The 120,535-nt window shown below is 31.7% G+C and overlaps 5 protein-coding genes, 1 long non-coding RNA gene and 5 pseudogenes across 12 annotated transcripts; 2 read left to right on the top strand and 9 right to left on the bottom strand.

The window, feature by feature from the left end:
- Window positions 1–26,545: 26,545 nt before the first annotated feature.
- On the bottom strand, window positions 26,546–27,845 carry LOC111297547 (cysteine-rich receptor-like protein kinase 25). The gene is made up of 3 exons (XM_089740612.1): window positions 27,744–27,845; window positions 27,144–27,294; window positions 26,546–26,897 (listed from the first exon to the last, which is right to left on the bottom strand). Exons 1-3 carry the CDS (start codon window positions 27,830–27,832, stop codon window positions 26,547–26,549), a joined length of 591 nt encoding a protein of 196 aa, XP_089596738.1. The 5' UTR covers window positions 27,833–27,845; the 3' UTR covers window position 26,546.
- A 54-nt stretch (window positions 27,846–27,899) lies between these two features.
- LOC111296461 (cysteine-rich receptor-like protein kinase 26) lies at window positions 27,900–30,120 on the bottom strand (annotated as a pseudogene). Its single transcript, XR_016325909.1, has 4 exons — window positions 29,102–30,120; window positions 28,878–29,009; window positions 28,537–28,646; window positions 27,900–28,367 (listed from the first exon to the last, which is right to left on the bottom strand). The product of XR_016325909.1 is annotated as a cysteine-rich receptor-like protein kinase 26 (transcript).
- On the bottom strand, window positions 29,692–34,196 carry LOC111297545 (putative LRR receptor-like serine/threonine-protein kinase At3g47570). 5 transcript variants are annotated; one of them, XM_089740610.1, is made up of 5 exons: window positions 33,445–34,043; window positions 33,246–33,307; window positions 31,160–33,167; window positions 30,527–30,916; window positions 29,692–29,813 (listed from the first exon to the last, which is right to left on the bottom strand). In XM_089740610.1, exon 3 carries the CDS (start codon window positions 32,029–32,031, stop codon window positions 31,387–31,389), a length of 645 nt encoding a protein of 214 aa, XP_089596736.1. In that variant the 5' UTR covers window positions 32,032–33,167; window positions 33,246–33,307; window positions 33,445–34,043; the 3' UTR covers window positions 29,692–29,813; window positions 30,527–30,916; window positions 31,160–31,386. The 5 variants fall into 5 exon arrangements, with proteins under 5 accessions (XP_089596736.1, XP_089596737.1, XP_089596735.1 ...); XM_089740611.1 differs by having other exon boundaries at window positions 31,160–33,164; XM_089740609.1 differs by having other exon boundaries at window positions 31,160–33,164; window positions 33,246–34,043.
- A 2,331-nt stretch (window positions 34,197–36,527) lies between these two features.
- Window positions 36,528–39,254, bottom strand: LOC111297538 (putative receptor-like protein kinase At3g47110; annotated as a pseudogene).
- A 1,687-nt stretch (window positions 39,255–40,941) lies between these two features.
- On the bottom strand, window positions 40,942–43,049 carry LOC149515702 (putative receptor-like protein kinase At3g47110). Its single transcript, XM_089741775.1, has 5 exons — window positions 42,770–43,049; window positions 42,244–42,645; window positions 42,146–42,151; window positions 41,097–41,186; window positions 40,942–41,012 (listed from the first exon to the last, which is right to left on the bottom strand). Exons 1-5 carry the CDS (start codon window positions 43,047–43,049, stop codon window positions 40,942–40,944), a joined length of 849 nt encoding a protein of 282 aa, XP_089597901.1.
- Window positions 43,050–43,075: 26 nt separating this feature from the next.
- Window positions 43,076–45,061, bottom strand: LOC111297537 (uncharacterized). The gene is made up of 2 exons (XM_089741774.1): window positions 43,564–45,061; window positions 43,076–43,470 (listed from the first exon to the last, which is right to left on the bottom strand). The coding sequence occupies exons 1-2, from the start codon at window positions 45,059–45,061 to the stop codon at window positions 43,076–43,078; spliced, it is 1,893 nt and encodes a 630-aa protein (XP_089597900.1).
- Window positions 45,062–56,672: 11,611 nt separating this feature from the next.
- LOC149515701 (uncharacterized) lies at window positions 56,673–58,411 on the top strand. The gene has a single exon (XM_089741616.1). It carries the CDS (start codon window positions 57,370–57,372, stop codon window positions 58,156–58,158), a length of 789 nt encoding a protein of 262 aa, XP_089597742.1. The 5' UTR covers window positions 56,673–57,369; the 3' UTR covers window positions 58,159–58,411.
- Window positions 58,412–69,279: 10,868 nt separating this feature from the next.
- LOC111297535 (uncharacterized) lies at window positions 69,280–70,648 on the top strand. The gene is made up of 2 exons (XR_016325908.1): window positions 69,280–69,691; window positions 70,208–70,648. It is a non-coding gene; the product is annotated as an uncharacterized LOC111297535 (long non-coding RNA).
- Window positions 70,649–70,915: 267 nt separating this feature from the next.
- On the bottom strand, window positions 70,916–74,644 carry LOC111297533 (putative receptor-like protein kinase At3g47110; annotated as a pseudogene). The gene is made up of 2 exons (XR_016326259.1): window positions 71,928–74,644; window positions 70,916–71,684 (listed from the first exon to the last, which is right to left on the bottom strand). The product of XR_016326259.1 is annotated as a putative receptor-like protein kinase At3g47110 (transcript).
- A 24,336-nt stretch (window positions 74,645–98,980) lies between these two features.
- On the bottom strand, window positions 98,981–101,642 carry LOC111297531 (putative LRR receptor-like serine/threonine-protein kinase At3g47570; annotated as a pseudogene).
- A 4,771-nt stretch (window positions 101,643–106,413) lies between these two features.
- On the bottom strand, window positions 106,414–112,032 carry LOC111297530 (receptor kinase-like protein Xa21; annotated as a pseudogene).
- Between the last annotated feature and the right edge of the window lie 8,503 nt (window positions 112,033–120,535).

Raw genomic sequence — 120,535 nt, 5'->3', positions numbered from 1 at the left:
GCAAAAAGACTTGCACCATAGGAGCAAAGAATGGGGCAATCTTACCAGATAATGACAATGGAAAATAAAGAAGTGGGTCTCTTGCCTTTACGTTTACCTTGACCTGATTTCTTTGGTGTGAACCCTTTTTCTTTTTGTCCAAAACTCCAAACTCACCTATCAATTTCAACACATAAAGAAAAAACTTTATACTAATAATTACGTCTATTTCACTTCAACTATCTACAATGCCAAACTAGATTTTGATTGATAAATAGATAGATGTATTCGACTGATGTATAATTGTTATACTTTTGAACTATATATTATACCAATTTTTTGTAGTATTTTCCTAATTCACATGACCTTTGGAAATTTCCAGGAATTTTGGTCTGGAAATGAAAACTGACAGACTGATCATTAATTTGAAGAGTAAGGGTGTGATAACCGTGGTTGGTGATCATACCAGAAGATGATGCTCAAATTAAAACCAGTTAGTTAGAACTGGAAATAGCCTGAATTGAATGGACAGGCATAAAACATGTGGATTCTTCCATTTTATTCCATCAAAAGGAAAAAAAACTCTTCCATTTATGGTATCACCTGGTGATAATCAGTGCTTTTCTCTATTTGTTTGATTTTTTTCTTTTTAAAATGAAATAATATTCCTTCTTAGGAAAATTCATTAAAATTTAATTTCTTGAAAATGAGAAAATTAGAAGAAGGACAAGAAGCTTATCTTTTGATTGAAACAAGAGCGATTAAAATGCAAACAATAAAGAGAAGCTGCAAAATGTGTTTTAGGACAGCATATTAGCATTAATTACCTGTACAATATTCTAATTTGATGATGCACAAAAGAAAGGAATTTATATTTAATACAGATTACAGACACAAATATCGGAGGCAATTCACTAGTTGATAATGCAACTACAAAAAGGAAATATTAATACAAATAGATAAATTATTGGAGGAAATACTCTCTTATTTGTTTCAATTTCTCTAAGAAGAATGCGTTTAGGAGAAATTGGGAGTACTGCAAATGCCATATTGAATGTGAACAAAAGAGAAAAGCAACACTTTGCCTAACCTAAGCCTCTCAAGTCCATTGAAGCACGAAAGAAGAATCATAACTTCAATGTAAACGGGGAAAAAGGTTTGAAACTCTAATTTATCCTGCTGTATCTGTCATTAATTGGTTCAAGTGTTCTGACTTTGAAAGTCCTGTGGCTAGAATTTGCTTCCGGCCCCTTCTTTAATTGGAAGCATCTACTTGTGGTTGGCTTTCTTCCTGGATTTTGAGCATAATTGAGCCACACTTGCTATACTGAATACCTTTCCTCACTTTTATTATGGATTCATCTTTTTTTTTTTTTTCATCTTAATGGTGCTTGGAATATGAATACTTACAAATATATAACAATCATTGAAATACAAAATATTATTGATAAATATCTATAAACTAATTTTTGATTATTTTAGTGGTAGTACTAATATTCTAATTCCTAATGTTACGCCTGGATACCCTATAAGTTTTCAAGCATACAACTAGTATGATAAAAATATAAAATGATCAGGACACTTGTATTAGTCTAGTTGACTTAGTCAACTAGTGTAAAGACAAGCACATAATTCAACTTAAGTAGCAAAATTCAGAGAAAAGTAATTATCAGATGTGAAATCAGCTTGAACATGGGTTTTTCAGCTGGATTCCTCTTCTCTGAGAAATGTTTTATTCTTTGTTTCTGATCAATTGTTTAGAAAATGATTTTCGACAAGAAAAGTTGCCATTCCATTCAAGTGAAATCATCAAGTTATTTTGTGATTAATCAATCAGATATGTCTTCAAAGAGTAACCGCACTTTGCCTTTACAAACTCTTTCGTTTTTGCGTTTTCTTTTTATTTTATTAGATATTTTACAGGGATGATTGTTAGAAATTAATTCATATTCAAAGGCTAGACCATTTAATTAATCATTTTCATTTCAAATGTCCATGACACCATCCATCAAGATGAATTTAATTAGTTTTTTTTTTCTACTCAATAAAAATGTGATATTGATAAAATTTTGTTTGATTTGATTATATTTATTTTTCTAATTGTAAATAAATTGTATATGTAGTCTCCTAAATAAATTGAAAAAAAATTCTTTAGTAAAATAAAGGAAAACTTGATTTTAAATCGATTTAAGGTTAAGCTTTGGATAAAAGATTTAAAATCTGGACTCGATTCAAAATATTTAAAATTTAATAAAAATATTTATTTATTAAATTTTAATTTTAAAATATATTTTAAAATATTAAATATTCATATTTTAGTTTTTTTTTTGGAATATTTTAATATATTTCTTAAAAATCAAGTTTATTAAGCACGAAAGATTAGTCAAGCCTTGGGCAAAAAGTTTTCAAGGCCAATCAAACTCGTTCAGATTCACCCGTGAGCAAGTCTATTTGCTTCCTTTATGCCTTTATTTTCATCATGGGGATTAATTGGAAGTCTTTGAGGGACTTTGTAGACTTGGAAAAAGACTTGCACCATAGGAGCAAATAATGGGGGAATCTTACCAGATAATGACCATGGAAAATAAAGGAGTGGCTCTCTTGCCTTTAGGTTTACCTTGTAAACTCATTTTGTTTTTTATCCAAAACTCCAAACTCACCTTCAATTTCAACACATAAAGAAAAAAACTTTAAACTGTTAATTACGTCTATGTCACTCCAACTATCTACAATGTCAAACTAGATTTTGATTAGTAAATAGATAGACATATTTCAACTAATGTATAATTGTTATACTTTTGTATTATTTATTATACCAATTTTTTATAGTAATTTCCTAATTCAAATGACCTTCGGAAATTTCTAGGAATTTCGGTCCGAAAATGAAAATTGACAGACTGATCATTAATTTGAAAAGTAAGTGTACGTAGTCATGAATAAATTTAACTCGATTTGATTATCAGTACTCTAGTTTTCACCAGGGTTGGTGATCATACCAAAAGATGATGGTCAAATTAAAACCAGTTAGTTTGAACTGGAAATAGCCTGAATTGAATGGACAAGCATAAAACATGTGGATTCTTTCATTTTATTCCATCAAAAGGAAAAAAAAAAAAAAAAAAAAACTCTTCCATTTATGGTACCACCTGGTAATAATCAGTGCCTTTCTTGATCTGTTTGATTTTTTTTTCTTTTGAAAATGAAAGAATATTCCTGCTTAGGAAAATTCATTAAATTTTAATTTCTTGAAAATGAGAAAATTAGAAAAAAGAAAAGAAGCTTATCTTTTGATCAAAACAAGAGCGATTAAAATGCAAACAATAAAGAGAAGCTGCAAAATGTGTTTTAGGACAGCATATTAGCATTAATTACCTATAAAATATTCTAATTTGATGATGCACAAAAGAAAGGAATTTATGTCTAATACAGATTACATACACACATATTGGAGGTAATCCACTAGTTGACAATGCAACTACAAAAAGGAAATATTAATACAAATAGACAAATTATTACAGGAAATGCTCTAATGTTACCTATGGATACCCTAAGTTTTCAAGAATTCAATTAGTATAATAAAATTATAAAATGATCACGACACTTGTAGTAGTCTAGTTGACTCAGTCAACTCGTGCAAAGACAAATCCATAATTCAACTTAAGTAGCAAAATTCAGAGACAAATAATTATCAGATGTGAAATCAGCTTGAACATGGGTTTTCCAGTTGGATCCCACTTCTCTGAGAAATGTTTTATTCTCTGTTTCTGATCAATAGTTTAGAAAATGATTTTTGGCAAGAAAAATTACCATTCAAGTGAAGTCATCATATTATTTTGTGATTGATCAGTCAAATATAGCTTCAAAAAATAACCGCACCTTACCATTGCAAATTCTTTTTTCTGAGTTTTCTCATTGTTTTATTAGATATTTTACAGGGTTCTTTGGTAGAAATTAATTCATACTCAAAGGCTAAACCATTTAATTAATCCTTTTCATTACAAATGTCTAAAACACCATCCATCAACATGAATTTAATTAGTTTTCTTTTTTTTTTTTTCTATCCAAGAACAATGGGTTATTGATAAAATTTTGATTGATTTTGATTATTTTTATTTTTCTAATTGAGAATAAATTGTATGTGTACTCTCCTGAATAAATTTAAAAAAAAAAAGAAAATTTTCCTTTTTTCTGTGAATGTAACAGCAAGATAATAAGGCCACTCTAAGAAATGAATAGAGACAGAAGCTTTATAAAATTCATTTGTATGGTTCTGGATATAAATGTAACTGAATAACATACCAGATAAATTTGGACAAACTCATTCTCAATCCAAGAATGTTAAGCAATAAACACCAGAAAAAGTATATTATTCATGAAACTTGAAACGCTAGAGGTGGAATTTTATTCATGAAATGTAGACACAAGATTAAGAACTTGAAGCTAAATCCAATATTCCTACAGATTTGGTCCTTCATTTCACAAAACAAGCAAATAGGAAGAAAGGGGTAAAAAGAAGAGAATAATAAACACAAGACTGAGTAACTGCTGCTGAAGGAAACGATGATCTTTTCTTCTTTTCCCTGTTTCTTTTCAGGGGAGGGATTGTTTGCAGGACAGAATGTTAGAAAAAAATAAATAAGAAAAGAGAAATAATAGAAAAGAATTTTGGCTTTCAAACATAAAGACTACTTTCTTAAAGGCAATTATGCCTTTAGGAGACAACAAAGTCTCAAACTATCTAATCAAAAGCAGTGAAAATGATTATACTAAAAGATTTATTTATAATGAATGAACAAACATAAACTTCTATTTAAATGGTTATAACCTTCTGTATAATCATGACCTTTATGAATAATAATATATTTATATTAAAATGGTTATAATCATTTGTTATATGATAATTGTTTCTGTTCAAACATAATTATTTAAAATATGAATAAAATTAATACAAAAATTAATTTTATTCATCAATAATTAAATCTTTCTATTCAATGTGGGATGCACCACATTTTAAATTACCAACAATTTCCCACTAGTTTGGAATGTTGGTGCTTAATTTTTACCTTTTACACAAATAAATATTATGAATACAAGAAGATATCTCTCGATTTAAACTTTTAATTAGCATATATATTTTAGAATTCTAACAAAATTGATGGTGTTCGCATATTAAACCTCAACTCCTAGTGTTAAAATTGAAGATATAACACATATAATACTTATTTATTCTTCTGTTAGAAATTTATAACTGCTTTTAGCAATATTATGGCCATGTGCTTATCCTATTCGTAAACATTTATAATAGAGACCCCAATTCTTCTTGTTGAAGTGGCACCACTTCTATGTTTATATAAGTAAAGTTTTCATTATGTCTCCGTTGCTTTAGACATTTAAAACTCCATTAAGAGTATAAAAACTCATCTTCCTCACGTAATGGATCACACTAGTGTCTAAAATTTGAATGGATTTTACTAGTGTTTAACAGACACATAACAATAACTTATTTTTACCATTAAACTTTGTAATTAGAGGTTATTAACTCAAAGTTGGGTACCCATTATTGGTGTCTAATAGTAAGGGTTTAAATCCATTCTACTTGTAGTAGTACTAACCAAATATCTTGGAATTCAATTTTTCTATGATAATTATGTAACGCCCTTAATCCCACATTAGAAGAATGTGTGGATAAGGAATGACATATATGTAAAGATCTAAACCCAAACTTGTGAAGCACCTTTTGTGGGACAAATCTATGAAACCTTCGGGTCAAAGTAGACAATACCTCGTAGGTTTGGTGCGGGTCTCCACAAATGGTATTAGAGCGATCACCAGTCAGTGGTAATGAGAGTTACTAAGTGCCACACAGTGGGACTGTGGGAGTCACTAAGTGGTACACGATGTTCTGGTGTGATCTTGGTCTTGTGGTTAGACTTGGCTTGACAGGGACATCAAGCTTTAAAGGTGAAGAGATTGTAACACCCATAATCCTACATTGGAAGAATGTGTGGATAAAGAATGATATATATGTAAAGATCTAAACCCAAACTTATGAGGTACCTTTTATGGGATAAAACCATGAAACCTTCGAGTTAAAGCCGATAATAGCTCAAGGTTAGATGCGGGTCTTCACAAATTACCTCCATGTGGGATTGAATCTCTAATATAATCACTTCAGGCTAATATATCCAAACTTTTCATTTTGCATATCATTTATATGCTCTAGACATTGTTGTCTCATTCTTATCATTTTAAGAAATAGTTGATTTTGGTTGTGGCCAGAACTCTATATTTATTAATTTCAACCATTTTATTTTCATCCTTTTATACATTTTTAATACAATTATACTTCTAGTACAATTGGATAAACTCAATGAATAAACTAAACGATTTTAGTCCTCTTAAGATTTTAAGGACCTTTTTATGACTTTAGTAAGTGTCTAAACTTATTAGATTGTATAATTTGCTCATAAAATTATACTGAAATTTTACAACACTATGGTGGCAATTTTTATTTCTTTTGATTCTTATCACCTCCACCATGTGCAAGTATATAAAAGAATATTTCATTCAATTATCAAGATATCATATATACTTAATCAAATTACCATTTCATTTATCTTTTCACTATTTGATTTTTTTTTAAGTAGGAGGCCTCCAAATCCATCCTTATTGAAAAATAACTAGCTGATATCTTAATATTTCAATAAAAGTTTCAAAACTTTTAAATTTTAACTCAATATAAGAGTTTATATCAATAAGCAGATTTAAAATATAATCATACTTCTATAGTCTCCTTTTAAGACTTTTATGCCAATTCATAAATATTTATATGAATCTATTTCATCATAAAAACTATTAATATTTTTTTATTACCATGAACAAAACCATTTTCATCACCCAAATGGATTAAATAGCATTCTTTTCGCTATTATAAAAGTTTTCAAATTCACAAGATCTTTGAATCACTCATGGCTTTCAAAGTAAATATATTTTGAAATTTTCATTATACAAAACCATAGATGATAAATTATTTGTACAATTCATAAATTAAACCATATGCATAACAAAAAATTAACACAACATGATCAAAGTTGTGGCATCAATTTTGGCTTATGACTATTTTAAACTAACCATAATAATCCACCTCATACCTACAAATTATGTATGTAGACACCCAATTTGGTCCAGGCCCGGATCAATTGGGCCTGGTCCAAATGGGTAAGCCCATTTTATTTTTTATTTTGTATTTCATATTTTCATTTTTATTTTTATTTTTTTTGTATCTTATGTATTTATTATGTATTTATTTATTATTACTATTTATTAATATATATTTATTATTATTTTTTATTTATATGTTAATATATATTTATTATTATTTATCTATTATTATTATTATTTATCTATTAATATTTTTATTTATCTAATTATTTTCTTTTAATTATCTATTACCATTTTTTATTTGATTTTATTTTTCTTCTTATCCGGCTGGGATTAGGATTCAATCAGAGTCCATATTGGATTCAAGGATTGAATCCTAATCCAATGAGGAATTGGGATTGATAAGAAACTCTTCTGATCAATCTCTATAAATAGTGGCTAGAACATAATAGAAAGAACACACAGAGAAGAAACAGAAGCTAAAAAAGGGTTTTGGTGCGTTAGAACAACTCTAGAAATTGGTGGAGAATTTTTGAAAAATTTTTTACTAATTTTTTCTGGAAATTTTTGAAAAATTTCTAGATTTCGGTTGAATTTTTTGACGAAATTTGAAATTTTCGATGACTTTTTTAGCCAAGTTTGAATTTTTCGGCCAGATACCCAGTTTTCGGTGACTATTTCCAGAAACCGATCAGATTTTCGATGAACTTCCGACGAAAAACCCATATTCCGATGAAAATTTCCAAAATTCGACAAGATTCAACCGGAGTTATTCGTCGGTTTAGAGAGAGGGGAGAGAAAAAGAAGGGAAGAGAGAGCAGAGGATAAGGGAATTCTGAAAAAAATCGACCATCAGCCTTATATACCCTCCCCAAAACGACGTCGTTTTTACGTTAGTAAACCCATAGGATCTGCACGTTTTGCCAAGATTCAACCCGACCTAAGCACCAACCTGTTTTTGACCCGCGTGCGACCCTCGTCTCTGAGCCGTTTACCGAGTCGACGCCCCAAGCCATGTCTTCGAGCCGTTTTTCTTCCTCAAGTCGAGCCGTTCTCAGATTTTTTTTATATATTTATATATTTATTTATTTATTATTATTATTATTATTGTTATTATTACTTATTGATTAGATTAGAATCATTTAGTATTTCTTATTTTATTTTATTCTATTTTTATCTTTATTTTTATTTTTATTCTATTTTATTTTATTTTATTTATTTCTCTTTAAATAAAATTCCAAAAATTATTTTTGAGGAAAAGTTGAAAGTATCAATTTTCCTTGAAAATAAGTTTTCTAAAAAATATTTTCGAGGAAAAGTTGAAAGTATCAATTTTTCTTAAAAATAAATTTTCAAAAAAAAAGGTTTTTTTTTAGGAAAAGTTGAAAGTATCAATTTTCTTTGAAAATAAGTTTTTTTAAAAAAATATTTTCGAGAAAAAGTTGAAAGTATCCATTTTCCTTAAAAATAAATTTTCAAAAAAAAAAGGGTTTCTCTTTTTTAGAAAAAATTGAAAGTATCAATTTTCCTCAAAATTAAAGCTTTTAAAAATATTTTGGGGAGAAGTTGAAAGTATCAATTTTTCCTGCACAAAAACAATGAATTTTTGAAGAAAAAAAGATTTATATCTAAAGTTGAATTTTTGTTTCTTTTCCTTTTTGTTTCTTGAATTTCTTTAATGTTAAATAATCCGACGATGAAGCCTCTGCAAGTGAAACAGTAGTTTCCTTGCACACTCTTGAGGTGAGAAAATTTTCTCAATTTTCTGCTAAAAGTATTAGAGTCAATTGAGGATAATTTTCAATAGTTAATTACTTGGTAAATTTTTAAGGCTTATTGGATAACACAAAATTAAGCTGGTACTATCTTTTGATGGGCATTGTGGGGGTGCTATAATCTTCTTCACACGTAACCGAACTCTTAAACCCTGTTATGGTTAGTAGACCTGAACCTATTCTCTTAGGGACCCTTAAACTTAGGTGTTTCTTGAAAGGATAGATTCATTAGGTGGCCAATCACACTTAGATAAAAAAAGATTGGTGGCAACTCCTTAAGTCAATATCTAGCAATGAATCTCCGGATCTAGATGTTATGACAGCTTGGTGACTCCGCTGGGGAAATCACTGAGAGTCAGGCTAGCAAATAAATTTGTGTTATCCAAAAGCCTAATAAAATTGAACCATTTTGTATATATATTTTATTATTCATTCATGTTTATTTACTTTATTAATTATGTCATTCATATGCATATGCATAACATGAGCTCTATACCCGAGCTCCGTCCCTCTAGGGGGAGTAAAGTACCTATTGTTTTCATGAGGTTTAATGCCTCCGCAGTGGCTAGCAAAATACTCCCACTCAAATTGAACCTTCTCCGCTTGTAGCCTATAATGGGTGAGGATTAGGGTGCCTTACTAGTCTATGATGGACAAGGATGTAAGGAGCAATTTGGGAACCTTTAGATTTTAACCTCAAACCACATATAGTGAACCTTAAGGATGCCTAACTTATAGATAGAACCATCATCCTTCCCTTTTAAAATTGACCAGAAGCATAGGGTTCATTCCTCTTATTCTGTGTGATATTTTAATTTACTTAGTTATTTATTTATTTTTTTTTACTGGGTATACTAACCTTTTCTCTCATTCCTTTGTATTGGTTCATGCTCATATCATAAAGCTGCATAAAGAACATTTGCTTGAAAAATGGTCTTCAACAAAAATTTTTCATAAACTCCACCGAATGACTAGTTTGTTCTTCATCTGTATTAGCACCTTGTGAGTCACCCAACGAAGTAAAGGTCCAATAAAAAAAAATTCAATTAAAGATGGGAGATTGTTTACTAATTGGATATGACTCTACCTTGTCTCAAGAAACATCTATCCTCTTTAAATAAAATAATCTAGAGGATTTGGTTGACATATGAAGAAGATAAGTCCGTCAAGACAAGAGTAGTTTTGCCAGAAACACGGGGCATATAGCACACCTTCTAGCAGTAATTGTCGACGATCAATTAATCAGAGCTGTAGGACAATTCTGGGATCTTGCATACAAGTGTTTCATCTTCAATGAAATTGATATGACATTAACCATCGAAGAATATTTGACTTTGTTGGGTTTGCACCTCAAGGCTCCCAATAAGATATATGTCAAAAAACATAAGTCAGGATTTCATAAGGGTTTGGGATAGATAAAGAAGTTATGGATTCTCATACAAAGAAGAAACAAGAACAAGTTTGCCTATTGTGAAAGTTCTTCCTTGAGTTTTTATTGCAACATGCCAACGAAGAACGGGGGTTAGATGTATTTTCCTTAGCTATATATGGAATAGTGATCTTCCCAAAGGTTTTGGGTTATATTGAGATAGCGGTGATTGACTTCTTCGAGATTGTGATCAATGGCTGTAACCTTTCAATGGTAATATTAGCAGAGACTATAAAATCTTTGAGTTACTATTTTCAAAATGGATGGTGCTTTATAAGCTACATGCAATTATTATACTTATGGATGAAAAGCCATTTCGAGTGGGGAAAAGGTGCTTTCTCGAAGCTTTATGTCCGTAATCGAGCCTCGATCAAAGAATTCTGTGAAAATGGGTGGTCAGAACGAAAAAAGAATGGATAATTTTCCTACAAAAATTGACAAGTGTCGAAGTAAGATGGTTGGCCCCATGGATGAATCGTGAGCCTATGTTGTATCAATGTGGGGATAATACAATGGTCCCACTTCTAGGTTTATGGGGAGCAACAAATTATACACCACTCCTAGTGAGAAAGTAGTTCAAGGCAGAACAGTTCATTCCTATGACGTATGGGCTCATCAGTTAGATTTCTCTTACAGTGAGCCAAAAGCATTTCAGAGGATGAATGAGATGAGTAAAACATGGAAAAATCCCTGAAAAGTGAGTCTTGGATCGTTTACTGATAAAGTCACTCCAGGGTATTTGGTTTGGAGAGCAAAACAAAGACAAGAATGGTATTCACTTATGAAAGCTTTCAACTGCCAACAGGCGAAAAGCTTGAAGAAACACCATCAAAATTAAAGCTTGCGACAAAAGAGTTTGAGTCTGAAAAGGATAAGTTAAAGTAAGAAATCTAGAAGCTTTGAGAAAAAAAAGACCAGTGGAAAGATAGAGCTGAAAGTCATGAAGCCAGAGTTCACAAGATTGCTAGAAAATGTGATACAGCTATTGAAGACTTAGCAGAGTTACACTAAGAACATAAAAGGTTATGTGTGAGAGAAAAGGCCAAAGAGATAACCATCGTTGAGCTGACTGAAGAGAATGCAAGATTGAAGCAAGAGTATGCTAAACTGGAAGAAGAAAGTACCCAAGTACAGACAGAGAATAACATGCTAAATAGCTATCTAAGCAGGCTGAGACAAAAGTTGAATGAACAAGAAGACCATATTGCTACATTGGTTAAGGAGCATAGAGAGTTATCATACCAAGTCTAGTGTGGTAAAAGAAAGAACTTAGGAAGATAGAAATACATTGAGCACCAAATAACCTAAATTTGTAAAAAGGTATGCAAGGCAAGAGAGATGGTGGAAGAGGCAAAGGCATTGAAACAAGTGGTGACCCTAATAGGAGAGCATAGGCAGCGTCTATTAAACTTCATCGAAGAAGCTAAGGCCTAGTATGAACAAATCAAATAATTTTATGGTTATAATTCTAATATGATAAACTCTATGTAAATAAAAGTTTTTTGGAATAAATGAAATCTTTTAGTTAAATACCGTCTTGAGGCAAATGTTCTTTGCATACATGTATTTTCATGCATTGCATTCTCACTCATTACACTTAGCAATAACCATGAGATAGTTATATAATTTTGCTAATTCTAAGATATAGTACTCAAGGTTCAAGGATAGCTCCATCTAGCGAAAACCCTATCCATCGATACAACACAAGAGCCAGAGCCAGACAAATGGAACAAAAAAACTCTCACAGATTTGAAAAGCTAGAAAAAATACAGGAAAAGATTGAAAATGAGTTGAGCAAGATTCTAGATGCTCTCAATAAGCTGAACAAGGGAAAATGAGTAGAAGAAAATACAAGCCAACAAGTTCCCCTATTACAAAAAGTGGCTGACCCTTTGTATCCTCTATGTTTTGGTCCACCTCAAGCCCAGTCTGCACAAGAAGTTTCACCACAACACTTCACATATCCTACATATCCTGGAATGCCATTAGCCTCCAATCCAGGGCATTACCATAGCTATGTAAATCCTGTATTTACTGAAAGGGCAGTAGAACCAATTCTTGATCTAGATGATTTAAAAGAGAAGGAGAAAGAAAAAGCAAAAGTGGTGGAATCTCAGGATGATCTAAAGATTAGTATGCTTGAACAAAGGTTACGGGCAATAGAGGGGATGGGATTTTATGGCGCTATTGATGCTGCTGGGCTGTGCTTAGTCCCAGATGTAGTCATTCTGCCAAAATTCAAAGTATCAGAAGTTAAAAAATATAATGGTACGAAGTGCCCCAAAACTCATATCACCATGTATTATCGGAAGATGGCAGCCCATGCCCATAATGAAAAACTATTAATGCATAATTTTCAAGATAGCCTTACAGACTCTGTTGCCATGTGGTATGTCTAGCTAGATAGAATCCACATTCATTCTTGGAGCGATATGGCTCATGACTTTATCAGTCAATATCGAAATATTATTGATTTGGCTCCTGATCATTTGTCTTTATAGAACCTCGAGAAAAAAAGACAAATGAGTCTTTTAAAAAATACTCCCAGAGATGGAAATATGTAGCTTTTCAGGTACAACCTCCTCTGACTGAGAAAGAGCCTACAGTGCTATTCGTCAGCACTTTGAAATCTCTCTATTATGAGAATATGATAGGGAATGCAACCAAAAATTTTACTGATATGGTAATTTCGAGAGAAATTATCGAAAGTGCCATCAAGAATGACAAGTTGGAAGGAGGTGAAACATCTAGCAAAAGAGTCCCAAAGAAGAAAGGGACTGAAGCTTAGGCTGTGAACTTTGATAGACAATAATTTAGGGGTTATCAACCCTATTCACCATAAGGATACTTTCCATATTATCCTGCTGTAAATAACACTTCCCCTTACCCATACCAACCATTTGTACAGTCACCCTATCCCCAAACATATCAACCTCTTCTTAGGCCTCACAATACCACATAGAGTCCTAACACTCAGCCTACGCCAAGACCTTAAACTTGCCCAGCTAACCCAAAGGGTGGTTCACGGGAGCAACAAACTACTCGTAAAAAACTTGTATTTGACCCAATCCCAATGGCCTATACATAATTATATCGTGAGCTCTACAACAGTCATCTGATTGCTCCTAGTAAGTTAGAGCCCCTCAAGCCACCTTACTCTAAATGGTATAATCCCACAGCCTATTGTGACTATCACTATGGGATTGTCGGTCACTCCACCAAAAATTATATCGTCCTGAAACATAAAGTGCAACGGTTGATCAAGGATGGAATGATTTGCTTTCATACATAAGGGGTGACTGCACCAAATGTTAGTGGCAATCCCTTGCCTAATCATAATGTGAATGTTGTAAGTGAAGAATAGGAGCGCCATTTCAAGAAAAAAGTGACAGATATTAAAACACCTTTTAACTGGCTATTTGATATTTTGTGGGAAGTTGACATGATATAACCAATCAGTCCGCACAGTTATCACTGAATATATATAGCTGGCACTAGTTGTAAATATCATAGTGGGGCAATGGGTCACCCTATCAAAACTTACGAGCAATTTCACCAAAAAGTGCAAAAGCTCTTAGATTCATACCAGATGGAGGTCTACGAAAAGAGAGAAAACTTAAAAAGTGTTGAAGTATTCATGGCTGATAAGCCTACAAAACTATTTCCAAAATCGATGACAATTCATTGTGGGAACAAGCTAAAGTCAATCATAGACAAACTCATCCCCAGGCCAATAACTTTTAAAGTTCCAACTCCATTCTCATATAAGGATGATAAAGCTGTACCCTAAAAATATGGCTACGATACAGTAATTTATGGGCAAGAAGGGGAGGTCTCTAAGGCTGACGCCTCCAATATAACTAGTGTAGGAGGCATTACCCGAAGTGAAAGGTGCTACACTCTAAAAATATTGGAAAAGGCTAGAAGAGAGAAAATCAAGAAAAGAGAATGATGAAATAACCATGAAGTAGAGCCTGAGGAGGATCGCTCGAAATCGGTGTCAGAAAAGGAGGCTTATGAATTCTTGAAGTTGGTAAAACATAGTGAGTAGTCAGTTGTTGAACAATTAAACAAGATGCCAGCACGATCTCATTACTATCACTGCTATTAAATTTGAAGTCACACTGAAATGTCCTACTGAAAGTACTAAACAAGGCATATGTGGCACATAATGTATATGTTGAATATGTGAACCACCTGGCTGGAAATCTAGTCATGCCAAATCACATTTCATTCAACGATGATGAGATTTCCTCAAAGGGAAGGAAAAATGCCAAGGCTTTGCATATCACGATCAAGTGCAAGAGCCATATCATAGCCAAGGTCCTTATTGATAATGGCTTACTATTAATGTCATGCCTATATCAATTTTGGCAAGGTTACCTATTGACTACTCTCATATGAAAGACAGTCAGATGATCATGAGAGCTTTTGATGGGATCAGAAGATAAATCTTGGGGGATATCAAGATGCTTTTGTAAATTGAGCCGTACACTTTTAATGTGAAGTTTTAAGTGATGGATATCTCTCCATCCTACAGCTATCTATTGGGAAGGCCATGGATTCACATGGTAGGAGCTATGCCCTCTACCTTGCACCAAAAGATCAAATTTAATGTAAAAGGTCAATTGGTAGTAGTAGTTAGGGAGGAATACATACTAGTGACCCAACCATTGAATGCTCTGTATGTAGAGGCTACTGAAGAAGCAACAGAATGCTCTTATCATTCTTTTGAGCTAGTTAATTCTGTAGGAGAAGGACTTAAAAATCAATATTAGTGATGAGCAAAGTCATCAATAAGGACTGGTATCCAGGATTAGGGTTAGGCAAGAACTTGCAGGGAATAAAAAAACCTCCGATAGTGATAGACAATGGTGAAAGGTTAGGCCTAGGCTATGAGATAACAGAATGGGAGATCAAGAGAAAGCCAGCAGGAAAAACAGTAAGACTAATGGTTATCCCACACTTGTATGAGACTTTCAGACTTGGAGGATTCATGTACATAGATATAGGAAAAAGCGTGGAAAGAGCTTTTACCCAGTTAATCATTAATGCTATTGAAGATGAAGTAAGGCTTAATCAAAAAGGGTGGGTCCGCCTTTGTCCACCAAATTATGAACTGAACAATTAGAGTGCCATTGAAGTGCCTATGACTTTTGAAACTAATATAATTGAATTGTAATATCCCAATAGCTATTGCCCAAGGCATTAGGGTAATCTTTCTTGTTTGGGCTATTTATCTTTTATTATTTTAATAAAGATTAGGAAGGATGTATTTTCATTCATTTCTTCTTGTGTCTTCATTATTGCCATTTTTTCGAACACATCTTGCCAACATAACCCATTTCATTCAATTTTTGGTCCTTAAATGAGCATAAAGATAATTATGATAACAATCAAGAGGTTAGTTTTGAGAATTCAATTAACACTGATGAACTTGACAATGAAGAGAATTTTGAGGAATATGTTATGCCTCTGGACCTAATGAGATTGATTGAACAAGAAAATAAGCTAATTGAGTCTCATCAGGAGATAGTTGACTTAGTGAATCTGAGAGATAAAGAGAATAAGAAAGATATTAGAATTGGCACTTCACTTTCATCAGGAGATAAGCAACGTTTGGCATATCTGCTTCGAGAGTTCATGGATGTGTTTGCTTGGTCTTACCAAGATATGCCAGGGCTGATCATGGAGATAGTAGAGCACAAATTACCCCTAAAACCAGAGTGTAAGCCAGTCCAATAGAAATTGAGGTGAATGAAGCCTGAAATGCTACTAAAGATCAAAGAAGAGGTGAAGAAACAGTTTGATGCAAGTTTTCTACAAGTGGTTAAGTATCCAGAATGGGTAGCCAATATAGTACCAATTCTTAAGAAAGATGAAAAAGTATGAATGTGTGTAGACTATCGTGATTTGAATAGGGCTAGTCCAAAAGATAACTTTTCTTTGTCTTATATTGACACACTGGTAGATAACACGGCTAGGCATTCAATTTTCTCTTTTATGGATGATTTCTCAGGGTATAATCAAATAAAAATGGTTGTAGATGATATGGAAAAGATCACTTTCATGACTATGTGAAGAACTTTTTGTTACAAAGTCATGCCTTTTAGGTTAAAGAATGTTGGGGCAACATACCAAAGGGCCATGGTAACACTCTTCCATGATATGATGCACAAAGAGATTAAAGTGTATGTAGATGATATAATTACAAAATCTTGTGAGAATAAAGATTATGTCACCAACCTCAAAAAATTATTTAAGAGGTTGAGAAGATTCTAGCTCAAGTTAAACCCAACCAAGTGCACATTTGAGGTAAATTTAGGAAAGCTATTAGGTTTTATGGTCAGTGAAAGAGAAATTAAAGTCGATCCAGACAAGATACAGGCCATTCAAAATTTGTCACCTTCGAGTACACCAAAAAAAGTTCCAGATTTTCTGCGAATATTGAATTATATTTCTCGGTTCATCTCTTAGCTTACCTACAAATGTGATCCCATATTTAAGCTTTTTCGTAAGAATAATCCTAGAAAATAAAATGAAGAATGTCGAGTAGCTTTTGATAAAGTTAAGCAATATTTGTCAAACCCTTCAGTATTGGTGCCACCTATTTCAGAGAAACCTTTAATTTTATATTTGATAGTGTGTGAAAATTCAATGGAATGTGTTCTGGGACAACAAGATCAGTCTAGTCGAAAAGAGAGAGCTATTTACTATTTGAGTAAAAAGTTCACAGAATATGAATCCAAGTATTCTTTATTGGAGAAAATATGTTATGCATTAGCATGGACTACCAAAAGACTCAGACAATATATGCTCTATAATACCATATAGCTCATAGCAAAACTGGATCCAATTAAATATATCTTCGAGAAGCCTTATTTGTCTGAAAGAATTGCTAGATGGTAAGTAATGCTCTCGAAATATGATATTATATATGTAAGCCAAAAAGTAATAAAAGGAAGTACTATAACGAAGTTTCTCGTAGATCGTGCTACTGAAGAATATGAACCAATGAGGTTGAAATTCTCTAATGAAGACTTAATGACTATTTCCCAATTGGAGAAAGGGAAGCATGAAGAAAAATGTTAGAGAATGTATTTTGATGAAGCTGCAAATGCCTTGGGACATGGAATTGGGGCGATTCTGATTTCTTTAGAAGAACAATACTGCCCTGTAACAGCAAGGTTAAATTTTAATTGCATAAATAACATTGCTGAATATGAGGAATGTGTCATGGGTTTACAAGCTGCTATAGATAGAAGAGTGAAAGCATTAAACATGTTTGGGGACTCAGCTTTAGTTATATATCAGTTGAAAGGAGAATGGGAGATGAGAGATTCAAAACTCATTCCATATCATAAGTATATTTTAGAGTTGATAAAGCAATTTAAAGATATCCAGTTTGATCTTTTACCTCGAGAAGAGAATCTAATTGTTGATGCTTTGGTTACTCTGGCTGCAATGATTCGAATTAATGACAATACTGACATTGAACCCATCAGGCTAGATGTTAAGGATATGCCAACTCATTGTTCCAATGTGAAGAAGAAAAAGATGGGAAGCCCTGGTATTATGATATCTTACAGTACATTAAAGATCAACAATGCCCAGTTCAAGTAACAGAGAACAATAAAAGGGTCATCCGAATATTAGCTATGAGTTTTTTCCTAGATGAGGATGTTTTGTATAAAAAAAGCTGCGATCAGATATTACTAAGATGCGTAAGTAAGGCTGAAGCAAGAAAAATCATTGAAGAAGTGCATGATGAAATATGTGGGGCACATGCCAGTGGACATATGATGACAGATAAATCATGAGAATAAGATACTACTGATTGACAATGAAGAGTGATTGCCTTGATTATGCTCGTAAATGCCATAAATGCCATATATATACTGATAAGATCCATGCTCTGCCATCTGCTCTACATGTTATGGCACCACCTTAGCCATTCTCAATGTGAGGCATGGATGTCATTGGTTTTATCACCCCAAAGGTTTCTAATAGGCATAGATTTATTTTTGTGATGATAGATTACTTCACAAAATGGGTGGAGACAGCATCATATGTAAATGTAACACGATCTATGGTTTGTAAGTTCATAAAGAGAAAGATTATCTGTAGATATGGACTTTCGAAGAGAATTATTTCAAACAATGCCAAGAATCTAAATAGTAAGATGATGCAAGAAATATGTGCTTAATACAATATCAAGCATCATAACTCGGTACTATATCGTCTAAAAATAAATGGGGCAGTTGAGGTAGCCAACAAAAATATAAAAAAATTTCTTGAGAAGATGACCGAGACTTATAAAGATTGGCATGAGAAGTTATCATTTGCACTACATGCATATCGAACGTTAGTGCGTAACTCTACTGGGGCAACCCCATTTTTTTTGGTTTATAGGATGGAAGTTGTGCTACCAGTGAAAGTGGAGATCCCATCCTTGAGGGTTCTAAAAGAAGTTGAATTAGAAGAAGCTGAATGGATTCGAGAACGCTATGAACAGTTAAATTTCATAGAAGAAAAGAGATTGACTGTATTGTGCCATGGTTAGTTATATCAAAAAAGAATGATGAGGGCTCATGATAAAAAGATTCGACCCCGTTACTTTCAAGAAGAAGAGTTGGTCTTGAAGAGATTCTTCTAACCCAGCACGATAATAGAGAGAAATGGACTCCAAATTGGAAATGATCATATGTGGTGAAACGAGCTTTCTCAGGTAGAGCACTGATACTGACTGAGATTGATGGAAATGATTTACCCCATCTTATAAATTTTGATGCTGTAAAGAAATACTATGCTTGAAAAAAAAAGAGAAAAAAATGAAATGAAAAAATAAAAATAAAATAAAAATAAAAGAAAATGAAAAGAAAGGAAAAAAGAAAAAAAGTGAATGAAAATGAGGACTCAAGGCAAAAACCCTAAAAGGGTGGTTTGGGTCATAAAGGGTTTATCTAAGTTAAAAACCTGAAAAGGCAACTTAGATAAGGAGAATACAGCATCAAATTTAAAAATTCGTTGGCATAGAGACTAGGAAATTCTAAGGAACTCTAAGTATTGAATGCATTAGATGGTTGGGTTTTAAAAAAAACCTTGAGATATGTTATCATGATTGTCTGATTGTTCATTTTTAGGCTTTGTTTCCCCATACTTATCTTTGTAATTCTGCCTTGGCCAAAGTTTGCCCACATTTTGTTAATAAAAGACATTCTATTTCACTCTTTGTGTGCCTCTTCTGTTGACTGTTTCCCAACCATTCTTATTTTTTTCTTCTTAATACCCTACAATGGAAGAAATGTGCAAATGCATTCTTACTTTTTGAGTTTGAAATAATGATTGATAAATGAATAATGGCATGAAAGATTTTTACATTACATTGAAGAAGTCAAGAGTGATAAAGGCGAAATCGAGATGTTCAGTTCCTGATAAATACATTAAATTGGAAAGAGATTTCTTATAGGAAAAACATGAGAATTGAGTGGAAGAGATGATTGAGAGCTACATTAGCTCGATCTTAGAAGAGAAGTGTAATTTGGTCTTTGAAGAATCAAAGGTTTGATGCCCAAGAAAAGAGCTTGAGAAACTTGAGTACCACAATTGAATAGGAATTAATTAGCCAACATTTGCATCGCATGCGTTGGGTTTCACACGCATTGCATAGCATATACTACATTCAAGAAAATATAACACATAAATTCAAGAAGCAGGGATATTCCAAAATCCCACAGAGAGAAGACAAATGTGAAAACATTTTCATATTTGAGGAAAAGCTTATCAGGTAAGTTTCTAATCCTTGAAATATGATGTCTCTCAGTATCAGGATTGATTTGTAAGACCTTTGGGCATAATCTCCTGAAATTCTTTCAAACACGATTTTTAACTCCTTTGGACATAATTGTCATAGGAACCTTTTATTTTCAAAGTTGTGATGCCTCTGTTTAGAGGAGCACTTTACTTTCAAAATTGGTTGAGCCTCTGTTTAGAGGAGCTTTGTTTATTTTTCAAAGTCATAGAGCCTCTGCTTAGAGGAGCTTTATTTATTTTCAAAGTGGTTGAGCCTCTATTTAGAGGAGCTTTATTTATTTTTCAAAGTCATTGAGCCTCTATTTAGAGGAGCTTTATTTATTTTTCAAAGTCATTGAGCCTCTATTTAGAGGAGCTTTATTTATTTTCAAAGTCGTTGAGCCTCTGCTTAGAAGAGCTTTATTTATTTTTAAAGTCGTTGAACCACTCATTAGAGGAGCTTTGTTTATGTTTTTCAAAGTCGTTAAGCCTCTGCTTAGAGGAGTTTTGATCAAATTTTTAACAAAAAAAAAATGAAAAAAAGGTTGAGTAGAGTCTTGAATGGGTGTCTTCGTCTTTGCGCAATTTCTGTTTCACAGAAAATGTGCAAAGAGGGGCAGCTGTAGACACCCAATTTGGTTCAGGCCCGGATCAATTGGACCTGGTCCAAATAGGTAAGCCCATTTTATTTTTTATTTTGTATTTCATATTTTCATTTTTATTTTTATTTTTTTTGTATCTTATGTATTTTTATTTATTTATTTATTATTACTATTTATTAATATATATTTATTATTATTTATTTATTTATTTGTTAATATATATATTTATTATTATTTATCTATTTATCTATTATTATTATTATTTATCTATTAATATTTTTATTTATCTAATTATTTTCTTTTAATTATATATTACCATTTTTATTTGATTTTATTTTTCTTCTTATTCGGCTGGGATTAGGATTCAATCAGAGTCCATATTGGATTCAAGGATTGAATCCCAATCCAAGGAGGAATTGGGATTGATTAAAAACTCTTCTGATCAATCCCTATAAATAATGGCTGGAACAGAATAGAAAGAACATATAGAGAAGAAACAGAAGCTAAAAAAGGGTTTTGGTGCGTTAGAACAACTTTAGGAATTGGTGGGGAATTTTTGGAGAATTTTTTGTGAATTTTTTCTGAAAATTTTTGGAAAATTTCCAGATTTCGGTTGAATTTTTCGATGAAGTTTGAATTTTTCGATGACTTTTCCGGCCTCGTTTGAATTTTTCGGCCAAATACCCAGTTTTTGGTGACTATTTCCAGAAACCGATCAGATTTTTGATGAACTTTCGACGAAAAACTCAGATTTCGATAAAAATTTTCAGAATCCGACGAGATTCAACCGGAGTTCTTTGTCGGTTTGAAGAGAGGGGAGAGGAAAAGAAAGGAAGACAAAGAAAAGGAGAAGGGAATTCTGAAAAAAATTGACCTTCAGCCTTATATACCCTCCCTAAAACGACGTCGTTTTTGCGTTAGTAAACCCACAGGATCCGTGCATTTTGCCAAGATCCGACCCGACCCGAGCGCCAACCCGCTTTCGACTCGCATGCGACCCGCATCTCCGAGGCATTTCTCGAGTCGAGCCGAGCCGAACCGACGCCCCTAAGCTGCGTCTCCAAGCCGTTTTTCTTCCTTAAGCTGAGCTGAGCCAAGCCACTAAGCCGAACCGATCCCAAGTTTTTTTTTCTTTTTATTTTTTTATATATATATTTATTTATTATTATTATTGTTGTTGTTGTTATTATTATTATTATTTATTGATTAGATTAGAATCATTTAGTATTTCTTATTTTATTTTATTCTATTTTTATCTTTATTTTTATTTTTATTTTATTTTATTTTTATTTTATTTTTTTCTCTTTAAATAAAATTCCAAAAAATTATTTTTGAGGAAAAGTTGAAAGTATCAATTTTCCTTGAAAGTAAGTTTTCTAAAAAATATTTTTGAAGAAAAGTTGAATGTATCAATTTTCTTGAAAATAAATTTTTTTTTCCTAAAAAATATTTTTGAGGAAAAGTTGAAAATATCAATTTTTCTTAAAAATAAACTTAAAAAAAAAGGGTTTTTTTTTTAGGAAAAGTTGAAAGTATCAATTTTCCTCGAAATTAAAGCTTTTAAAAATATTTTGGGGAGAAGTTGAAAGTATCAATTTTTCCTGCATAAAAACAATAAATTTTTGAAGAGAAAAAGATTTATATCTAAAGTTGAATTTTTGTTTCTTTTCCTTTTTGTTTCTTGAATTTCTTTAATGTTAAATAATCCGATGATAGAGCCTCTGCAAGTGAAACAGTAGTTTCCTTGCACATTCTTGAGGTGAGGGAATTTTCTCGAATTTCTACTAAAAGTACTAGAGTCAATTGAGAATAATTTTCAATAGCTAATTACTTGGTAAATTTTTAAGGCTTATTGGATAACACAAAATTAAGCTGGTACCATCTTTTGATGGGTGTTGCGGGGGTGCTATAACCTTCCTCACACGTAACTGAACTCCCGAACCCTGTTCTGGTTAGTAAACCTGAACCTATTCTCTTAAGGACCCTTAAACTTAGGTGTTCCTTGAAAGGATAGATTCCTTAGATGGCCAATCGCACTTAGATAAAAAAGATTGGTGGCGACTCCTTAAGTCAATGTCTAGCGATGGATCCCCGGATCTAGACGTTATGACAATGTAAATTTGGCTATTGAAGTTATCTCATATATAATGATGGCTTTTAATGAAAACCAATTATGTCAAATGTTATCATGAGTTTTCAATGCATATAGTAATTGCCCAATGGCCAATTCCAAGTTCATGATTATTGAAATCTTTAAACTTGATTTCAAAATTTTATGAGAACTTTATTTTTTTCACCATTGTGTAGCCTATATATCTCTGTTATTTACCACTTTTAATTAGTAATAACATTTTCAGATATATAATAAATTCAAACTTTACTCATATGACTAAATACCTATATACAAGAAAAGTCCATAGTATATTTAACTTCAATTTCAAATACTTTCACAATCATTTTATGACCAATATGTTCATATCTAAATCACCATATCAATGCAAGTCATGAAATATGAATCCAAAGAATCATTTTCATAAAATAGTATAAGCAATAATTATAATATAAGTTCTACTAATATTTCATGCAAAAATTCATGATGAATTTGCATTGGTTAAATCATTGATTGGTTAACTCTAAGGCTTACGGTTTTTACAAACCAATATTATTATCTAAGCTCATATGTTAATATGGTATATAACCAATCACATCCTTGCCATTGTCATGAAACTATTGAAAACCTCGTAAACTTGTTCACATTTCATTTTAACAGCTTGCAAAAGGTCATTTTTTCAAGTACAAGAAGTAAAAATATATTCATTATCTTTAACCAATAATGTATTAATTGGATAATGACATTCTACTGCATAGTCCATGTTGTTTTTATATGTATAAGAAAAAAAATTCCATCCCATTTAGTTCATTTTCGTAATATATGGTAAACTGCACTAATGTTCTTCACGCCATCACAAAAATGGAATTAAACACATATGTATTGGTGCCTTTGGAACATTGAATTTGCATTTTTTTTTCTAATTTATAAACATGCCTAATTAGACATTGATAAGCATTCTTCAAAATGCTAGTAACCAACAAAAGCTTCAATATTTTTTAATGGCATGTCTTTTCGTTTAATTAATATCCCATATGCAAAAAGCAACAATGCTTTTTTGTAACCATTGATTAACTCTTTGACACTTTTTATGATTTTCACTTTGTGATTGTTCACAAAATAATTTTATTTTGTAAAATCACTTCTAGTGTAATACACCCAATAGACAAATAAATGTCACATTGCCCATTTTTATGATAATAATCATTATTTGATTTATTATCCACCAGTTAATCCATGTGACCACATATCTTAATAATAATTATTCACATATATCAATTTAATTTTAATTGGTTTTCATGAAAATTAAACACTAGTCAAAATTTGAACCAATAATAAATTATATATATATGAACATTTGATTTATAAACAACCAACAAAGATAAAATCATACAAATAGCTTGACTCAACTTATTATCAATTTTGGTGCCATGATTTAATAATAAAATTAATCTTGTAACCAAATCTTATTTTCTGCATATATTTTCTACTTGCATCTAATTTCTCATGGTAAATTCTTTTACCCATTTCTAATTGTTTTCATATAGGCTATAGGACAATTTGTCTGTTCTATATATAACCTAGACATGATAGTTAAATAATCGACCATTCCATTAGAACCTAATTTAATTTGTTATTTGATAACAAGTGATAATTCTTTTGGTCATAAATCAATTCATGTCTTTATCTTTTATGTTTTCAAGCTATTTCCCATCCTAGTCTTTATAAGTATTGATTTTTTAAATAAATATAATATAATTCATTAAATCCACTTGTGAAGTTAATTTTAATATATGCATAAATTTATGCAATGTAATTAATATTTTGCATATTGTGTTTTGAGTTTACACATTAATGAAATAAATTGTTAACGTGTTTATCTCATTCAATCAATCTTTTTACTAGCAAATATGCAAAAAATAAAATACATACCTCTAATGAAGATCTTTATGAAAATTAACATTTTAGTCCATAAAAATATTGATCCTTTGACACCTTGAGCCTTCTCTAATATTTATCTCCAAATTATGCCAAATTCTTTTCCTTGTATTTTCCTCATGCGAAATATAAATTTATCATAATTGCCTTTAAATTGTTAAAAAAATAAATAAGAGAAGAGAAATAATAGAAAAGAATTTTGGCTTTGAGGCATGAAAATCACTTTTTTAAAGGTAATTATGCCTTTAGGATATAACAAAACCTCATACTCTCCAATCAGAAACAGTGAAAATAGTTATATTAAAAGATTTATTTATAATAAATGAATAGATATAAACTTTTATTCATATGCTTATGATTTTCTGTATAATCATGACCTTTATGAATAATAATCTATTTATATTCAAATAGTTATAACCATTTGTCATACGACAATTGTTTCTATTCAAACATAATTATTTAAAATATGAATACAATTAATATAAAAATTAATTTTATTCATCAATAATTAAATCTTTCTATTAAATGTGAGGTGCACCACGTTCTAAATTGCCAACACAAAATACAGGGTGAGGGAGTTCCCAATCAAATGTGATAGAGATCAAAACTGCACCTTCACACGCCAATGGACAACTAAGCTTAAGCCGTTAAGCAGTACCTGCAGCTGCAAAGAATAATGCAAAGAATGTAAAATTTGATAAAAATGTATAACAAATTAAATGTTTTTGTTACTTAGATTTAAACCAATATTAGTACCTCTTGTTCATAAGGATCGAGTTGGAAGTAGCTTGTCTCTTATAGAACAAAGCTCAGCAACAACATTAGCCGTGTTCATTCTTTCAGTTGGCAATTCAAAAGAACAGGCAATTCAATTTCAAATATGGAATTCAAGCTCTGAAGAAGTCTGTTTGCTTTTTTGGTAGACGCAATTAATGGGTAGCTTATCTTCAAGCTGGCGCTGGAATAGTTGCAAATAGTGATCCTGATGCTGAGCACCTTGAGTGCCAAAACAAAGCTGCTGGCCTTGCTCGTTCCATCGACCTGGCAGAGTCTGCATTCGTTGATAAATGACGCAAACTTTTATTAACGACAGTAGTCGTTCGCCAACCTTGATCAGCTCAAGTTTTCTTTCTGTTATTTATAAATTTGTCTCAAATACAGGAACCGCGGAATGCAAAATATCAATTTTTTTGTATGTATATCTTCAAGTTTATTAATTACTAATTAGCAATAACTATTAAGTCATTTGAGTTTAACAAAGTTATAATCACGCTCTCTCCTCAACCATGATCCCCTCTGGTTTGTTTATACATATATATATATATTTATAAATAAGGTCATTAGGATTTGAATCCTGATAACTGAAATTAAAGAGTTTAACATTTTATTAACAGACTATATGACTGTAAGCCCTCAAGATATCTTTTTATGTTAGGAGTCTCCTTTGATAGATAATTTGTAAATCCAATAAAAACTCATTATGATACTTGTGATTTACTTTAATCCTTAAATGAAAGAATCTCCCCTTATCTTAAATATTTTATAACAAAACTCATATATATCATAATAAATTTTCACAAATCTTTTATATAAAATTTGGTGGCATCACCATATAAAAGAATTCAATGAACTTCAATCAAAGAAGGTGGACATGACACTTTAAAACACTGTCGTATAAGAAAAGAAAGTGCTTCGAATATGCAAAAAATGTTTATGCTTAATAAAATAACAGCATCGAAACCAGCATCCATTCCTTAGCACTAGCGAGGATATAACTCTGTAATTGACATCTCGTTTCTCGAGAAGGTGAGAATTTCATCATTTATGGAACGATCCGTGAGCGTTGAAGCATGGACTGATGAGGAAGAAGAGAGGTCTGATGATTCAATGATGCTCTGCATGAAAAATGCTGACCGACACCATACCGGAGGAGTGAGCGAGTATCTCTTAAGCATGATACCAACGGAATCCATTGTTGGTCTGTCAGCTGCATTTTCTTGCACGCTTAGTAAGGCAATGTGGATGCATCGTGTTATTCCAGCTGTTGAAGATGCTTTCAAACAAGGATCTATGAGATTCAGTGTTGTCCCTTCCCTCCAATATTTCCATGCCTGTAAGAATTTACCAATATTAGATGGTTCTACGCTATATATTTTAACTAGTATTTCACATTTTTGTAAGTTTTTTTTTATAAAAAAAAGTTATAGTTTGGGATAAAAAAAGGTAAGCAGATGTTAAAATTTAAACTTCAAACTTATTAAATACTAGATGCATAAACTAACCCAGCTATATTAAAGCTAGATTTCATATTTCGTAAGTTTAGCATGTACTAAATAATTCATAAATTTTATACTTACATAGCTTAAAAGATCTTCCACGTTATCTCTATTGCGGAAAGAACTATTTCTTTGACCACTTACAATCTCCAAAATCAATACACCGAAGCTAAAGATATCAGATTTTACCGAAATTTGTCTATGCATTATATATTCGGGAGCCATATAACCACTGCAAAACAGGAATTAATAAAAAATTATTATAATCATATATATATATATAGGTATTTCGCTTAATCAATTGTAGTATTAATAGTACTTTGATATTTTATAATTATTTATTTTCAATCATGACTTTAAAAACTCAGTTTTTTTCATCCACAACCTTTTTCATTTATTTAAAATCAAATAATCCATCAATACATTGTTAGAATTTGGATGAAATATACACGAAATTTGCCACGTGACACTTCAATAGACATACAGATGATCAACTTTGTCCAAATTTTAATAATACATTAACGGGATGAAGTACTCGAAACAAATTAAAAAGTCGTGGATTTAAAAAAAAAATCATATTTTTTAAGTTGCAAGCAAAGAAAAAAGAAACATTGCCAAAAAGGTCATAACATGCTCATAATGGAATTTACTCAAAATTAGTTTATCATGTTTAGAACTTACTAGGTTCCAACAATTCTACTTGTATTGCCTTGTGTTTCGTCCATTGCAAATAGTCTTGTCATGCCAAAATCTGCGATTTTAGGGTTCATATCTATGTCTTACAAAATAGTACTTGCTTTAGGATCACGATGAATTATTCGAAACCGAGAATCTTCATGAAGGTAAAGGAGTCCACAAGCAATGCCTCCTATGATTTTGTTGCATTGTTCCCTGCTATTTGGATCTATATGTTCATACAAGAATGTAATAACTTCAATGCAATTAAGATATCAATCATGGTGTGCTTAACTATAACTAGCAGTACTGCTTAATTTCTAGTAACAAAAATGAAATAAACACTGATCTGCTCTGTCCAAGTTGAACAAGCAAATTCAGTTGAAATTCATTAATACGTAGATAAAATGCAGCTACACCAAATATGAAGCGATCAAGGCTTGAATTAGGCACAAACTCATAGATAAGAAGTCTTTCATTTCTTTCCAGGCTAAAACCTAGAAGTCTAACTAAATTTCGGTGTTGAAGCTTGGCCGCCAAGAGGACTTCATTCTTGAATTCTAGGTCTCCTTGTGCTGAATCCCAGGATAACCTTTTTACAGCTGTATCTTGCTCGGTGGAAATTCTACCCTGAAAATTAACAAAGGCGTTAAATTTGCTATTTTGCAAAGTATATATCTAATATATGTCGAACACATAGCTAACATAGAGCCACATGATCTGTTGATAAATTACTGAACTCTAATCTGGTTCAACTCCATTGAGGGCATTTGATATTCTACGTCATGCATATGTTTACCTTGTAAATAGCCCCAAAGCCACCTTGTCCAAGCTTATTTTCATCAGAAAAGTTATTTGTTGCATCTCTAATGGTGCTGAAATCATATTGCAAAGACTCTACAGTGATAACTTCCTTGTCATGATCTACCGGGAGGAGGAGCAAGCTAGTAATTAGCGGAGACTGAGCGAAGTGTTTGAATTTTTCGTTTTAAAGAATAGATGCATGCATGACTAGTAGAATTCCGTAGTCTTTGCAGGATTAGATTATTTTTGTTTACATTTTTCAAAAAAAAACAATCCTTGAAGCCATGATCTACATAATTAGAAGATGCTGAAACAGCATAATGTCGTCTAACTTACGATGTTGAACATAATTTCCCCTCCTCTTCCTTACTCTCAGGAAGATACCGACACAGATGACTAGTACCATGACACTAGCAATTGGAATAACAATGATGATGACAGTTCGAGATGTATTATTCTTCTTATTTCCTGTCAGAAAAACAGATGTGTTGTCACATACTAAAACTTTTCTGAGTTTTAAATTTTATATATAACTCAACAAGCATGATTATAAGATCTACCTTCAGGCAAGGCAGAAGATACAGGTGGTGGCGTTCGCGTTATGTTGTAAAAACGATAGTTCTCAAACCTGAAATTACAACCTGGGCCTATAACCCTGCCTCCGTTCCTTCCAGTGCAACAATCTGGCTGCTGTTGGATAATTTTGTCCAGACAATCCAAGCATTGTTCCTGGGATAAATCAGCAGTGCACTCCGTGAGTGCATACACTGTTTTGTAATCGGGAGTGATTCCATCGTTTACTGCAAACTTTCGAAGAGTATCTCCTGCTGCGGCTTCTTTCCGCAACGTTTCCAACAACGACCTCAATATCTCACTGAAGCCTTCAGGATCCGAGGCATTGACTAGACTCCACAAATGCATACCAGGCAAAGTTTCTAAAATGCCAAAAATAGAGCGATCTGAGTGAAACACCATACACTCATCATACCACCCCAAAATTGCCTCCTTCTGGTTGGGACAAACGCTTGATTGCAGCTTCTTATTGACGTCTGATATGCAAGCACGGCAAATATCTGGCTCAACGTCTCCTCGACAAAGCGCACGCGCAAAAACTGGGTCAGGGTTTTCACCAAAGGATGCATTTTAGAATCCATAGTCATTTCCTTGGTTGGATGAGAAGGAAGATAGAACATGGTTGAGATTATCCGAATAAGGACTGTCAGCGGAAAATTTACCGCTTCCGTTATCACAGTTGACATAGCGCAGCCCTGGCTGGGCGGTTGAAAGGGTAAGAAGGTGATGAACAAGAATGGAAGAAAAGAAGATAGCAAGACTTGAAGAAGCCACTGCCATCGTCTCAACCTATTCACATGATTGTTTTTTTTTTTTCAAATGGATACGAATTTGGCTGCAAGGATTCTATAACATGAAGTGGGATTCGATTGAGACTAGTCAATTGTAAGTTTGGTATTCGAATTATAACAGTCCATAACGTTGGATTATTCTTCGTCAATTGTTGAACAGTAATCACTTATCAAGAATTAAAGATATCAACGAATTTTCTATAATAAAAAATATGATTTGGTATTATATACCAACGGGTTGTAATTAATTCAAAAATTAATACTTTTTTCATCCAATTATATTTTTTTAATGAAACCTTTTATCAAATAATGAACTTGATTTTGATAATTAGTTTAAGCAAATTATGGAATTATAGTACTCCATTTTAAAAAAAAAAATTGTAAATTTTAAAAATATATATTATTCATATACTATACTTTAAAATAATAATAATATATATTATTCATATACTATACTTTAAAATAATGATATAAAATAATTTACTTCAACAGAATGTAACCAAAAAACAATTTACTTGTTCAAATCATCCGAACACAGTATTTATCTGACAAGTAGTGGAAATGGGCCGCAAGTCATGAAATGGTTTGAGTATTTTGTTAAGAATAATGCAAATTGTTTACCTGCTGATTGGGCAGCGTATAAAATTTGGCCCTCACGATGTAATCGAGTTGGATGAAGCTTGTCTCTAATGGAACAAAGCTTGGTAACAACATCACTCATGTCCATCCGCACACTTGGGGATTCAGCAGAACTAATGACTCCTATTTCAAATATTGAATTCAAACATTGAAGATGTTTGTCATTTCCTCGTCTGACTCTCTCCTGAAGAAGAATGGGATCTATAATCTCAATCTTTCGTTCAGGCAAAGCTGCCACAACAAAGTTATGAAGGTTGAAACCTTCTTTGAAGATTTCATTGGTTGGCCTTTTCCTCGTAAACATCTCTAGCAAGAGGATGCCAAAGCTATGCACATCACCTTTTGTTGACAACTCGCTTCCCTCGCCATATTCTACAATTAACTCATCACAAATTATATAAATTACAACAATAATTGCAGAGATCCTTTGAAAAATATAAAGATATAGCCTCTAACATCCAAGCTTTAAACATGTAAAATTACATTCTAATTTGAAGTAATGTGGTCATCATTTGTTAACCAAAAACTACTTCCATATTATATGTTTTGCTTTTGAATTATGTTGTGCTAAGAGAAAAGTATTAAAATGGAAGAAATGAATAAAATGTACTTAACTGGTGGAGCATAACCGATAGTTCCTCTTAATCAGAGGGAGCTTGACTGAGTGGTAGAATTGTTAAGCCTGACAGCGGAAAGGAATTTTGCTAAGCCAAAGTCATTAATATGGCCTATCATTTCCACATCAAGTAGAATATTACTTGGCTTGAGGTCACAATGAATAATTGCTGTATTACAATGATGGTGCAGATACTCCAGTGCATGAGCAACATCTACTGCCACATTTACCTCCGGAAGAAATTCAGGTTTCTCATCATCTCCTGTCCATTCATGCCGACAGATGGATGCTGCCAATCCTCCAAGCTTCCGTTTACCACGAACTCATAAACCAATGCTTTAAAATCATTGCCTTGATAATCAACACCTGAAATTGCTGTTAATACCTTGACAAGATTCCGATGTCTAATGTTCCTCAAGGCCTCACATTCAGCTAAGAAACTCCTGGAAGCTCCATGAGTAAGAACATTAAGCACCTTAACGGTAATAACTACTCCACTTGCTTCAAGAATTTCTTTGTATACAGAACCGAAGCTGCCTAAACCAACCAAATTTTGTAAGGAGAATCCATCAGTAGCCCTTAGGATGCTTTGGTATGATAATTGTAAAAGTGAATTTTCTGCACTCGCTGCTGTTGGTTGCTCATTCTTCTTTCTAAACCATAAAATGAAGAGAAATGAGAATACCAAAGTCGGTCCTAAAATCACAAAAACAATGGCAATTTTTAATTTGAGAGAAGTGTTTGATCTTTTGATGGATGCTTTCGAGTTGCATCTGGACAAGTGTAACTCGGGGATGCCTCCGCCAAGCTTACTATTTCCCTGAACAAATGTTGCAGTTGCATTCTTAAAGACTCCTTCAATTGGTATCATACCCTCAAAATCATTGAAAGATAGATTTAAATACTATAATGACACAAAGCTCACAAGAAATTCTGGAATCTCACCAGTAAGATTATTCTCAGATATTTCTAATGCCATAAGACCTCTCAATGAACTCAAACATGAAGGAATGGGCCCTTCGAACAAATCGCCATCCAAGAACAGGTACTCCAGTCTTAAACAGCTACCAAGATTTTTTGGAAGCAAACCAGATAACCTGTTATGAGATTATTTCAGTGGACAAAGACAAGAGTCCACCTAAACTTTTCAGATTTCCTACTTCAACAGGAAGCACACCAGTTAAATAGTTGGATGATAAGGCTACTTCAATGGACAAAGACGACAGTCCAATTATTTCAGTAGGTATAGATCTACCTAGATTATTATAAGAAAGATCCAATCCAACCAAACTTTTACATTTACCTATACTTGAAGGAATGTTGCCCTGAAGATTGTTACTTTCTAAAGCAAGTTGGGCTAACATTGTCAAATTTCCTATAGAAGAGGGAATAGTCCCCGAGAGAAAATAATTTTAATGTGCATAAAATATCTTTAGCTTCTGAAGCCTCCCAATAGGGGGGGGAATGGAACCTGATAGCTGATTTTGTGATGTCGCTAGCACCTCCAAATTGATGAGATTTCCAATCCCAGTCTTCCCCATATTTTGTTATCTTGTATTATTAAGGTCGAAGTAGTGATAGACAAATTACCAATGCACTTAGGCAATTCCCCTCCAAAATTATTTTCGCTTAACTCTAGATATTCTAGTTTGGTAGTATTGGTTAAAGAACAAAGAAAGTTGAAATCACTTGGTCCCCCATTTCCAAAATGATTGCTGCCTATGAGAAATCTAGATAGTTTATGCAGCTTTTCAAATGAAGGCAAGTTTTCATTAAGTTGGTTTAGTGGAACTTGAAGAAGCACGAGATTTGAGGCATTGGATATTGAAAGAGGGAATTGTCCAGAGATTTGGTTTTGTCTGACGGAAAAGAATTCAATATATGGCATAGTGATTCCTAAGTCAAAAGGAAGAGTACCTTGAATCTTGTTTTCGCCAATATCAAAACTTGTAATCTTGGAGAGATTGAAAATTGAGACAGGAACAATTCCAGAAATTGCATTTGCTGCTATAGAAAAAAATGAAAGATTTGTCAGTTGCCCAAGAGATTCAGGTATAAGTATAACCCCATTCAGTCCATTCTTACCCAAAGCAAGTGTCTCCAAAGACGATAAGTTCCCCAAGGAAGGTGGGATACTCCCTGTTAAACTGTTATTGACAAAACTTAAATATTTTAGTTTTGAGAAGAGACCAAGCAAAGCCGGTATTTCTCCAGTTAGCTGGTTTGCTTCTAATATGAAGAACTCTAAGCTTAGAACAACTAGATAAATTGGAATGAATTTCACCATTGATGGAATTATTGGACAATTCTAATACTTCCAATCTTCTTAAACGTCCAACTTCTTGAGGAATTTCGTTGTTGAAGCTGTTGCCTGCAAGATTCAACACCCTGAGAAAACTTAAATTTCCAATTTAGAGCGATATAGACCCCGCTAGCTTCTGAAATTGCAATTCCAACTTGGTTACTCTCTGATGTCTGTGCCCGCATTTAACACCATACCACTGGCAGAAGTGGATGGAACTATTCCAGGATTGCATAATCCTAAGCTGATCACCAGTTATCTTGGCTTTGAAATCAAGGAAAGACTGTTGATATGTGTCATTTCCACCAACTACAAGGGTTGCTAAGCCGAGCAAATTAAGACCCTGCAGGTTAAAGCATGAGAGAATAATTAAAACTTCAACGTAAACGAGGAAAACAGTGCTGAACACTTTCAAATGCTAGTTGGATAGCTCCAGCAACCCGAATCAAATTGTTAATTGATGAGATTGATTCGTATTTAAGAGTGCTTGGGTTCATCAACAAGAACTAGAGTGTAATATAAGAAATTTTGGAACTCTGATATTATGCAACTGTCTATCCTGTTAATTGGTTCAAGCTTTCTAACTCTGAAAGTTAAAGTTTTCTGACTTTGAAAGTTATGTGCCTAGAATTTGCATAGGGCCCTGCTTTAGTTGGAAGCATGTACTTAGGTAGTTGGGGTTGGCTTTCTTCCTGGTTTCGATCGTGATTGAGCCAGACTCCCTATACTGAATACTTTTCCTCCGCTTCTATATTTTTTTGTCACTTTTATATTGATTCATCCTTTTTTTTTTTAATCTTAAATTGAGCATCAAGAAATTGAATGGAAACAAATTATGTCCTGGACAAAACTAAGAAAAGATTGAGTCAGTCAACTTGTGTAAAGACAAACGTTCTATTTCAACAAGTAGCAAAATTGTTAGAAACTAAAATCAGACATAAAATTAGCTTAAACATGGGTTTCTCAGCTGGATCCCCACTTTTCTGAGAAATCTTTATTCTCTATTTCTGGTCAATAATTTAGACAACGATTTTTGGCAAGAAAATTATCATTCAGTTAGAGTCATCAAGTCATTTCTGATTGACAAGTCAGTAAGATGATAGCTTCACAGAGTAATTACACCTTGCTTTGCGAATTCCTTTTTATGAGTTTTTTTTTTTATTGTTTTATTAGATACTTTATAGGGTTGATTGGTAGAAATTAATTCACATTGAAAGATTAGGCCATTTAATTAATCTTTTTCATTTCAGATGTCTATAACACCGGATGAATTTAATTAGTTTCATTTTTTCTACTCAATAACAACGTGATATTGATAAATTTTTGTTTGATTTGATTACATTTATTTTTCTAATTGTAAATAAATTGTATATGTATTCTCCTAAATAAATTGAAAAAAAAATTTAATAAAATAAAAGACAAACTTGTTTCTAGATCTGTAAGGCGAGCCTTGGATAAGAGATTTAAAGTTTGGCCTCCATCCCAAATATTTAAAATTTAATAAAAAAATTTTATTAAATTTTAATTTTAAAATATTTAAAATATTAAATATTCATATTTTTGTTTTTTTTAATATTTTAATATATTTCATAAAAATCAAACTTGTTAAACCTGAAGGGCCAGTCAAGCCTTTGGCAAGAATTTTCCAAGAACAATCAAACTCCATCAAATCCACAACCCGTGAATAAGTCTACTTGCTTCCCTTGTGCCTTTATTTTCGTTATCGGGATTAATTGAAAGTCTTTAAAAGTCTTTGTAGACTTGGCCATATATAGGAATTTGGCAAAAAAAGAAAAAGACTTGCGCGATAGGAGCAAAGAATGGGGGAATCTGACCAGATAATGACAATCGAAAATAAAGAAGTGGGTCTGCTGCATTTGCGTTTACCTTGACCTGGCTCAGTCAACTTGTGCTAAGACAAATGCATAATTCAACTTCAGTAGCAAAATTCAGGAAAAATAATGATCAGATGTGAAATCAGCTTGAAAATTGGCTTTTCAATTGGATCCCACTTCTTTGATAAATGTTTTATTCTCTGTTTCTAATCAATAGTATAAAAAATGATTTTTGGCAAGAAAAAGTTACCATTCAAGTAAAGTCATCAGATCATTTTGCGATCGATCAGATATAACTTCAAATAGTAACCACACCTTGCCTTTGCAAATTCCTTTTACTGAGTTTTCTTATTGTTTTATTAGATATTTTACAAGGTTGATTGGTAGAAATTAATTTATATTCAAAGGCTAGACCATTTAATTAATCCTTTTCATTACAAATGCCTATAGCACCATCCATCAAGATGAATTTAATTAGTTTTCTTTTTTTTTTATCCAATAACAATGGGTTATTGATAAAGGTTTGTTTGATTTGATTATATTTATTTTTATAGTTGTAATTAAATTGTATATGTACTCTCCTAAACAAATTTTAAAAAAAGGGAAATTTCCTTTTCTTTTCTTTTTTGTAAATGTAAAAGCAAAATTATAAGGCTTGTTTTTCTGTTTCATTTTTTTAAATGAAATATTATTTCATTAAATTTTAATTTCTTGAAACTGAGATAATCAAAAGAAGGGAAAGAAGCTTATCTTTTGATCAAAACAAAAGTGATTAAAATGCAAACAAATGATCAAAATAATTAATCCTTTTGTTCATGATTAAACAGTTACATTCAATTTCGATTTAGATGCTTTTGTCTTATTCTTCCAGGTTTGCTGTGTCTTATCTTCTTACCATGATAGCCATCTCTCACAATAACATTGCTGCCACATATTCCTGGAACATTAAACATCAATAATCTTTTTCCCTTCCTCTGGATTTTGATATCTTAATATCTTTATGAACAATTTTCACAAAAAATTCTTGTTAAAAAAAATGAAAGAAGATGGAAAAGTTTGGATTCTATCTATGGAGGGTGAAAATTATGGACCCCCCTATTGTATGTTATTTATAACATACATGAAAATAATGGTTAGTTACCCTGTGATTTCTTTGTGGAAAAAGAAAAGAAGAAAGATTTGATTTCCAAACTCATTTGATAACCGATTAGTGACAAGATTTAGTTGCGTCTATGGTTCACGGGTCAATCCCCTTGAATAAAAACCACTCGAAATGAATAGAGACAGAAGCTTTATCAAAATTCATTTGTCTAGATTTAAATGTAGCTGAATAACATACCAGATAAATTTGGACATAAACTCATTCTAAATCCAAGAATATTAAGCAATAAGTACGAGAAAAAAGTATATTATTCATGAAACCTGAAACACTAGATTTGGAATTTTATTCATCAAATGTAGACACAAGATTAAGAAATTGAAGCTAAATCCAATATTCTCAGAGATTTGGTCCTTCATTTCACAAAACAAGGGAATGGGAAGAAAAGGGTTGAAAAGGAGAGAATAACAAACACAAGACTGAGTAACTGCAGTTGAAGGAAATGATGATCTTTTCTTCTTTTCCCTGTTTCTTTCCAGGAGAGGGATTGTTTGCAGGACAGAATACAGGCCGCCAGGGAGTTCCAAATCAAATGTGATAGAGATCAAAACTGCACCTTCACACACCAATGGACCAACTAAGCTTAAGCCATTAAGCAGCAGCTGCAGCTGAAAAAAATAATGTAAAGGATGTAAAATTTGATAAAAATATATAACAAATTAAATGTTATTGTTACTTGGATTTAAACCAATAGTAGAACCTCTTGTTCTTAATGATCGAGGTGGAAGCAACTTGTCTCTTATAGAACAAAGCAGCTTGTCTCTTATAGAACAAACCTCAGCAACAACAATGGCCATGTTCATTCTTTCAGTTGGCAATTCAAAAGAACAGGCAATTCCAATTTCAAATATGGCATTCAAGCTCCGAAGAAATCTGAAATCTTTTTGACTGCTCTCATTGAAAGCATTGTTCATCATTGTTTCTCCTCCGAAACTTTGTTGAAGAAGAGTGAGATCTGTAATCTCAGCCACTCGATTTGGCAAAGCTGTTTTAACAAAGTTATGAAGGTTCGGATTCTCTTTAAACATTTCATCAGTTGGTCTTTTCCCTGTAAACATCTCCAGCAAAAGAATGCCATAGCTGTACATATCTCCATATGTTGTCACATTACATCCCGAGCCATATTCTGCAATTCATTTGTCACAAATAAGAGCAATAATTTCGAAACAGATGCAAAAAGCTTTCACGCATCACAGATCTTAACAGGTTAAATTAAATAACTTATTGATTTGAAATAATGTTTTACTTACCTGGTGGAGCATAACCAATTGATCCTCTTAACCCAAGAGAGCTTGACTGGCTTGAAGTGTTATTTTGTATGTCTGATGTAATGAATTTTGCTAGCCCAAAGTCCCCGACATGGCCAACCATTTCATCATCGAGTAGAATATTGCTTGGTTTGAGATCACAATGAACAATTGGTGTTTCGCAATGATGATGAAGATACTTCAATGCACAACCAACATCAACTGCCACATTCAATCTCTGAGAAAAATTCAAGCTTTTTGCTGCCTCCTCTCACTGATTCATGCCAACAATTGGTTGCAACCAATCGTCTAGGCTTCCATTTGCCATGAATTCATAAACAAAGGCCTTAAAATCATTGCCTTGATAGTCCACGCCAGAACATGCTGTTAATACCTTGACAAGGTTTCAATGTCTAACATTCCTCGAGGCCTCACATTCAGCCAAAAAACTCCTGGAAGCTCCATGACTCAAAAGTTTAAGTACCTTGACAACAATAATTGTTCCATTTGTTGGGAAGATAAACCACACTTGGAGTGGATGGGAGCACACCAAAGAGCCCGTACCTACATATTGGACATCACTTGAGCCCAAAAGATTATATTATCAAATTTTTGGGTCCTTCATGCATATATGGGACATTTCATTCAAATTTTCTAATGATGTGGGATCCGTTACTCACATGTGAACCATATCCCAACTCCATTCTCTTCAAGAATTCCTTTATATACGAAACCAAAGCTGCCTGTACCTATTAAATTTGCTAATGAGAAACCATTAGTAGCTTTTAGAATGCTTTGATATGATAACTTTAACAATGGATTTTCAGCGGTTGATGATGCAGGCTGCTTTATTTTCTTTCTAAACCAAAAGAGAAAGATGACGGAGAAAACCAAAATAACTCCTGAAAGAGCAGAAACAATAGCAATTATTGATTTAAGTGAAGTAGTTGAACTATCTCTATGTTGTTTCAAGTTATCACAAGTTGGCAAGTGGAACTCAGGAGTGCCTCCACAAAGCTTACTGTTCCCTTCAAAGAACATAGCACTTATATTTTTAAAGACTCCACCAACTGGTACTAGACCTTCGAAATTGTTGTAAGAAAGATTCAAGCAGTGTAAAGAGCCAAATGTCACAAGAAATTCAGGAATTTTACCAGTGAGATTGTTTCTAGAAAGGTCTAAATTTGTAAGACCTCTCAATGAACTCAAAGATGAAGGAATTGATCCATTGAAGAAATAGCCTCTCATCAGTAGTACCTCCAGCCTCATACAATTACCAAGATAATTTGGAATGGCACCAGATAACATGTTTTGAGCAACATCTTTCTTAAATTTCCTACTTCAACGGGAAGCATGCCAGTCAAACGGTTTGAAAATAAGTATAGACCGATAGACAAGGATGATAGTCCACCTATTTGAGAAGGTATAGAACCACTGAGATTGTTATTAGAAAGATCTAAAAAAATCAGATTTTCACATTTGCCTAGACTTGGAGGAATTTCGCCTTGAAGATTGTTGTCATTTAGATACAACTTGATCAACATCTTTAAATTTCCCAATGAAGTGGGTATGGATCCAGAGATAGAATTAATACTTACAGAAAAATATTTTAGTTTTTGAAGCCTGCCTATGACAGATGGAATGGAACCTGATAATTGATTTTCTCCTACCGCCAACCCCTCCAAGTTGATTAGATTTCCAAATCCTGCTGGTATTCTTCCCACTATGTTATTGCCTTCCATATAAAGAAAAGTCATAGCAGTTGACAAATTGCTTATGCACTCAGGCAATATCCCTCCAAAGCTGTTGTCATTGATAACCACAATTTCCAAGCTGGTGGCACTAGTTAAAGAGCAGAGGAAGTTTAAGTCATTTGCTCCCTGACTACCAAGGAGATTCTCACCAGTATTCAATCTTCGCAACTTTTCTAGCTTTCGGAGTGAAGATATCTTTCCACTAAATTTGTTCCCGTCAACCTGAAGCGCGATGAGGTTAGAGGCATTGGATATTGAAAGAGGGAATGGTCCACTGAGTTGGTTCTCGCTAAATCCAACTTTCTTACAGATTTGGTCCTTAATTTCACAAAACAAGGAAATAGGAAGAATGGAGTAAAAGGAAGAGAATAATACACACAAGACTAAGTAACTGCTGTTGAAGGAAATGATGATCTTTTCTTCTTTTCCCTGTTTCTTTCCAGGGGAGGGATTGTGTCACGCCCTGAAACGAGAAATAACACGGCCATATTACCTTGAAGTAAAACTCAAAGCAATACGAAGCCTAATCCATAACCATTGAACAAGTCTCAAATATAAAAGGTTCTCATTAAGTAACATAGCTAGATAACAAGTCTTCAAAGGTTCAAAGTCGAGTATTATAATTAAAATAAACAATACTTCATAAAATCCTATATTTCTAAGTAGTTCTCCAATGTTCGATTCTTCTAGCTTTTCTCAAGCTAATCATACTTATCATTCATAACATCTGTAAAAGAAAAAAAAATAGGGAATGAGCAAACCACAGCTCAGTAAGTAAAGGCTCACACACCTTACCGGATCAAACATCGTTTCATACATATCATATAGATCATTCAAAACATTCGTCAAATCATAATGTCAAAAATAATTCAAAAATCAACATTCTATTAAGCATTCATAGATCAAAAATCAGAATCAAAACATGTCACCAAATCATGGATCAAACTATAAAAATCATTCATCACAAATCATCATTAGCATTCGTTTATCGTTAGCTACGGTCACTGCTATAACCCGTGACAGTGGCCGTATCAACAATTTTATCCTCATAATCATTGCTAACTATTGTAACCCGTTAGCCAAGGCTTACGCTAACTACTATTACCCGTTAGCCAGGGTCATAGAACTAGTTCTGGCGTCGATGATCCCACTTCCCAGGAATATAAAAACGTAGCTATCACAAAATCATTCTTTAAACATAAATCATTTTCTCATTTCATTCATAAGCATGATCCATCATTTATATAGCGAAAACACAAAATAATCATATACTTGATCCTATTTTCATACATCGAAAATAAAGAAATAAAACATTCTTTCATTTAGAAACATGCATATATACATAGATTCAAAAACAAGCAAAGTGTGTGAGATTCTACTTACTTTCTTCTGATTCCACCACCTAATTTTTCTCCCTCAAAATTTAGTGGCCTATTCAAAATAATTCCAACAAAACAATAATTAATCAACCCATTTGAGGCCACTTATATCAAAACAAATAAGTTAAACAAGTAATAACTCGAGTAATTAATTCTGGCAGTCTGCGTTACTTTCACTACATTAACCATAACTCAAGATATCCAATTCGGAATTAAAATCTTTTTAATGTGTTAGAAACTAGACTTAAAAGCTTTCTAACCATATATGGCCCATCTCGTGATTTCTTGTGGATTAATTATAACAATTTTTGTAATCCACGTCATATGCTGCTGCCAGACAGCCTGTATACCTTTTCATAAAAATTACGTATTTATTCATAGGTAACTCCAAATTCAATTTTGCTTATTTCATTGGAAAGTAGACTCAATAAGCTTTCCAAAAATATATGGTTTAATCTGTAAATCCTTGTATAAAAATTAAGGAAAATTTCGTAATTCAACCCTGATGCTGTTGTCTTACAGCCTGCATATCCTTAAGTTAAAATTAGACAACTCTTCATAGAAAACTCGGATTTAACTTTCGTTTATTTCATTAGAAACTAGATTCAACATGCTTTCCAACGATATATAATAATCATAGAAATAATATATCCATTAATACAAAATTCTATTTTAATTCATTATTACAGATCACAATATCTCATTAAAAAACAGAATTTTTCCTTCAATCTTTAAAAACTCAAATCCTTACTTTTAGCCTTCAAACTCCATTCAATAATCATCAATAAATCTTAAAAACATGAAATAAACAAAGTCCAGTAATTTACCTAAATAGATTATCAAGATTAATGAAGGATTTCATGATTTTTCTTGATTTTTCTCTCAAAACTTCAACTCCAAATAATAGCAATAAACTTGATATTTGTTCTTAAATAAAAAGAGGGCATGTACTCACCTTTAAAGGATTAACTTGATTATAACCTCTGTTTGTGAATCTCCAACTTGATTTTTCATATTCTCTAACCCTAAGAAAGATGAGGAAGAAGAACTCTATTTCCTTTCTGTTTCACGATAATTAGGTATTTTTTTATTTAATACTTCAGTCATTTTTCTTTTACTAAATAACGTCTTAATAAACTGATGGGCTTTAGTATTAGTCTAGCCCAATTATTATTTGGGCTAGGGTATTACAGATTGTTTGCAGGACAGAACACAGAGCGCCAGGGAGTTCCCAATCAAATATGATAGTGATCAAAACTGCATCTTCACACGCCAATGGACCAACTAAGCTTAAGCCATTAAGCAGTACCTGCAGCTGAAGAAAATAATGCAAAGGATGTAAAATTTGATAAAAATGTATAACAAATTAAATGTTTTTTTTACTTGGATTTAAATGAATATTAGTACCTCTTGTTCTTAATGATTGAGTTGGAAGCAGCTTGTCTCTTACAGAACAAAGCTCAGCAATAACATTAGCCAGGTTCATTCTTTCAGTAGGCAATTCAAAAGAACAAGCAATTCCAATTTCAAATATGGAATTCAAGCTCCGAAGAAGTCTATTATGTTTTTGGCTGCTCTCATTGAAAGTGTTGTTCATCACTGTTTCTCCTCTGAAACTTTCTTGAAGAAGAGTGGGATCCGTAATGTCAGCCACTCGATTTGGCAAAGCTGTTTTAACAAAGTTATGAAGGTTCAGATTCTCTTTAAACATTTCATCAGTTGGTCTTCTCCCTGTAAACATCTCCAGCAAAACAATGCCATAGCTGTACACATCTCCATATGTTGTCACATTACATCCCAAGCCATATTCTGCAATTCATTTGTCACAAATAAGAGCAATAATTTTGAAACAGATGCAAATAGATTTCACACATCAAAGATCTAAACAGGTTAAATTAAATAACGTATTGATTTGAAAGAATGTTCTACTTACCTGGCGGAGCATAACCAATTGTTCCTCTTAACCCAAGAGAGCTTGACAGGCTTGAAATGTTATTTTGTATGTCTGATGTAATGAATTTTGCTAGCCCAAAGTCACCTATATGGCCAACCTTTTCATCATCAAGTAGAATATTGCTTGGTTTGAGATCACAATGAACAATTGGTGCTTCGCAATGATGATGAAGATACTCTAATGCACAACCAACATCAACTGCCACATTCAATCTCTGAAAAAAATTCAAGCTTTTTGCTGTCTCCTCTCCCTCATTCATGCCAACAGTTGGATGCAGCCAATCCTCTAGGCTTCCATTTGCAATGAACTCATAAACAAGAGCTTAAAATCATTGCTTTGATAGTCCACACCAGAACATGCTGTTAATACCTTGACAAGGTTTTGATGTCTAACATTCCTCAATGCCTCACATTCAGCCAAGAAACTCTTGGAAGCTTCGTGACTCAAAAGTTTAAGTACCTTAACGATAATAATTGTTCCATTCTCTTGAAGAATTCCTTTATATACGAAATCAAAACTACCTGTACCTACTAAATTCTCTGTCGAGAAACCATTAGTAGCTTTTAGGATGCTTTGATATGATAACCTTAACAATGGATTTTCTGCATTTGGTGATGCTGGTTGCTTTCTTTTCTTTCTAAACCAAAAGAGAAACATGACGAAGAAAACCAAAATAACTCCTGAGAGCAGAAACAATAGCAATTATTGATTTAAGTGAAATAGTTGATCTCCCTCTATGTTGTTTCAAGTTATCACAAGTTGGCAAGTGGAACTCATGAGTGCCTCCACAAAGCTTACTGTTCCTCCAGCCTTATACAATTGCCAAGATAATTTGGAATGAAACTTGATAACATGTTTTGAGACATCTAATTCACCAAGATTTCTTAAATTTCCTACTTCAAAGGGAAGCACGCCAGTCAAACGGTTCGAAGATAAGTATAGACCGATATACAAGGATGATAATGCAGCTACTTGGGAAGGTATAGAACCACTGAGAATGTTATTAGAAAGATCTAATAAAACAAGATTTTCACATTTGCCTAGACTTGGAGGAATCTCACCTTGAAGATTGTTGTCATTTTGATGCAACTTGATCAACATCTTTAAATTTCCCAATGAAGTGGGGATGGATCCAGAGATAGAATTAATATTTACAGCAAAATATTTTAGTTTTTGAAGCCCGCCGATAACAGATGGAATGGAACCTGATAATTGATTTTCTCCTACCGCCAACCCCTCCAAGTTGATTAGATTTCCAAATCCTGCTGGTATTCTTCCTACTATGTTATTGCCTTCCATATAAAGAAAAGTCATAGCAGTTGACAAATTGCTTATGCACTCAGGCAATATCCCTCCAAAGCTGTTGTCATTGATAACCACAATTTCCAAGCTGGTGGCACTAGTTAAAGAGCAAAGGAAGTTTAAGTCATTTGCTCCCTGACTGCCAAGAAGATTCTCACCAATATTCAATCTTCGTAACTTTTTTAGCTTTCGAAATGAAGATATCTTTCCACTAAATTTGTTCCCATCAACCTGAAGCGTGACGAGGTTAGTGGCATTGGATATTGAAAGAGTGAATGGTCCACTGAGTTGGTTCTGGCTAACATAAAATAGTTCAAGATATGGCATGTTGACTCGCAATTGTGAGGGAAGACTAATGTGAAAGTTATTTTCGCCAATATCAAGTTTTCTGATATTAAAGAGATTAAAAAGTGAGGAAGGAACGACACCAGACATTTTATTCATTGCCACGCCAAAAGTGATAAGATTCTTCAGTTGGCCAAGAGTTTCAGGGATAACCCCAGACAATCTATTTAGTGGCAGAAATATTATCTCCAAAGATGATAAGTTCCCTAAAAAAGGAGGGATGCTCCCTCTTAATGTGTTGTTGCTAAGGCCTAATTCCTTTAGATTTGGCAAGTGGCTAAGTGCAGCATGTATTTCTCCAACTAGCAGTTTGTGTCCAATGTAAAAATGTTTGAGCTTCGAACAACCAGATATACTGGAAGGAATTTCACCAACTATGAAGTTTCTATCAAGAGTTAGTTCTTCCAATCTATGTAAACGGCCTATTTCTTGTGGAAGTTCTTGAATGAAGCTGTTGTTTTGAAGACTTAACACCCGTAGAAAGCTCAAATTTCCAATATAAGGTGATATTGGTCCCATTAGTTTCAGTGCTGGCAAGTCCAACCGGGTAACTCTCTGATGTCGTCGTCCGCATTTAACACCACGCCGTTGGTAAAAATGGACGCTGTTGTTCCACGAACGCATAATCCCAAGCTGATCACCAGCTATCTTGGCCTTAAACTGGAGCAAAGCCTGTCGATCTGTTTCATTTCCATTAATTGACAAAGCTGCTGAACCAAGAAGAAAGGACCTTTAAGATTGAACCACTGCTTCTGGAGGTAAGCCTAGTTGTTCTTCAACATGAAGCTGATAGTATGGAATACTAGAGGATTTAATGATCCTCGAAAACAAAAAAGTGTAGTAGATAGAATAAATAGAATAAAGGCAGATATTGTGTGTTTATTAGAAACTAGAATAAAGCATCATAAAATGCAGCCTGTGCTGGAAAAGCATTTTCGTGATTGGGGTATTCTTCACAATTATGCAGCATCTCCAAACAGAAGGATATGGTTATTATGGAGAGATCATGTGCACGTAGGCCCACTAGAGTTTTCTGAGCAAAGTATTACTTGTGTGTTACAATATGAAATCAGGAAAGTTTATTTTTCTGCCATTTATGGGAGTAACGACGGTATTCAAAGAAGGAACCTGTGGTTGAACTTAACTCACATCAGTGGTATAGTGCAAGACAACCCTTGGATTCTGACTGGGGATTTCAACATTATAGTCCATCCCTCTGAAAGCTCGGATTATAATGGAGATCAATCAGCAAACTCAGAGATGAAGGATTTTCAGAATTGCTTAACTTAACTAGGCTTGTTTGATCATGCTTATGTTGGACCTCAATTTACTTGGTCTAACCATCAATTAGTGTCATAACATATAGATCCGTAAATCTATAACTAGACTTAACAAATGGAGTCACCACCAATCTTTTTTATTTAGGTGTCATTGGTCACCTAAGGAATCTATCCTTTTAAGAACCTCCTAAGCTTGACTAAGGGTCCTTAAAAAAATAGGTTCAGGTCTACAAATCAAAATAGGATTCGAGAATTGGTTACATGTGGGGAAGGTTATAGCACCCCCACATGCCCATCCAAAGGATGGTACCATATTATTTTGAATTCATCCTAAGGTCTTGAGTCTAATGGTTTCAAAATTTTATGTTGAAATATTGGAAATAATTTATAAGATCCTCCATAAATCCGGTAGAACTCTTAAAAAAATATTTCATCACCTCAAGAGAATTCAAATATCCCACTTGTTTCCTTGAAAAGTCTCCATTGTTGAAAATTTTTTTTTATTATTTTTATTATTGTCGAAAATATATCTAATTATTCCACCATTTGCACCTATTTAGAAATTCTTTTTATTTTTATATTTTTTTTCTCTTGGAAAGAAAATAATATAACAAATATTTTTATTGAAATTTCATCTAAATTATTCCACCATTTGGGCCAATTTAGAGAAAATTTCTCACCTAGAGATTTATTAGGAATTTACCATTTGAAATTCCTAAGAATCTCATCCTTGGGTAATTATCACATATTTTCAACCAAAAATTTTTTATTTGGAAAAGAATACAATTACTTGTATTGAAACTTCATCTAAATTATTCCACCATTTGGGACAAATTTAGAGAAAATTTCTCACCTAGAGATTTCTTAAGAATTTACCATTTGAAATTTCTAAGAATCTCATTATTAGGTAATTTGTATTTAATTCTCATTTTATATTTTATATTTTTATATTTTTTTGTTATTATTTTTTGTTGAAAAATAAATATTAATTATTGTTATTGAAACTTTATCTAAATTCTTCCACCATTTGAGCCAAATTTAGATAAAATTTCTTACCTAAAAATTTATAGAAATTTACCATTTGAAATTTCTATAAATTTCATCATTGGATAATTAATATTTATTACCAAAATTTATTTATTTATTATTTTTATTAAATTAAATCATGCAAAAATACTCCTAAAATAAACAAACACATAAATAAAAAATAATTGAAAAAATACGAAAAAAATGGAAATGGCTCGGCTTGTGGCTAAGATTACCTCGGCTTGAGGCAGAGAAATCAGTTCAAAAACACGGCTCGGGAGTGCACAGCTCGGCTCCAGGGGAAGGCTGGCACACGGGTCAGACGCGGGTTGCAATCGCGTTGGGTTGGTCCAAGCAGAAACACGCACATCTTTGGGTTGATTTAAACTCTAAAATGACGTCATTTTCAGCGGGTATATAAGCCCAAATCCTAGCTTTTCCTTCAGAATCCTTCTTCCCCTTTCTTTCTCCCCATTCCTTTTCTCTTCCCCTCTCTAGAAAACCCAAATTTCGATTGACTATTCTACTGGAATCTGGAAAAATCCAACGAAAACTGGAAAATCTTGCCAGAAAATTCATCAAAAAATTGATTAGATTCTGAAATTTTTCAAAACTTTTCCAGGAAAAAAAAACCAAAAATTCGAAAAAACTTCTTAAAAATTCTAGGATTGCTACTAACACCTTTCAAACACTCTCTTTTCTTTTTGCCTCTATTTTCTTTGTATTTCTCGTGTATGTTTCTATGTATGATTCATGGGTTATTTATAGGGTTCAATCAGAAGAGTTTCTGATTGACCCTAATTTCCTCTTTGAATAGGATTAGCAGAAAACAAATTGAATTCCACTCCAATCCTACCAGCCACCATTCATGGTAAATTTTTTTTTTTTATTTTCGGATCTTCTAGAATAAAAAAAATATATAAAAAAAGTAATAATAAAAATAAAATTCAAAACAGTTAACTGAAAAAAGAAAAAAAACAAAAAATAAAATACAAAAATACAAATAAAATGGGCTAATTTGTCCCATTTGGACCAAGCCCAATTGATCCAGGCCTGGACCAAATTGGGTGTCTACAGCTACCCTTCTTTACGCTTTCTTATGCAACAAGAATTACGCAAAGATGTAGACACCCTGCACGTGACCATTTCAACAAATTCATGGTCTTTTTATTTTTTTTTATTTTATTTTTGGAAAAGTAAACAAAGTTCCTCTAAACAGAGGCTCAATGACTTCGAAAAATAAATTGCTCTTCTGAGTAAAGGCATCATGATTTTGAAAAAATAAATTGCTCCTCTGAATAGAGGCAACACGACTTTAGAAAAATAAATTGCTCCTTTGAATAGAGGCAACATGACTTTGGAAAAATAAATGTCTCCTCTGAATAGAGGCAACAAAACTTTGGAAAAATAAATGGCTCTTTGAATAGAGGGAACATAACTTTGGAAAAATAAATTACTCTTTGACAATCATGATCGGACGAGTCATAGATCATGTCTGATGGAATTTGTAATGGAAACTCAAAGATTCACAATTTGAGTTCAACATTCAAAGGCTCAGATTCACAAGAACCTTTCAACTTCGCAAGAATTCACTGAAATTTGATTATCAAAATTCCAGTTTCATAAAAATTCAAATTTGCAAGATCTTAGGATTTGCATTTTCGAGTTGCCAGACTCGTATTCAACATTTAAAGACTTTCATTTGAATCTTGAAGATTCACATCCAAAAATTCAAAGCTTCTCATTTAAACTCAAAGGTTCTCATTCAATAAATCTCAAAGTTTCATATCTCAAAGGTTCTCAATTGAAACTTAAAACTCAAAGACTTTTCTTTGAAATTCAAAGATTTTCATTTGAAATTCAAAGATTTTCATTTGAAATTCAAAGACTCTCATCAAAAAGCTTCACAATTTCTTTTCAGGTGACTCAAAATTTTGTACGAATAAATGTCATGATCAAAGATGCAAATTCATTCTTAATGATGCAAATGCAACAATCTAGATTCTCACAATGCCATGCATGTCTAAACAAAGCTTTAATTCATCAAATTATGTGCATGTACTATTTAAACAATGATGCTTACATGATGCATGTAATGCGGACGTCAATAATGTCATGAAATCCTAAATAACTATGATAATATGGCTCTCAAGACTCCATCATTTTGAGCTTCTTAGCACTAGCCATCTCAAAATAAATTTTATCTTTTATCACTTGATCATCGCTCATAAGCTTCTCAGTACAAATTTCATCTTTCATCACTTGATCATTGTTCATGGGCTTTTCAGCACCAGTTTCATCCATTGTCCCATACTTTTTCATCACAACTCATAGGTTATGTCGATCAATTCATCCCCATATTTATCACTTGGACATACCACTTTTTTAAATTTTGCCTCTTCTTCATTTTGTTGACCAATCCATCATCATATTCCCCATTTGGTCACGCCATGTGTCTTCTTAAATCATCCTAACATCCTGGATTTCTTCTCAAAAGAATGCAAGAATCTTTCAAGCACATTGTCATTCATTTCAAATCATGACAAATATAATGCACTCATACATTTTCTCGATTTATTCCGGGGATGCAACAATAAGGGAACACAGGGTGATTTGAGAGAAAGGTAATCAATGAAGGACGAGTTTGGTGCAAAACGAATAGGGAAAGAAACAAATTGGATACATGTCATTGGGATGAATGGTATATCCAAACAATGAATATCCAGATAATTCTGAACATTAATTCAGGATTCTTTTTCAAAAACTCATTCTATTGACTATCGAAATCATTTTAAGCTCATCAAACTTTACCTTAACTTTGAAGGATCTTCATATGTCTTTGATTTTTCATCCATGTGAATCGTTTGTCCAACTCTCAGCTTAGAGGTTTTTCTACTCAAATCATCCTTTTCGCGTTTTCAATTTGAGTCTCTATTTTCTCTTCTTTCCATTTTCTTTTTTTTTCTTTTTTCTTTTTTCTTTTTTTTCTTTTTTTCTTTTTTTTTTCTTTTTTTTTTCTTTCACCCATTATTGATATCTCTTTCACATCAATCTTTAGAGCAACCAAGCATGATTTTGTCATTCCATCATGAACATGCCTTAGCCCAACATATGACCATTCAATTCAAGCATTCACATTTGATCCAAATAGACTTTTAAAGGTTGTAATGTAGGCCATGGTGAGGGTTCATGAAAGAAATGGATAAAAATAGGCTCAAAACATGTGTTTAAAGGGTTCAAAACTAAAATATCCTCACTTGATGCAGCTTGGCATCACTTCACTACTTTTTCCTTTTCAATCTCATTCCTCACAAAAGAACTCTCACTATTTTACCCCAAATCATGTGTAGCATTCATTTCTTTTCTTTCTTTCCTTCATTTTGCTTTTCTTTCTCTCTTTGAGACCTTTTACGATCTTTTATCTTTTTTTTTTTCAAAAAAAATGCTGTCAATGTAGAGGGTGATCATTGGTCAAGTGTTTTTTAGAAAAAAAAAATCATAATAGGCTCAAAGGGGTAGCAATGAATGGTTTTTCAAATGGTAAAAGAAAGATGGCCATTTTTCCTCTCAAATGTGAATGCTTTTCTTGAAGATCATCCGTTGAACAAAAATGAGCTCATAGATCTTTTATAACCGACTATATATATTTAAGATATATTTATTTCCCATATGCTAGTAGCTGGCTTCTTTTGCTCAAATAGTCTCCATAGATTAATGTAAATGAGTTCTCAAAATTAAATTCCAAAATTATTGTTATCATTGTCTAAACATTCATCATTTGAAATTCAAGATGGGAATAAAAAGTTATGAAAGGTAGCAAAGTATGGAATAATGGTTGAGTGAAAAAAAAATGTAATGAAATGCATTAATTTGCCTTTTATTAAAATGATAACAAATGAAGTCTTATTGCCTAAAAGAAATCCTAACATTACTCTTAAAGAAATCTTAAAATGACAAGAAACTTTCAACCAGCCTTATCTTTATTCTCCAAAATTATGTCCCTGTGTAATCAGGTGAAGAATCTTTATTGACATCTAGCCTTCCGATTCATTGTAGCTCTCCAAGTCTTTTCTGATCAACATGTTCTTAATTTTCACTCAGAGTATTTTTATTGTGATTAGGCAATGGATTGCCATTAACATTAGGTGTTGTTACTCTTCCTTGATCAAAACTTAGCATTTTATCATTGATCAACTGTTGCACCTTATGTTTCAAAGCAGTGCAATTTTCAGTGGAATGGCTAGTAATTTTATAGTGATAGTCACAGTGGGCTGTAGGATTATACCACTTGGAATAAGATGGCTTAAACGGTTTCACACGGCTGGAGGCAATCAAGTGGCTATTATAGAGCTCTCGATATAACTCCATATAAGTCATGAGGATTGGATCAAATATGGGTATTTCTTGAGTAATTCATTGCTCTCGTGAACCACTGGCAAGGCACACAGGATGAATTTGGGGTCTTGTAAGAGTTTGAATGTTAAGGCTGTATGTGAGAGCTTGGAGGCTAAAAACATGCTGATATGTTGATGGGTAAAATGGTTATGGTATGGGCTAGTATGGGTAGGATGAAGAATTATTCACATTTGGATAGTACGGAGAATAACTCTGTCGTGTATAGGATTGATAACCCCTGAACTATTTGTTAAAACTCACAGCTTGAGTTTTAGTCTCTTTATTTTCGGGTGCATTCCTGGTTTCTCTTCCTTTCAACTTGCCATTTTTAATGGCATTTTTCAATGATTTCATCTGAGATCACCATGTCTGTGAAGTTCTTTATTGCATTCCCTATCATCTTTTCATAATAGAGAGATTTCAAAGTACTGACAAACAATATTGTAGTTTCTTTCTCAGTCAAAAGAGGTTGCGCCTGAGTAGCCATGTCTTTCCACCTCTAAGTGTATTCTTTAAATGATTCAGTCACCTTCTTTTTCATATTCTACAAGGAAATACGATCATGGGCTAAATCTATGATATGTCCAATATTGACTGATGAAGTCATAGGCCATATCACTCTAAGATCGAATGCAGGTTCTATCCAGCTAGACATACCACCTAGCAATAGAGCCAGTAAGGCTATCTTGAAACACATGCATTAATAGTTTTTCATTATGAGCATGGACAGCCATTTTTTTACAGTACATAGTAATGTGGGTCTTTGGACACTTTGTACCATCATACTTCTCAAACTCCAGCACCTTGAACTTTGAAGGAATAACCACATCTGGGACTATGCAAAGCCTAGCAGCATCTATTAAACCATAAAAACCAATCCCCTGTACAGCCCTTAACCTTTCCTCCAATAAGCTTATCTTATGTTCAACTTTTAAGGCTTCTAAAGGCTCATTTTCCTTGGACCTTAGCTTTTCTTTCTCTTCTAGATCATTCAAATTAGGAACCGGTACTGGTTCTGTTACTTTTTCAGTAAAAATAAGATTTATGTAACTCTGGTACTATGATGGATTTGAAACTGATGGCATTCTAAGATATGTGTACCTTACAGAATATGTGAACTGTTAGGGCGATGAACCTTGTGTGGGTTGGGCTTCGGCTTGATGTGGCCCAAAACTAGGAGGGTATAGTGGGTCATCCACCTCTTGTGATGTAGGGTCTTGTTGGCTAGTACTTTCTTCTATACCCTTTCCTTTATTCAACTTGTTCAAGGCCTCCAAAATCTTACTCAACTCCCCTTTTAACTTCTCTTAAACTTTCTCTATCCTCTCGAGACGATTAGAATTTTCTTGTTCCATTTGTCCAGCTCGAGCCCTTGTATTGTATTAGTGAGTGAGGTTGCTTGGTGGAGCTATCCTTGAACCTTAAGCACTACAATTATGATTAGAAATGCTATGCTTTATGCATGATATGTTGATGTATGAAATGTACCTTTTCATGGATGAAATAAAGATGATACGGATGTATAATGTTACATATGACAATGAAAATGATGCATGACATGATAATGCAAATGCACAAAGTCAAACAAAATGGTTAATTTCATTGATGAAATGAAAGTGATGCAAATGCAAGATGTTACTTATAACAATGAAAATGATGCACAAAGTCAAACAATCAAAATGGTTAGCAAGTCACAAATTATTCTTTCTTGTGTCTTAACTTCAGGTTATATCTATCAATAGGTAAGAATGGCTCTATCCTAAGGTTGGCCTCTTAGGGGTGAACTATATGCAGGGTTAGGAGATTTTGACCACTAAAAGGTTCTCAAATTGTGCCTTACATCATCGTCCATCATAGACTAGTAAGGCATTCCAATATTCACCCATCACAGGCTACCAATGGAAAAGATTCAATTTGAGTGTGAGTATTTCTCTAGCCATTACGGAGATTATCATCTCATTAGAGCGTAGGTACTTTACTCCCTTCTAAAAGGGACAAAGCTCGGGTATAGAGCTCATGTAATGTAAATGCATATGATAGTGTGTGTGAAAGAACATATAAGTTTCATGCCCCAAAAATAAAATACAAGACAAAAAAGAAGAATGTTAGTAAACAAATAATTACAATGTAAAACCATTAGATCGAAGGACAGGATAAATTCAAAAATTATGGTTTGACTTTCTATAGCGTCCCCAGTGGAGTCGCCAAACTGTCATAACATATAGATCCATAAATCTATAGCTAGACTTAACAAATGGAGTCACCACAAATCTTTTTTATCTAGGTGTCATTGGCCACCTAAGGAATCTATCTTTTTAAGGATCTCCTAAGCTTGACTAAGGGTCTCTAAAAGAATAAGTTCAGGTTTACAAACCAAAACAAGATTCGGGAGTCGGTTATATGTGGGGAAGGTTATAGCACCCCCACATACCCATCCAAAAGATGGTACCATATTATTTTGAATTCATCCTAAGGTCTTGAGTCTAATGGTTTCAAAATTTTATGTTGAAATATTGGAAATAATTTATAAGATCCTTCATCAATTTGGTAGAACTCTTAAAAAAATATTTTCTTACCTCAAGAGTATTCAAGGATCCCACTTGTTTCATTGAAAAAGCTCCGTCGTCGAAAAATTTTTGTTATTGTTTTTATTATTATTGAAAATATATCTAATTATTCCATCATGTGGGCCAAATTAGAAATATCTTCTTGTTTTGAATTTCTAAATTTTTTCACCATTTGGGTCTATTTAAAAATTCTTTTTATTTTTTTATTTTTTTCTCTTGAAAAGAAAATAATATGAAAATTATTTTTATTGAAATTTCATCTAAATTATTCAACCATTTGGGCCAAATTTAGAGAAAATTTCTCACCAAGAGATTTCTTAGGAATTTACCATTTGAGATTCCTAAGAATCTCATCCTTGGGTAATTATTATATATTTTCAATCAAAAATTTTTTATTTGGAAAAGAATACAATTACTTGTATTGAAACTTCATCTAAATTATTCCACCATTTGGGAGAAATTTAGAGAAAATTTCTCACCTAGAGATTTCTTAAGAATTTACCATTTGAAATTTCTAAGAATCTCATTATTAGGTAATTTGTATTTAATTTCCATTTTATATATTTTTATATTTTTTCATTTTTTATTTATTTTTGTTGAAAAATAAATATTAATTATTGTTATTGAAATTTTATTTAAATTATTTCACCATTTGGATCGAATTTAGATAAAAATTTTCACCTAAAAATTTATAAAAATTTACCATTTGAAATTTCTATAAATTCCATCATTGGATAATTAATATTTATTACCAAAATTTATTTATTTTTATTTTTATTAAATTAAATCATGCAAAAATACTCATAAAATAAACAAACACATAAATAAAAAATAAAATTAAAAAATACCAAAAAAATGAAAATGGCTCGGCTTATGGCAGAGAAATCAGCTCAAAAACACGGCTTGAGAGTGCACGGCTCAGGTCCAGGGGAAGGCTAGCACGCGGGTCAGACGCGGGTTGTGATCGTGTCGGGTTGGTCTAAGCAAAAACACGCAGATCTTGGTTTGATTTAAACTCTAAAACGACGTCGTTTTCAGCAGGTATATATGCCCAAATCCCAGCTTTTCCTTCAGAATCCTTCTTCCCCTCTCTCTCTTCCCCTTCCTTTTCTCTCCCCCCTCTCTAGAAAACCCAAAATTTGGTTGAATTTCTATCGAAATCTGGAAAAACCCACCGAAAACTAAAAAATCTTATCTAAAAAGTCAAAGTTGGCCAAAAAATTCACCGAAAATTTGATCAGATTTTGAAATTTTTCAAAAATTTTCCAGAAAAAAAAACCAAAAATTCAAAAAAAATTTCTAAAAATTCTAAGATTGCTGCTAACACATTTCAAACAATCTCTTTTCTTTCTGCCTCTATTTTTTTTGTATTTCCCGTGTATGTTTCTGTGTATGATTCATGGGTTATTTATAAGGTTCAATCAGAAGGGTTTAATTAGAAGAGTTTCTGATTGACCCTAATTCCTTCTTTGAATAGGATTAGCAGAAAACAAATTGAATTCCACTCCAATCCTACCAGCCACCATTCACGGCAAATTCTCCTTCTTTTTTTTTGGATCTTCTAGAATAAAAAAATATATAAAAAAACGTAATAATAAAAATAAAATTCAGAGCAGTTAATCAAAAAAAAGAAAAAAAATAAAAAATAAAAAATAAAATACAAATAAAATGAGCTAATTTGTCTCATTTGGATCAAGCCCAATTGATCTAGGCCTGGACCAAATTGGGTATCTACAGTTAAAAAGTTACTTAGCAAGGAAGTTGGATAGAGTATTGATAAACGACTCTTGGCTTTTGGCTCTCCCACAGTCGCATGTTGAGTTCTTATCTCCAGAAGTATCTGATCATTGTGCTGCACTTGTCAAACTCAGCATGACAATTCAATCCCCTCCAAAGCCTTTTAAGTTTTTTAACTATTGGACAGGAATCCGGAGTTCAAGTTAATTGTGGAAAGATCCTGGGAAGACCCTATCAAAGGTAGCCCAATGCTAATATTGCATAAGAAATTAAAGAGGTTGAAACTGGAGCTCAGAAAGTTCAATCTTCAAAACTATGGAAATCTGTCTAGTAGAGTGCAGACAAAGAGGAAAGAGCTGGAACTAATGCAGGAAGCCATTCTAGCTCAAAACCCATCAAAAAAACTGGTTATGATTGAGAGGAAGCTATATGAAGAACTCAAGGACCTGATGAAAGCTGAAGAGAGTTATTATAGGCAGAAATCAAGATAAGATGGCTACAAGAAGGTGATCAAAACACAAAATTTTTCCACAATTTGGTAGCAGCAAAGCATAAAAAGAATACCATACGAGTCTTAATGGATTTAGAAGGGAAGAGACTGGATACGTTTGACCAAATTTCGCAAGAAGCAACCTCCTTCTTTCAGAAGTTAATTGAAACTATGGATCAAAATGTTACAGGATGCACACATGAGTTTTTGGCAGAGCTCCTCCAAGGGACCTTATCTGCAAAGGCTCAAGATTTTCTCATACAACCAGTAACTAAAGAGGAAATTCAGAAGACAATGTTCTCATTGAATGGTGAGAAATCCCCAGGACCTGATGGTTTTAATGCTCATTTCTTCAAACAGACTTGGAGCATTGTCGGAGATGATGCTACTAAGGCTATAAAGCATTTTTTTTTAATCTGGGAATATGCTACCTGCTTTCAACTCTACAATAGTAGCATTAGTTCCTAAATGCACTAATCCTAATAGTATAAGGGATTACAGACCGATTTCTTGGTGCACCACAATTTACAAATGTATCGCCAGGATTCTGGCTAACCGGTTAAAGGAAACTCTGCCTGGGATGATAAGTTGTAATCAAAGTGCATTTATAGAAGGTAGAAGCATCACGGATAATGTATTGCTAGCTCAAGAAATGGTTCGAGGATACGGTAAATCCACTTTATCTCCAAGATGTGCAATCAAGATTGATCTTCAGAAGGCTTTTGATTCAGTGGACTAGAGCTTCATACTCTCAGTCTTGTATGCAATGAAGTTACCGAATCAGTTTATAAGATGGATAAGAAGTTGCATTACTACTTCTTTCTTCTCCTTATCGATTAATGGTGGACTTGTAAGCTATTTTAAAGAAGCAATGGGAGTGCGGCAGAGAGATCCACTTTCCCCTTACTTGTTTGATCTAGCTAATAATGTTTTGTCCAGACTATTGGATGCTGCTGCCGTAGATGGTGTCTTTAATTATCATCCTAAATGCAAAAGAATTAAATTAACTCACATTTGCTTTGCTAATGACTTGTTGATTTTCACAAAGGGAACATTGGACTTAGTGATAGGGATAAAGGTGGTGTTAGAGGCATTTTATGCTATATCTGGCCTACAGTTGAACTGAGAGAAAAGTGAGCTCTATCAGTTATTGGTTAGCAGGGAAGAACTTGCCAGAATCCAGCAAGCTTTTGGGTTTAAGATTGGTACGTTACCAGTCAGGTACCTTGGGGTTCCATTGGTGTCTAGAAGGCTCACAAAGAAAGACTGCACACCCTTAGTTGACAAGATAACAGCAAGGATTAACGGCTGGGCTACAAGACACATATCATACGCTGGCAAGTTACAACTAGTACAGTCAGTGCTTTTTAGCATGCAGAGCTATTGGCGTAGGCATTTCATCCTCCCAAAACATGTGCTGAAGAGGATAAACAAGTTATGTTCTGGTTTTTTTTGGAAAGGAAAAGAAGGATCAGCAAAGGAGCTAGAGTAAGTTGGAAGGCAATATGCTATCCTAAGTTTGAGGGAGGGCTTGGAGTTAAAGATATCTTGACCTGGAATCTAGCTTGTGTATTGCAGAACATCTGGTCAATAATTGCAAAAGCTGGTTCTTTATGGATCGCTTGGATTGAAGCTTATGAATTGAAGGGGAAGACCATATGGCAAGTAGCTGCCAAGCAAACTAGCAGTTGGAATTGGAGGAAATTACTTCAAATAAGGCAGATCGCGCAAAATTTCATCAAAAAGGAAAATGGAGTGGAGGTATGGTCATTTCCAAAAGGACGTTATGACACTGCTATGGTATGGGAAAAGATTAGACCACAGCAAAGGAAAGTGGGATGCCAAAAACTAATATGGTTCAAGTATCACATCCCAAAACATTCACTAATAACGTGGATGGCGATTTTAAATAGGCTTCCAATGAAGGATAGGTTGCGATCATGGGGAATGGGAATTGATAGTAGATGCAACTTATGCCACAATGAAGATGAAACAAGAGACCATGTTTACTTTGAGTGTGTCTATTCAAAAGAAGTTTGGCAAAAGATCCTTCAGCTATGCAACATTGATAGAAGAGTAGGAAGTTGGGACACAGAATTGAGCTGGGCAGAAAATAGATTAAAATGGAAAGCTTTGATCTTAATTCTATTGAGAAATGCTTGGAATGCATGTATATATTTCATATGGGGGAAAGGAATCAGAGGATATTCAAGCAAAGGGAGATGACAACTGCACAAATGGTGGACAAAGTCAAGGAAATTGTAAGATACAGGCTGCATGGATTGAAACATATTGCAGGAGATATGGTAACAAGGATGGAAAATTTAAGTGACCAAGGCGCCTTGAAATGCAATTCTGATAGTCTCATCAACAAAGAAAGACCACTTGAATTCATGCTACTATTACTTTACATTTCGCGGTGTTTGCTTTGGCAACAAAAGCAAAGAGATATATAAGTTCTTTCTGCAACATCAAATGATAGCAAATTTATAACAAAAGAGTAGGAAAAATTAAGAACTTCAGGTACGTTTTCTTTATTTCTTGTTTAAAACAGTTTTGATCTCTAATGTTGAATCTAGAATGATTTGCTTTGAGTGCTGTCCCTTTGATGAATTTCTCTTTGGGATGACTAAAGATAGTTACCGGACTTGACTGAAGCCGTAGATACTCAAAGAAATTAAGGCAAAGTGTCTCGTCTGGACTACAAAATTTCAAAGGTAGATGCTGAACAGAGATGTTTTTAATTGCTTTCAGATATAAGAATTTCTCTGCACCACCAGCCGATTGAGAAAATTGATAGTTTTTGTTTTTTTCTTTTCTTGCTTTAAATTTTTAAGTAAATAAATTGTATATGTTCTCTCCTTAATAAATTGAAAAAAAAATTCTTTAGTAAAATAAAAAGAAAACTTGCTTCTCGATCTGTCCAAGGCTCAGGAGATTTGAAGCTTGGGCTCGATCAAAAATATTTAGAATTTATTAAAAATATTTGTTTATTAAATTTTAATTTTAAAATATATTTTAAAATGTTAAATATTCATATTTTTGTATTTTTAAATATTTTAATATATTTTGTAAAAATCAAGCTTATTAACCATGAAAGATTAGTCAAGCTTTAGGTAAGAATTTTCCAAGACCAATCACACTCGTTCAGATCACCCATGAACACGTCTATTTGCTTCCTTTATGCCTTTATTTTCACTATCAGGATTAATTGGAAGTCTTTAAAGGACTTTGTAGACTTGGAAAAAGACTTGCACCATAGGAGCAAATAATGGGGGGATCTAACCAGATGATGACCATAGAAAATAAAGTAGTGGGTCAGTTGCATTTGTGTTTACCTTGACTTCATACCTTTGGTGTGAATTCTTTTTTTTTTTTTTTTTTGTGCAAAACTACAAACTCACCTATCAATTTCAACACATAAAAAAACTTTATAATAATAATTACGTCTATATTACTCCAACTATCTACAATGCCAAACTATATTTTGATTGGTAAATAGATAGACATATTTCAATTGATGTATAATTGTCATACTTTTCAACTGGATCTTCAGTTAGAAATGTGTATGCAATCTTCAGTTATCTCCTTGAATAGAAGCAAGGCGAGTTGATCAGTTTCATTCCGAGCACGGCAGATGCATAGTTTAGGTGAAATAAAAAGAAGATATGCAGCATCCAAGCTTTTGAGCTCTCCATTCATAGCATTCTAATGTCTCGAGTAGAGTGGATCAGGGAAGAAAGAAAAATTGCAGCAGGTTAGCCTAGCAGTATATTTAAACAGAAACTGACATAAAAAAAAACTTGGGGTAGGTTCAATCATGTCTGAATTCGGATAGTCAGAAGCCTAGCAATTGGTTCTTGTCTGTCAATCTATTGATGTAAACATTCAAATAACATAAAATATGGAAATTATCAATGGGAAATCTAATTCTGCCGATGTTTAAGGAAAGTGACAAAGTCCTCTTGTGAAACAAAGCATTGTACCTTATGTCTTCCAAGAATCAAAGACTTCAATTAAAGAGTATTAATTTCTTGCATCATGTTTCATATCCAGGATTACAATATATTATTGATTACTGAAATTCACCTCTTCAAATTAGGTTGAAAAAGACAACTAGATCTTAACACTCTGGTTAACAAGAATCTGCCTTTGAATTTACTCAATGACCTTGACCTGACCTCTTTGGTGTGAACTCATTTTTTTTGGTGGGGAATCTAACTAGATAATGACAATGGAAATGAAGTAGTAGATCTGTTGCATTTGCGTTTACCTTGACCTTATGTTTTTGGTGTGAACTCATTTTTTTTTTGTCCAAACTCCAAATTAATTCACTGTCAATTTCAACACATAAAAAAAAAAACTTTATACTAATAATTACGTATATGTCGCTCCAACTATCTACGTTGCCAAATTAAATTTTTATTGATAAATAGATAGACATATTTCAGATGTATCATTGTTATATTTTTGAACTATATATTATATCAATTTTTTATAGTATTTTCCTAATTCATATGACCTTTGAAAATTTTCAGGAATTTTGGTCTGGAAATGAAAACTAACAAACTGACCATTAATTTGAAGAGTAAGTGTATGTAGTGATGAGTAAATTTAACTTGATTGAAGCATTACTAGACTTGATTATCAGTACTCTAGTTTCCACCATGGTTGGTGATCATACCAGAAGATGATGGTCAAATTAAAACCAGTTATTTAGAGCTGGAAAATGGAAATAGCCTGAATTGAATGGACATGCATAAAACATGTGGATTCTTCCATTTTATTTCATCAAAAGGAAAAAAAAAAAAACTCTTCCATTGATGGTAACACCTGGTGATAATCAGTGCTTTTCTCGATCTGTTTCTTTTTTTATTTTTTTTTGAAAATGAAATAATATTCCTTCTCAGGGAAATTCATTAAATTTTAACTTCTTGAAAATGAGAAAATCAAAAGATGGGGAAGAAGCTTATCTTTTGATCAAAACAAGAGTGATTCAATGCAAACAAAATGATCAAAAGAATTAATCCTTTTGTTCATGATTAAACTGTTACATCCAATTTTGAATTAGATGCGTTTGTCTTTTTCTTCCAGATTTGCTGTGTCTTATCTTCTTACCATGGTAGCCATCTCCCACAATAACATTGTTGCTACATATTCATGGAACATTAAACATTAATAATCTTTTTCCCCTCCCCTGGACTTTGATGACCATATAGTCACTTTTAGGAATCTATTCAGAAAATACACCTATTTATTTTTTTTTCATCTTAATTTCTTTATGAACAATTTCGGTATAAATTCTTGTTAAAAAAATGATAGAAGAGGAAAAGTTTGGATTCTATCTATGAAGGGTGAAAATTATGGACCCCTCCCCCCCCCCCCCCCCCAATTGTATGTTATTTGTAATATACATGGAAACAATAGTTAGTTACGCTGTGATTTCTTTGTGGAAAAAGAAAAGAAGAAAGTTGTGATTTCTTTGTGTACCAGATATGGTTGCGTCTGCATGGTGCATGGGTCAATTTCCCTTGAATAAAAGCTACTCTCGAGAAATGAATAGAAACAGAAGCTTTATAAAATTCTTTTGTCTGGTTTTAAATGTAGCTAAATAACCTACCAGACAAATTTGGACATAAACTCATTCTCAATCCAAGAATGTTAAGCAATAGGCACGAGAAAAAGTGTATTATTATTCATGAAAGCTGAAATACTAGAGGTGGAATTTTATTCATCAAATCTAGACACAAGATTAAGAACTTGAAGCTAAATCCAATATTCTTACATGAATTTCTTTTTGAGACAACTAAAGATATAGTTCCCAGACTTGACTGAAGCCATAGATTCTCAAAGAAATTAAGGCAAAGTGTCTCTTCCAGACTACAAAATTTCAAAGGTAGGTGTTGAACTGAGATATTTTTAGTTACTTTCACATATAAGAACTTCTATGGACCACCAACCAATAGAGACTAGATAGTTTTTGTTTTTTTACTGTCAATCATTAAATCACTAAAATTAAGAGTTCAATACTCTATCAATAAGCTACTGTTGGCGAAATAAATAGTTACTGTCATGTTCAAGATCAGTTTTCTGGTGGCTATTATTATCATGTTTCTTAACGGGCATCCATATACTAATTACCAACCAGATTTGACCGCAAAGACTAATTGAAGATGACACTGCATTAAAAGAGGTAGAAAAATTTTCCAATGCCAAGAATTCGAATAGATTTTTTTAAGGATTTCCTAAGTGCCAAAATATCCAAACGCATGATTATATGCAGTGAAACTGCATCACATTCATGTACCAATTAAAACTAGCGCCATTCAAAAGGATGCTATAGCAATTAATGAGTTGGAAATTTTCTTAACTTTTGGTGTCCAAGGCATAACTCACTTCAGATCCACATATTCAATTTTCCCAAGTTTCAGATATTTCTGATCCTGCCTTGACTTTCACTGCAACATAGAAGGAAAAAAAATCCCTATTTCCATATCTAATGATGGAATACCATTCATCAGAGATAAGAATGCATATATATTCATACACACACACACTAGATTAATGCTATATCTTTAATAAAAATAAATTGTTATGTTATGTGATATTCTTTATAACACTCATAATAACTATACAAAAAAATTATTCTTTAAAGATATTTTTACAATGAAAAAAAAAATTAATGAGTCTAAACTTATTAAAAGATGCCATAAAAAAATTATCTATAAGTTATTTTCTCGAGTACATAATATTTTAAGTTAAAATATATGAATTAATAATACTAATAATAGTATGAATTCTATAAATTATAATTTATTATTTTAAATATTTTAATAAATCAAATTTTATAAAACATATATTTAGAAACCACTTCATTTAAAGTTTTTAAAATATATTTTTTCATATTTTTATCAATAATAAATATAAAATAATAAGTGATTAAAGTTAAAAGAATTGACCAACAAAAATAAAAATGTGACAATTTTACTTAGATGGAAGAAATATTAAACTGAATCTTATTTACTATTAAATTATTATTAATTTACTATTAAGTTTCCATTAATTTACTATTAAATTATCACTTATTTTTATTAAATTATCCTTACTAAACGACTATATTCTTATGTACTTACAATTATCTATAAATGATATACTATTAAGTTATTTGTAATTTATGATTATATTATTATGTATTTATTATTATATTATCACTGGCATACAACTATCTTATCAATTATTTATTATTAAATTATTATTTATTTACTATTAAGTTATCTATAATTTAATATACAGTTATCATTGATTTAATATAAAGTTAATATTGATTTTGTCTAAATTATCACTTATTTATAAAAAAATATCATCAATAATTTGCTGCTATTACTCTCTCCATCTTAATTTGTTTGTCTTGTATTGAATTTCATGAAGTTTAAAAAAAAAGTTTTGACTTTAATGTATTTAATATTAAAATTAAATTTTTTTATAAAATTAAAGTTTTATGATTTTTAATGTTAAAAAGTAAAAAATATCATAAAAATAATTTAAAATATAATAAAGCAAGAGTTTTAGATGTTTAAAACAAAAACTAAAACACAATTTTGGGACATCCCATAAAGAAAAGATGTAAAAAAAAAAAAAAGACAGAGGGAATATTATACATTTATTACTATGTTATAATTTATTTATCACTAAATCCTATATAATTAATTTAATTGTGTAAAATATTTTAATAGGTGAAATGTGTTACAAACACTTAAATATTCATATGTAGAAAAACTATTTTAATAAAAAATAAAAAGTAGACAATATTTTAATTTGCTAAAAAATATTAAATAAAAATAAGTAGAGATAATTCAATAAATTATCACATTTTATATATAATATAGATATATATTAAACATTTTCTTAATTATAAAATCTCTTATTTAAAGTAAGTTATAAAATCTAAAGTATACACATGTTTGTCAGTATTCTAAATTTTTAACTAAAATTTAAATAACTATTTATAGTAAAGTTGACTAAATTCCAAATGGAGCACTTTTTACACATTAATTGAAAAAAAAAATCAAAGCTTACATTATCATCTATTAATCTAATACTTTTTTTATTTTTTATCATTTTCATATATATTATGATACATTGACCCATTGAGTAATAAAAAGTCTAATTTAGTAATCCTAGGATCTATATGAAATATAAATTGATTCATTTATCTTATTTTTGTATATATATAATTTCATTTTATCAATTGAGTTAATTTTTTATCTTAATTATAAAACTATATAAACAAATATATTTTATTTCGTATCCTCATACTTCAAAATTTTTTTTCATGTGATTAATGAGTTAATTATAAGTCTTCCTTTCTTTATGAATTAAAGAATTAGTTAGACATACATGATTGACATGTAATGTATTATTAATAGGAGTCTACCAAATTAAAAAATCACTTTTAATATTGTTTAGAGTTCATAAATTTTTATGTATATATCATAGATGATATATGTATTTATGTATAATAAACACACTCATAAAAGTACAAATAATTATTAAATAGGTACTTTCATGATAAGAATACAAATCAATAATCATATACTTTAAGTATATAAACAAATAAAATGAAATGAACTATAACATTATTGTTTCAAAGAATATAATAATTGGTTAGAGAACTAACAAAGCTTTGATCATTCAACAAATCGTATATAATTAATCAATATTTTTTACTATCAAAACACAAAAATATGTTAGAATATTCTTAATTGAAAAAAATAAATTTATATTTTCAAAGAAAAATCATAAACTATATTGATAATATAGTTTTTAAATTTCATAAATGAAGTTAGCAGCATTATATATACCTTTTAGGCTTTAGAGTATATTCAAAAATACTAATTGAAAAAAAAATAAGTGATGTGTTAATTTTTTAACCTACTTGAGAAAGAAAAAAAACTCAACTAACAATATATCAAATAATTTCTTTTCTTCAAAATTAATGTTTCTTAGCAATATTGACTTTGGTTTTATAAAAATATCTAAGTACTAAATATTTGAAATTAAATATAAAAAAAATAATGATAGATTGAATTACCTTGGGTGTAGTATAGAATCAATCTATAGAAGATAAAATAAAAACTAAGTATAGTAACAATTCAAAGATACATGAGATAAAGTAAATATTCATTTAGGCATTATAATGTTAAGGCATGATTACAATCATTAAACATATAAATGTATATTTATCATAAAAATAAAAAAATTCAAACATACAAACTTACCATAATACATGTATTACTCTTTTTGAATAATTTTTTGATAATTTAATTCATAATTTTGTATGAACTTAATTTTAATTAATCTAAATTAAATAAATAAAAAATAAAAATATATTTAAGGACTCATGATATGTACCATTAAAGAAGATAAAAAGTAAATTAGATTGTATCTTGAAAATGAAAAATTATATGCTTTACTTAAGATAAAGTTAAACGTTTTAGGGGCACACACATTATGATCTAATAATTTAGACTAAAACAATTAGTAATTGAGAAACAAGGAAAAGATTTTATTTGTGTTTTGTTCAATATCATGGACTCATAGTATGCCATAGCCCATAGGATGAGAATGTGTTTTATATGAATTTGATTAAATTATTACTTATGAAATTTAACAAAAAAGAATTTAAAAAATAAAGATGAGAGTAAATTTGAGTTAATTTTGGACTACAGATCCATTATATCCCACAAATAAAATTTTAATGTAGTTTAATTTAATATAAATTTTATTTGTAAATTTTTAATTGATTTAAATGTAAATAAATAAAAAGCTATATATTTAATGACAAATAATCTTTATTAAATAAATAAATAATGCTAGAAATTGAAATATAAATTTTTTATTTTTTAAAATTTATAACGGCATTTATGTTATTCATTTTTAACACTTTTAGATTTAAATTTAAATAACTAACTAATAAAAGCTATATATTTAATGACAAATAATCTTTATTAAATAAATAAAAAATGCTAGAAATTTAAAGGTAAATTTGTTATTTCTTAAAATTTATAAGAGTATTTATGTCATTCACTTTTAATACTTTTAGAGTTCGTACTCTTTCCAAGTGATGAGTCTATGTTCTCATAAAACTTTTGTTTTCACACAACATGACAGTCACATCAGTCAATTTTAAAGTAGACTTACTCACCAACAAAGTTTAAACTAATAGTCTATAGGACTTAGGCAAAGATGACAACAAAATTAAAGCCTTTTCTTCATCTTCTAACTCATCAACAGAAATCACCAGCAATTAAGAAACTAACCTATTAAATTCATTTAGGTAATTATGAAGACTCACACATTCTTCCATCTTCAGAGAATACAGATCTATCTTTAAATATAATCTATTAATCAATGACTTCGATGCATAAATACCCTTAAGCTTATCCCACAAGCTCTTCGGAATACTTTCAATTAACATATTGTACTTTACCTCTGAGGCTAGCGTCAATCTAATAGTATTAATAGCTTTCTTTTGAATTATATTCTAATTACTGTTAGATATTTTCTTAGACTTACTATTTTTTAATGCTTGATTCAATCATTATTGTACTAACAGATTTTAAATCGTACTTTGCTCTAACATAAAATTACTATTTCCATCAAATAACGGAATCTTAAACTTGGGCATAGGCATACTAGATATATTTTCTTCAAACAAATTACTTAAACTTTTAAAATATTAATTCTAAAAGTGTTGAAAGCGATGGACAAAAATATATTTGGTAATTTTTTTTATAAATTTTAATTTAAATGAAATTTTTTATTATTAGACTCTTTTTTTTATAATTAGACTAAAAAATGTTAAAATGATTGACTAAACCCCTAATAAAATTTTAATCCCAAAAATATTAAAAGTGATTGATTAAAATATCATTAGTAATTTTTTATAAAATTTAATTTAAATGACTTTATTTTTATTGTTAAACTCCTTTTTTTATAAGTAAAATGATTATTCACATCAAATGAAAAGACAAATAGAATGATATGAAAAGTTAATGTGCATAGGAATAAAACAATTATATAAAGTTTGTTTCTTTAGTTGTTATAAAAACAATTGTATAAACAATTTATATTAATAAATAAATTTATTAATAATAATCATAAGTAAGTAATTTAAGCATATTTGTTTTTTTTTTCTATTTTTTCTTTTAATTTTTTGTTTTAATATATTAACTACATATGTGTGATAATAATTTTATTATTTATATGTTTTATGAGTTGATCATTTGATCATTAATAACATAAGTAAATTTTTTTAGTTATTTAAAATAATTTTTTAATATATCATTCTTGTACTTTAGTTTGACCTTTTAATTAATTTTTTTCTGTATTTTTTTATTTAAAATTTTATAATTGTTATTCTCATTAACAAAAACTAATATTAAATCAATTGCAAATCAATTGCACTTCCTTCACCAACATTAGCATTATGTGATTCATTGAACGCTTTAATTAGATTTTTTACATGTAAAATTAGATAATTTTGGAGATGGCGAAGTTACCAATAGCTTAGGATTGATGCTTGCAAAATTGCCATAAGAATTGTTCACCTTAATTGAAACAATAAATAAAGATGAGAGTAAATTTGAGTTAATTTTGGACAATAGATCCATTATATCCCACAAATAAATTTTCAATGTAGTTTAATTTAATATAAATTTTATTTGTAAATTTTTAATTGATTTAAATTTAAATAAATAAAAGCTATATATTTAATGACAAATAATCTTTATTAAATAAATAAAAAATGCTAGAAATTGAAATATAAATTTGTTATTTTTTGACATTTATAAGGGTATTTATGTTATTCATTTTTAACACTTTTAGATTTAAATTTAAGTAAATAACTAATAAAAGTTATATATTTATGGCAAATAATCTTTATTACATAAATAAAAAATACTAGAAATTTAAAGGTAAATTTGTTATTTCTTAAAATTTATAAAAGTATTTATGTCATTTGCTTTTAACATTTTTAAAGTTCATGCTTTTATATATAGATGATATATATATATATATTGTTTTTTTTGGGTCAAATTATAAGAGCATTTGATATTGATAGTAGGAAAAATGGAAATGAAAGTTGAAAATACAAACCAATAAAATAGAAGGTGTCTGATTCTTTTTTATTCTGAAATCAACTCCCTACATGTTTTGCAGTTTAGTTGTTTAGCTTGGAATTGAATGCCTTTTTGTTTGTTGGACAAGTTATTGATCAGAAGCTAAATTTTTTAATCACATAACTTGTAGGCTACAATATAATTGCTAGAGATTCTCAGGAGAAAGAAAAATATTTAACATGTCATCTAAATCTTAAAATTTTCTATTTTAATATATGAACTATGAATTTACATACAACCAGTTCTTGTTAACCTTTTCCATGAAAGAACATAACTGACTCCCAAAAAACAGAAAATGGAATCCTCTTTTTTATCACCCCAAAAGAGAGCAAAAGGACTAATACAAGTTAAGACAACTTGAAACTGATAGAGCCATGTATTCTTTAAGGCAATTCTCCAATGACTTAGCAACAGTATCTAAAAGACAGAAAATTAAATAACAATGCCCTATTTTCTAATTTTCACCACAAATAATTACACTTAAAACTAAGGCAGCAATCCTCCATAAAATAGGCTTAATGATAAGCATATGTGATGCGTCCAGGGAACATGATAGCTCCATTTCCTAGAGTAATGGACCGCATAAACTCAGGTTATGACAGCAGCAACGTGAACAGGAGCTTTACTCCACTTCAACATCATGTTTAAGCAAAATAACTCCTGAATATAAATGTCAGGCTTCTGAATTTGGAAATTGTCTTTTGGTAAAAAAACAGTATTCTATCATTTTAGCAAATTGGCTACATTCTGTCACACTAAACCAGTTGCTTGAATCAACAACACATTCCAGACAAAAAAGCATATCACAGGTTCATTTCTGCTTCTGTTCTCCAAGCCATTGTGGATATCAGAAGAACCGACAGGCAATCTCATCTGATGTTTCTGAAAACCTGACTACATATTCTATATGGTGTTAAGCTCAATGGTCCTCTCGTGTAAGACTCTGACTCAATCAGCAACAGAGGAATTTGAAACTTGGCTGCTTTTGCAATTCGATGGATTACCTAATGTAACTGTTGTGACCTCCTATAAAAAAAAAAATGAAAATAAGATAATTAGAGAGGAAATATTGAGTCCAAAATTTCTTTATAAATAAATTAAATCAAGAAAATCAGATATATTAATTAACTATATTTAGTATTTATTACAGTTTTATGGATCTCCAAATTATAAATTGAAACCCAAATAAAGGCCCAAAAAATTGATCAAACCCAAATAAAGAGTTATCCCTTTCCTTTTAGCCTTCCTTCAGACAGAGACCTCAGACTTCCAACTTCCATAGCCATTTTGGTTTTTTTTTTTTTTCAATAAAAATTAAATCTTTAACGTGTCCGTACAATATCTTGAAGAAACAAAAGAATGTCAATATTCCCCGACTCGTTCACTCAACTCGGCGACCACTCGGTCCACTCTTTCGACTCAGTTCCATACTAGGGAGACGAAGACAGCGGCTACGCCGGTTACGAACCGTCTCAGCAATTCGACTCTTTCGCGACCTCCGAGTTGGACCATGCCACCATTTTGCGTCCGCGGGAGGAGATGGAGCCCGAGGAAGGCGTTGCTCTCAGGGAATGGAGAAGGTTTTTGAAATTTTTTTTTATAATTTTGTTTTTTGATGTTCCTATTTTTGGTTACTGAGAAATTTTTGAGGAAATTAAAAAGTAGAAATTAAAGTTATTATTTTGGCACTTAGCAATTTTAGAAATATGAAATAAAGAGATTTAGTGACAAAGTTTTAATTTTTGGAAATTTTTTAAATATGTTTAGTAAAGTCATAGTACGTTACTAGATTTTAAGTAGGGAAATATTCAGAATTTATGGGTCAATTCGGTAATTAAAAGGAAATATTATAGGGTTTTATTTTTCTTTGGATTTCTTCATTTTCAGAGATTGAATTCGGAGAACATTTGGGAATTATAATTTCTATTATTTTAAAAAAAATTGTTTCCTCAAATTTATAAAATTCTTTTTCTTAATTTAGATTCAATTTTTTTGGGTAATGTTTTTGTTCTGTTAATGAAAATGTGTGAGATGTTGCGAATTTCATCGGATTCAGTGATTCTATATCGGGCATTTTTACTGTTGTAATTGCTTAGGGAAAATGCGATTCGATTGGAGAAGGAAAAGAGGGAGAAGGAGTTGCTTAGCTATATAATCGAGGAAGCTGATTGATACAAAGTTGAATTTTATAGAATGAGGGAGGTCACCTGTGAAAACAACAAAGCCAATAACAGAGAAAGGGAGAAGGTACCTTTCAATTGAAGCCATATGCTAATGCTTTTACCAATTTGTTACTTGTCCGAATCAAAACAAAGAAAGAGCGTTGTTTTAATTATTCCGGTTTCTAATTATGTGCTAAAAGTTGTGTGCAGGTATTGATATTATGCTTTTCATCATCTTTACTCATGCCTTGAAATATTCCTTTAGTTCTCTGAAACATGATTTGTTTGCACGAGAGTGTGCTATATCTCCCTAGATTAACAAGGAGACAGTTATGGTTCTATCTCAACATGCACATGGACAATGTTGAATTTCTACTATTAATATTTGTGAGTTAAGTAGCATCGTAGATATTATAAAATTTGTTCACCCAGGTGTCATTGGTGTCACTTTATCTAACTAGTTTATCAAGGGGGAATGTTACTTAGCTTATTTTTTGAACTAAATGGATTGATTTAATTGTCTTATTTTTTCTAAAAAATAAAAACATAAAAGAAAAATTATATTAACCAGCTGAAAAAGGTGTAGCAGAACAACTTATTTGCTTTATTCTGAATTCTGATTTGATGATAATCCACAAGAAAAGAAAATTCATACAAATTACATACACCAATAATAGGTGGACAAACTTGCTCTTTATTTTTCTCTTCTCCAACTCGAGTGCTTGTTGGAAAAGTTCTACTTCTGCAAATACCAGATACAAAGCGAAATAAAGAACTGGCAGTACTTTGCTGCACCTAAGCCTCTCAAGTCCATTTTTATGGCTCCTCAGATACCTGAACCATATGAAAACAAGGAAATCTCTAAATTAAACCATCATATTTACTTCAAAAGAATGTAACCAAAAAACAATTTACTTGTTCAAATCATCTGAACACAGAATTTATCCGAAAAGAAGTGGAAATATGCCTGAAGTCATGTAATGGTTTTGAGTATTTTGTTAAGCATAATGCAAATTGTTTACCTGCTGATTGAGCAGCATGTAAAGTTTGGCCCTCACGATGCAATCGAGTAGGGTGAAGCTTGTCTCTAATAGAACAAAGCTTGGTAACGGCATCACTCATGTCCATCCGCGCGCTTGGTGATTCAGCAGAACAAATGACTCCTATTTCCAATATTGAATTCAAGAATTGAAGATGTCTGTCATTCCTTGTTTGACTTGCTCTTCAAGAAGAATGGGATCTGTAATCTCAATCAGTTGTTCAGGCAAAGCTGCCACAACAAAGTTGTGAAGGCTGAAACCTTCTTTGAACATTTCATTAGTCGGCCTTTTTCCCGTAAACATCTCTAGCAAGAGGTTGCCAAAGCTATACACATCACCTTTTGTTGACAACTCGCTTCCCATGCCATATTCTACAATTAACTCATCACAAATATATAAACTATAGCAATAATTGCAGAGGAGATCCTTTGAAAAATATAAAGATATAGCCTCTGACATCCAAGCTTTAAACATGTAAAATTACATTCTAACTTAGGTAATGTAGTAATTTTTTGTTAACCAAAAACTACTTCCACATTATATGTTTTGATTTTGAATCATGTTGTGCTAAGAGAAAAGTATTAAAATGGAAGAAATGAATAAAATTTACTTACCTGGTGGAGCATAACCAATAGTTCCTCTTATTCCGAGGGAGCTTGACTGAGTAATAGAATTGTTAAGCCTGTCAGCAGAAAGGATTTTTGCTAAGCCAAAGTCACTTATATGGCCAACCCTTTCCTCATCAAGTAGAATATTGCTTGGCTTGAGGTCACAATGAATAATTGGAGTATCGCAATGGTGGTGCAGATACTCCAGTGCGTGAGCAACATCTACTGCCACAGTTACCCTTTGGAAGAAATTCAGGTTTCTCACTGTCTCCTGTTCATTCATGCCAACAGATGGATTCAGCCAATCCTCCAAGCTTCCGTTTACCATGAATTGATAAGCCAATGCTTTAAAATCATTGCCTTGATAATCAACACCTGAAATTTTTGTTAATACCTTGACAAGATTCCGATGTCTAATGTTCTTCAAGGCCTCACATTCAGCTAAGAAGCTTCTGGAAGCTCCATGAGTAAGAAGATTAAGCACCTTAACAGCAATAACTACTCCACTCTCTTCAAGAATTCCTTTGTATACAGAACCGAAGTTACCTGAACCAGCCAAATTTTGCAAGGAGAATCCATCAGTAGCCCTTACGATGTTTTGATATGATAACTGTAAAAGTGAATTTTCTGCACAAGTTGCTGTTGGCTGCTCTTTCTTCTTTCTGAACCACAAAATGAGGAGAAATGAGAATACCAAAGTCCCAAAATTACAAAAGCAATCGCAATTTTTAATTTGAGGGAAGTGTTTGATCTTCTGATGGATGCCTTCCAGTTGCATCTGGACAAGTGTAACTCGGGGATGCCTCCACAAAGCTTGCTATTTCCCTTAACGAATGTAGCAGTGGCATTGTTAATGACTCCTTCATTTGGTATCATACCCTCAAAATCATTGAAAGATAATTTAAATACTGTAATGACCCAAAGCTCACAAGAAATTCTGGAATCTCACCAGTAAGATTATTGTCAGATATGTCTAATGCCATAAGACCTCTCAATGAACTCAAAGATGAAGGAATGGGCCCTTCGAACAAATTGCCATCCAAGAACAGGTACTCCAGCCTTACACGGCTACCAAGATTGTTTGGAAGCAAACCGGATAACCTATTATGAGAAACATCCAAACTACTCAGATTTTTCAGATTTCCTACTTCAACAAGAAGCATACCGGTCAAATGATTGGATGATAAGTTTATAAGAATGGACAATGATGAGAGTCCAATTACTTCAGGGGGTATAGATCCATTTAGATTGTTATGAGAAAGATCCAATGCAACCAAACTTTTGCAGTTAACTAGACTTCGAGGAATGTTGCCCTGAAGATTGTTACTATTTAAATAAAGTTGGGTTACCATTGTCAAATTTCCAATAGAAGGGGGAATAGGCCCAGAGAGAAAATGATTATAATGAGCATAAAATTTCTTTAGCTTCTGAAGCCTTCCAATAACAAGGGGAATAGAACCTGATAGCAGATTATTTGATGCATCTAGTAACTCCAAATTGATGAGATTTTCAATCCCTGCTGGAATTCTTCCCAATATTTGGTTCTGTAGTATTGCTAGAAACAAAATGGTGCTAGACAAATTGCTAATGCACTCGGGTAATACCCCTCCAAAATTATTTTGGCCATGTCTAGTTCTTCTAGTTTGGCAGTATTGGATAAAGAACAGAGAAAGTTTAAGTCTCTTACTCCCCCATCTCCAAAATGGTTTTTCAATATGCGCAATCGTGATAGTTTATCCAGCTGTTCAAATGAAGGCAAGTTTCCATTAAGTTGGTTTAATGAAACTTGAAGAACCTCAAGATTTGAGGCATTGGATATTGAAACCGGGCATTGTCCAGTGATTTGGTTTAGCGCGATGGGAAAGAATTCAATATACGGCATAGTGATTCCCAAGTCAGAAGGAAGAGTACCTTGAATCTTGTTAACGCCAATATCAAATTTGTAATCTTAGAGAGATTGAAAATTGAGACAGGAACAATTCCAGAAATTGCATTTTCTGCTATAGAAAAAAATGAAAGATTTGTCAGTTGCCCAAGAGATCCAGGAATAACCCCATTCAGTTCATTCTTACCCAAAACAAGTGTCTCCAAAGACGATATGTTCCCCAAGGAAGGTGGGATACTCCCTGTTAAACTGTTATTGAAAAAACTTAAATATTTTAGTTTTGACAAGGACCAAGCAAACCCGGTATTTCTCCAGTCAGTTGGTTGCTTCTAATATCAAAACCTCTAAGCTTAGAACAACCAGATAAATTGGAAGGAATTTTACCATTGATGGAGTTATTGGGCAATTGAAATATTTCCAACCTTCTTAAATGTCCAATTTATTGAGGAATTTCGTTGTTGAAGCTGTTGCCTGCAAGATTCAACACCCTGAGAAAGCTCAAATTTCCAACGTTTGGTGATAGAGATCCCGTGAGTTTCTGGAATTGCAATTCCAACCTGGTGACTCTTTGATGTCTGCGACCGCATGCAACACCATGCCATTGGCAGAAATGGATGGAACTATTCCAGGAATGCATAACGCTGAGCTGATCACCAGTTATCTTGGCTTTGAACTCGAGTAAAGCTTGTTGATCTGTGTTATTTCCACTAACTAAAGGAACTGCTAAACCAACCGAGTAAAGACCTTGTAGGTTGAAGCATGAGAGAAGAATTATAACTTCAACGTAAACGAGGAAAAACGAGCTGAACACTATCAAATGCTTATTCGGTAGCTCCATCAACCCGAATCAATTTGTTAATTGATGAGATTGATTGCTATTTGAGAGTACTTGGGTTCATCAACAAGAACTAGTGTGCAATATAAGAAATTTTGAAACTCTGATATTATGCAACTGTATATCCCGTCAATTGCTTCAATTTTTTTGACTTTGAATGTCATGTGCGTAGAAATTGCTTAAGTGGAAGCATCTATTTGGGGTTGGCCTTTTTCCTGGGTTTTTTTATCATTATTGAGCAATGCTTTCTATAGTGAATACCGTTAGAAATGTGGGGTTCAGGCCCGTTCCTATGGTTTTGACTATTTAAAGGTCATGAGCCTTGTGTTTTAAGCTACCCTAAAAGGGAGAAGGGAGAGTTGGTTAAACGAAAGTTGATTCGTGATCCGATTGAGTTGAATTTTTGTTAGCTGGTTTATGATTCAGAATTCTACATTTTGAATGATGAAGATCAAGTTTAAAACTCTCTAGAAACAAATTTAGGGTGTATTTATTGAGTCACTTATTTGGTAAGATTTCTCTAATTGTTTCTCTAGTTATTGATTAGCTCTAGTTTTAACTAGAAGAAAATTTTGTATATCCGTTATTTATTAGTAGAGATTTTCATGGTAGTCCGTGGTTTTTTCCCTTTACACTCGAGGGTTTTTCACGTAAATTTTGGTGTGTTTTATTTTTCCTACGTCATTGATTGTTGATTGTTGTCTACTGCTATGGGTTTATTGCGATATATTACTTCTACGTTATTGTGTTTATCGCTTCAGGCCCAACAAGTGGTATTAAAGCGAGAGTTATTTTGAGACATCAATACAGAAGCAACCCATGATAGAAGTAAATTCTATTTGAGATTATAGAGGGTGATACAAGTTCCATGATAAAATTGACAGTATCAAATTATTTAATTTGAAAGCATATGATGGAAGATCATTTCTGCTTCGAAGATTTATATGAGCCGATATTGGGTGATTCAACTAAACTAGCAGATATAAAAGATAAAAGTTGAAAGAAATTAGGCAAAAAGATGCTAGCCACAATCAGAAAAAGGCTTGATATCAACGTGTTCTATCATGTAGTACAAGAGACAGATGCCCACATTTGAGAAAAATTGACAGCATTGTATGAAAGAAAAATAGGCATGAATAAAGTTATGCTTGTTAAGAAGCTTGCAACTTTACAGTATAGGGATAGACAATCGATAACAAAGCACTTGAGTGATTTTCAAGATATATTTAATTGAATGACTATTATAGAGCTTAAGATGGATGATGAAATGAAAGCGTTATTTCTTTTGGGTTCATTGCCAGACAGTTGAAATCTCTATTTGTGACTATTCTTAATTCAACTCCTGATTATAAGGTGACATTGGAGATGATAAAAGACAGTATGCTTAATAAAGAAGCAAGGCAAAAAGATTTAGACTCTATGAATCAAGCTTTTGTCACAAAGAACAGGGGTAAAAACATCAACAGAGGTTAGAACTCAAAAGGCCATAGTAAGTCTAAACATAGATTAAAGTTCAAAGACAAAGTGAAGTGTTTCCATTATGATAAAATAGGTCATATAAAGCAATACTGTAAAATCTTGAAGCAAGAGTAGAACTATAAGAAAGGCAAGAGTTTAGATGATGGCAATGTTGTAATAGTGAATTCAGATAGTGATTCAGTTACTTTGATTTGTACACATGGTGATTATAATCATGTTAGTGATCCCAATATTGAATGGATAATTGACACAAGAGGGGCATATCATTGTATTCCTAAGAGAAAGTTGTTTACAACTTAAAAAACAAGAGATTTTAGTTACACCAAGATGGGAACTAAAAGTGTGTCACAAATTATTATGATCGATGATATTATTATACAAACTAGTACGGACTACATGTTGACTTTGAAGGATGTCAGACACATTCTAGATATGAGAATGACCTTGTTTGCTATTACTATCTTTAATAAGTAAGGATATGAGAGTCAACAAAAGAATGGATAGTGAAAACTTCTCAAAAGATCTATGATAGTTGCAAGAGAAAAACTATGCTGTACAATGTATAAGACATGGATGCAATTGAACGACAACCAGATAAATGTAGTTGATAATGATGTTTTAGGAAATATGTGGCACAAGAGGCTAGCACACATGAGGGAGAGGGGGTTACAGGTTTTGGCAAGGCAATCTCTCATTACGTTGATCAAAGGTATGCCTTTTGATTCATGTGATCATTGTTTGTTTGGCAAGTATCGTAAAGTTTCTTTTTGCAAGTGCTATTAAAGAAAAGAAAACATATTGGAGTTTATTCACTCTAATATATGTGGTCCTATTGAGGGTGAGTCATTATGTGGTAAAAGGTATTTTGGTACTTTTATTGATGATACTTCACATAAGACTTAAGTGTATATGTTAAAAAACAAAAGTTAGATACTGTAGTATTTTAAAAAATTTCATGCTATGGTGTAAAAGATGATAGGGTTATCCTTAAAATGTATTTAGATTGATAATGGTAGAGAATACACATTCAAAGACTTTGAAAAATATTATTCAAAGCATGGGATCAAGCATGAAATAACAAAACTTGGAACACCACAGTATAATGGTATAGCTGAAAGGATAAACCAAACCATTGTGAAAAAAGTCAAATGTAATTTGAGGATGGCAAAATTACGAAAGCCATTCTAGGTTGAAGTAGCCAACATAGCTTATTATTTGCTTAACAGATCACCATTAATTCTTTTGGGCTTTGACATTTCAGAAATAGTGTGGATAAGAAAATATGCTTTATACTCTCACTTAAAAGTTTTTGGATGTAAAACATTCATGTATATGCCAAAGGAGTGAAAGTCAAAGCTTGACAGTAAAGCTATACAGTATGTGTTTATAGGATATAGTGATGAAAAATTTGGCTACAAGGTATAGGATCCACGAAAAAGAAAGATAGTTAGAAATAGAAACGTGGTCTTCCATGAAAAAAACCATAGTAGACTTTGAGAAAAATGAGAAGACTACACAGATTACTATTGAGTGTAATGTTTCAACATATATAGGGATTTCATAAAAAAGAGCCATAGATGATGGACATGAGCAAGAGACAAAACTTAAGGATACTAATGAGCCAGCCACAGTTAGTGATAAGACAGATGCAATCAGTTATAAGTAGGGAGGAGTAATCTTTTCTACTTGAGAGTGTTAAGCAGGGTAAACAATTTTCTCCACTAAAAAGTATTGAGCAAGGGGAGCTATCTTAGGAATCAGGTAATGTAAAGTCTCAATCTAGAAGATTTACCAAAGAGCATAGGCTATCTACTAGGTATCCAAGTTTAAATTTTATTTTAGTTACCAATAAGGGGAGATAGAGAACTTCCAAAATGTACAGACTACTCCAGATGGAGAACACTGGTTAAAAGCAATGAAAAAAGAAATAGAGTCATTGCAAAAAAATGGTACATATGATATTGTTAAACTTCTGAAAGGGAGGAGGCCATTGAAGAATAAATAGATGTTCAAGTTGAAAAAAGATGGTGATAAACTAGTGAGGTACAAAGCTCGATTGATGATAAAAGATTTTTCTTAGAAACCTAGCATTGATTTGGATGGGATCTTTTCTTCAGTTATGAAGATGAGTTCTATTTGAGTAGTATTAGGATTAATAGCTAGTTTGAATCTTGAGCTTGAGCAACTTGATGTTAAGACTACATGTTTGCATGGTGACTTATAAAAGGACATTTATATGGATTAGCCTGAAAGTTTTAAAGTGAAAAAAAAAAAACACTTTGTCATAATGTATAGATCCATGGACTATAGCTAGGCATGGATTAGAGGAGTCGCCACCAATCTTTTTTGTCTTTGTGCAATTGACCATTTGATTGAATCTGTCCTATCTAAAGAGGAGTCCCAAGATCGACTTAGGTATCTTTAACTAGTAGATTCTAATATTTAAAATTAGAATTTAGGTTCGGGAGTACGGTTACACATGGGGAAGGTTATAGCACCCTTACAGCGCCTACCCAAAGGATGGTACCCGTTTGATTTCAGATTATCCAAGCCTTGATCATATTTGTAATTTACCAAATTATTTTATATTAAAAATTAGTCTTAAAATTGTCCTAATAATTTGATAACAATTTCAGATAATTTTTTCACCTTAAGATCTCTTAAAAATAAAATAGCAAAAATAAAATCTCTTAAAAATAAAACCAAAAAATAATAAAAAATAAAAAATAAAGTGAGTTAAAAAAATAAAATCAAAAAATAAAATGGAAAAAGAAACCTTGTGATTGGGTCGAGTCAGAGCGCGAGTCAACGCGTTAATGCTCGAATCCTTGGTTGTCCAAAACAATGTCATTCTGGGCTACTATATAAGCCACCTTCTGTGTTTCAAGCCTCATAAGCTTTCTGCCTCTTCTCTCTCTAGGCCAAAAACTCTCTTTTTTCTCTCTAAAAATTCTTCAGACATTTAATCAAAAATTGGGTTTACTGCCAATTTTTGGAAATCTAGCTGTAATCTCACCAAAAAATTCAAATTCTTGCCAAAAAATTCAAACATTCATAAAAAAATTCATATTTTCTAGAAAAACTTAGATTTTTCAAAAAAATCATAGATTTTCCTTAAATTTTTCTAGATCCAAAATCTTCGAGAACCTAATCTTAACCCTTAGCAACCTAAAATCGAACCCAAAACTTAAAATCAATCCTAGAATCTTAAAAACCAAAATTTTCGAAGCCCCTACTGCTTAGGAACCTATTTTTAGATTTTTCAAGCACTAATCCTTTTTTCACCAAATCCACCGTGTCTTGTTTTGTAATGATCATTCCAATTTATAGGTTCTCTTAGGATGAATTTTAAAAAACGAACAGAATCCAATCCCAAGATTTACGCCTGGGTTGGTTCTGTCTGGGCATGATTCCTGGCTAGATTTTTGCTTGTTTGTCTAGATCAAATCAAAAGTCTTTGATTTGGATACTGAATTAAGATCTTTTGACCAAATGAATTCAATCTAGATTTTCGTTTCCTCATTCAATCAATAGTTAGAAGAAAAGAAGAAAATAAAATAATAACAATAATAATATCATATAATATCATATAATATACTAATTATAATAATATGATAATGATACTATAATATAATATAATAATTCTATAATATAACATAAAACACAACCAATTAACCTAGACATAGTTCAATTGACCCTGAACACAGAACTGATTGACCTCGAACACAAATGGGTGTCTACACACTTAGTTTGCAAATTGAAGAAAAGCTTGTATAGCTTGAAACAAGTTTCATGACAATGGTACAAAAAGTTTGATTCTTTTATGGTGAGCCATAGCTATAAAAGAACAACAGTAGATTCTTGTGTGTATGTCAAAAAATTTCCTAATAGTAAATTTATTATTCTCTTATTATATATTGATGATATGTTGATTGTAAGACAAAATGCTGGTATGGTTTGTAGGTTTAAAGAACAATTGTCTAAGTCCTTTGACATAAAGGATTTAGGTCCAACAAAGCAGATTCTCAATATGGATATTATTCGGGATAAGAGAGCTAGAAAGCTGTGCTTATCACAAGAAAAATATATTAAATGGGTGCTTAGTAGATTTAATGTGCAACATGCTAAATTAGTTAGCAGTCCACTTGCTAACCATTTTCATCTAAGTAAGAAATCTTGTCCGGTGACTAAAGAAAAGCAACAAGCTATGTCTAATATTCCTTATTATTTTGCAGTCGATTCTTTGATGTATTTTATGGTTTGCACACAACTTGATATTGCTTATGCAACTAGTGTAGTGAGCATATTTCTTTCTAATTCGAGAAAGGTTCACTAGAAAGTAGTGAAATAAATTTTCAGATATTTGAAAGGCATTTAAAAAATGTGTTTGAGTTATAGAGTTTCATAACCAGTTCTAGAAGAGTTTACTGATACTGACATGACAGGTGATCTTGAAGGTAAGAAATCTATTTCATGGTATTTATTCACTTTTGTAGGAGGAGCTATGTCTTGGCAGTCTAAGTTGTAAAAGTGTGTTACCTTGTCAACTATAGAGGCTAAGTATATTGTAGCAATTGAAGCAAGTAAAGAAATGCTTTGGATGAAACATTTTCTTCTAGAATTAGGGTTGAATCAGAAAAAGTATGAAGTATTTTATGATAGCCAGAGTGCTTTATATTTGAGTAAGAATGCCATGTATCATGTTAGAACAAAGCACATTGATGTTAGATATCATTGGTTGCATTCAGTAATTGAGGAATAGCAAATGTAGTTGAAGAAAGTCTATACTGATTAGAATATAGTAAATACGTAGACTAAGATATTTCTCAAGAAAAAGTTTGAGCTCTACAGTAACTTGGCTAGAATAGGTTCCTTGGCCAAGGTAAGTTTCGATGAAATTGAATGGTGATGAATCTCCTCCTAATGGGGCTGGGGGGGAAGATTATTAGGTATATGGGATCCAGCCCCATTCCTATGGTTTTGACCATTCAAAGCCCATAGGCCTTGTGTTTTAGGTTACCCTAAAAGAGCCCTACGTAATAAAAGAAAAGGGACTGAGTTTTTGGCATGGAAAAACAAGAGAGGTGGCACTGAATAAAAAGAAAAAAAAAGCCAAGAAACAAAGAGAAAAAATGGGGAAGGGAGAGTTGGTTGAACAAAAGTCGATCCGTGGTCCGATTGAGCTAAATTTTGTTAACATGTTTATGATTCAAAGTTCTACATTCTGAATGGTGAAGATCGAGTTTAAAGCTCTCTAGGAACAAATCCATGATGTATTTGTTAAGTTACCTATTTGGTAAGATTTCTCTAATTGTCTATTAGTTTTAGCTAGAGGAGAACTTTGTATATCAATTATTTGATAGTGAGAATTTTTCTAGTAGTTCGTAGTTTTTTTCCTCTATACTAAAGGGTTTTCTATGTAAATTTTAGTGTGCTTTATTTTTCTTGCATTGTTGATTATTAATTGCTGCTATTGTTATGGGTTTATTGCAATATATTGTTTTTGCCTTATAGTGTTTGTTGTTTTAGGCCCAACAAATACTTTCCTCCACTTTTTTTTTTGTCATTTTCATTATCTATTCATCTTGTGGGGTTTTTTCTTACTCATCTTAATATATACTCTTTGGAATATGATTTTTTTTCACTTTTATACTAAATGCTTGTATAAGTAATATTAAATTAAGCATCAGGAAATTGAATGGAAAGAGATTAAATCCTAGTTGAGACAAAATTAAGAAATTAGCAAAATTTAAAATCATACATGAAATCAGCTTGAACATGGTTTTCTCAACTGGATCCCCACTTCTCAGAGAAATCTTTATTCTCTATTTCTAATCAATAGTTTAGACAACGAGAAAGGAACTTAAGTTACCATTCAATTAGAGTCATCTGATATTTTTTAATTGATCAGTCAGTCAAGTAATAGTTTAAAAGAGTAACTGCACCTTGTCTTTGCAAATTCCTTTTCCTGAGTTTTCTTATTGTTTTTTTTAAAAAATATTTATAAGGTTGATTGGTAGAAATTAATTCATATTCAAAGGCTAGACTATTTAATTAATCCTTTTCATTGAAAGTGTGTCTATAACACCACCCAGCAAGATGAATTTAATTAGTTTCCATGTTTTCTACTCAATAACAATGGGATAATCTAAAATATTTAAAATTTAATAAAAATATTTGTTTATTAAATTTTAATTTTTAAAAATAAATAAAAATACTAAATATTCATCTTTTAGTTTTTTAAAATATTTCAATATATTTCTTAAAAATCAAGCATATTAAGCTTGAAAACTTAGCCAAGCCTTTAGGCAATAATTTGAAATCAAACTTATTCAGATTCGACCAGTCAAAAAGTTTATTTGCTTCATTTGTGCCTTTATTTTCATTATCAGGATTAAGTGAATGTCTTTAAGGGATTTTGTAGACTTGGTAATATATAGGAATTTGGCCAAAAAAGAAAAAGACTTGCACCATAAGAATAAAGAATGGTGGAATCTATTTAGATAATACCAATGGAAAATAAACAAGTGGGTCTGTTAGATTTGTATTTACCCTGACCTGATTTTTTTGGTGTGAACTCTCTTTTTTTTTGTCCAAAACTACAAACTCAACTATCAATTTCAACACATAAAAAAAAAAACTTTATACTAATAATTGCATCTATATTACTTTAACAATCTACAATGCCAAACTAGAGCTTGATTGGTAAATAGATAGACATTGTAGACACTCAAATTGGTTTAAGCCCAAACCAACTAGGGCCTGGTTTAATAGGGGTCCAAATAGTTAGGCCTAAGTATATATTATTATTATTATTATTTATTTGTTTTTCATTTTTCATTTATTTATTTATTTTATTTATGTATTGTTATTTTACTTTTATTTATTTTGATTATTTGTTTTATTGTTAAATGATAAGATAATAGTGATATATATATAAAAAAAAATTGATAAATATTCTGTCGTTGGCAGAATCCTAGTTGGTTTTAATTTTTATCAGATAATTCTGATGATTTTATGATAATATAGAATTCCTGTGAAATGGTGGACTTAGAGTTAATCAGAAAACTCTTTTGATTACACTCTATAAATACCTCCACAGATCAAACAACAAACATATAAGAAAATCACACAAAAAACACAAATCAATAAACATAAATGAGATCACGCAAAAGGAAGTCAGAAGATAGTTAGGAGACTTTGGAAAAAATTTTGGGTTAAAAAGAAGTTTTTTTTTTTGGAAATTTTTTTGGAAAATTTTCAGTTTTTCGTTGAATTTTTCAACGGTGGTTGAATTTTTTGATGAATTTTTCGGCATTGATTGAATTTTTCAATGAGTTTTTAGCAAGTTCCCAGATTTTGGCAAGTTTTTCAGTTTTTGGCAACTAATTTCCAGAATTGGCCAACATCTGACGAACTTTTGGTGAACTTCCTTAGATTTCGGTGAAAATTCCCAAAATCTAGTGAATGTTCAATTAGTGTTCTTGGGTTTGTAGAGAGAGAAAGAGAATAGGAAGTAGAGAGAGAAGGAACAGAGGAGATCTGGCGAAAAAAAGACTAAATTAGGCCTTGATACCCACTTCAAAACAATGTTGTTTTTGCCTTAAATGGTTCTAGGATCCGCATGTTTTTCATTCAGGCCAACCTGATCTGAGCGCAACCCGTTTTGCTGACCCACATCCCAACCAGACCCTATAGTCGAGCCAAGCCAATTTTCTCGAATCGTGTTTTTAAGCCACATTTTGTGTTTGAAGCCAAGCCGCACTGAGCCGTTCCAGCCGAGTCATTTTTATTTTTTTAATATTTTTTATTTATTTTATTTAGTGTTTTATTTATGTGTTTTTTTAGTATTTTTTTCATGATTTAATTTTGGAAAAAAATAAAAAAATAGAAAAAAGAAAATATTTTTTTGGGAATAAGTATTAATTATTCAAATGATGAAACCTTTAGAAATTTCAAATGGTAAATTTCTATAAAATTCTTAAGTGAGGAATTTTCTCTAAATTTGTCCCAAATGGTGAAATAATTTAGATAAAATTTTAATAACAATAATTAATATTTATTTTTAAACAAAAAAAGGAAAAAATTTAAAAAATTTAAAAATAAAAAATAAAATTTTTGGTTGAAAATATTTGACAATTATCCAAGGATGAGAATCTTAGAAATTTCAAATGGTAAATTCTCTAAGAAATCTCTAGGTGATAAATTTCTCTAAATTTGTCACAAATTGTGGAAGAATTTAAATGAAATTTTAAGAAAAATAGTTGTCATATTATTTTCTTTCAAAAAAAAGAGAAATAAAAAGGATTTCTAAATAGGCCCAAATGGTGGAGAATTTAGAAATTTTGAAAAAGAAAATATTTTTAATTTGACCCAAATTGTGGAATAATTAGATATATTTTCAATAAACAAAAAACCTAAAAAATAATTAAATAATTAAATCTTTTTCTGAGAACGGAGTCTTTTTAAGAAATCAAATGAGATTCTTGAATACTCTTGAGGTGAGAAAATACTTTTAAGAATTCTACCAGATTGATAGAGAATCTTAAGAATTATTTTCAATATTAGAACATTAAAATTTAAAACCATTAGAATCAAGATCCTAGGATAAATTTAAAATAAATTGGTACAATCCTTCGGATGGGCATGTGGGGGTGCTATAACGTTTTCTATATGTAACTGAACTCTCGAACCTTGTTATGGATAGTAGACTAGAACCTATTCTTTTAGGGACCCTTAGTTAAGATTAGGATCTCCTTAAAAGGGTAGATTCCTTAGGTGGCCAAGCACACCTAATTAAAAAAGATTAGTGGCAACTCCATTTGTTAAGTCTGGCTATAGATTTATAAATCTATATGTTATGACAGTTTGGCGACTCAACTGAAGGTGCTATAGAGAGTCAGGCCATAACATTTTAAACTTATCCTTTGGTCTAATGGTTTTAAATTGTAATTATTTGTTTACTAACATTTTTTCTTTTTTGTCTTGTATTTTATCTATGGGGTTTGAAAACCTATATGTTCCTTCACACACACTATCACATGCATTTGCATTACATGAGCTCTATACTCGGGCTCTGTCTCTTTTAGGAGGGAGTAAAGTACCTACGCTCTTATGAGATTATAATATCCACAATGGCTAGTAAAATACTCCTACTCAAATTGAATCTTTTTCATTAATAGCCCGTGATGGGTGAGGATTGGATTGCCTTACTAGTCTATGATGGATGAAGATGTAAGGAACAATTTGAGAACCTTTAATGGTCAAAGTCACCTAACTCTACGTATAGTGTACACTTAAAAGGTCATCCTTAAGATAGAGCCCTTCTTACCCTTGATAGATGTAAACCGAAGATAGGACACAAGAAGGAATGGTTTGTGATCTAACCATTTTGTTTATTTGACTTTGTGCTTTTGCATTATCATGTCATGCATCATTTTCATTGTCATATGTAACATTATGCATCTGCATTATTTTCATATTAGATTTCATCCATTAAAACGTACATTTCATTTATGCATTAACATACCAAACATAAAGCATAGCACATCATTTCTGATCATAATTATGCTATTCAAGGTTCAAGGATAACTCCACCAACCAAGAATCCCACACAATCAACTCACCAACATAATACAAGAGCTCAGGCCAAACAAATAGAACAAGAAAATTCCAATTGTCTCGAGAGAATAGAGAAAGCTCAAAAGAAGCTGAAAGACGAGTTGAGTAAAATCCTAGATGCTTTGAATAAGTTAAATAAAGGAAAATGAATAGAAAGAAATACTAGCCAGCAAGACCATCCATCATAAGAGATGGATGACTTTCTGTACCCTCCTAGTTTTGGGTCAGAACAAGCCTAATCCACACAAGGCCTACCACCATAACAGTTCATATATTCGATAAGGTATACATATTCTGGAATGCCATCAGTTTCAAACCCAGGGCAATACCAGAGTTATGTAAATCTTATCTTTACTGAGAAGGCAGTAGAACCAATACTAATCCCTAACTTGAGTGATTAAGAAGAGAAAGAAAAACTGAGGCCTAAAGAGAAAGAGACTTTAGAAGCCTCAAGAGCTGAACAGAAGATGAATTTATTAGAGGAAATGTTGCAAGCAATAGATGGAATCGATTTTCATGGTTCTGTAGATGCTGTTAGGCTTTGTTTAGTCTCGGATGTCATTATTCCTCCAAAGTTCAAAGCTCCAAAGTTTTAAAAAGTATGATGGTACAAAGTATCCAAAGACCCACATTACTATATACTTTCAAAAAATTGCTACCAATGCTAATAATGAGAAGCTGTTAATGCATGTATTCTAAGACAACCTTATTGGCTCTGCTGCTAGATGGTAGGTCCAACTGGATAGGACCCACATTCATTCTTGGAGTGATATGGCCATGACTTCATAAATCAATATCAATATATCATAGACTTAGCTCTTGATCTCCTATCTTTACAGAATATGGAAAAAAGTGGCTGAATCATTCAAGGAATACGCCTAGAGGTAAAGGGATATTGTTTCTCAGGTGCAACCTCCTTTAACTGAGAAAGAAACCACAGTGTTGTTCGTTAGCACTTTAAAATTTTCTTATTACGAAAAAATGATAGGGAATGCCATAAAAAATTTCACTGACATGGTGATCTTAGGTGAAATCATTAAGAATGCCATTAAAAATGGCAAGTTGAAAGGAGGAAAAACTAAGAAGATGCCAAAAAAAAAAAAGAAATTAAAGTTCAAGCCATGAACTTTGACAGACAGTTCAAGAGATATCAATCATATCCACCACAAGGTTATTCCCCATACTATCTTATTGTGAATAATACCTTTCCCTACCTATATCAGCCAGCCTCATTGCCATCTTACCCATCAACATATCAACCAGCTCCCATATATAGCCTTAACATTCAACCTCCCGTAAGACCCCAGATTTGTTTTGCTAACCCAACAAGTGGTTCACGAAAGCAACAAAATACTCGAAAAAAACTCATATTTGACCTAATCCCCATGACTTATATGGAGTTATAACGATAGCTTTATAACAACCATTTGATTGCCCTCAGCCGATTAGAGCCACTTAAGCCACCTTATCCCAAGTGGTATGATCCCACAGCTCACTATGACTACCACTATGGAATTGCTAGTCATTCCACTGAAAATTACATTGCTTTAAAGCATAAAGTGCAAATTTGATCAAGGATGGAATGATAACTTTGATCAATTAGGGATAACAACTCCTAATGTTAGTGGTAATCCATTGCCCAATCATAATGTCAATGCTTTGAGTAAAGATTGAGAGCTAGTATAATCCGAAAAGGCTTGGAAAGCTGCAACGAATCAAAGGGCCAGATGTTAAAAAAAATCTTTCACTTGATTGCATGGGGGCATAATTTTGAGAAAAATGTTAAGGCTGATTGAAAATGGCTTGTCATTTTGAGATTTCTTTTAGAGTAATGATTAGGATTTCTTTTATACAATAGGATTTCATTTGCTATCATTTCAATTGAAGGCAAGGATAGTGCATTTCATTACATTTTCTCTTTTGTCCCAACCACTATTCCATGCTTAATTTTTTTTCATGTCTTTTTATTCCTATTCTCAATGATGAATGTTGAGACAATGATAACAATAATTCTAAGATTTAATTTTGAAAACTCATTCACATTGATCTATAAGACCATTTGAGCAAAAAAAGTAAACTATTAGCAAAGGTGAAATTAATATGTCTTGAAGATATGCAGTCTTTTATAAAGATCCATGAGCTTGTTTTTGTTCAATAGATGATCTTCAAAGAAAGCATTCACATTTGAGAGGAAAAATGACCATATTTCTTTTACCATTTGAAAAATCATTCATTGCTACCCCTTTTGAGCCTATTATGATTTCTTTTTCTAAAAAACCCCGACCAAGGATCACCTTCCACACTAGGGGACAATTTTTGAAAAAAAAAAAGAAGTAAAAGATTGCAAAAGGTCTCAAGGATAGAAAGCAAAAAAAAAAAAAAAAAAAACAAAACAAAGGAAAAAAGAGTAAAGAAAAATGAATGCCACACATGATTTGGGGCAAAGTAATAAGAATCTTTTTGTGAGAAATGAGATGGAAAAAAGAAAAAGTAGTGAAATGATGTGGAATACGGCAAAATGCCAAGTTGCATCAAATGATCATTTGGTTTTGAACCCTTTAAACACATGTTTTGAGCCTATTTTATCCATTTCTTTAATCATCCCTTACCATGACCTACGTTTGAACCTTTAAAAGTTTATTTTGATTAAGTGTGAATGCTTAAATTGAATGATCATATATTGGGCTAAGGCATGCTTATGATGGAGTAATATAGTTGTGCTATGCTATGTGTGTTAGAGATTGATATGTGAGAGATATCAATAGTAAAAAAAAAGAAAAAAATATAAAATGAGGAAAAAATGAAAAAATATAAAATGAAAAAAAAAATGAAAAAAAAAATGAGAGAAAATGAAGACTCAAATTGAAAATCCAAAATGACGATTTAAGTAGAAAAACTTTTGAGCTGAAAGTTGGATAGACAGTTCAAATTTATAAAAGACCAAAAAATCTAAAGATCCTCCGAAGCTGAGGCAAAGTTGGATGAACTTAAAATGATTTCAACAGTCAATGGAATGAGTTTTGAAAAATAATTTTGGATTAATGTTCAGAATTGTTTGAATATTCATTGTTTGGATATACCATTCATCCCAATGACATGTATTAAGCCTGTTTCTTTCCCCATTTATTTTCTGTACTAGATTACCTTTCTCCCTATTCACTTTATACTCTCTTATCTCCAGAGCAAATCGAGAGAATGTATGATTGTATCATATTTGTCATGATTTGAAATGATAATTAATGAATGACAATGTTTATAAAAGAGTCTTGCATTCTTTTGAAAAGAAATCTAATTGATAGGAAAAAATGAAGAAAGTGCAAAAACATGGAAAGATGATTTGAAATGACACATGGTGTGATCAAATGGTGAATATGGTGATGGATTGGTCAACAAATGAAGAGAGGGCAAAAATTTAAAAAGAAGATGATCAAGAAATGAATATGGTGATGGATTGGTCGACATAACTTGTGAGTTGTGGTCAAATGATGGAAATAGTGTAGATCAAGGGATGAAATTTGTTCTACTAAGTATTGTTGATCAAGTGATGAAAAAGAATATGGATCAGTTGATGAGATGGCTAGTGCTAAGAAGTTAAAAAAGGGAAAAATGTGAGATGGTGGGGACTTGAGAACCATGTTACCACATTTACTTAGAATTTCATGACATTATTGACATTTGCATTACATGTATTACGTTTGCATTATAAGGTGGAACAATACATGTATGTAATTTGATTTGGCTATGCACTTGTATTTTGCAATAAACATTTAAATCATGATTGAGAATATGGCATTTGTAGTATTGTGAGAATCTAGATTGTTGCATTTGCATCATTGATCATGACATTCATTACATACAAAATTTTGATTTTGATAAAAGTTTGAAAGTCGTCTATAAAAGAATTTTGAATATTTTGATAAAGTCTTTTAAGACAAGATTATGAATCCTTAAATAAGAATCTTTGAATTTTTAAGTTTTCAAATGAAAGTCTTTGAATTTCAAATGAGAATCTTTGAGATGTGAAACTCTAAGATTTATTAAATGTGAACCTTTGAGCTCAAATGAGAAGCTTTGAACTTTTGGATTAAAAAAATTCGAATGAGAATCTTTAAATGTTAGATGTGAGCCTTGCAATTTGCATGCAAATCCTTGAATTAAAACTTTGGATGAGAATTTCACAAATGTAAATCTTGAAATCTTGCAAATCTGAATTCTTGCATATCTAAAATTTTACGAATCAAATTCTTGTGAAACTAAGTCGTTAAGCTTCTGTTTAGAGGAGCTTATTTATTTCTCAAGTCATTGAGCCTCTGTTTAGATGAGCCATATTTATTTTTTTCAAAAACGTTGTGAGCCTTTCAGCCAGTTTGAGTGTCTGATTTTAAAAAAAAATAAAAAAAAATGTTGGGATGATTATCTGGATAAGAGGGGTGTCTATGTTTTTGCACAATTTCTGTTGCACAAAAAATGTGCAAAAAAAGGCAACTATAGACACCCAAATTAGTTCAGGCCCAAACCAACTAGGGTTTGGTTTAATGATGTCCAAATAGTTAGGCCCAAGTATATATTATTATTATTATTATTATTATTATTATTATTATTATTATTATTATTATTATTTGTTTTTCATTATTTATTTATTTATTATTATTTTACTTTTTTTTAGTTTTATTTATTTATTTTGATTATTTGTTTTATTGTTATATGATAAGATAATAGTGATATATATATAAAAATAATTGATAAATATTCTGCCGACAGAATCCTTCTTGGTTTTAATTTCTATTGGATAATTCTGATGATTTTATGATAATATAGAATTCCTGTGAATGGTGGACTTAGAGTTAATCAGAAACTTTTCTTATTACACTCTATAAATACCTCCACAGATCAAGCAACAAGCACACAAGAAAAGCACACAGAAAACACAAACCAGTAAACATAAAGGAAATCACGCAAAGGGAAGTCAAAAGACAGTCATGAGACTTTAAAAAAAATTTTAGGTTAAAAAAAGGTTTTTTTTGAAATTTTTCTAAAAAATTTCTAGTTTTTCGATAAATTTTTCATTGTCGGTTGAATTTTTCGATGACTTTTCTAGTGTTGGTTGAATTTTTTGACAAGTTTCTGGCAAGTTCTCATATTTCGATATGTTTTCCAATTTTAAACAATTGATTTCCAAAAACCAACCAACATCCGGTGAACTTCCCCAAATTTCAATGAAAATTCCTAGAATCCTATGAATATTCAACTGATGTCCTTGGGTTTGTAGAGAGAGAATGAGAGTAGAGGGAAGTAGAGAGAGAGGGAGCAGAGGAGATCTGACAGAAAAAAATTGAATTAGGCTTTTTATACCCATTTCAAAACGACGCCGTTTTCGCCTTAAACACTTCCAAGATCTGTGTGTTTTTCATTCGGGTCAACCCGACCTAAGCTAACTTGCTTCGCTGACCCGTGTCCCAACCAGACCCTATAGTCGAGTTGAGCCAAGCTTATTTCCTTGGGTCGCGTTTCTGAGTCAATTTTTATGTCTGAAGCAGAGCCATTTCTATTTTTTTATATTTTTATTTATTTTATTTAGTTTTTTTTATGTGTTTTTTTAGTATTTTTGCATGATTAAATATGAGAAAAATAAAAATAATAAAAAATAATAAATATTTTTTTGAGAATAAGTATTAATTATTCCAATGATGAAATTTTTAGAAATTTTAAATGATAAATTTCTATAAAATTTCTAGGTGAGGAATTTTCTCTAAATTTGTCCCAAATGGTGGAATAATTTAGATAAAATTTCAATAACAATAATTAATATTTATTTTCAAACAAAAAAAGAAAAAAATTAAAAAATAAAATTTTTGGTTGAAAATATTTGATAAATATCCAAGGATGAGAATCTTAGAATTTTAAATGGTAAATTCTATAAGAAATCTCTATGTGAGAAATTTCTCTAAATTTATCCCAAATGGTGAAAGAATTTAAATGAAATTTCAAGAAAAATAATTGTCATATTATTTTCTTTAAAAAAAAAAGACAAATAAAAAGAATTTTTAAATAGGCCCAAATAGTGGAGAATTTAGAAATTCTGAAAAAGAAAATATTTTTAATTTGGCCTAAATGGTGGAATAATTAGTTTATTTTCAATAAACAAAAAACCAAAAAAATAATTAAATAATTAAATCCTTTTTCAATGACGGAGTCTCTTTAAGAAATCAAATGGGATTCTAAAATACTCTTGAGGTGAGAAAATATTTTTATGAATTCTACTAGATTGATGGAGAATCTTACGAATTATTTCCAATATTTGAACATTAAAATTTAAAACCATTAGAATCAAGATCCTAGGATAAATTTAAAATAAAGTGGTACTATCATTTGGATGGGCATGTGGAGGTGTTATAACCTTCTTCATATGTAACTGAACTTCTGAACCTTGTTCTAGTTAGCAGACTAGAACCTATTTTTTTAAGGACCCTTAGTCAAGATTATGATCTCCTTAAAAAGGTAGATTTCTTAGGTAGCCAATCACACCTAGTTAAAAAAGATTGGTGTTGACTCCATTTGTTAAGTCTAGCTATAGATTTATGGATCTATATGTTATGATAGACATATTTCAGTTGATGTATAATTGTTATACTTTTCAATTATACTAATTTTTTATACGTGTGTATAACGCAAGTGTAATTTTTATTTCTAAAAATTAAATTTAATAATAATAATAATAAATGCTAATAATTTAATTTTGATTTTGGTATATAAGTAAATTTTGATAATTTTTAATATAATTCTAGTTTTGATAATCTTTGATATGTTTTGCTAACTTCTATTAAAAGTTTCCTAGCATTTGATAAATTTTTAATAATTTTCATTACAATTTTAATACCCTTCAAAATTAGTTTGGTAATTTATAATATAATTTTTTAACACTTACAAATTTAGTAGTTTTTATAAATTTTTTACAACCTCTTTATATAATTTTGGTAACCATTCATATAATTTTGATAATTTATGGTATATTTTTAGTAATTATTAATAAAAATTGTGTCATCATATGTCTAACAATTAATTCTTGCAACAAAGCACGGATTCCATTCTAGTATAAGATAATTTTTTTAATCTAATTACATTATTGCTTCATTTAAATTTAGATTTTTTTACTAAATTTTTTATTGAATAGGTTCATAGTAGATTTATCCTAGCCTTCCAATATGAAAGTTTATCTTCATTTATGCTAGTAAACAAAGTTCAATTTATAACAACTTCAACTATAAAAAGAAGTTATCAATAATTGTTAATTAAATTATAATTAATATATTATTATGTTATCAGTTGTTTAATACTAAATTATTATTGGTTTTTTACAATTTATAAATGATTTACCATTAAATTTATGATGCCCCAATCCCAAATCAAGATAATCTAAGGTTTTGCTATAATATATATCTAGAGAACTAAATCCAAACTTGTGAGGTGACTTTTGTGGGACAAAACCATGAGACTTTGGGGTCAAAGGAAATAATATATCGTAGGTTGGATACGGGTCTCTACAAGTGATATCAAAACAATCACCAATAGGATGAGAGCTAAATGCTCATCGTAAAAGCCATTTCTAGAATCTTACGGAAGCTACGTGCTACACGGTGAGAGCCATCTCTAGAATTCCAACATCTATTATGATTTTGTGATTTGTATATGCTTTGTGTTGGGTTTGCCTAACGTTTGGTGTGATCGATGGATCTGTTTGCTTTGTGTTTGGCTGAATAGGGACGTCAAACTTTAACAGGGGAGTTTATAATGCCCCAATCTCACATCAGGATAATCTAAAATTCTACTATGATATATATATATATATATATATATAAATCTAAACCTAAACTTATGAGGCCCCTTTTGTGAGATAAAATCATAAGATCTTTGGGTCAAAGTGAATAATACCTCACAGGTTGGGTGTGAGTCTCCATAAAATTATTGATAATTTATTGTTAAATTATTGATAACTTATTATAAAGTTATAACTTACTATTAATTTATCAATGATTTACTTTAAAATTATCAATGATTAACTAATTTGACTTATTACTAATTTATCGATAATTTACTTCAAATGTATACGAATTTGGCTTCAAGGATTGTATAACATCAAGTGGGGTGCGATTGAGATTAGTAAATTGCAATTTTGGTATTCGAATTACGGGAATAACAATCCATAATGTTGAATATTTTTCCTCAATTGTTGGACAGTCATCACTCATCAAGAATTCAAGACATCAACCAACCATTTTTAATAAAAAAATGATTTGGTATTATTTACCAAATGATTGTAATTAATTCAAAAATGAATACTTTTTTCATCCAATTATATTTTTTTAATGAAACTTTTTATCAAATAATGAACTCAATTTTGATAATTAGTTTAAGCAAATCATGGAATTATAGTACTCCATAATTTTTTTAAAAAAATTGTAAATTAGAAAAATATTATTTATATACTATACTTTAAAATAATAATGATAAAAATTTCCTAAAAATAATAAATATAGATACGACATTTCAACACACGTAGATATCAAAATTCAAAAGCCAAATAAGTGATCGACAAAAGCAATTAGTCTCCAAGAAAATTCCAACCCTATTTATGGTTCATTAAGAAAAAATCATCTATTCTACCGCATGAATGATAAGCTGCTACTTCAACTTTTACATATTCATATAATAATATCATGATAATTAATATCATATCACTACAAATTTGAGATTAAACTTGATTATTAGTATATTTGTGTCATATAAAACATTAAAACTTATGTATTTGTGTTGTGTTTCACACAAAAATTACATGTCACAATTTGTGTTGATAGAAAAACATAAAATATGTTTTTGGGTTTTATTAAACCCATATATAGTTATTGTTAAAATTTTAAATCGTGTCACATTTGTATTTTTTTCATATTGTATTCATGTCATATTATCATGTCGTATTTTAAAATTTCAAATTTATTTGCAATCAAGGAAAATGTCAAGACAACTTTAGGCTATCAATCTTGAATTTTCAATCTGTAAATTTCAATGTTGAATATTGAGAAAAACACCATCTTTTGTTTTACGACTCAAATTTATTGGATATTATTCTTTAAAAAAAATCTTAAAAGTTCTATATTTTGTTTCAAAGTCCATGGAAGTTTAAAAACTTTTCAGAAACCAACATTCATTCTTCCATACAAATTTGAAAAGATATAAAAATATCTTTCTTTGTTAAAAGACTCTTCCTATGTCGTATTTTAAATTTTCAGATTTATCAACAATCAAGGAAAATGTCAAGACAACTTTAGGCTATCAATCTTGAATTTTCAATCTATAAATTTCTATGTTGAATATTGAGGAAAATACCATCTTTTGTTCTGCAACTCAAAATTATTGGATGTTTTTCTTCAAAAAAATCTTAAAAGTTCTATATTTTGTTTCAAAGTCCATGGAAGTTTAAAAACTTTTTCAGAAACTAACATTCATTCTTTCATACAAATTTGAAAAGATATAAAAACATCTTTCTTTCTTAAAAGACACTTTTTTTTTTTTTTAAGTAATAGCTAAATACATGATAATAATTCTATTCTCTTAAATTTTTTTTATATAAAAGATCACAACTTGAAATAAAAAAAGGTTTGTAAATGTTGGATTCAAATTTTAAACCTGTTATATGTCATTTTTTAAGAATGATAGTATAAATAAATTGAATTAAGCTCTTAGTCCTCCTTCTTAATGTTAGAGCAACATTGAAAAACTGAAATTACTACTTTTGATAAATTTAAAATTTTAAGGAAAGGCTTTAGGGCCTGTAACGATGTCACTTTCCTTAAGGTTTTATTTGCCCTTACTGTATTATTTACTTAGTATGTGTGCAAAAGGGTTGCAATCAATAAACCTTGATGATACAATAAAGCCCAATGACTGACTACATTTTGCACTGACGAAATCAATCCACCAAGTAATCACCGATGTATCACAAGATCACTAAACTTCTATAGAGGTTTTCTGCAACAAAACTTTTATAAAAGAAATATGAAATTTTAATAAAGAGTGAAGTTCTAAAATTTGTTTTTGTGTCTTTTTCAGAAAACTAGAGAGCCTTTTATAAATAGATAAGTGTCATTTTCTACAAACATGATTGTCTATTTTAAATAAACAAAAATTGTCTATTTTTTAAACAGTTAAATCTGTTCGTTTTGAACAGACTTATCTTTCTATTTTGAATAAACTTAACTATCGTCTCTATTTTTTCTTTTCTAATGTAGGATTATTTTTTATATTTTATTTTGAAAATCTCGAATACTTAGTACTTTCATCTTTTGTTTGTTTCATAATCTAAATTGAGGGCTTTAATAATAATAATAAATAGTTAGCTCAAGTAGTAAAAATAGTATACTTCCCTTTTTGTTATTTTGGTTTGATTCAACTAAGAGGTTGTGTGAAAGTAATTTCTCATGAATTTGTTAAACCTAATATAAATATGTATGCTTGATTCGATCCAAAGAAAAAATGTAATAGGCAATGCCTAAAAACTTCCTACCGTTAAATAAAAAAAGCAATATTTTAAATATTAGGTTTTTACTTTTGGTTAGACACTTTATATCACATAACTATTATGCGGATAAAACAATAAAAAATTTTGAGAAAAAATAGGTGAAGCAAAAGAAGTTATGTTAACTATAAATGTAACACCCCTAATCCCACATTGGAAGAATATGTGGATAAGAAATGATATATATGTAGAGATCTAATCCCAAACTTGTGAGGCATTTTTAGTGGGACAAAATCATGAGACATTTGGGTCAAAACGGACAATACCTCACAAGTTGGGTATGGGTCCCACAAATGGTACCAGAGTGGTCATCAGTTGGTGAGAACTAAGTGCTACATCGTGAGAATAGCTAAGTGCTACACGGTAGGGCCATGGTGAGGTATTGTCTGCTTTGAATCGAAGGTCTCACGATTTTGTCCTACAAAAGGTACCTTATAGATTTAGATTTAGATCTTTACATGTATATCATTTCTTATCCATACATTCTTCCAATGTGGGATTGAGAGTGTACAATCTCCCCACTATGTAACACTTAGTGACTCTCATGGCTCCACCGTGTAGTGCTTAGTAACTCCCATAATGTAGCACTTAGTTCTCGTTAACTGGTGATCGCTTTGATACCATTTGTGAAGACTCACACCCAACCTTCGAAGTACTATCTACTTTGACTTGAAGGTCTTACAGTTTTGTCTCACAAAAGGTGCCTTACAAATTTGGGATTAGATCCCTACATATATATCATTCTTTATCCATACATTCTTTCAATATGGGAGTTGAGGCATTATAGTCTCCCCACCTTTAAAGCTTGACATCCTTGTCAAGCCAAGTCTAACCACGGGACCAAGATCATACTAGACAATGGAATTCTAGAGGTGGCTCATCACCATATAGCACTTAGTGACTCCCACAGCCCTACCATGTAGCACTTAGCGACTTCCATGATATAGCACTTAGTTTCTATCGACTGGTGATCGCTTTGATACCATTTGTGAAGACCCGCACCTAACTTACGAGGTATTGTCTGCTTTGACCCAAAGGTCTCATGGCTTTGTCTCACAAAAGATATCTCACAAATTGAATGTGGTATGAACACCTATATTTCATAACCAACTCTAGTACACAATTAAAGGACTTTGTCCCACAAAAGGCACTTCACAAATTGAAGATGGTGTGAACACTTATATCCCATAACCAACTTTAGTACACAATCGATGTGAGATTCTTGGCTACTTCCAAGGATCGTGACATCCTCTTTCACTCTAAAGAAGGCCTACCATCTTTAGTGGCACATCACCTTTAGTACATAGTTGAAGGACTTTGTCCCACAAAAGGCATCTCATAAGTTAAAAGTGGTGTGAACACTTATATCTCATGACCAACTCTAATACACAGTTGAAGATGGTGTGAACACTTATATCCCATAAACAATAGTACACAAGCACCTCACAAGTTTCACAAGTTGAAAGTGGTATGAACACTTATATCTTATAACCAATAGTACATGACCAACTCTAGTACACAATTGAAAATGGTGTGAATACTTATATCCCATAACTAATAGTACACAGTTGAAGGTGGCGTGAACACTTATATATGAGATTCTTGGCACTTCTTTAGAACCGTGACATCCTCTCCCACCCCAAAGAAAGCCCATCGTCTTCAATGGCACATCACTTAATACACACCTGATATGGGATTCTTGGCTCCTCCCTAGGATTGTGACATCCTCTCCCACCCCAAAGAAGGCTCACTATCCTCAGTGGCACATCACTAGTACCCCCACAGCTGGCTCTGGTACAACTTATCACGGGCCAAGACTCAAGCTTAAGGCTTGTGCGACGTCCTCAGTGGCACATCACTAGTACCCTTACAGCTGGCTCTGATACAACTTGTCATGGGCTGAGACTCAAGCTCCAGGCTTGTGCTACTCAAAGACACGAGGATGTCCTCTTTTATGTCCTAGATCAGCTTAAATGTCATGATCCATACCAACTTGTGAGGTATTGTCCACTTTAACCTATTAGACCTCATGGTTTTGTCCTAAAAAAGGCACCCATAGATTTGGGATTAGATCTCAACATATATATCATTCCTTATCAACACATTCTTTCAATATGGGATTAGGGGCATTACAATAAAATTAGTAGATAACTTTTCAATTGAATGTTTGAATATATATATATATTTGGCCATTATGCTTGCAATACATTAATAACAATATTTGTAGTCATGTTTTTGTTTGTTCTTTTAAAAGTCAATCAACTTTATTAATAAAAAAATTTACTGAAAAGAGGCAAATGAGCAGGCCTTTTCCAAATTATACGGATAAAATGCACCCTTCAGAACCTACAAGCAGTTCAAGTTTCTAGATTCTTAGTTTAGCAATGAAAATGATAAATATCAAAAAACAAAAATGAAATAAATTAGAGCCAATTAAAAATAAGGTATTAATCATGATTTTGGCTGTTACTTTGGGAACTTATTTCTATAAACTTGTTCTTGATTTCCTGCAAGCTCCTGCTAACCTCTCTTGTGTTCATTCTATCTCTAGGCTGTTTTGTTGAACATATGACTCCAATTTTAAAGATGGAAACAATTCATTGCTGTAGTTTATCTCTTCCATTATGTGAAAATTCTAGTGGTATTGCAGGATCCAGGATTTCCATTACTTATTCTGGTGTAGCATTCTTTGCAAAATTGTGGAGGTTTGATCCATCCTTAAACATGTCATTTGTTGGTCTTTTTCCTGTAAACTTCTCCAACAATAGGATTCCATCACTACAGACATCCCCATAAGTAGATACTGCCCCTCTGATAGCATATTCTGCACATTGAAACCAATGAATAATAGAGCATACAAAATAGAAAAAAGATCATGAATATTGCAACTGCAATAGAGCATACATATATAGATTAGCATATGTATTGGTAATGAAAAAGTAAATCATCTCTTTGTTATATTAAAAATTTGAGATACGAATTTCATGGTTCATTAGAAAATTTCTTTTGTTGTTGACTATTTGCTTAGATTCATTACTACTAATAGAATTCCAAGTTTCGCTGCCAGCAAGGTGTTTTTTTTTTTTTAAATTGGTATGCAAGCCTATTATCTGGCAACAGAATTGTATTTTGTATATATGTTGAAGTTTTTGCAATCAATTAATAATTGAGTGAAAGGTATGTGCTTATGTTTTGGTTGAGTATGTAAGCTAGAGTGGGAGAATGAAGTAAATACTTGGGGCAACATAACCAATGGATCCTTGTTTACTGATTGAACTAGTTTGATTGTGAGAGTACATATCTGTGCATTCTGTAAGGAATTAGGCAAGATCAAAGTCACTTACGTGTGCATACATATCAACATCAAGAAGAACATTACTTGGTTTTAAGTCACAGTGGATGATTGGAATGTGACAGTGGTGATGTATATATTCCAGTGCAGAAGCCACATTTATGGCAATATTTAGTCTCTGGAAAATATTAAGCTTCAATTGTTGGTTGTGCTTATTAGTTTCTGAATGCAACCAGTTCTTTAGATTCCCATTTTGATTGAACTGGAAAACTAAAGCTCTAAAATAGTTGCCTCTAAAATCCACACTCGAGCAACAGTTTAAGATCTTGACAAGATTTTGATGTCGAATTGTCCTCAAAGCTTCACATTCAGCCATGTAGACCTTGATTGCTCCCTTCTACTGAAGGTTGAGTACCTTGGTAGCAATAAGTCTACCATAATTGAAAATCCCTTTGAACATAGAGCCAAAGCTACCAACACCTATCAAATTTGCTAAGGAAAACCCCTAAGTTGCTTTGTGCAGGTCTTTTACTTTAAGTCCATAAACAGTAAAAAAGTTTAAAATGTTGAACTTTGGCATGTCATTCCATTAAAAATTTGTAAGCCACAATTGCAGATGCTTAAATTATGTGACCATATGGTCATCAAAATCTATTCCTGCAAAATTATAAGGCTTGTTTTTCTTTTTTTTTTTTATCTTTTGAAAATGAAATAATATTCCTTCTCAGGAAAATTCATTAAATTTTAATTTCTCAAATTCAAAAAAGAGGAAGATGCTTTTATCTTTTAATCAAAACAAGAGTGATTAAAATGCAAACAAAATGATTAAAGCAATTAATCCTTTTGTTCATGATTAAACTATTACATCCAATTTTGAATTAGATGCTTTTGTCTTATTCTTTCAGGTTTACTGTGTCTTATCTTCTTACCATTGTAGCCATCTCCCACAATAACATTGCTACTACATATTCATGGAACATTAAACATTAATAATCTTTTTCCCTTCCCCTGGATTTTGACGACCAATTGACCATATAGTCACTTTTATTAATTTATTCAGAAAATACCCTTATCAATTTTTTTTCATCTTAATATCTTTATGAACAATTCTCACAATAAATTATTGCTAAAACATTTATAGAAGAGGAAAAGTTTAGATTCTATCTATGGAGGATGAAAATTATAGACCCCCCTATTGTATGTTATCTGTAACATACATGAGAATAATGGTTAGTTACCCTATGATTTCTTTGTGGAAAAAGAAAAGAAAGAAAGTTTTGATTTCCAAACTCATCTGATAGCCGATGAGTGACAAGATTTGGTTGCTTCTGTGGTTCATGGGTCAATCCTCTCAAATAAAAGCCACTATTGGGAAATTAATAGGACAGAAGCTTTATAAAATTCATTTGTCTAGATTTAAATATAGCTGAATAACATACAAGATAAATTTGGATTCAAACTCATTCTAAATCCAAGAATGTTAAGCAATAAGCACGAGAAAAAAGTATATTATTTATGAAACCTGAAACACTAGAAGTGGAATTTTATTCATCAAATGTAGACACAAGATTAATAAATTAAAGCTAAATCCAATATTCTTACAGATTTGGTCCTTCATTTCACAAAACAAGGGAATAGGAAAAAATGGTTAAAAAGAAGAGAATAACAAACACAAGATTGAATGACTACAGCTGAAGGAAATGATGGTTTTTTCTTCTTTTCCCTTTTTCTTTCCAGGGGAGGGATTGTTTATAGGACAGAATACAGGGCACCAAGGAGTTCCAAATCAAATGTGATAGTGATCAAAATTGCACTTCACACGCCAATGGACCAACTAAGCTTAAGCCATTAAACAACAGCTGCAGTTGAAGAAAATAATGCAAAGGATGTAAAATTTGATAAAAATGTACAACAAATTAAATGTTATAGTTTCTTAGATTTATACCAATAGTAGAACCTCTTGTTCTTAATGATTGAGGTGGAAGCAGCTTGTCTCTTATACTACAAAGCTCAGCAACAACATTAGCTGTAATACCCATTAAAAAAGGGATTATTTTAAGTATTTTTATAAGTAGAGGTACTCTTTATTAAAGAACAGAAAATGCAGAGGACCTATTGATAAATAACCTAATTTTTTAATAGGGTTAACTTAGTCTATAATTTTTGGTCAACGACTAATCGAAAGAAAAAAAAAAGGTCTTATTTCTCCTCTGTTTCTTATACAGAAAAGATAAATCGAAGGATTCTAAGTGAAGGGTAACAACAAATTTTGCTAAAAGAATTGTTTATTAGAGGTGAGTAAATAATTTCCTTCAATTTTTGGAGTGCTGATTGTTAAGTCTTGAGGTATAAATTGTAATCGAGAAACCTTAAAATTTTAGGGTTTTCATTATCCCTCTTTAAAATTAGTTTGAGCAAATAATTTAGACTTTAATTATGATCCAATTAAGTGTTGAGAAAGTTGGTAATGTGATTTTATTGCTGTAAACATAGAAAATAAACATTTGATGGGAATAGAAAGAAAAACTTTTACTTTGTACAAACCTTGATATTTAAAGTGATGCATTAAGGTTATGTTCTATATTAAAAGATTAAATACTGCATGATCATTATATAGTGTTGGAAAGCTTGTTGAGTCTACTTTCTAACGAAACAAATGAAAGTTGAATCCAAGTTTTCTATGAAGAGTTGTCTAATTTTTACTTAAGGATATGTAGGCTATAAGGTAGTAGCATCAAGGTTGAATTATGAAAATTCCTCGTAATTTTTATACAAGGATTTATAGATTAACCATATATGTTTGGAAAGCTTATTGGGTCTACTTTCCAATAGAACAAGTAAAATTGAATTTGAAGTTTCCTATGAATAAATGTGTAATTTTTATTAGAAGGTATACATGCTATTTGGTAATAGCATCTGATATGGATTGCAAAAATTGTTATAATTAATCCATAAAAAATCACAAGATGGGCCATATATGGCTTATGAATGAAATGAGAAAATGAATTATGTTTAAAGAATAATTTTACGATAGCTATGTTTTTACATCCTTGGCAAGTAGGATCATCGGCATCAGAACTAGTTCTATGATTCTGGCTAACAAGTTATAGCAATTAGCATAGACATGATCATACGGCCCTATTAATGGGTTATAGTAATTAGCGTAAGGCCCTGGTTAGTGGGTTATAATAGTTAGCAATGATCATGAGGATGAAATTATCGATATGGCTAATGTCACGGGTTATAGCAGTGACCGTAGTTAACGATAAACGAATGATAATGATGATTTATGATGGATTTTAATGATTGATCCATGATTTGGTTTAATTATGATATTTGAATGATAACATATTTTGTAATTATTTATGAAGTGACATGTTTTGACATCGATTTATGAATTTACGAAATGTTTGATAGAACAATGATCTTTGAAATATTTTGACATTATGATTTGATGAATGTTTTGAATGATCTATCTAATATATATGAAAAGGATGCTTGATCCAATAAGATGTGTGAGCCTATACTTGCTAAGTTATGGTTTGCTCATTCTCCTTTTACTTTTTCTTTACATATGAGTAAGTGATAAGTTTGCTTAGTTTTATGAAAAGCTAGAAGATAAAATGAGAAAGATTACTTAGTCGTCGGAGACAATGTTGGCCAATGAGATCTTATGAAATGATTTTATATTTTTATATGGTTTGTATTTGGATATATAAAGATGTATCATTAGTTAGATTAAAGATATAGATTTTACTTGACAGACTATATCAGTTTATTGAAGAATTTTAGAATGATTAAGAAAGAAGGTTTGGTATTACTTTGGGGTTTACTTCAAGGTAATATGGTCGTGTTATGTCTCGATTTCGGGGCATGATATAAAGTGGTATTAAAGCTTAAGTTGCAATCTTTGGAGAATTTTTAAGAGTTAGATTATGATTTGTAGATTATGATGATATTTTCTTCAAAAGCCTAAGTTATGTTTATTGGAGATTTTCTAAGAGTTCAGGTTATGATCTTTAAACTATGTGAGATGTTAAAGAGCTTATAGTATGATTTTGAAGATTTTCTAAGAACTTTGATTATGATCTTTGTAGATTTCTAAAAAGTTAAATTATGATAATTAGATTAATAATGATTTTTTTAGAATGTAGCTTATGATTTTTGGGTTGAAAGAGATTCTACGAGTATGGTTACGATTCATATACTATGTGGAGATTTTTTAAGAATTTAGATGATGACCTATAGATAATGTGATGATTTTCCAAGGACATAACTTTGATCCATAGACTATAGTGGTGAGTATAAGTAAATGATTTGATGAATTTTGGAGTAGTTAAAGTTTCAATGAATTTTAAGGAATCAATGATTCAATGGATTCTTGGTGTAATTATTTTGGTTGATATTTACATATTACTTTTGGATCATGTAGTTAAGAGAAAGTGTAATTACTTTGATATGGTGCGATTTTATAAGTTGAAGAGATTTTTCATGCGACTTATAATGAGATATATTTTATAAGTTAAAGGATTATTCAAGAGAACGATTTGATCATTGGAGATTTTATAGGTATGAGAAAAAACCTTCGACTTAATGAGGTTTTAAAATTATTTGATAGGTGTTAAGTGAATCCTTGATCATGGATTAAGATTAGAATATGAGTGTACATTGTTGGAATTAAAAGTATAGAATATTAGAGTTTGAATGAAATGATGTTTTAAAATTTTGGAGTAATTATTTATGGGTTATAATCTTTGAGAATTTGTCTTGATGGATTTAGTCCAAAATATGATAATTGTGGTAAATAGTCTAATACACATAAAGAAGGATATTCACTTGATTTGATTCTACATTTTTATTGAGAAAGTATTTAAGGTTTGATCATGTGAGTTAGACATTTGTGTAGTTAATTTGAAGTTTGATCATTAAATTCCTATTTGGGGTATACTGATTTTTTTTATGGCTAAATGATTAATTTGTGGTTATAGTTTCTAATTTAAGTATACTATTGGATTCCTTTGAATTTTATATTTATGGAGATTATTGTCAATTGTGGTACAAGGCTATGTACTTATCTAGATGATTTAGCAAAGCAGTTGTTTTTTAAGGAGTAATCAATCTACAGAAAAATATATATGTTTTGGTTAATGATTGTTTGAAATCTTACAAGTGCAAATAATTGTTAATTTTATGATTAGGTTTTAATAATTAGTGATAATTTTGTGTACTTGGTGATACTGAGTATGTACTTGATTTAGAGAAATTTGGGAAAATTTTTGAAATAATGTGATATATTTAGTTATTGTTTATAACCATACTTTTGGCATGAATTCAAGTATTTGGAGTTTTTATTATTTAAATTATATAAGAGAATTTTACTTAAGGATTATGATGCATAGGTTTTGACTTTGACTTGGAGATGATAGCAATATATTTGGTAAAAGAAAAATTTGAGACATTATGATATTTGGGGGGATTATGAAGAATCAGTTGTTATATGATAATTGGTCTATTAAATTAGAAAGATCAATATTTGAAATTAAAGACAACTTGGGTAACCAAAGATTTACGTTTGAATTTACATAGTATAAATTTATGGATATGATCTATTGCATCGATTTCACGTGTTTTATAATGGTTAATTGATAGAAAATTTCATACTGTCAATGGAGAAAAAAGGAAAATTAAAGTACTATATGATATCTTTTTGGTAACTAAAGGATTTATTGATATTATTATTATTCAACTTTAAGGTTGTATATGGTTATGAATATCCGGCATAAAGCAAATTACATGAAATTTTGTGGACATATGTTTTTCTTGTTATGAGACATGTTAGAAAAGTTAATTTGTTATTTTAGAGTTTTACTAGAATGAAATATCAGAGCATGCAATGAAAGCTTGATTTAGTTTAAGTTAGAAATTCTTGGGCTATTATTAGTCAAAAAAGTGATGAATCTTTAATAAATGAGATTAATGGATTTTTTTTATCAATATTTTGGATAAGAATATTTTGTGTTCCTTCTAGTTTTGGAGGTTTTATCGATGGTAGACATTCTTCTAAGCAATGCTTAAGTCATGACTTGAAGAGAGAAACTTTTTATAGCAATAGTCATAAGGCAAACATTCAATGATTCATTTTAAGGTTTTGTATGGAAATAGATCTAAATCTCAAACTTATTGGGATAAAAATGAGTAAGAAGAAACTTATTTCTTAAATTTATGGATCAAATGGCTAATAAATTTTAGTTCATTAAGGAATGGTTTGCGGACAGAGTTTAAGCTTCACAAGGATGGCACATTAGGCTTTGGGAACAGATTGTGTGTACCAAATAATTTTGAGCTAAAATGAGAGATCTTGGAGGAAGCATATGGGTCTCGATTCACTATACATTCGGAGGCACTAAGATATATAAGGATTTGAAAGAAAGTTTTTATTGGAATAACATGAAAAGGGAAATAACTCAGTTTGTGTTCCAATATCTAGTGTGTTAGCAAGTTAAGGCTAAACACCAAAGACTATCAAGGTTGTTGTAACCTTTGAAGATACTGAAATGGAAATGGGAGCACATCTCTATAGATTATCTGATTGGTTTACTTAGGTCATCAAAAGGGAATAATGCAATATGGGTAGTTGTTGATAGACTCACTAAATCAGCTTATTTTCTACCTATCAAGTCGATTGCTCCATTTGATAAACTAACACAATTATACATGGATGAAATTATCTGATTGCATGGAATCTAGTAAGTATTGTTTCGGATAAAGATTCTAGATTTGTCACTAAATTTTGGGTAAGTTTACAACGAGCTATGAGGACAAATTTAAAACTGAGTACAGCTTTTCACCCTTAGATGGGCAAATGAAGAGACTTAAATCAACATAAGATCATTAAAAGAGTTAGGTAGACAAAAAGAGAAAGGAGTTAGAATTTCAACAAAGGGACTATGTCTTTTTAAAGGTGTTACCCATTAAAAGGTGTTATGTGATTTGGGAAGCAAGGAAAGTTAAGCCTACATTATATAAGATTGCTTGAAATTCTTGATAAGGTCGAAGAAGTTACATACAGGATAGCCTTGCCACCTCAGCTATTTAGTGTGCACAATGTTTTTCATGTGTCCATGTTGAGAAAATATGTCCTAACCTAAACCATGCGGTAGAGTATGAACCTTTCGAAGTTCAAGAAGATTTAACATATTTGGAATATCCTATCCAAATAGTTGATTAGAAAGAACAAGTCTTGAGGCATAGCACTATTCCCTTTATAAAAGTTCAATGGAGCAATCATACACCAAGAGAAGCAATTTGGGAAATAGATGATGATATGAAGAAATGATATCCTCAGTTATTCAAAAATGAAGGTAAATCAAGTTTCGATGACGAAACTTTTTATAAGTTGGGAAGAATGTAATACCTGTTAAAAAAAAGGGATTATTTTAAGTATTTTTATAAGTGGAGGGACTTTTTATTAAAGAATGGAAAATACAGAGGACCTATTGATAAATAACCCAAAATTTTCAATAGGGTTAACTTATTCTACAGGTCAATGACTAATCCAAAGAAAAAAAAAGGGCTTATTTCTCCTCTATTTCTTATACAGAAAAGACAAATCCAAAGATTCTAAGTGAAGGGTAACAACAAATTCTACTAGAAGAATTGTTTATCAGAGGTGAGTAAATAATTTAATTCAATTTTTAAGTGTTAATTGTTAGGTTTTGAGGTATAATTTGTAATCGAGAAACCCTAAAATTTTAGGATTTCCATTATCCTTCTTCAAGACTAGTTTGGACTTTAATTAGGATCTAATTAAGTATTGAGAAAGTTGGTAACGTGATTTTATTGCTGTAAAAATAGAAAACAGAAATTTGATGGGAATAGAAAGAAAAATTTTTGTTTTGTATGAACCTTGATATTTACAGTGATGCATTAAGGTTATATTCTATATTAAAAGATTAAACACTGCATGATCATTATTTATTGTTGGAAAGCTTGTTGAGTCTACTTTCAAATGAAACAAACAGAAGTTGAATCCGAGTTTTCTATGAAGAGTTGTCTAATTTTTACTTAAGGATATGCAAGCTGTAAGGCAGTAGCATCGGGGTTGAATTATGAAAATTCCTCTTAATTTTTATACAAAGATTTACAGATTAAGCCATATATGTTTAGAAAGCTTATTGGGTCTACTTTCCAACAAAAAAAGCAAAATTGAATTTGAAGTTTCTTATGAATAAATGTGTAATTTTTATTAGAAAGTATACATGCTATCTAGCAGCAGCATCTGATGTGGATTGTAAAAATTGTTATAATTAATCCACAAGGAATCATGAGATGGATATAGTTAGAAACCTTATCGAGTCTAGTTTCTAATGCATTAAAAGGATTTTAATTCTGAGTTGGATATCTTGAGATATGGTTGTTTAAGTGAAAGTAGTGCAGGCTGTCAAAATTAGTTACTCAAGTTAATTCTTGTTTAACTTAATTATTTTTGGTATAATTGGTCTTGAAAATGGGTTGATTAATTTCTATTATGTTGAAATTATCTTGAATAGGCCATTAGTTATTTTGGGGGAAAAACTAAATAGTGGAATCGAAAGGAGGTAAGTAGAATCTCATACACTTTACTTGTTTTTGAACCTATGTATATATGCATGTTTCCAAATGAGTAAATGTTTTATTTCTTTATTTTCGATATATGAAAATAGGATCAAGTATATGATTATTTTGTGTTTTTGCTATGTAAATGATGGATCATGTTTGTGAATGAAATGAGAAAATGATTTATGTTTAAAGAACAATTTTATGATAGCTACGTTTTTACATCACTGATAAGTGGGATCATCAACACCAGAACTAGTTCTATGGCCCTGGCTAACGGGTTATAGTAGTTAGCATAGACATGATTATACGGCCCTACTAATAGGTTATAGTAGTTAGCATAAGGCCTTGACTAACGGGTTATAATAGTTAGCAATGATCATAAGGATGAAATTATCGATACAGCCAATGTCACAGGTTATAGTAGTGATTGTAGCTAACAATAAATAAATGATAATGATGATTTATGATAATGATAATCTACGATGATTTTTAATGATTGATCAATAATTTGGTTTAATTAAGATATTTGAATGATAGCATATTTTGCAATGATTTATGAAGTGACATATTTTGACATTGATTTATGAATTTACGAAATGTTTGACCGAGCAATGATCTTTGAAATATTTTGACATTATGATTTGATGAATGTTTTGAATGATCTATACAATATGTATGAAAAAGATGCTTGATTCGGTAAGATGTGTGAGCCTATATTTATTGAGTTATGGTTTGCTCATTCTCTTTTTACTTTTTCTTTACAGATGAGTAAGTGATAAGTTTGTTTAGTTTTGTGAAAAGCTAGAAGATCAAATGAGAAAGATTATTACTTAGTCGTTAGAGACAATGATGGCCAATGAGATCTTATGAAATGATTTTGTATTTTTTATATGGTTTGTATTTGGATATATAAAAATATATTATTAGTTAGATTAAAGATATAGATTTTACTTGACAGACTATATCAGTTTATTGAAGAATTTTAGAATGATTAAGAAAAAAGGCTTCATATTACTTTGGGGTTTACTTCTAGGTAATAGGGTCGTGTTATGTCTCGATTTTGGGGCATGACATTAGCCATGTTCATTCTTTCAGTTGGCAATTCAAAAGAACAGGCAATTCCAATTACAAATATGGAATTCAAGTTCCGAAGAAGTCTGGTATCTTTTTGGCTACTCTCATTGAAAGTATTGTTCATCACTGTTTCTCCTCCAAAACCTTGTTGAAAAAGAGTGGGATCTGTAATCTCAGCCACTCGATTTGGCAAAGCTATTTTAACAAAGTTATGAAGGTTCAGATTCCCTTTAAAGCAGTACCTGCAGCTGCAGAGAATAATGCAAAGAATGTAAAATTTGATAAAAATGTATAACAAAGTAAATGTTATTGTTACTTAGATTTAAACCAATATTAGTACCTCTTGTTCTTAATGATCGAGTTGGAAGCAGCTTGTCTCTTATAGAACAAAGCTCAGCAACAACATTAGCCATGTTCATTCTTTCAGTTGGCAATTCAAAAGAACAGGCAATTCCAATTTCAAATATCGAATTCAAGCTCTGAAGAAGTCTGTTTTCTTTTTGGCTGCTGTCATTTAAAGTATTGTTCATCATTGTTTCTCCTCCGAAACTTTGTTGAAGAAGAGTGGGATCTGTAATCTCAACCACTCGATTTGGCAAAGCTGTTTTAACAAAGTTATGAAGGCTCACGTTCTCTTTAAACATTTCATCAGTGGGTCTTCTCCCTGTAAACAACTCGAGCAAAAGAATGCCATAGCTGTACACATCTCCATATGATGTCACATTACATCCCAAGCCATATTCTGCAATTCATTTGTCAGAACTAAGAGCAACAATTTCAAAACAGATGCAAATAGCTTTCTCACATCAAAGATATTAATTTGTTAAATTAAGTAACATATCTATTTGAAAGAATGCATTCTCTACAAATATGTAGTAGTCCACTTACCTGGCGGGGCATAACCAATTGTTCCTCTGAACCCAAGAGAGCTTGACTGGCTTGAAGTGTTATTTTGTATGTCTGATGGAATGAATTTTGCTAGGCCAAAGTCACCTACATGGCCAACCATTTCATCATCAAGTAGAATATTGCTTGGTTTGAGATCACAGTGAACAATTGGTGTTTCGCAGTGATGATGAAGATACTCCAATGCGCAACCAACATCAACTGCCACATTCAATCTCTGAAAAAAATTCAAGCTTTTTGCTGCCTCCTCTCCTTCATTCATGCCAACAGGTGGATGTTGCCAATCCTCTAGGCTTCCATTAGCCATGAATTCATAAACAAGAGCCTTAAAATCAGTGCCTTGAAAGTCCACACCAGAACATGCTGTTAATACCTTGACAAGGTTTCGATGTCTAACATTCTTTAAGGCCTCACATTCAGCCAAGAAACTCCTGGAAGCTCCATGAATCAAAATTTTAAGTACCTTGACAGCAATAATTGTTCCATTCTCTTCAAGAATTCCTTTATATACGAAACCAAAGCTACCTGTGCCTACTAAATTTGCTGATGAGAAACCATTAGTAGCTTTTAAGATGCTTTGATACGATAACCTTAACAATGGATTTTCTGTATTTGGTTATGCAGGTTGCTTTCTTTTCTTTCTAAACCAAAAGAGAAACATGAGGGAGAAAACCAAAATAACTCCAATAGCAATTATTGATTTAAGTGAAATGGTTGATCTCCCTCTATGTTGTTTCCAGTAATAACAAGTTGGCAAGTGGAACTCAGGAGTGCCTCCACAAAGCTTACTGTTCCCTTCAAGGAATGCAGCACTTAAATTTTTAAAGACTCCAGCAACTGGTACTAGACCTTCGAAATTGTTGTAAGAAAGATTCAAGTAGTGTAAAGCGCCAAATGTCACAAGAAATTCAGGAATTTTACCAGTGAGATTGTTTCTAGAAAGGTCTAAATTTGTAAGACCTCTCAATGAACTCAAAGATGAAGGAATTGATCCATTGAAGAAAATGCCTCTCATCAGTAGTACCTCCAGCCTTACACAATTACCAAGATCATTTGGAATGACAACTGATAACATGTTTTGAGAAACATCTAATTCACTAAGATTTATTAAATTTCCTATTTCAAGGGGAAGCACGCCAGTCAAACAGTTCGAAGATAAGGATAGACCGATAGACAAGGATGATAGTTTAGCTATTTGGGAAGGTATAGGACCACTGAGATTGTTATTAGAAAGATCTAATAAAATCAGATTTTGACATTTGCCTAGACTTGAAGGAATCTCACCTTGAAGATTGTTGTTATTTAGACTCAACTTGATCAACATCTTTAAATTTCCCAATGAAGCGGGGATGGATCCAGAGATAGAATTAATACTTACATCAAATAATTTTAGCTTTTGAAGCCTGCCAATCACAGATGGAATGGAACCTGATAATTGACTTTCTCCTGCCACCAGCACCTCCAAGTTGATTAGATTTCCAAATCCTGCTGGTATTCTCCCCACTATGTTATTGCCTTCCACAGCAAAAATGGTGATAGCAGTTGACAAATTGCTTATGCACTCAGGTAATATCCCTCCAAAGCTGTTGTCAGTGATATCCAAAAATTCCAAGCTGGTGTCACTAGTTAACGAGCAGAGAAAGTTTAAGTCATTTGCTCCCTAACTACCAAGAAGATTGTCAGCAATATTCAAAATTTCAACTTTTCTAGCTTTCGGAATGAAGACATCTTTCCAGTAAATTTGTTTCCCAAGACCATAAGCTGGATGAGGTTAGAGGCATTGGTTATTGAAAGAGGAAATGGTCCATTGAGTTGGTTGAAGCTAGCAGAAAACACTTCAAGATATGGCATGTTGACTCCCAATTGTGAGGGAAGACTACCATGAAAGTTATTGTAATACCCGTAAAGAAAAAAAAAAAGGACTATTTTAAGTATTTTTATAAGTGAAAGGACTCTTTTAATAAGACATGAGAAATGCAAAGGATCTATTGATAAATAACCCAATTTTTTTAATGGGGTTAACTTATTCAATTTTCAATTGACGACTAATCAACAGAAAAATACAAGCTTATTTCTCCTATGTTACTTATATAGAAAAGATAAATCGAAGGGTTCCAAGTGAAGGGTAACAACAAAATTTGCAGGGAGAATTGTCTATCAGAGGTGAGTAAATAATTTCTTTCAATTTTGAAGTATTGATTGTTAAGTCTTTCAGTGTAATTTGTAATCGAGAAACCTTAAAATTTTAAGGTTTCCATTATCCCTCTCCAAGATTAGTTTGGGCAAATTAGTTAGACTTTAATTAGAGTCTAATTAAATGTTGAGAAAGTTGGTAATGTGATTTTATTGCTATAAAAATAAAAAATAGAAATTTAATGAGAATAAAAAGAAAAATTTTTGTTTCGTATGAATCCTGATATGAACCCTAGTGTTTGCAGTGATGGATTAAGGTTATATTTTCTATTAAAGGATTAAATACTGTAATGATTATTATATATCGTTGAAAAGCTTGCTGAATTTACTTTCCAATGAAATAAATGGAAGTCAATTCTGAATTTTCTATAAAGAGTAGTTTTAATGTTTACTTAAGGATATGCAGGTTGCCTAATAGCAGCAGCAAGGAGGAATTACAAAATTCTTCTTAATTTTTATACAAGGATTCATAGATTAAGCCATATATGTTTGGAAAGCTTATTGAGTTTACTTTCCAACAAAACAAGCATAATTGAATTTGGAGTTTACTATGAATAAATGAGAAATTTTTATTAGAAGCTATATAGGCTATCTGGAAGTAGTATCTGACGTGGATTTTAAAATTTGTTATAATTAATCCACAAGGAATCACGAGATGAGCTATATATGGTTAGAAAGCTTATCGAGTCTAGTTTCTAACCCATTAAAAATATTTTAATTCTGAGTTGGATATCTTGAGATAGGGTCATTTTAGTGAAAGTAGTGTAGGCTACCAAAATTAATTACTTGAGTTAATTCTTGTTTAACTTAGTTGTTATGATATAAGTGGTGTCAAATAGGTTGATTAATTACTATTATGTTGAAATTATCTTGAATAGGCCATTAATTATTTGGAGAAAAAAACTAAGTGGTGGAATCGGAAGGAAGTGAGTAGAATCTCACACACTTTGCTTATTATTGAATCTATGTATATATGTATGTTTCTAAATGAATAAATGTTTTATTTCATTATTTTTGATGAATGAGAATAGGATCAAACATATAATTATTTTATGTTTCTCTATGTAAATAAGGGATCATGCTTATGAATGAAATGAGAAAATTATTTATGTTTAAAGAATGATTTTATGATGACTACGTTTTTACATCCCTAAAAAATGGGATCATCGACACCAGAACTAGTTCCATGGCCCTGGTTAATAGATTATAGTAGTTAGCATAGACATGATCATACGACCTTCTAATGGGTAATACTAGTTACCGTAAGGCCTTGACTAGCAGGTTATAATAGTTAGCAATGATCATGAGGATGAAATTATCGATACGACCAATGTCACGGGTTATAGCAATGATTGTAGCTAACGATAAATGAATGATAATGATGATTTGTAATAAATGATTTTTATAAATTGATCCATGATTTGGTGACATGTTTTGATATTGATTTATGAACTATGAATACTTGATAGAATGTTAATTTTTGAACTATTTTTGACATTATGAGTTGATAGATTTTTTGGAATGATTTATATAGTACATATGAAAATGATATTTGATCCGGTAAGGTGTGTGAGCCTATACTTACTGAGCTATAGTTTGCTCATTTCTTATTTTCTTTTCTTTTACAGATGATATAAATGATAAGTATGATTAGTCTTGTGAAGAGCTAGAAGAATCGAGCATTGGAGAACTACTTAGGAAATTGGATTTTATGAAGTATTGTTTCTTTTAGTTTTAATACTTGACTTTGAACCTCTGGAGACTTGTTATTTAGTTATTTCACTTGAGAACCTTATTTTATTTGAGAAATTTTTAATGGTTATGGATTACACTTAGGCTTTGTATTACTCTGGGATTTACTTCAAAGTAATATGACTGTGTTACATTTTGGTCTCGGGGCGTGATAATTATTTTCCCCAATATCAAGAGTTTTGATATTAGAGAGATTAAAGAGTGAGGAAGGAGCAATACCACACATTTTATTCAATGCCACGACAAAAGTGGTAAGATTCTTTAGTTGGCCAAGAGCTTCAAGGATAACCGTCATAACGTATAAATCCGTAGACCTACCGCTAGATATGAATTAGAAGGGATTCGCCACCAATCTTTTTTGTTTAGATGTGATTGATCACCTGAAACATATCATGATCTATGAAAAAAGACGTTACATTCAGGAGTCAGTTATGTATGAGAAAGGTTGTAGCACCCCCATAGTGCTTATCCAAAGAATGGTACCTGTTTGATTTCAAATTATTCAAGCCTTGATCATTTTTATGATTTACCAAAGAATTTTCATATTGAAAATTAATCTTAAAATTCTTCCAATAGTTTGGTAGCAATTTAAGATAATCTTCTCATCTTAGGATTATTCATAGAGACTGGTGTACAATTCTGAAGAGGCTCTGTCATTGGATTTATTGATTTATTTTATTGTGAAAAAATTAGCAAAGCCTCCAAATAGTTTGGTAAGGCTTACTTCCAAGCAATCCCCCAATAGTTTAAAGGATAAAAGTTTTTTTGTTTATTTGAAAATATTTTTTATTTTTATTGAAAGGATTTTATTATTATTATTATTACTTGGCAAATTATTTTTCTTTCCTTTTTTTTACTTTTAAAAATAAAATGGCAAAAATAACATTTTTTTTAAAAAGACAACTGAAAAAAATATATATATAAAATAAGGGAAATAAAATGAGTTAAAATAAAATCAAATCAAAAAATAAAAATAAAATGGAAAAAGGAAAACTTGTGATCGGTTCGGGTCAGAACCAAGGTTAACGCATGGATCCTTGTCGGGTCACACGCGGGTCAAGGCTTTACAAAACGATGTCATTCTGGGTTAGCATAAATGGCACTTTTCAGTGTTTTTCTTCAGATGCCTTTTGCTCCTTCTCTCTCTAGCAAAAAAAAACCTCTACCTTCTCTCTAAAAAACTCACAGGCAAATTCAACCAAAAATTGAAAATCTCACCAATTTCTAGGGATGTCGTCAAAAAATTCAACATGAAATTGAAAAACTCATCTATTTTTGGAAAACATGTCGTATTCTGGAAATCTTGTTAGAATCCCACCGAAAACTTCAACCTTTGTCAAAAAATTCAAAGTTTTTCAAAAAAACCAGAAAACCCAGAAATTCCAAAAAAAAACTAGATTTCTTCAAAATTTTCTAGATTACTCCCAAAACCTCTAATAATCATCTTGAACCCTAATTCTAACCTGAAAACCTAAAATCAAACCCACAATTTCATATTGAACTCCAGAATCCCAAAATTAAACTCCCAAAACCTTTTTTGCCCAAAATTTCTCAAATTTTTTCAATAACTTTTTGTCAAAATTTTTGTGTCTATCTTCTATAGAATCAATCCAATTTATAGGCAATCCTAGGAATAATTTTAGGAAATGGATAAAATCAATCTTAGGCTTGAATCTTGGGATTGCATTTTGTCCAACATGATTTTTGGGTCCAAAATTCCAGTTGATACGATTTTGTGTTTAACCTAGGGATTCTGATCCCAATTCCATCTTTTGTGTACGGGTGGATTGGAATAGAAAAGGAAAAAAAAAAAGAAAAGAAAAGGAAAGAAAGAAATAGAAATAAAATAAGAATAATAATAATATAAATATATACACAAAAATACCAAAGAAAGAAAAATAAAAACAAAATAATAATAATAATAATAATAATAATATAATAATAATAATAATAATAACATTAATAAAAAGAGTCCACCTACTTAGGCCCGAACATAAATGGACCTAGTTGGGCTTGGACATCAATGGGCTCGGACACCAATGAGCCTAATTAGGCTCGGACACCAATGGGCCTAATTGGGTCCAGACACAAATGAGTGTCTACAGCTGCTCTTCTTTACACTTCTTTATTAGATAAGGATATTGCAAAGACCTAGAGACCCACTCTATTCGCGTTGAATAAAAAATAATTTACGAATCTGAAAAATTACCTAGACTGGACCAACATTAGGTGACCGAGACTAAACCACGAGTCAAGATGAAGCGACTAGGATCGAGTCAAGGTTGAAAATAAATGATTAGGATAAAACCATGAATCATAAGAAATGATTTGGACTGAGCCAATATCAAGTGATTGGGATGAAACCACAAGTCAAAATAAAATGACTAGGACTGAATCGAGGTAAAAAATAAATGATAATGATGAAACCACGAATCATAAGAAGTGATTTGGACTGAGCCAAGATCAGATGACTGAGACAAAACCACGAGTCAAAAATAAGAGACCAAGATTGAGTCAAGGTCAAAAATAAATGATCGGGATGAAACCATGAATCATAAAAAATGATATAGACTGAGCCAAGATCATATGACTGGAACAAAACCACGGGTAAAAAATAAGCTACCAAGATCGAGTCGAGGTCAAAAATAAATAATCGAGATAAAACCATGAATTATAAGAAATGATCTGAACTCAGCCAAGACCAGATAACTGAGACGAAATCAAGGGCCAAAACAAGTGACCATGACCAAGTCGAGGTTAAAAATAAATGATCAAAATGAAACCATAAATTATAAGAAATGATCTGGATTGAACCAAGATCAAATGTCCAAGATGAAACCACAGGTCAAAAACAAGTGATCAGGATCGAGTCAAGGTAGAAAATAAATGATCGGGATGAAACCACGAATTATAAGAAATGATCTGGACTGAGCCAAGATCAGATGAGTGGATAATGTAAAGGCTTGTCCTATCTAGAATGCAAACATAACATCAATTATGGGACTAAGGCTTCTGCATTCTCATTTCTGCACACTTTTGGCAAAAAAACCTTTTTCGTTAGCCTGAATACTTATCCTAAGGAAAAATTGTAGAAGCTATTTTTCTCTTACTTAGAGGGATTCATCTTTAGTCTTTGTCTCTTTTAATTCTTCAAAGTAACATAACTTTTTATGATTTTTTTTTAATTATTAATCATTATCCCAATTTTAAAGTGTGGGATACAAGTTATGCACTTCTTCTATTTGTGGCAAGGTACTAAAGAAAAAGGACAAATATATTGGCAATGTATAGAACTAAAAGAGAACAATAAGACGGCTTTCATATATTTAGGTAAGCAATAAATTACAAATGATGGTATAGGTATAAAAAGAGAATGTATAAGAGCAGTTATTTGGGGTAGCAATGCCTGTAAATGAATGATCAGATAACCATAACAACAAATCTCGGATCTCTTTCAAAGACTCAATCAAAATACGATGGCTTGACACCTCAGAATTCTTTGAAATTCACTATCTCTAGTATGCTTTTCAAGCGATGCCATATTCTATTCATCAAAGTTTGTCACCTTTTTATTTATGGTTTAAGCCTTCTTTTTGAGTTTTCAACTTGAACACTTTATTTTTTTTCCTTTTTTTTAGGATTAAGCAAAGTAATTCTTCATAACATCAAAATTAACAGGATTAGAAAGTTCATCTCCATCCATTTCTGCCAAGATTAAGGCTCCTCCCGAAAAAGCTCTCTTAACCACATATGATCTTTCCCAATTTGGTGTCCATTTTCCTTTATCATCATGCTAACTTGGAAGAATTCTTTTCAATACTAACTCTTTTTCTCGAAATTGATGAGGCTTAACCATTTTGTCATGAGTCTTCATCATTCTCTTTTGGTATAATTGACCATGACATAGCGTCGTTAATCTCTTTTTTTCAATGAAGTTTAATTGTTCATAGTGCTCTTGGACTTATTAAGCTTCTTCTAATCCTACTTCCTTTAGGACTCTTAAGGATGGGATCTCTACTTCTATTAGCAATATAGCTTTCATCCCATAAACCAAGGAAAAAAGAGTTGCCTAGTAGAGGTGCATACGAAAGTTTAATATGCATGCAGAGCAAAAGGTAATTTCTCATGCCAATCCTTATATGTTTTAGTCATCTTCTCTCAAATTCTTTTGATGTTTTTATTTGTAGCTTTTACTGCCCCATTTATTTTTGAGTGGTATGGAGCTGAATTGTGGTGTTTGATCTTAAACTGAACACATATTTCTTGCATCATCTTGTTATATTCAAATTCTTTGCATTGTCTGAGATAATTCTTTTTGGGAGTCCATATCTATAGATTATTTCTCTTTTGATGAATTTATAGACCACCGATCTAGTCACAGTCGTGAAAGAGGTAGCTTTGACCTATTTAATGAAGTAATCAATCATCACAAAAATAAATCTATTCCCATTTAAGGCCTTTGGTGTGATGGGACCAATGACATCCATCCCTCACATAGAAAATGGCCAAGTGGTGCTATAACATGTAAAGCACTAGGTGGAGCATGAATCTTGTCAGCATAAATCTGGCATTTGTGGCATTTTGAGCAAAATCGATGCAATCTTTTTCCATTGTCAACCAGTAGTATCCAACTCACACAACCTGTCTTGCCATTGTATGCCCATTTGAATGTGCTCTATATATGCCATTGTGAACTTCCTCAATAATCTTTTTGGCCTCAGAGGCACCTACACAACTAATAACACTTGGTTTTTACCTCTTTTGTACAAAATTTCCCCATCTAAAAAGAATCCTATAGCTAATCTTATCAAGATTCTTTTATCATTTTTTGTTGCTTGATCTGGGTACTGCTGATTCTTTAGATATCGTATAATATCATGGTACCAGGTGCAGCCATCTTTTTCTCCTTCCAAGTTAGCATAATGGACTGGCACATCCTTGATATCTAATTTAATAGGCTGAATTTCTGTAGTATCACTAATTTGTACCATTGCAGCTAAGGTAGCCAAGGCATCTGCAATCTGATTTTTTTCACGAGGCAAGTTTCAAATTGAATTGCCTTGAATTGTTTACACAGCTTTAAAATGTACTTGTGATAAATGATAAGTTTTAAATCCCTTATTTCTCATTCACCTTTTAATTGATAAATGACTAGAGCTGAATCTCCAAACACCTTTAATATTTCAATTTTTCTATCCAAAGCAGCCTGTAGCCCCATAACACAAGCTTATATTCGGTTGCATTATTGGTACAGTTAAAGTTCAATCTTGCTGTAATAAGATAATAGTGCTCTATTGGAGATATTAAGACTACTTCGATCTTATACCCCATGGCATTGGTAACCCCATCGAAAAACATCATCTATATCTCTTTCTCATTATCATCTTCTTCTAACTCTGAGATGGTCATTAGTTCCTCATATGAAAAATCAAGCTTCATGGGCTCATAATCATTAATGGCCTTGTCTACTAAAAATTTGGCAATGACACTTCATTTGATTATTTTTTGGCTCATATATACTATGTCATATTCAAAAAGCATCACCTGCCATCTTGCGATTCTTTCTGATATGATGGTTTCTCAAAGATGTATTTGATGGGATCCAATTTAGCTATGAGCCAAGTCGTATAGTAAAGCATATATTGTTTGAGTCTTTTAGCTGTTCAAGCCAAAGCACAACATATTTTCTCTAATGATGAATATTTGGACTCATACTCTGTGAATTTCTTGCTCAGGTAATAAATAGCTTTCTCTTTCTTACCAGGTTCATCTTGTTAGCCCAACACACATCTGATTGATCCCTCATGTATCATTATGTATAAAATCAATGGTTTTCTCGAAACAGGGGGTGATTATATTGAAGGGTTTGATAAGTACTATTTAATCTTATCAAAAGCTTCTTGACATTGTTCATTCCATTCCATAAGATTATTCTTTCAAGGTAGTTTGAAAATTGGGTCACATTTAAGAGTGAGCTAAGAAATGAACCGAGAAATATAGTTTAATCTACCCAAGAAACCTCGAACCTCCTTTTGTGTGCTTGGAAGAGATAAATTCTGAATGGCCTGAATTTTGTCTAGGTCAACTTTTGTTCCTCTTTCACTGACTATAAATCCTAGTAACTTCTCTGAGCTAGCTCTGAATGTACATTTAGCTGGATTTAGTTTAAACTAGAACTTCCTCAACCTTTCAAATAATTTTCTAAAGTTGACTATATGATCCTCTCTTTTTTCAAGATTTGGTAATCATGTCATCCACATACATTTCAATCTCCTTATGCATTATATCATGAAAAAGGGTACTATAGCTCTTTGATAAGTTGCCCCAACATTTTTCAGTCCGAAAGGTATGTCCTTGTAGCAAAATATTACCCACATAGTGATAAATATGGTCTTTTTTATATCATCTG

This window comes from Durio zibethinus, chromosome 12 (genome assembly GCF_047325235.1).
Source record: "Durio zibethinus cultivar Kanyao isolate XHJ-2024 chromosome 12, ASM4732523v1, whole genome shotgun sequence".
Taxonomy (NCBI): Eukaryota; Viridiplantae; Streptophyta; class Magnoliopsida; order Malvales; family Malvaceae; genus Durio; species Durio zibethinus.
This window is presented reverse-complemented; position numbering and strand designations above follow the sequence as displayed.

Excerpts from the sequence above, each read along its gene's own strand:
- LOC111297547 (XM_089740612.1), bottom strand. The coding sequence starts at position 27,832 with ATGAACCCTAAAATCGCAGATTTTGGCATGACAAGACTATTTGCAATG. Across the intron at positions 27,295-27,743 it reads AGTAGAATTGTTGGAACCTA|TGGTTATATGGCTCCCGAAT; the intron begins GTAAGTTCTAAA and ends CCTGTTTTGCAG. Across the intron at positions 26,898-27,143 it reads TGGAAGATCTTTTAAGCTAT|GCATGGAAATATTGGAGGGA; the intron begins GTAAGTATAAAA and ends AAATTCTTACAG.
- LOC149515702 (XM_089741775.1), bottom strand. The coding sequence starts at position 43,049 with ATGAATGAGGGAGAGGAGACAGCAAAAAGCTTGAATTTTTTTCAGAGA. Across the intron at positions 42,646-42,769 it reads AATTGGTTATGCTCCGCCAG|AATATGGCTTGGGATGTAAT; the intron begins GTAAGTAGAACA and ends AATGAATTGCAG. Across the intron at positions 41,013-41,096 it reads CACGAGATGGGCCATATATG|TGAAAGTAACGCAGACTGCC; the intron begins GTTAGAAAGCTT and ends TGGTTAATGTAG.
- LOC111297545 (XM_089740607.1), bottom strand. The coding sequence starts at position 33,447 with ATGGTGAAATTCATTCCAATTTATCTAGTTGTTCTAAGCTTAGAGTTC. Across the intron at positions 33,168-33,245 it reads TTTGGAGACACTTGCTTTGG|CAGCAAATGCAATTTCTGGA; the intron begins GTAAGAATGGAC and ends TTTTTTCTATAG.
- LOC111297537 (XM_089741774.1), bottom strand. The coding sequence starts at position 45,061 with ATGCGTTCGTGGAACAACAGCGTCCATTTTTACCAACGGCGTGGTGTT. Across the intron at positions 43,471-43,563 it reads CTTTGTGGAGGCACTCATGA|GAGTTATTTTGGTTTTCTTC; the intron begins GTTCCACTTGCC and ends TTCTGCTCTCAG.
- LOC149515701 (XM_089741616.1), top strand. The coding sequence starts at position 57,370 with ATGTTCTGGTTTTTTTTGGAAAGGAAAAGAAGGATCAGCAAAGGAGCT.